Source organism: Panthera pardus, unplaced genomic scaffold (assembly GCF_024362965.1).
Source record: "Panthera pardus isolate Hobbes unplaced genomic scaffold, ASM2436296v1 HiC_scaffold_16, whole genome shotgun sequence".
Taxonomy (NCBI): Eukaryota; Metazoa; Chordata; class Mammalia; order Carnivora; family Felidae; genus Panthera; species Panthera pardus.
Genome location: NW_026526721.1, coordinates 96,814,597 through 96,958,775, shown reverse-complemented (window position 1 = coordinate 96,958,775; position 144,179 = coordinate 96,814,597). Strand labels below are relative to the sequence as shown.

General features: G+C 39.9%; 2 protein-coding genes and 1 pseudogene across 5 annotated transcripts; 2 read left to right on the top strand and 1 right to left on the bottom strand.

Moving 5' to 3' along the window:
- Nucleotides 1-38,444: 38,444 nt before the first annotated feature.
- Nucleotides 38,445-117,408, bottom strand: GOLIM4 (golgi integral membrane protein 4). 4 transcript variants are annotated; one of them, XM_019440512.2, is made up of 16 exons: nucleotides 116,656-117,408; nucleotides 72,056-72,130; nucleotides 70,677-70,726; nucleotides 68,846-68,899; nucleotides 67,353-67,503; nucleotides 63,380-63,462; nucleotides 62,728-62,811; nucleotides 59,310-59,468; nucleotides 55,144-55,476; nucleotides 53,244-53,491; nucleotides 52,439-52,521; nucleotides 50,986-51,095; nucleotides 47,916-48,083; nucleotides 47,504-47,572; nucleotides 40,421-40,501; nucleotides 38,445-40,148 (listed from the first exon to the last, which is right to left on the bottom strand). In XM_019440512.2, the coding sequence occupies exons 1-16, from the start codon at nucleotides 116,840-116,842 to the stop codon at nucleotides 39,999-40,001; spliced, it is 2,085 nt and encodes a 694-aa protein (XP_019296057.1). In that variant the 5' UTR covers nucleotides 116,843-117,408; the 3' UTR covers nucleotides 38,445-39,998. The 4 variants fall into 4 exon arrangements, with proteins under 4 accessions (XP_019296057.1, XP_019296058.1, XP_019296059.1 ...); XM_019440513.2 differs by having other exon boundaries at nucleotides 52,442-52,521; XM_019440514.2 differs by lacking the exon at nucleotides 62,728-62,811.
- On the top strand, nucleotides 63,027-63,107 carry LOC128777545 (U2 spliceosomal RNA; annotated as a pseudogene).
- On the top strand, nucleotides 116,955-118,518 carry LOC128777371 (translation initiation factor IF-2-like). Its single transcript, XM_053904173.1, has 3 exons — nucleotides 116,955-117,107; nucleotides 117,161-117,824; nucleotides 117,938-118,518. The coding sequence occupies exons 1-3, from the start codon at nucleotides 116,955-116,957 to the stop codon at nucleotides 117,985-117,987; spliced, it is 867 nt and encodes a 288-aa protein (XP_053760148.1). The 3' UTR covers nucleotides 117,988-118,518.
- The last annotated feature ends 25,661 nt before the right edge of the window (nucleotides 118,519-144,179 follow it).

The window sequence follows — 144,179 nt, the reverse complement described above, 5'->3', positions numbered from 1 at the left end:
AAAGAAAAAGTGTTCTCAGTTTTAGTTGTGCTCAAGCTGGCTTCAAATTTGGAGGACACAATAGCTTAAAAATAAAGCTATGGTAGTATAATGACCTGAGTTAGCCACAACAGTGAAAAACTCAGGCGTGCACTGGTTGTCAAAAAAAGGAATCTCAAAAAGCACTTGAAAGGAACCACATGAGCAAAACCTTTTATTAAGCTTTCAATGGGAACATCTTTCCCACCCTGATTTGGAACTTAGAAACCAAGGAAAAATTTTTCATTCATTGTCTTCATTAAATGCTTGCTTTGTATATTCTGCAGGGTATATTCCAGGATCTCCTTATTTATTCATTCATCAACATATATTTGTTGAACCTCTGCTGCTGAACCACATTCTAGGCTTTGTGCTAGCTCCAGAGTCAGTCCATCTTGAGGCAAGGGGGCTGGCCTTCTTATTTCACAATTAGTCAGTGATTAGCTATGGGTTACCCCAGGATTGGAAGGCACCAGGTTTACCTCCCAGACAAGATGCTCCTGTTTCTCCAAGGTCAGTACTTAGAGAAAGTTGCAGTTGTGAGCTCTTACCGGTCAAAACTCGTAACAGCTGTGGGATGAGTACAATAGCCTTTCAAAGGCTACATGGGACACCAAGAGCTTCTACTACAAGGTGTAAATGAAAGAGCTGTCATCTTGGAAGCCTCCAAATGATACAACTCTGGGGTAGACATGGGTCTGATTAACATGGGCATTGTTGCAGGAGTGAATAAGGATGCATTATATTGTGAAGAATTTGTTTCAACTTACTTTAACGCAGTGGTGCAACACCAAGAACAATAGCATCCCCAAACTGGAGCCAACTGGATTGACCAGTTTCTATGGTTGTCTCTCGAGATTTTTGGAAGCAAAGCTAGCTTCCTTGGATCAAGTGAGCCCTTGATCTTGATTCATTTGGGGAACATAAAAGGATAGTAAAGCCTTCGAAAGTCTATTATATGAGGGATTCAGATGATTTCATTAAAATAAAATTAAAAAATAAAGGTCATGACCATACTTGTACCCTGAAGAGTGCTTGTGAAGTATGGGTTGGAGAGGAGTTGGTTGTGGGTGGGGTGCAAGACAGACCCTCTAAATCTGTTTCTCCCTTCCACGTGGGGTTGAGAATAACTTTGGAAAGGGGAAACTGTAATCAGGTGTCATTAAGTGTCAATCTTAAGTTCTAGAAATGGAATTGGAGATGCACAAGAAAGGGCCCCTTATTGGTTACCCACTAAGATAATTCTCTCCATTTGGGCACATTGTTTACATGTCAAACACTGATGAATAATGAAATAATTTAATAAAAATAATGCTAAATATTTTCAAACCATAAATCTCACAATCTTTCTGAATTTCTGCTTAGATTTACTTTTTTTCAGCACTAATAGTGATATTTGAAATTTGGTGAAGAGAGACATAATTTTTCTTAGGTCCATTATTCTTATTTTTACTATGACAAAGCCTTGGTTTTGTGTTTAAAATATCCAGTTACTAGAAGAAAAATGGTTCAGCAAGAACCCTTAGATTTTTAAATTTTACTTGTTTTTTTGAATTGGCAGTAAGTTCATATAGTTCAAAATTCAAAAGCTGCAACAGGGTAAATGGTGAAAGGTAAGGTTGTGCCGGAGATGGCTCTCCCTGGCTCATAAGGGCCATTGTACACATCTTTTCCCAACTCTGTGTTCACTAACACCACACTGGTATCTCAAAATCCTGAAATGTGTTGGGAATATTTACACCATGAAAACTGACAAATACTACAAATCAAGTACCTCCTCCACTCCTACCTAGTTGTTGCACATTTACCATAATACCACTGGTAAAAGTTTTTCCCCCACCCTCAATCTTCTACCCAGCCTAATTATCTCCCTACTTGCAGCTAACATTATTTAGGATTATTGAAATGTCTTTCCAAATATATTTTTGGCATATGTCAGCAGTATGTTAAATGTAGCAAATACAGGGGCATCTGGGTGGCTCAGTCAGTTAAGCATTCAACTTCGGCTCAGGTCATGGTCTCATGATTCACAAGTTCAAGCCCTGCATCAGGCTCTGTGCTGAGAGCTCAGAGCCTGGAGCCTGCTTGAGATTCTCTGTCTCCCTCTCCTCTGTCCCTCCGTTGCTTGTGCTCTCTCAAGAGGGGAAAATTGATGATGGGCATTGAGGAGGGCACTTGTTGGGATGAGCACTGGGTATTGTATGTAAGCATTGTATGTATTGTATGTATTTTATGTCAATAATTTGACAATAAATTATATTAATAAAAAATAAAAATAAAAAAGTAAATAAACATTAAAAAAAATGTAACAACTATACATATTTAGTTATTTCTCCCCTTGTGACCCAAATGGTAACATTTCACACATGCTGTTCTGCCCCTTGATTTTTCACTTAACAAAATACCTTGGAGTTCATTTCATAGTGGTGCATACAGCATTTCCTCCTCATTCAATTTTTTGTGCAAAGTAATCCATTCTACAAATGTGCCATAATTTTTATTTAACCGGATTATGAGCATGTACATTGTTTTCCAACTCAGGAGAGGTGCTCAGTGATCAACCTTTACACTGGTCATTTCCTACATGTGCAAATGTACCTGCAGAATAAATTCTTAAAAGTGTTGCATTTAAAGGCATGTGTATTTTTTTTATTATTTTTTTGAAAGAGAGAGAGAGAGTATGCAAGCAGGGGTATGGAGGCAGATGGAGAGAGAGAATATAAAGAAGGCTTCACATCCAGCACAGAGCCATACCCGGGGTTTGATCCCACAACCCTGGAATCATGATCTGAGCCTGAATCAAGAGTCATGTTCAGTCGAGTTAGCCACCCAGGTGACCATATTTTATATGTGATTGATTATTTATTTATTTATTTATTTATTTATTTATTTTTAGAGAGAGAGAAGGCATGTGTATTTTAAATAGATAGAGAATACCAACTCATGTTCCATAAATATTCCTGTTTGCACTTCTATCAGTGGTATATGAAGAAAACATTTATAATTAGATGCATAAGCACCTTATCATATAGTCAATATAAAGTTGTTGTTTTCTGGTAAAAATACTGCTTTCTATCATTCTTCAATCAATGGGACAGGTACGGGATACTATTGTTTCATTAAGTGAAAAGCTTTCTTTGACTAAAAATCTCTTCTGCAAATTCTTTATTCTCACTAGGAATGTTTTGTGCAAAATGGCTTCACTCAAACCCTTAGGGAAAAAAATTCATAAGATTTGACACAAGAGAAATCTTTTATGTATTCACTTCTCCAAATTCCTTTTCTATCTCATTATTGCCACACACAGAAAAAAGTATGAAATGATGTAGAGAACTTAAGTTAGGCAGTGATTTATCAGAAAAAGCAGGAACATGCATTTAAAATGCTCATCTTTAAAGAAAAAGAAGGAACAAGTTTTTAAAAATGACTTTACTGTACATCTAACAAAAGAATCAATATCTGGTTTTTGCAGAAGCAATCCCATAGTGAAAATAAAATCATTCACCCTTGTAGCTTTAAACAACGAGTTTCTATGCCTAAGGAGAAAAAGGGGCATTTTCTAGGGAAGCTTTAAAAGAATAATGAGAAGTTAAAATTACTCATGTTCCACTCTTTTAAAGGACTTGTTTCTTGAAAAATGAAATAATTAATGCACCATTCCTAAAGCCCAAACACCTTAAATAATTCTTCACAAAGTTTACTAAATAGTCAAGACTAAAGTACATGTTAGCCAAGAAAAATAAGACAGAAAGAGAGAGCTACATTGCATAAAGTATTATTTCACTTGAAGGCTTCAGGCAGGCAAAATGCCAGCGGAGTTGTTAGAATAAGTTTCTCAAAGGCTGCAGGCAGGAAACCGAAGAAAAGATACACAACATTTTCTTTAAATGGAAATAAGGCGAAATGCAAAGAGGGGAAAGTCAACATCTCATAACCACCACTAGCTTCTAGGTTGTGTCCCCTAAGCCTCTAACTCAACTACATTTGGTGCTTTGAAAGTATATCTCTATTAAAACAAAAAAGGAGGGGGAAGAAAAAATAATAATAAATAGAAAAGGGAGACAAAGATATTCATAGCATTTGCTAATATAAGCTGCTGTATTTCTTCAGGAAGTACCTGAAGGCACTCCCATATTTGTTTACATTCATACCTTCTGTTGGTTTACATAATCATGTTGTTTGGCACATTGACTAGAAATGTATGGTTCCGCCCCACTGGGCAAAGCTCCCTTTACACATGAATCTTACAAGATTCCTTTTATTGCAATGTGTGTTCACTTCCTGCTTTCCACATATAAAAATGTATTTAAAAAGAACTAATTTGGAGCAACTGAACCCCGAGAGAAGTTCAGAAGCAGGAAGTTGAAAATACACATCTGAGGCTCAGATACACACACACACACACACACACACACACGCACACACACACAGGAAGGCTTCAACATAAAGGGCATAGCCAAAGTATGTGGTGAGGCAGAATAATGAAATAAAAATTACAAAGGAGAAAGAGCCAGTGAACAAATCAGCAGGGACCAAGAGGAACAGTGCTCCAGGGTCATTGCTATGCTGGAAAGTTGCTGGTAGAGGCAGCCTAGCCGGAGGCTGCTTGTGCACCTGAGCCCATCACGAATCCTCTCTGGGCTTCGGTTTCCCCATTTGTAAATTGAGGGGCTGTCTAGATCTGATACCTATGAGTCACTGATGCTATGCTTGTACAGGTGTGTAAGGAAGGAAGACGGGGCTGAAAGGAATTACCAGGAAGGCTCTTTCCTCCATCCCCTCTGACACGATCTGAGGTATAAATAGTGTTACTCCCCAAATATTCTTCTACACATCCCAGCCCTTTTGCAATAAGGTGGAGCCACATGACTTGATCTGACCAACTAGCTGTGAGCAACTCTGAGTCATTTCTAGGATAAAGTTTGAAAGAACCCACTAATGGCCCTCTAGTTGTCTCCCTGCCATGGCAAATCCCAAAGCCTGGGTCCCCAAGAGATTAAGTGGAACAGAGGACTTCACCAACAAATATGGGACATGTGCCATGAATGAGAAATGAACGTTTGTTGTTGTAAGACACATACACACGGGGTTAGGCAGGTACTCTTGTCTTCCCAATAAATAGCATAACAGTAATCACTGGATAGAAGAAATATTGGAATGTGTGTGGATGAAGAGAAAGGAATGAGAAAAAAGAAACAGAAAAAAAAGCAAAGCTGCATGGTAAACCAGGAAATGACTGGTAGGGAAGGGCTATGAACAGGATACTCTAAAAAGTGGTCAGACCCAGTGGGAATGGCTGCTGCATGTGTTATGAAGGGACCTCTAGGCGGTAAATTATCCTATGCAGAAAAACCACAAGAAATGATGAAGTCTGGTTTTAGCAGAGGAGGAGAACATTAAATGGTCAACCACCTTGTGTTTAGTATATTGGTTCACAATCAAAACATCCTGTCTTTACAAAACAATTGTTCATTCTTTCAATCAGGTCTAGCTGACAAGATAACCATGACATTGGCATTCAGCAGAAAGAGTACACCTCAGGGGCACCTGTTCAAAATAAAAATCCAGAAAAAGGGTGGTGAAACGTGTCTCTAGAGACCTCTTCTAAAATTGCTTCATAGAGAAAGGCAAGGCTAGTTTTGGGGGGAAGAGTCACCAAAAAAAAACTGTGTTATCTCAAAAGAAGTTTTGCTTAAACAAGTCATTTTCTCTGTCTACTAGGAAATCAAAAATGCAGACCTGAGGCTTAGGTATGTGTATAGCTGGAACTCTTCAACATAAAGGTCATAGTTGAAATGTGGAGTGAGACAGATGCTCTGGTTGGGTTGCTGCACACCCATTCTGATAGACACCTAACCTTTCTTCTCGTACTCTAGACCAGGAACCCTAACAAAGTATGTCCCAGGTCCCCTCCTGACTAGGGCTCCACTCGTGATCAGGTTCCAACAAATCTTTGTGTGTTTTTGACGTAACAGTGAGCATCAAGGGACAACTGTCAGGAGAAGAGGTCATTTTCAGACAGGTAGGCATGGTGACGGAGGTTTCTGGAACTTCTGGGATAGCTGTGGCTGAGTTTCTAGCATTGCTTCCCCAGCATCATGGAATCTGAGTGATGAGCAGTGGTGACTGTGAGCTTTCTACTGAGCTTTCTTCTGGGCTGCTTTGTTGTTGGTTTTATATCTCAGCCTTATTCCCAGGACCCTGGAGTTCCTGTGAGTTTCCCAATAATAGTTCATTAGTCTCTTTATGTTTGAATTAGTTAGAGCAGATTTTATGGTCTGCAACTCAAAGTAAATTACCTAAGGAAACAGTGAAATAAGAGTTCCTGGGTAGAGGCATTGGGCAAATTGAGAAAGAAATATCCAAGAAGTGGAGGTGAAACAGCAGAGTATGGGGTCCTTGCCCTACTCCCAGATGGGATTAAAGTTTAAATACTATCCTGTCATTAAGGAGGAGACAAGTGTCTGGTCCCACTTGGTCTCGGGCTGGTGTTTCCTCTTGCTATGTTCTCTGTGCCCCTTGTGTGGCCCAGGAGAAGACGTTCTACATAGCTATCCATCAGGTCCCATCTGGTCTTTTGGGTGTCTCTTGTTACTGATAACAGCAGACCTGGCCTTCACCGTGGATTACAAGGTCTCTGTTCTCTGTAGCTTGCTCATCCCAAACCCAGTCCTCTTCTCTTCCACTGACTGCTTCCCTCAGCATTCTCATGCCGTGTGTGGACCCAGAAACTCTCAGGTATTTTTTCCATGCTTCACTGGTGTGAGAGGGTACTTTCACAGGTGCTGTCAGACCCACAGCCCCGGAATGTCTCCCTGCTCTTGCTAAGCCATGGCCTGGTGGAGTGCAGAGTCACATCAAACTGGGAACTCTCTGGTGATTAATCACATCAAACTGGATATACTGTTCGAGTGACAATTCCATTGTCCCCACCCCTTCCCTTTCCAGAATTTCAACTCAAGTTGAGAAAGCCAAACACATGATGTTTGGTGTAGACCTTAAGATGTCTAGTTTGAAGAATTCTCATATATTTCCAGTTGGTGTGTAATTTGGTACTATCTCTATGGAGGATAATTTGACAATATTTAGCAACTTTTAAATACACTTGGCCTTGAATAGCAATTCTGCCTTCAGGAATTTATACTGCAGATATAATTGTGCTCTCACAGAATGGCTTTTTAATGAGGTTATTCATATAGGATTATTTGTAATAGTGGAAGATTGGAAACCTACATGTCCATCAATATGAAACTGGTTAAACAAAAATTATGGTAAATTCAATAATGAAGCATCAGAAGGAGAAATCAAGGACGTTATCCCATTTATAATTGTACCAAAAACCATAAGATACCTAGGAATAAACCTAATCAACTGTATGCTGAAAACTATAGAAATCTTATGAAAGAAATTTAAGAGGACACAAAGAAATGGAAATGAATTCCATGCTCATGGATTAGAAGAACAAATATGGTTAAAATGTCAATAACACCTAAAGCAATCTACACATTCAATGCAATCTCTATCAAAATAACACCAGCATTCTTCATAGAGCTAGAAGAAACAATCCTAAAATTTGTATGAAATCAGAAAAGAACCCTAATAGCCAAAATAATGTTAAAAAAGGAAACCAAAGCTGGAGGCATTACAATTCTGGACTTTAAGCTATATCACAAAGCTGTAATAATCAAGACAGTATGGTACTGGCACAAAAACAGACACATAGATTAATAGAACAGAATAGAGAACCCAAAAACGGACCCACAAATGTATGGTCAACTCATCTTCAACAAAGCAGGAAAGAGTATCCAATGGAAAAAAGACAGTCTTCAGCAAATGGTGTTGGGAAAACTGAACAGCAACATACAGAAGAATAAACCTGAACCATTTTCTTATACCATACACAAAAATAAATTCAAAATGGATGCGAGACCTAAACACGAGATAGGAAACCATGAGAATCCTGGAGGAGAAAACAGGCAGCAACCCTGGCCACAGCAACTTCTTACTTGACATGTCTCTGGAGGCAAGGGAAACAAAAGCAAAAATGAACTATTGGGACGTCATCAAGATAAAAACTTCCATACAATGAAGGAAACAACACAACTAAAAGGCAACCAACAGAATGGGAGAAGATATTTGCAAATGACATATCGAATAAATGATTAATATACAACAGGGGTGCTGATTTGAAAGGGCACATGTATTCTAATGTTTATAGCAGCGTTATCAACAATAGCCAAAGTATGGAAAGAGCCCAAGTGTCCATTGGCTAATGAATAGATAAAGAAGATGTGGTACATATATACACACAATGGAATACTACTTGGTGATCAAAAAGAATGAAATCTTGCCATTTGCAATAACGTGGATGGAACTAGAATGTATTGTACTAAGTGAAAAAAGTCAGAGAAAGACAAATATATTATTTCACTCATATTAATTTAAGAAACACAACAGATGAACAAAGGGAATGGGAAAGAAAAATAAGATAAAAACAGGGAGGCAAACCAAAAGAGACTGTTAAATACAGAGAACAAACTGAGGGTTGCTGGAGGGGAGGTGGGTGAGGAGATGGGCTAAATGGGTGATGGGGATTAAGGAGGGCACTTGTTGGGATGGGTTCTGGGCATTATATATGATGAATCACTGGGTTGTACTCCTGAAACCAATATTATACTGTATGTTAACTAACTTGAATTTAAATAATTTTTTTAAAAATTATGATAAGTTCAAACAGTGGAATATTATGAAGACATAAAAAATGAAGTGGCTCTTTATGTGCTGATCTGTAAGATCTCCACGATATATCTGGATGGTTAAACTAAAATCAGTAATAGTGATTGAGCAGAAAGGTAATGGGTAAAGTTCGGGAGAGGAAGAAAGAATTTTCACCAGATATTCTTTTATACTTCTGAATTCTAAACCATGTGATCACCAAATTTGTAAACACCTATAAATCTATTTTAACTAAAAACTACAGATTCAAAGGGATACATGCATCCCAATGTTTATAGCAGCATTATCAACTATAGCCAAACTATGGAGAGAGCCCAAATGTCTACCAACTGATGAATGGATAAAGCGTGGCATGTATTATGTATTATTCTAAGTGACAGAAATCAATCAGAGAAAGACAAATATCATATGATTTCACTAATATGTGGAATTTAAGAAACAAAACAGATAAACATGAGAATGGAGAGAAGAGGAGAGAGAGAAACAAACCACAAGAGACTCTTAATGATGGAGAACTAACAGGGCTGACGGAGGCAGGTGGGGGGGGGGGGGATGGGCTAGATGGGTGATGGGTTCCAAGGAAGGCACTTGTTGTGATGACCACTGGGTATTGTAAGTGATAAATCACTGAATTCTACTCCTGAAACCAATATTGCACTGTATATTAACTAAATAAAATTTAAATAAAATAAAAAAATAACTATCATAGATCTGTAAGTCCAAGACCTGAAAAGATACTCCTTTTGAAAAAGTAAAAAGTAGTAAAACTTCAAATAATTCAAAAAATACCCTTGTTCAATTTTTTAAAACCTACCCTTTTCCCTAAAAATATGTACTCATAAAAACTATATAATTATATTTTAGAAATTGCTCCAAGTTGAGCAATTACTTATTTGTTCTTTGGAATACCTTCCCTCCCCAGAAGCTACAATTGCTTCAGTTTTAATGAAAGAAGAGGCTTGGGGCACAGAGAAGCAATTATTAGCTCCTCAGAATAAGCAATTACTGGTAAATATGTCATTAACTATATCAGTTTAGTGTTTTAAAAAATGCCATCTCTGTACATAAGGTCAATAGTTGGGATTTGCAACATTTTTTTATTCAGACCTTTCTGTGTTAAGTGTTTCTCCTTGGCTTATTTCAATATTTACATTAAGACTCCAGATTCTAAGCCATCGTTCTATAGTTTCTGTAGGTTCCAAAAACTGTATCACTTAGATATAAAATTACAACCATAAAACAATCTTATGAAAGCAGCCAGCAGTTTTATGGGCTGCTCAGTATATATTAAGCATGCTCTAAGTTCTTTGATATATTTGTTTGATCATCAAAATAATTCTATTAAGTAGGTACCTTTATTATCATTTCACAGGTGAGGAAATCGAGAAAAAGAGAAGTTCACCAAAGTCACACAGGTAAGAAGTTATGGAAGGAAGATTCAAACCCTAGATTCTGCTCCAATAATGGTGATGATAACAACTAATATCTATTATAATAACTAATATCTACTGAGCAGTAATTATGTGTCAGGCACTGTCCTAAACACTTCCATGGATTAACTAATTTTTGAGCGATTGACCAGTTTAATCCTCACAAAAATTCTATGAATAGGTATTGTGATCCTCCCATTACATATAAGGGTATTTTCCTAGTTCCAGCTGCTATGACAGAGTACCATATTCTGGGCGGCTTTAACAACAAGCATTTATTTATCATAGTCCCAGAGCCTGGAAAATCCAAGATCAAGGTGCCAACAGATTTTGTTCCTGGTTAGAACCTTCTTCCTGGTTTGCACATGGCATCTTCTCAGTATATTCTCAACAAGGCGGGGAGAAAGAGAGAGCTAGTTACCTCTCTGGCCTCTCCTTACAAGGGCACCAGTTCCAGTCATGAGGGCTCCATCTTCCCGACCTATCTCCCAAGGCCTCTTTTCCAAATCACACTGGGAATTAGGCTCCAACATGAGGGGAACCTGCATTGTCTTCATCTGCTCTGGCAACTATCATAGGAAGCCATAGACTGGCTTATAAACAACAGAAATTTATTTCTCAGAGTTTGGGAGGCTGGGAAGGCCAAGATCAATGCATTGGCAGATTTGGTGTCTGGTGAGAGTCCACTTTCTGGTTCGTAGATGGCTGTCTTTTCTCTGTGTCCTCACGTGGTGGTGTGGGGGTTTTGCGGGACAGGAACATCCAGTCTATAGCACAAACATTCAATCTGTAGCAGGTGTCAAGGCACAGAATGTTTAAGAACTTTATTATGTTCTTAACCACTCTAATGTAGTCTTTCATCACTGAAGCAAACCCATGAAGCAAACAAGTTTTTCCCCGGCTTTAAAGAGCTAAGAGTAGCTCAGTGGAATTCCCTGGAGTCATGGGTCAGGGTTTGAATCCAGCTCCATCTGCCTTCTACAACCTGGGCTCTTCCCATGACACCACTGTGCCCCTAAAGAATGATCCCTGAAGCACATGGCAGGCCACCAGGGCCTGGGCTCAGCTCTGCCATTAATTGGGCTGCCAAGTTGTCTAACCTCTCTGAACTTTAATGGAAACACTTTAAAATTTTTTTTAGGTTTATTTATTTTTGAGAGAGAGACAGAGTGTGAGTAGGGGAGGCGCAGAGAGAGAGGGAGATACAGAATCCAAAGCAGGCTCCAGGCTCTGAGCTGCCAGCACAGAGCCCCACGCAGGGCTCGAACTCATGAACCGTGAGATCATGACCTGAGCCAAAGTTGGACGCTCAACTGACTGAGCCATGCAGGTGCCCCTAATGGCAACACTTTTAAAGGAAAAAGGAAAACCATATGGTCTCTGAAAACGCTGAAACCCTGGAAGTTTCTACCACCCAACTTTCCCACTCTATTCCTTCTCTTAGTTTATAAATTCCATACAGGGAAGTCTCTATTCACCCCTCTATTCTGATGCTGCAAGACTCAGAGAAAATATCTCATAGCTGAGGAGTTTTGAGCATTTAACAGCAAGAGTTGAAGTTCCAGAAGAGAATGAAGAGTTGTCTAACTACCCTGGGTTCAAATCCAGACCTGGGTTTAGCTCTTGGTTGTCCAATGTATCAGCTGTTCCTGATTCAACACCCTTCTGGTCACTGCCACCATCGCCACTGTCCTGTGCTTTTGCTCATACTGAACCTTCTGCCTTCAGTACTTTCTACTTCCCTTTCTTTGAGGGCCCAAGCTGTAATATTCTTCAAGTCTCTTGTTCTCTCCTCTTCCTATATTGGAAGTATTCTCCCTTGCATCTGTTTGGGGTTTTTTTTTTCTGCTAAATGCTAATGGAGGTCAAGAGGGCAGAGATCACTGACATTTTATTTATTTTGTGCCATCATTGTAACATTTTTTCTGGCCCAGAAATTCTTCATTATCTCAGGTCAATTTTGCCTGCTACCCTAGAAGCTGACATTCTTTTTTTTTTTTTTTTTTTTTTACAGGTGAAGCCTATACCGAATTTATTTCTTTAACATGCAGAATAATGTCAGTTCCTTCAACCTTTTCTAAAAAGGCATTGTCCCCACTATTCAATATCTTGGTTGCTTTTCTCTACCTCTCTCCAACTTTTCTCTTTTTCTCAATCCCTTTTGCTTTCCCCTCTCCCTTCTCCTTTCTCTCCTATTTTTCTTTCTCATCTCCTTTTCTTCCTCCTCCTTTTCTTCCTTCCACTTCTCCTCCTCCTCCTTCTCACTCACTTCCTTCCTTTCTTTTTAAATGTGCAAATTCAATTCAATTTAGCCAGTGTGTGTGGAAGCCCAGCTATCTATAGAACTCCATCCCTGGCATTTTAGAAGATTAAAAAATCAAGCACAGTCTCTCTCCTCAAGGAATTTGCAATCTAGTCAGAAAGATATCTGCAAAAACTAATTATGACACAACAGTCTAAGAAATGCCTGGGGAACTAGAGATTAATCTCCATTTGAAACAAATAATGCAATACACACACACACACACACACACACACACACACACACACAAGCTGTCTTAAAAACAAACTAAAAACAAACAAAACATAACATTTAAAAAATATTATTAGCTTTACTAACAGAGAACCCAAGATACAAATTAGTTATAATCTGCAAGTTCTTCCAACTTTAATAAAACAGAAAACAAGTCCATTGTTATTGTTGTTTCAAAAACTAATCAGTTAAGTTTATATGTAAAAGATAAAGAGTGGCACCTGGGTGGCTCAGTTGACTAAGCATCCGACTTAGGCTCAGGTCATGATCTCATGACTTGTAAGTTCGAGCCCCCCATCAGGCTCTCTGCTGTCAGCATGGAGCCTACTTCGAATCTTCTTTTCCCCTCTCTCTCTGCCCCTCCCCAGCTTATTCTATTTCTCTCAAAATAAATAAATAAACTTAAAAAAAAGAAAGACTTTCTTCTATGGTTATTTAAGCAAAAATTATCCTTTCATTTATAGCATAACGTTTCTTTTTTTTTTTTTTTTTGGTTTGCTTTTTTTTTTACATTTATTTATTTTTGAGAGATAGACAGAGCACAAGTGGGGGAGGGGCAGAGAGAGAAGGAGACACAGAATCCGAAACAGTCTCCAGGCTCTGAGCTGTCAGCACAGAGCCCGACGTGGGGCTCAAACCCACAAACCGTGAGATCATGACCTGAGCCCAAGTTGGATGCTCAACCGACTGAGCCACCCAGGTGCCCCTGGTTTGCTTTTTTAGGTTGGATAAGTACTGTGCAGCATTTCAATAAACTCCAAGTGCTCCATGACAATATTTACAAGATAATGTTTGCTTTATATGGAAGAACTTTAAAAGGGAAACGCCCCAGTGAAATGGTGACAAGCATCCCTGGCAATCCAGTACATATTTTTGACCGTAACAAGCTAAGACTGCCTTTTCCCTGGTTTATATTTCCAGATTGTAGAACAGGTGGCTTTAAGATCTTTGGAATCTAAGACATGGCAGAGACTTCAGTGGCCCATTCAGGCTAGGGCTACGTTCCTCATCAGTCAGTGAGACCAATACTGAAGCTAACATCTTCCTCCCTAGCAGTGCTAACTGGCAATTTTACTCACTTCTCTCTCAGTCTCATGTGAGCTATGTCCATATTATATAACCATCACCAACAACAACAACAAAAATAGGCCTTTGTACACCTGTTAATATATTAAGTTACTAACATAATCAATGAATTAATTTACTTTTGTATACAAGTAATAGAAATGGTCCAGATGACACTATGTAGGAACATAATACTACTAATTGGTATTAGAACGTTTTTGTTGTGGACTTTGTTGCCAAAATCAGAATGTGTCTCAAACCATTAGATAGTATGTTCACGGAGATAAATCAAAATAATATAAAAGTGTGGTTCAAGCACACATGTGTGAACCAAAACGATGCCGCACACATAGAAATGGAGAGAGAATCAGAGGGTATCATTCCATCCCCTCCTTACTTTACAGACAAAATCCCGCTACCATAATGGCTTACATTTTTGTTCTTAGTATTATTGAAGCATGCATTTCAAAATGCCTTGCACATTGAAAAGTAACAATACAAAACTTAGTGAGCAATCGCTCTAATGAAAATTTTGGATAATGATTGTCACTGTACTGAAGTTACTCGTCTGTGGTATCAGTCACATCCATATTTATAATGTTCCAATTTATCAGCTTAAAACACCCAGCCAGCGTATCAGTGAAACATACTATAGCTCTCCCATTATTAACAACAGGAAACATAAATATAACATCCCTTCATCCAGGATATCCTTAGCAAGATTTGCAATGCATTTTATTATTATCTTCACATAAACAATGTAGGAGAAAATTTAGAGCAAAGCATAGAAGTGTGATTTATTTCTACTCCTTTTCAACATTTCGTGTGATGTGGCTCTAAAATAATGAGTAACACTATATTTTAGTCAATAAAACCAATATTCTGCTTTTAAGAAATGAATTATAGAAAATTAAAAAATACTCTACTAATAGAAAAAGTAATACATTGGCTGGAATTCTGTGTATTTCAAAAATTTTGTCAACAGCATAAATATATTTTAGGGCTATGACACAAGAACTTTATTTGGCCTATAAATAAATTTTTATCTCTACATATTCTATTTTGAGGAGCATTTATAGAACAGTTTGCATCAGCCAAAAATGTCTTCAAATGAAATCAAATAAAGTTTAGGTTTTCTTTCTCCTTATAAATCTAAAAAGGCTGCAGAAATTTCATATAATATAGAAAAGCAGAAGGAAAAACAATTGCCCATTATCCCACTATTAGAAACATTTTTGCTATAATTTCTCTTTAAAAAAATTTTTTTAATGTTTATTTATTTTGAGAGACAGCACAGGATTGAGCTGGGGATGGGTAGAGAGAGGGGAAGAGAAAAAATCCCAAACAGGCTCCGTATTGTCAGATGGAGCCTGGTGTGGGGTCGGACTCACGAACCATGAGATCATGACCTCAGCCGAAATCCAGAGTCGAATGCTTAACTGATTGAGCCACCCAGGCGCCCCCTCTTTTAGGCTTTTTGTTTGTTTTGTTTTTCTGTTTTTTGTTTTGTTTTGTTTTTAATGCATACATTTTGGTTTGGTGTTATTTTTCTCCCACGGTAAGAAAAATATGGTATCTTTTTTCCACCAGCTTTAAGTACAATGAAAGGGATATTAGAATAGTACTCAAATTCCCATCCTACCTCTCCCTCTGACAAGCTATCGTCACCTTGACAAATCACTTACTTCTCTACGCCTTAGCTTCCTCATCTATGAAATGGGCATAGTGCTGACGTTTGCCTGTTGTGATCTAACCCAAGCAAACGTGTGTTCTCACAATTGCCAGGTCCTTTTTGGTGAAAACTGGTGAACTCTATCTACAGTAATCAGAACTCCTCTCAGGCTTCCTTGCTGTCAGGGGATATGTAACGATGAGAGCGAGGCTCCGTGATTTCTGCCAGACGTGCAAACAGTTCCTGTCAGGAGCACCAGTTCTCCATCTCGAGGAAACCTCATAACAGTCCTTTTGGTAGTGTCACTCTAAGGTAGAGATATTCACCCTATTCTGAGGTGAGGAGCAGCCATCTTTCTAGTTAGGATATATGATGAAATTTAAAGCCCTCCTCCAGCGGCGTTAGGCTGCAGGGCTCTAAAAATCCAATGCACCATTCGGGCAAATTTGCATGTGTCCATCAAGTATTTCTATTTGATCAACATAGTTGGAACATCACTCATTCCACCAATGAGAAAGTACCTCTAGCATCCCTTATGTTAAATAATGAACTCTAATAATAATAAAAAAAAAGTCGCACAGTGACATCTGCAGTGCTGGTGTAGATATTCCTGGCGTGTGGATCGATGCCTTTCAAATACTACCAATTGCCTCTGGAATGTGTATTAGAATACTCAAATTATTGGCCAAATGTCTGTGGGTTATAAATAAAGACTGATACATACTCATTTATACCCCGTTGTCCATGGCAAAGTATTTTAAAGGGATTATGAACACTTAACACTGTCATATACTGTCATAAATTTTCAACAAAATCACTTAACAAATATTTATTGAGCTCCTAAAGATGTACCAGGGACTATTCTAGGTTTTGGGATTATGGAAATAAAAAAGAAAAATCCCTGCTTACGTGGATATTTTATTGACAATTCGTGCTCTTGATAAACTATTTTTAGAATAAATAAATGGTTGGTATTTCTGCTGATTTTGGTTGATATGTCGATGCTGCTGTTGATGATTTATTATGTATGTTCTGTATACATGGCATGCTATATATATGTGAATATATATATATATATATGTATATATATATATATATAGAGAGAGAGAGAGAGAGAGAGAGAGAGATTTATTATAATGTAAGCATTTTTCTTAAATACTACTGTTAATTACTACATAGTATCCCAAAGTCTGGATATGCAGCAATCTGCTTAGCCATTCTCCTTTCCTTGGCATTTAAGCTATTTTTAATTTTTTATAATAAAAATAATATTGTGAGAAATGACTCTGTAATACATCTCATAAAAGGCTATTTAATAAAACCACAGTAACACTTCTTTCCTACTCTCAACCATATTTAAATCAGACATACTATTTATGTCTGAGGGCCAAGAAGCTTGCCTCTCTGGAAATGTTGTCATGTGTCCATATTTGACTGATCTTGTGAGTTTTAATTTGTAAAAGGATAGCCTTGGCAAAGTCATGGTGAGGGGGAGAGTGCTTGGACACTTTGAGAGAAACAAATACATTGTGGGAAATGTCTAAATGTAAGATTCTCTCCTCCTCTGGGTCTTTCTCTTCCTCCTTACCTCCCATCTCCGCCTCTTTCCTTCCCTTCCTTCTGTCCCCTCCTTTCCCTTTCTTCCCTTCCTTTCGGCCAGCCTTAATTATCCCAGCTTTGATGTCACTTGGTAGCTAAGTTAGACTCATTTTCATACCCTGGAATATACTGTCTCTAGACCTAAAATGGCCTACCAGGCACTGTGATTCTTTCTAAATGGTAGGAGGTACAACAATCTGTTCTTTACTTCCTTTTTAAAACTTTTTTTTAATGTTTATTTATTTTTGAGAGAGAGAGAGAGACAGAGACAGAGAGAGAGAATGAGTGGAGGAGGAGCAGAGAGAGAGGGAGACACAGAATCCGAAACAGGCTCCAGGCTCTAGGCTGTCAGCACAGAGCCTGACACGGGGCTCAAACTCACAAACCGCGAGATCATGACCTGAGCCAAAGCCAGATGCTCAACCGACTGAGCCACCCACGCGCCCCTGTTCTTTACTTCTGAGAGGATATCCCACCATGTCCCAGCACGTGGGAGTTTTATAACCTGCACTGATGAGGACAAATCTGTGAAGGGCTTTTTCCCCTCCCTTTCTGGCTTTTCATGTATTCTCCAATTCTTGCTTATCTGGTCACAATAACGTACAATTGATATAATGAACTAATGTGATGTTCTGCAGATCATCTCAAAAGCCCAGGTCCTTTTGACTATATTATGACAGAAGAGGAATTTTAATATACTCTGGAACAAGATCATAAACTTACACTCTTATCCACCCCAAGTGAATGCAAACTATTTCTGATCCTGCTCCTAATAGGATTGGAAAAAGATGAACTCATCATATCAAAGGCTGAATACCTTAGGCCAGTTATTCTGCTTTGGCAAAATATCCCACCCATATGGCACAGTTTACTCTCATCCTTCAGGATTTTTCTGGTTTAAATAGAATATGATTGGGACCATCAATGCTGCATTCTTTAGTTTAAAGGCAGCACTAATCTCTGCCATTCCCCATGAAACTTAAAATAACTGTGATTTTCTATTTTGGTAGAGTATAGGGGTGTTCCAGTTGGCCTTCTCCCTTGTGACAACTCTTATTTCACAGACCAAGCAATCAATATGGAGGCTCTTCCAATAGCAGAGTATGCCTATTATAATTATTCATTTAGGAACGGGAAAATGACCACTAGTGGTTCTATGGACTATTATGAATAAGACCTGGGCCAAGATTCCATTTATTGTCTGACTCCCAATGACCCCAACTGTAACAGGGAAATTATATGCTGCTACTTCTTGGGTCCCTTTGGGGAAATACTGGGGAATTGTTACCATGTGTCTTTCAGTACCCTTTCTCCTGGGAACTCAATCTCCATTTCACTAAGTGGGTTCTGGGTTTGAAAACTGGTTCATTTCTGGAAACTGGACAAGAGATTGTGAATTTTTATTAGGGAAACTGACCTCAGGCTCCTATCTTTGATTTCTTTTGACTATGTACATTTAGCAATATGTATGTTGGCTGCTTCTGTCTTGCCCCTTAAGATACTATATTCTATTAATCATCTCCACATCCTAAATTAACAAAATTCAAAAAGGCTATTTGAAAGGGATACGAATTGACAAGAACTAGGAAAAGTCTGCGATTTTACCTTCCTTGCATGCTAACAAGTCAGCCAACCACAATTTCATGAATGTCTATTGAAGATGTAAGACATCTTGGTCAGAGACACCGAATGGTTTACTATTCATAGCAATAGTAGTAGTAGCCAGAGTATAAGCATCTTTTGTGCTGGTTCCCTAAGCCCCATTTCCCAAAATGGAATGCAAAGGGGGTAAGATGAAGTCTGAACATGCAGCAGGGTGTGCTGTAGGAGATGAACTCTGAACTTGGGGAACTTGAATATTTTACAATGGAAAAGAAAATAATTATTCTTTGTTTTAGAGAGAGACATTATCTTTATTACACTACACAGTAAGCATCCTGCCCTTTGCTTTGGAGAGGACCACTCCTTTTATCTTTTAAGGCTGTTTGCTATACAAACATTCTTTTTTTTTTTAATTTTTAACATTTATTCTTTTTTTTTTTTTTTTTTTTTTTTTATAGAGACAGAGACAGAGTGTGAGCAGGAGAGGGGCAGAAAGAGAGGAAGACACAGAATCTGAAGCAGGCTCCAGGCTCTGAGCTGTCAGCACAGAGCCTGACGTGGGGCTCAAACTCATGAACCATGAGATCATGACCTGAGCTGAAGTCAGATGCTCCATCGACTGAGCCATCCAGGGTCCCAGTACAAACATTCTTTAAAAGATAGTTGCAACAAGAGGCAGTAGGTGCTTAACTTCTCAAGATGTGCAGAAACATGAGAAACTCATGGATAATTGTGTCCCCAAACTGATAACATACATTGAAAAAGTTCACAATATTTGTTCAGTAAAATACGTAAGATTTATAAAAGCGCTATAGTGCTTATCCAGAGAAGTGAACCCTTGTTGAAGGGATCACAGGTTGTTTTTTTCTTTTAGGTAATTTGCTAATGACTGCTCTGTTAATGAAGATTATTTCTGTATGTTAATTAAGATTTTTAACTTTTCAATTATATGACAATGTTTTATTGATTATAGAAAGGCTCATTTCCTTGACTCTACCTGAAATTTTACTATATCATTGTATTCTACTGAACCTAACATCTCAAAAATCATAAGATGTGCCACTAAGAAAAAAATTGTCTAATAACTTCATGTTGCAATGCTTTCTTATCACATTTGCTCTAAACTGCATAATAATTTTAGATATTAAATTATGGAAAACAGATGTGTCTTAAAATCAATGAAATATGTATTTCTTGTCTGTCTTTTCCAACCAGAATATAAACTCAAGAGGAAGGTAGGGATTTTGTCTACATTAATCATCAATATATGCCCAGTGCCTAGAATAATGTCTGGCACATAATAAATATTCAGTAAATTTTTGTTCAATTAATACAGGAAAAAACAATAGGTTCTATTTCTCTCACCTTTCTGTCTCTCTCCATGCCCAACTTTGGTGTAAAACAGTAGTTCTCAACTCTACTTACATACAGAATTATCTAAGGAGCTTTAGAAACAGACCAGTTCCTGGGTCCTATTCAGACTAATTAGATCAGAATTACTTGGACCAAGACACAAACACAGTATGCTGTAAAAGCTGTCCAGGTGAATCTAATGCATGCTGAAAAGTTCAGAATCACTGATTCACGCTGCTCCATTAATACAGCCTATACACATAGAGCGACCACATGTCTCTGCATTGCCATCTTCTCTGTAGCAAAGATCTGATCACTTGCTGGATGAGAAAACGTTTTTTAAAGGAAATCATTGATATTCTCTCAGAGTACAGATCCAATATGCCTTCACAATACATTGTTACAACTATCTCATTTGATCCTCAAACAGGTGAGGAAGATACAGCAAATATGATCATTTCTAAAATTGATAAGAATCTGGTTCTCAATCATTTGTTCAAGGGAAAAAGAAGGGTATGCGCATTTTATCTTCTCTGTTTTATGATCTTAAGTAAATCAGAATAACAGTTCTAAACTATCATTTTATCTCTGTTTTCAAACAGCATTTCCTAATCAATGTGTTAACATTAGCAAAACACTGAGGGGAGATCTGATTACTGTTAGCTGTTCGTTCATTCAACAAATACTGAATATTGACGAGTTTGTTGAGTGCCCGCAATGTTCTAGCTGTTAATCTAAAGCAGGCTGAGTTTTCCCTGTAACTTCTACTCTGCCCCCGCAACGTGTAGCTTTTCTCATGTTCCTGTCTCACAACACCTTGGTGGCCTCCCTTTGCCTTCTTCGGTTCAAGCCATTGCTCTAGGTGTAGTCAACAGCACAAGTCTATTCACGCTGTTCATTGTTTGAAAGACTGTTAATTTTCTTTTGAACTACAACGTCCTACTTTCTTCATGCTTCAGGCCATGATTTCTCTGCTCTTTCCTTCCGCTTGCTAGTTTTTAATCAGTGAGTTTGGGGCCACTTGAAAACAGATTGAAACATGCTAAGAATAATATCCAATTAACCATTGGAGAATTAAAACTTGAGAACTGGGGTCAATTTTGTTTTTTGTCTTTCCAGACAAAGCAAAGACCTATATCTTTAATGTGCTGGAAACCATTTTTCCTGGAGGGTGAAGAAAACCATTAAACTCTCGTTATCATTTTATAAAGTTGGAAACATTTGCTAGAATTATAAGAGAGAGAGCTCCAGCAACAAGGAAATCTGCACTTAAATGACCTTATGCCCATAAATGAATGGGACTTACAATAAAACATTTTCCTGAAACAACTGTAAAAGACTCTTAGAATCAAAAGTCACCAGGATAAAAATGTAGGCGAAATAGGCAGACTGTTCTAATGCTCTTTAGGGACAGACCTAATTTCCTCCTGGGGTATTATAACATTATTAAAAAGTTAATAGGATATCAGCCATCCTCAGAAACATTTAATCCCAAGGATTTATATTACACAATTAAAGTCCTCATTAAAGAATTTAACATCATCCATAGACATTTAAATTTATATAGAAATGGTAAGTCCCTCCTTTGGTTTTTACATAGTTTCTTTTTAAACTTGAAATGAGGATGGGGATGTAGAATCCATGATTTCCAAGTACACATTTAATATTTATTTATTTTTGAGAGAGACAGAGACAGGATGTGAGTGGGTTAGGGGCAGAGGGAGAGGGAGGCACAGATCCGAAGCAGGCTCCCAGCTCCGAGCTGTCAGCACAGAGCCCGACGCAGGGCTCGAACTCACGAGCCGTGAGATCATGACCTGAGCCGAAGTCGGATGCTCAACCCACTGAGCCACCCAGGTGTCCCTCCAAGTACCCATTTAAAACTGACATTTCGAAAACATTGTTCTACCCAGACCCTCAACATGTTCCATACGTGTTTTTTGGAAGTACCCTATATTAGTTTCTTCCTAAGCAAACGTTTACTACTACTCTAAAGGTTCCGAAATGATGTACAATAAGTTGGGTGGTCATACATCAATTTTTGCCTGGGAAAATCCTGGTTTAAGCCTTTGTTCTGACATACATATCAACAGCGCTCCCTTTCTCTCTCAGAAGTGTCTTAGTTTGGACAATATGGGTACCCTAACAATTTTAGTTTAAAACGGTTTAACCTGTTTCACAAACTAACTTTACCACGGAAGCTGTTTAACGTTTGTCAATCTCCTAGGAAATGATATTTTACAGTTTTCCTAATTAATACTTACGACAGTATCTGACATTAGTTTAATTTTGTAAAAATGTGCTCTTACCATCTTTTCATAGGAACCATAAAAATCATTTGCACAGGGCACCTGGGTGGCTCAGTCGGTTGAGCGTCCAACTTCAGCTCAGGTCATGATTCTTGCGGCTCGTGAGTTCAAACCCCACATCAGGTTCCCTGCTGTCAGTGCAGAGTCCACTTCAGATCCTCTGTCCCTTTCTCTCTGCCCCTCCCCTGCTTGTGCTCTCTCAAAAATGGATAAAAACTTAAAAACAAACCATTCGCAGGAAGTAGGCATGTTAGAAGAAACTGAAGACGCATTTAAACATACAGGAGAAGGATGCAACATGCAACTTCTTTTCCAAGTTATGGACATTGCAAAATGGGACATCTGGTCTACCAGGATCCAGTGGATCGTGGAACCAGGTCTATCACAGACTTCTCAACTCAGTTGCACCTTAACAAATACAATGGGTAGATTACAGCAGCAACCTATAGATTTTGTATACCCCTATCTTAATCACCTAAATTCACTTCCTCCTACCACTTACCATCTGTAAACTCCCTTGAATAACACTGGTCAATGCAAAAAACAAAACAAAACAAAAACAAACAAAAAACAGAAACAAAAACAAAAAACACTACCAAATAGTTAATGATAGAATTGCACTCACACAAGATTTGTGGTCACCCAGTCTCCATTCGATTTACCTACTAGTCTTAGCTAGGCTGGGGAAAGAAAACATCAGAAGCAGGGTAATTTCACTGTTCTAGTGTGGTATATTTTTGTCTGTGGCAGTACATATCCCAGGAAGTGTATTTGGTCTGAGAGATGAATGGCAGCAGAAGATTCCTCTTTGGAGATAGGAACCCATGACCTAGATGTGCTCAAGGTGACTGTGCTGTTTTGCTTGGACCAATGTTTCTTTTTGTGGGATGAAAGAGGGCAAGTACAGACCTCTGTCACAACCATTGTCCCAGGACATCTCAGCAGGAAACATTCAAACCCACATATATCAAAAACACACCAATAGAATTCAGATTGTTCAAGTAGTGTAAGTTTTCCACCCGATTCACTTTCAACAGCAAGTTCAGCTCCAGAATGATTATGCTCTCCCAGGAAAATCCACTCATTACATTAAAACAGACAAATGACTCCTGCTGAATAAGAAAATCAATTGCCATCTCAAATAAATTGTTTATAACTATCCAAGTTATCCAGTGTTCTCCGGAAACCATTTTCTGACGAGTATTTAGGTCCCCAAAAGACTTTACAATATTGTCTCACATCATTCTTAAATGTTTATAGGTACCAGTTTTGTTTTTCTTTGTTTTCCTAATAGTAGCTAACACCTCTACAAAGCTTCTGGTGTCTGTGCATGGTTCTGAACACTTTTCAGGGATCGACTCATTTAATCCTCCTAACAGATATAAATATCACTGCCTCCATTTACAGATAAAGAAAGTGTGATGCAAAGAAGTTTACTGCCCTACTCATGATTATGTTGCTAGTAGGCAGCAGTCTATCATGCCCTCACTTCCAAACTGCACCTTTCTTTACAGTAGAGTATGCCCTTATTTGAAAGCTTTTAAGGAAGAGTACTATGTCTTTCTTGTTTTCTTTTTTCCAACAAGTCATGCCCTACTTCATGTATTGCAAGTAATCAGGAGTAGATATGATAACTATTTTAGTCAATAGTAGTTATGTTTCAGATAAACGAAAGACCAATATGCTATGAAGAGGTGCTGGGGACATAGTAAATGTTCAGTAAATATTTATCGGTTCTTTCCAATACAGTGTGTGAACATGAAGCCAACATTTCCTACAAATAGTATTATTAGATTATTTCCTAATTCTTTGCTCTGATAAAACTCAATGAAAATTTAACAACATACTTCCCAAGTCAAATTGTTTAACTGTCAGGTTAAGCACATGAATACCAAAAACATAGTCTGAGCCACTTTTTTAAACTATTCATTTTTTCCTTGCAATGGGTAAGGCACACTATTCGGTTGAACAGTGTCCCCTCCAAACCTCCCATCCACTCAGATGCTCAGAACATGACCTTATTTGGAAAGAAGGTCTTTGCAGGAGTAATTAGTTAAGACAAAGTTGTACTAGATTAGACTGAGTCTTAAGTCCAACAGCCTATGTCTTTATAAGAAGGCGATGTGAAAACACAGAGGCAGAGACTTACAGGGAAAACACCAAGGGATGACAGAGATAGACATGAAGGCGAGCAGCCACAGACTAAGAATCACCAAGGATTGCTGGAAACCGCCACAAGCCAGGAGAAAGGCCTGGAACGGACCGTCCCTCAAAATGTCCCTCAGCATAGAAGAGCCAACCCTGCCATACCTTGATTTTGGACTTCTAGCCTCCACAAGTGTGAGAGGATAGACTTCTACAGTGTTAAGCCACCTAGTTTGTGGTGATTTGTGATGCAGCTCTAGGAATCTAGACATTAATGTCAAATTTTGTCTTGGTTCCCTGGTAGGTAGAAATTTGCCGATGCCTCAATTCTTTTGACATTAGCAAGAAAAACTATTTTTATAATACCACTCTTTTCTGTTGTAAACATACATGGTCTTAGTTTATAAAATGATCAATTTTCAAAGCAATATGTAAACATATAAGTTTCTGAATAAACTTAACGTCAGCCAGTTAATTATTTGTTGCTATATGGAGAGGTGAAACCAATACTCTATTTTCTCCATTTACAGTAACAATAGACCATACAGATAATGTATTAGGCTTCTCATATGGTACAATTAATTTGATAGAATGTTTAGTGAAAGACGAGTCAGACCTTCTCCCATGGTCTTTTTGAAATGATGACCTTTCCTTCTTGGTTGTTCATAAAAAAATACAATCGCTTTGAAAATAATTTCAAAAGCTACCATTAATCTACATATTAATTAAATGTTAAATTGTTGAATGATAAATTTGGCAATTATTTTATTAAGTTGGCAAAAGAAAAAAATTGCTGAAGTCAGTTCTAACTCTATGAAACCATTCATAATTATACAAAAATACTTGAACCATTTGGTTTATTTACTCACATACATCCCTCCCTTTTTACCCCAAGAATATTTTCAGTTTGAAATAAGAGGGATGAAGAAAAACTATTCATTTAGATTTTGCTTCTGATATCACTTGGCAAGTATATTAAAATGCTGAAAACACAACTCAAATATACTTAAAAACAATGACAACATTGATGGGAACCTAGAACAACTAATTTTTTTTTTTAAATCAATGTCCTCGCTTTCTAAGAAATACCACTTTGGAGGCTAAGTGCATTTCCAAGCAACAGGGAGAAATATACGATTTTCAACTGGCACAAAAGTCATATTTACAGTTGGAATTTTTTTTTCAACTTTTACATTTGGGGCTTAAGTGTGTTTGCATCACTGGAAGGCTTACTTGCTTTCGGCATCACCTGTAGATTTAAAGCTATAGTGGAACTATATCCTGGGAGAAATAACAGAAAGATACAAGAGAAGAGTGTGAGTCAAAGGTGCTGACTTAGTTCTTTATTCTAGCCATCGAAATATAAATGACACTTCATTAATTTTTCGTATGAAGACAAAGGCATGATTATAATTTCTAAGTGGAAAAAAGTATTGGAGAGGCAGTTTAATAATTGAATGATTCCGCCTCAAATTGTGGGCTGGGTAGCACACACAATGTTGTATTCCCTCTTAGCTCATCACTTCTACACGCGGATGAGGCTCCTGAGTTACCTCTTCATTAAAACAAATTGGATGCTTATATTGGGCTCTCCGATACACATAAAATTAATGCTGTATTTTGAGGCTTTCATAAAATATATTTAATTATAATTACTGTCTATCTGAACTGGCTATCTGAAGTGGCTGAGTGTTTTATATTAAATGAAGACACTCTATAGAACATACACAGTATATAAAAATCTATACTGATATCTAGCCATTGCTTTCCTAAGCTATCTAAAAAGAAAAGGTATAATATTAAGACTCCTTCTAGAAGCCAGTTCCCAGCGTAGTGTAAACTGTCTTGTTTGTTACTCTTAGGATATAAAATTAAAACAAAACCAAAAAAAAGTAGGCCAGAAAACCATGGGATGTTGGCCAGTGGCCAGCTGGTCCTTTGCAGTGAATCTTGACTCACAAAACCTTGGCTTTATCACACTGCTAGTGAAAGAATATATGGTGGATGGTGTGTTCCCCCTTTTACAGGGAGCACACATGGATTCAAGAGCTGAGAACAGACCACAGGGAAATGCCAAAAGGATTAAAGCCCACATATGTCTCTGTAGTGCTATATGCATAGGCACAGTATTTATTAATTCAGCTGTCAGCCCTCAAAAACCAAGAGTATTTATAGATGTGGAGCCGAAAGAGGGAAAAGCAGAGAAAAAGAATTGGAATCATGGTCTCCACCCCATTAGCCTTGATCGTACCTGTGTGCCCTCCTATAGCTCTGAGATAATGGAAGCCAAGATGCTATGAAGACAGAAGACAGAAGAGGCTCCCAGGGGCTCTTAAAACTCATTCCAAAGCAGAGGTACAGAATAGAATCACTAAACCACTTAAGAAGTCAGAGTTAGCAATCCACCAGGATGAAAGTAACTACTCCTAGAGTTTGCAAAGGGTCATAATCTTTGAACTGTAATGCAAAATATTTTCGTTACTTTACTCACAGCTGAAGACAAACAAGGTGGGCAGGCTCTTGGCAAATGGTGCTCTCTTCCCTCAGTCTCAAGGCTGCCAACATCCTCTGAACATCTGATTCATCATCCAGCAGCATCCCAAAACCCCAAACCCCCAGGATTCAGTGATGCACATTTTAGTTACCTGAGATTCTGTGCAGGTGGATAAACTTCTTCATCCAGAATCCTCTGCCAAACCATTCATTTCTCTTTGAGAACTCCTAAGTCTTCAAGTCCTGGTGTTAAGGCATTTCAAGTATTAGTAAGCTGGTTAGCGCAAAAAGGAGAAAGCCACAAGAAGGAAGAAGAACAACGAGGGAGTACCTGGTGTGGCTCACTGAAGTTACAGCATCCCTGTGAGATGTTGTACAGGTAAGACTCAGGGAGGTCAGGAAGAGGTTTGTTCCCAAGATGTTCACCTAGAGATGCCCCTGCCCGAGGCTGTCCTGTGGTGGAACGGGATGGTAGTAGGCAAAAGTCACAACTTTACTGTGTAGGTACACATTGAATTCAAATGCATTTTCAAAGTGAGAAGCCAAGGTTTCACTTTGCAGTTCCCTCCTGCATGCCTCCAAGCAGATTAAATCTATCATTTTCAGGTTCCACACTGGCGTTTCTTCCCTTTCCAAGTGTATGTCATGGCTGATTTTCCTCGCCATCCAGTTTCATTCTTATTAACACGTATTGTTCTCTTTCGCCACCTTAGTCATTTTGTTGCACTTCAAATACCGTATTTCACCTGTTGTTGGAGGCAGTCATCAAGAGGCTGTGACCACAGTTGACCCTCCAGCTGGACCCAGGCAGTCAGAGGCTCCTCACCCTGCTCCCCCTCGGAATGTTCCTTCCGCCCACGGTTCCCACAGCCGGAACCATTTGCAAGAACGCCGCATGGAGATAGTGATGCGTTGTTGAACACACCTGGATGGTGTGAATCACTGAGCCCAGTTAAGCCTTCTACATACACCTTTTAAACTTGGCGGTTAGGTGTGGAGGCTTTCTCCTCCCGGCAGCGCCTAAGACAAGCCTCCTGTGTAAGTTCCCATGCTTATCGAACCTGCCACCTGCCAACATGGCCTGCCCCTTTCTTCCATCTCTCCCAGCCCTCCCCATAAGGGGGCCAGTTTCAAATTTCTCAGGGGGAACTCCCAAGGTTGCCAACCAACACCTGATTTTCTCTCAGGACCAGCAGGCTTTTCAATAGCTTTTGCAATCTAAAAGCCAGGTTGGAGATTTTTTAAATATACTGAACTACCCTAACTGTACCATGAAGTTTGCAAGGTCATTATGTTTTCCTCTATGTCTTAGAAACGTTTCTGGTCTTGGCTTGAATAGACCCTGGGCTAAACAGCACACACTCATAAATTAGAACAGCCGTCCACATTGTGAACAAATAGCAGGGCTGGCTTCTATGACACAACACCCCTTCCCTGCCCCCTGCCCCAAATAGCAGAAACCAGAGGCTGAACCAAGTAGTTTCTTTGCCTTTGATTTACTTCCTGGTACTTGCGTTTTGCACGATTTCTAGGTCTGTACATATGGTGTATGTTTCCAATCTCTAAAGTTTTAGGAAGTGCCGTAGTGAATATTTGAATATACTTTGCTTAGTTTCCTGGGTCCTCAAATGCCCTGGGGTGCCTTGGCGGCGAGTTGACGGTGAGGAATTCAACCAGGCTGTTTGGCCATTCCCTTCTACTGAGACTCTGCACAACTTCTGCCTTAGCTAGGATAATCATCTCATTTTCCCTCATATACTACTAGTTTTCCATAAGGCAAATCCATAAAAGTGAGACGTTCCCGGTTATTTTATTTTTATCTATTTTCATTATTTTTTTAAAATGTTTATTTATTTTTGAGAGAGAGAGAGCACAAATGGGGGAGAGGCAGAGAAAGGGGGAGACAGCACGTCTTGCAGCACATGCAAGGAGCACGATGAGGGGCTCAAACCCATGAACCTTGAGATAATGACCTGAGCCGAGACCAAGAGTGGGATGTTTAACCAACTGAGATACCCAAGCACCTCATTCCTGGTTATTTTAGTTTATTTATTTTGAGAGAGAGAGAGAATGAGGGGGAGATGGAAAGGGGGGCTGGCTGGAGACAGAGAATCCGAAATGGGCTCTGTGCTGACAGCAGAGAGCCTGATGTGGGGCTTGAACTCATGAATGGCAAGATCATGACCTGAGCTGAAGTCAGATGCTTAACTGACTGAGCCACCCAGGTGCCCCATCCTGGTTACTTTAAAGTAAGGATGTGGACGGGGCAGATCAGTTTGTATTAACTACTCAATCCTCTCTGGCCAGAACAACTGGTTAACTTAACTTAGTTTTCTGCTTCCAGCCAGAGTGTCCTGAATCATTGGAGATTAAAGAACGTATACTATTTTTAAGATTTTTGAATATTTTATATATTGAAAGCTCTGATAAGTCCTAGTTACCACATATCATGATTAAAGAAAAACAACAACACGGTCAGATAAAGACAAATACCACAGGATTTCACTTTTTTTTTTTAAACAAATCATTATATCTCAACACTTCTAATTTTTTTAATGTTCTCTTTTTATTTTTGAGAGAGAGAGAGAAGGGCAAAGAGAGAGGGAGACAGAGGATCTGAAGCAGGCTTGAGCTATGAGTACAGAGCCCAATGCGGGGCTTGAACTCGTGAACAGTGAGACCATGACCTGAGCCGAAGTCAGATGCTTAACCAATTGAGCGACCCAGGAGCCCCTGTTTTCACTTATGTGTAGAAGTAAACTAAATAAATGAACGAAGAAAAAAAGAACCAAACCAAAAAAGAGACTCTTAATTATAGAGAACACGCGGATGGTATGTTCCCTCTACCAGAGGGAGGGAGGTGGGAGATGGGTGCAACAGGTGATGGGGACTAGAGAGGACACTTATCATGACGAGCACTGGGTAATGTAGGGAATGGTGGAATCACCATATTGTACACCTGAAGCCAATATAGCACTATGTTAACTATAGTGGAATTAAAGTAAAAATAATAAAAAAGAATTTAAAACGCAAGACAAAAAAAATTGATTTTCAATATAAAACAACGACCATAAATTTAGGTTTAGTCTTCTGGCCTCCAAGCTAAGAAATAGGTCAGGGCTTCCGTGCCCAGTCTCTTTCTCAGTGAGTCTTAAATGTAAAGGAAGGGAGGAGAAACTTGGCAATCGGGTGCGCAGATGAGGATTAGTGGTCCCAACCTCAACCTGAAGGCTGCAATTCTTCCCATTTTACAAGTGGGCAAGTGGAGGTGCACGAAGGTCAAGAAACCTGCCTGACTTCAGAAAGCCAGAGAGTGGTGCAGCCAAGGGTCACATTCCCATCTGCTTCCCTCCCACATGGCAGGCAGAAGCGCAGACACATGGTTATATTCTCCCAGAGTATTTTAGCTGTGATTTTCTCACCGTTAATGCATCATGCCAGCAAGATACTGAGTCGTGACTAACACTGCCATGAAACAGCATAAGATAGAAAAGGCATGAGCTGTTTCTTAAAACTTTTATTTCATTGGTATAACACACATATCCACGCACACTGTTTTGTGATATAAAATGTATTTATTTCTTCCTATGATCCTACTCAGAAATGAAACTAATTAAACTGCCAAACTACTCTCCTTTTGGGATTCTTTGTTATTCCATAAAAACCACAGTTTATGGGTTTGAGACACAGGGTTTTGAGACAAAGCAATTGCATTATGAATTTTTTCTCCAAGAGCAGAGATTAATAGAACTATTGACTCATGCAGTTCCCCTACTGCAGTGTTCTGAAATTCCCCAGTGTGAATCTGGGAAAGACAGCTGTATCTCACTATTGTAGTATTTTTAATTTACTTTAAAATACTTCAGCATAGACAATGTGGTGTCCTCATATAAGTGGATATGTGCATATGGGGAGTAAGGAAGGCTGGTTAATGTAGGAAGTTCACACTGGTGGTGGCCTAACAATGAATACATGTCCCAAAGTTGGTAGACCATCCCTTGAAGGAATCTAATCCAGTGACTTCCAAGGCTGGCTGTACATTAGAATCATCTTAGGCATTTATTTATTTATTCATTCATTCATTCATTCATTTGAGAGAGAGAGAGAGAGAGCACAACTGGGGGAAGGGCAGAGGGAAAGGGAGAGAGAGAATCCTAAGCAGGCTCCATGCCTAGCGCAGATATCGATATCATAACCGTGAGATCATGACCTGAGCTGAAATCAAGAGTCGGATGCTTAACCAACCAACTGAGCCACCCAAGCACCCCCATCTGAGGCTTTTAAAAAGAATTTAATAGTTATGATATTTATTTAAAAAAATTTTTCTTTGCATTTATTCCTTTTTGAGAGACAGAGACAGAGCACAAGTGGGGGAGGGGCAGAGAGAGAAGGAGACACAGAATCCGAAGTAGGCTCCAGGCTCTGAGCTGTCAGCACAGAGCCCGATGCGGGGCTTGAACTCACAAACCGCGAGATCATGACCTGAGCCAAAGTTGGACATTTAACTGACTGAGCCACCCAGGCGCCCCTTGTTTTTAAAATTAAGCAGTAAGATTGATCTTTTCGTTTGCACAATATTCTTACCTGTGCAGATTTGCATAACACTCTCACAGTCAGAATATAGAAGAGTTTCACCACCCAGACTACCCCTTTAGGGTTGTATCTCCCGGCCAACCTATCCCCTGATAATCCGGGCTTGTTAAGAAGTTTTTGAAAAGACCAATGCCCAGGCTCTGCCCTCAGAGTTTCTGGTTTCATTAGACTGAGGTCAGGGCGGGACTCTTTTTTTTTAAGTTTCTTTGGGGGCTCTAATATGCATCCAGGGCTGAGAAACAGGTGATCTCATTAGGGCCTGCACTCCAGAGGCCACTGTCACACGATCTTTTACTCTCTTCACTCAAATCAACACTGTTATGTTAGATAGTACCGTGGGTATTAAACACATTTTTTTTTCATTCTAGAAGTGAATGAATGCTATTCAGAACAGGTGGGTGAGCTGGGGGAAGTCTTGTACATACAGGTACTGACCCTCCTGCCGCCCAAAGACATGCAGGAAGACATGGGACTCTTAAGGGAAAACTGTCAGGTACAGGATCTGGTTGGAAACTTAGCTGAATTCTGTGCCTCTGAAATTATAGGATCTGTCCTGAGCAAATCTTTCACGCCCTATGCCTGTCTAGAATGCCTTAAAGGATAGGGATCTGTGTCTTTATGGAGACTTCAGGAAAGCTTAATGTCTCTTTCTGCTTGCCCATAAATATTTGCTTTGCCAATTTGCTCTGAGACTTGTTGTATTGTAATTTATCATCTGGTAGGGAGATGTTGGGGAAGGAGCATTACTCTTTCCTACTTTTAGCTTAACCTTAATCTTAGCTACACTTTAGAAACACCTGGAAATTTAAACACCAGGGAATTTTAAAATCCTGGTGCCCAGACTCCAACCTGGTGCAGGTATTTCAGAATCTCTGGAAATGGAGCCCAGGTATCACTACTTTAGAAATTCTTCCCAATGTTTATAGCAGGGCTTTCAACAATAGCCAAATTATGGAAAGAGCCCAAATGTCCATCAACTGATGAATGGATATAGAAGATGTGGTATATATATACATAACGGAATACTACTTGGCAATGAAAAAGAATGAAATCTTGCCATTTGCAAAAACATGGATGGAACCGGAGGGTATTATGCTAAGAAAAATAAGTCAGAGAAAGACAGATATTATATTATTTCACTCATATGTGGAATTTGAGAAACTTAACAAATGACCATAGGGAAAGGGAAAGAAAAATAAGATACAAATAGAGAGGGAGGTAAACTATAAGAGACTCTTAAATGCAGAGAACAAACTAAGGGTTGATGGAAGTGGGGGTTGGGAGGTGGTAAAAGTGGGTGATGGGCATTGAGAAGGGCACTTGTTGGGATGAGAGTACTAGGTGTTTACGTAAGTGATGAATCACGGGAACCTAACCCTGAAGCCAAGACTATGCTGTATATTAGCTAACTTGACAATAAATTAAAAAAAAGAAAAAAAAAAGAAATTCTTCAGGTATGAATCCAAGTTGAGTAATACTATGTTAGAGGCTACTAATATCTGCCAAAAAGAGCCTAATAATTTGAAAAAATTAATTGAGTTAAATTTATTTTACTCATTAAGTAGATCTTTCTCTTCTGTCACCAATGCATCTAGACTTGGCTTCCAGCAAAGCAACTGGCTAGATGCCCAGTCTCACCATGCAGCTGCGCATCATCTTCACCATTGGTCTCCCCACTTTGTGTCATAAACACTCCTTGGAAGGTGCATTAGTTATCTACCGCTGTGCAACAAAATCTAAAAGTAAGTAAACATTTATTATCTCAAGTTTGTGTGGGCCAGGGATCAGGGAGTGACTTGTCTGGGTGGTTCTGGTTCAGGGTTTCTAATGAGGTTACAATCAACTTGTAGTCTGATGGCCAGAATGGGGCTGGAGGGTCTCTTCCAAACTCCCTCCAGTAGCTAGGGGCAGGAGGCCTCACTTACTCATTGGCTGCTGGCTGGCTAGAAGCCTCAATTTCTTGCCATACAGATGTAGGTCTCAACATTAGGCTGTTTCGACATCCTCATGACATGGTAGCTGGCTTCCAAGAGAGAATATGGAGGGTGCTGCATTGTCTTTGTGACCTAATCTCTGTGTCGCACACTATCGTTTCACTTCAATTTTATTTGTTAGAAGCCGGTGACTATGTCTAGCCCATGCTCAAGGGAAGGGGGACTAGATTCCATCTCTTAAATGGATTAAAGATTTTGTGGATAAATTTTAAAACCACCACAAGAGGTAATTGGCCAGGGCTATGGGAATATAAAATGTGCTTGAATTGACTTTGTGGAAAAAAAGTCTAATTCCACTAGGATGCACAAACTTAACAGGAATCAGAACACCTGCAGAACCCCCCAAAACTCTTGGAGTTGAGATCACAAATTTGATTGCCATTAATGTATTAATGGTAATTGGTTTTAATTCCTTAGGTCTTCAAAGGAGAAAGAACACACCAGACCAAAAGAAGTCATCTCATCTTGCTCAAACCCATGTTTTCCAACGGCTCAGTTCTTTAAAAGGCATGTACCTTATAGGGAATTCTGTGTATGTGTTAACAGACAAACAGAAATGACATTTAATTTCAAGCTCCATTAGTAGCATACAGGGAATGGTAAGAACAAGGTCAGCCAAGATAGTCAAGGACAAAAGTATTTCATTTCCAATTACTTAAAATAGTGCACAAATGAAGCAGCTGAGATAATGTTGAGTGCTTGCCAACTTCAAATAGAAGGGATTATAGGAAAGAAATAGAAAGCCTTGTGATACCCAAAGATCTCAAAATGCTCTATTTTCGGTTGAAATCATTGTTTTTACAGCAGGCCTTCAGATCATATATAACAGGTGTCTACAATTTGCAGGCCAATTCTGGCATGCTTTCTGTTTATGTAAATAAAGTTTTATTGGAACACAGCTATAGTCATTCCTTTATGTATTTTCTCTGGCTACTTTTGTAGCACAATGGCAGAGGTGAATAGTTTCGAAAGAGGCTCTATGGCCCACAAGGACTAAAAGATTTACTATCTGGCCCTTTTGCCGATCTTTGGTATAGACTAAAGAAAGAGGATATATGAGTATTCTTAACTTCATTAAAATAATCCCAAAGCTTTCAACACAGATTCTCTGGGCCTTAAAGATAGACCCAAGAGAAAACAGGACGATCAAGAGATTGGCAAAAAGCGTGTCATTATTTATTAAAACTTGCCACCTTAGGGCAATGTGACTAAAAGTGAATGCCAAGTATCTCCTCTCATCCTAATCTTGTTCTTCCCCGTAAAAAAAAATATAATGCTTAAGTCAGTATTCTTTAGGTTGTGATTGAAAAGAACCTCAAACCTGCTGAAGTAAAAAAAAAAGGGGGGGGGGTGGGGTGGGAGGGAAATCAAAGGAAGTCAGAACCTGGGAATTTGAACACCATTCTCTTTATCATTCTGTATCTATCTCTCTTCCTTCCTCACTTTTCTTCTTCCTCTCTTATATTCCCAGTTCTGTCCCTCTTTCTGTATTGGCTTCATTTCTCTCTGCTGCAACTGGGTATTCTCCACGTCACAGGGAGTATGACCCCTGGAAGCTCCAGATGTACACTTCAGAGCAGCCAGAGAGCAGTTCTCTGATCTGGCCTCATACAGAAATCCCAGAAGATGGAGCACAATGGTTGGTTTGGGGTCCAATTCTGTGGTTACAGGATTAGGCCTTTCTACAAATGAAGGGCAGAAGAGAAATGGTGTGCAGACAAAAGGACAACCAGTGGACAAACACATGGTCCACTGCACCACACCGACTGGCCCTCCCCCAGCAGTCAGTCACAAGACCCAAGGACATTCTAAGATAATTCTGCATTTTTCTTTGGCTTAGGTAGGGCTCTTATAAATCATAACTGATTAGTGTATTCTGACTTAAAAACCTCTCTAGATGTCATAACTCCACCAACCCATTTCTTAAGACATTCTTTATTCCTTATGCTACAGTTGATGCTTCTAAGAAGATAGACATAAAACATTACATCTTCCTTTGAGCTTATGTCTTTCCCTGGTCAAATAATTCTAATCTCTTGGTTCCTCCTCAAGACCCTATGGCTGAGGCTTTGGTCATTTAAAAAATTTTTGACTCCCACCAGAATTGTTTTTGCAAAATTTAAAACACACCTTCTTAATATGTGAAACCCAGAATGTGGCACTGGATAGTAATCCATCCAACTCTGGCTGTATTTGCAATTAACATTGGAATCAGATTCATCTGGGAAGGATTCCTAGTTCTGCCACCTATTCATTGTATGATCTTGAAGTAGTCAATATTCTCAGATGAGGACTAGAAGATGTTCATCTAGTAAATATTTACTGGAAGTATTCGTGTTTGGGTTGTGACAATAAACAAGAAAAATAAGGTCTCCACCCTCATAGAACATTTATGCCAAGAAGAGTATAGCCAAGCTTACTCCCATGTCTGTTTCCATAGGCTGTGTTAAATACTCGGATATGGAATGCAGGATGTTATAGAAGGACATAGAAAAGGTATACGATCTAGCAGGGCAGGGGGTGAGTGGGAGGTAGACCCTTCCCAGGGGAATTGGTATCTAAGGGGATACCTAAATCAATGAGCCAGGCAAAGGAGAAGAGAGTAAAGAGGGATTGGACAGTGGTTCTGGGGAGAGTAGGTAGTAAATTTACCATGATGCAAGAGAGCATGATGATTTAAAGGAACTGAATATTAAGTATTAGTCAAGAATATTCAGATGACAAGTGACAGAAATCCATTTTCAACTAGCTCAAATGAAAAAAGTAAGATTTATTTGCTCATTAATCAACCCCTGGGTAGACTTGGCTGGCATCAGGAATGGCAAGATATAAGGACTGCAAAATTGCCACAACTTTCTTCACTTCCGCCTGTGCAGAAGCTGTTTGCTTACTTTTGTGGGTTATGTTTGTTCTCTACTTCTGCAGACTATTTTCTCCGTACAACTGAGAAAATGGACACCAGCTATCCTGAATTAAGGACACAGTAGCTTTGGCATTGGTGGAGGGGTTACTAAGACATTAGGAGAGGAATGTGCTTGACAAAGAGGAGCCACATTTATTATGATTCAGTATTAGAATGTAAATTATAAAGTTGGAGAGGTAAGATGGGGCCAGATTATGATGATGTAGGTTATACTTAAGAGTTTGGAATTTTCTCTGTGTGGAATAGCAATTTGTTGAATAATTTTATAGTGGGGGAGTGTTAATGTTATCTTTTGAAAGATCACACTGTCACAGATTTTAGGGATTGGTGGGGGAGAGCAAATGAGAGAAGTTAAGGGACTGTTGTAATAGTCCAGGTAAAAGGTAACAGTGGCCTGAACCAGGATAGTAGGAATGGGGAAAAAAAATGGGCAAATTTAATGATATTTTGGTAGCCTCTGTAGGGAGTGAAGACAGAATCAGGGACAAACTTTGTTTCTGTTTTGAGAAGTATTGAAACTAAAAGTAGGTGTTAGGAGGGGAGAAAAAAAGACAAATTTAGCTTTGGAAATTATAAATTTGAGGTAGAACAGGTCATCGAAAGCGAGCCTGAAGAAATGGATCAGGAGACATGTGTCTAAGGCGTGGACAGAGAGAGGGCTATAGAGGAAAGACCTCCAGGACAAAAGCTGGAGAACACTAATATTTAAAGGCAGGATGAGAAGAGAATCCCGCAGAGATTGAGAAAAAGTAGCCAGGATGGTAAGAAAAAAAAAAAAAAACAACCTAGGAAGAGATAGTACAACAGAAGACAAAAGAGGATTCAAGAATAGAAAATGACTTGTTTTAAATTTTTTACACGCCATAGTATGGATGTACCACAAAGTAATAAGAGAACTGAGAACTCACTGTTATCAAAGTGATTACATACTGAGAAACAGAGCTTACAGGGGAAATATATAGTACTGTAGAGAACTGGATATTGAAACAAGGATATCACGAGGTGACTTCAGAAAAAAAGAACTGAATGGGTGCTCACATAGAAAACGCCAGCCACACACACACTAGTTAGTAAACAAGGTGTCAGTCCTTCAGGAAGGTTTATAACCGAGAACTCAGTTAAACAGTGTCAAATGCTCCAGGGGGACAAAGTTCTTCAGTTGTGAGAAGGGGATGCCATGAAACTTAAAGGATCACTGTGGGGATAAAGTGGAACCTATTCACATACTTCCTGTATTATGAAGGCATTCAATACATGTCAATAATTTTCCTTTATGAAAGTGAGTCACTGTGACCTACCTGTGGTTCACATTATACTCTTATTCCAGGATCTTTTAAAATCATTCTTACAAGTATGTAGTCATTACACTTGTACTAATGTAGCTTTTTTGTGTTCCACTGTACTTGTCCCTAATAAAGGTGCTTTCCCCCACCCTTCTGATTATGTCACTGAGACCAAATCCTTTGATTTTTTGGTTGTGCCAAAAGTCACAGAATAATTGGCAAGATAAATACAAGTGACCCTGTATTTCTGTTCATCTCATTAATGTAGATCAATTCTGGCTGATTAGTTCTCTTCCAAACACTAGTTAGAATGACTATAACTTGGTGCCATATGGAGGAGAATGGTTTGTGATGGTTGCTTCTGGGGTGGGGGGGGGGGGGAGGGAAGATTTAATAGGTTTTTTTGTTTTGTGTGTGCTCACATGACAACATCTTATGTTTCTGTACCTATTTATTTTTCCTTCACCAAAACTAGCTCAAATAAAATAACAATTCTTAGCTCTTTCTTTAGGAAAGGGGGGAAAAAATCAAGTACCAATCCAATTAGAGAAAGAGATAAAGAAAGTAGGTAAAGGTTGGAAAGGCATTTTAGAATTCATTAATATATACTGGCAACCTCCTAAAATTTTTCCTTTTACAAAAAGGAGCTGAACAATAAGATCAGAAACTAATAAGAAATCACAGGCTTTTAAAAGATTTACCACTTGCTTTTCATAGCTTTATTGACTATTACCAAGTTTCAATATGGTTCAAATAATTAAATACTGCAACTGGCACATTAAAAATACAAACTAATTTACCAAAATAATTGTATTCTGAATATTATGTACAATATTATACATTTTACATTACATAAAGGGTTTTTATACATAAAGGTAAAATTTGATCTATGATTATTGAAAATCCAAAATACATTTGAACAAAACATTCCTATGCATACATACACAATCACTCCGCTGGGATAATCAGAACCATACATGAGTGCGGTTATTAAAAAATAACATCGCATTCATACAACAATGGTAGAAATTGAAATTTGCCTTTATTAATTTGAGAGTATTATTATAAAACCACACACATATGGGTTATATAACCTAATTCTATATATTTAAAAAATCTTTATATAGAGAGACAAATATGTCTCTACCCCAAAAGTTATTTTTGATTTTTAGATTTTTATTTTAAGGACTTTTGTAATTCATAGCCCAATCCCAGCAAATGGAAAAATCATGAGGGTCTATCATATTACCATGTGTATTTCACTGAATACTTTTCGAAGAATAACGCTGATTCAACTGTATCATTTGGAATGCCTTCATGTTCATTCCTGTTATCAAAGTGATTACATACTGAGAAACAGAGTTTACAGGGGAAATATATAGTACTGTAGAGAACTGGATATTGAAACAAGGATATCACTAGGTGACTTCAGAAAAAAAGAACTGAATGGGTGCTCACATAGAAAACACCAGCCACACACACTAGTTAGTAAACAAGGTGTCAGTCCTTCAGGAAGGTTAATGCACTGATGTGCCCTACCTTGTTTGAATACTGGAGTGTCCAAGTCCAGAATACTGTCGTGTGGGTTTTAGTACCATCTCATTTAAAAACCTAATTCCTTTCAAGAAGAGCTGTGATTTTAAGTAAAGCCAAACATTTTTCTAACAGATACAAAAATTCTGAAAAACAATGTCTTTATAGCCAAAATGCCTTTCCAATCGTATGTCACTCTGTACATGGATCTTATTACAGAGACAGACAGATGGGTAAAAATTCCATCAGAACTATACCTCACAGGAACCTCAGAAAGGCAGCAGTTAATAAACTGGCCATTCTCCTTAAAGGATCTGCAGCCTTCTGCAGTATTGCCTATTTGAAATCCTGTATTTTATTAAAGGCAAACAACAGAACAGCTGGAAACTAGAAGACAGAAAAGTAACAAGCTGAAATATACAAAATCGGTGCCCTTTCCGACATCACCTAATCTATGAAAAACGAGATTCAAAGGCCAAGGTTTGCTTTATTCTTTCTCTTCTTGCGCATGTTTAGCTTGAATATAAAAGAAGCTCTAACCTAGGTTATCAAAATATATTCATATAAATGTATGAGCATTTCTAATACAAAAGTTAAAAAAAAGTCTAAATTCTTAATTTTTGTAATTAAATATCCTAGAGTTCAGTAGGCAGATTTATGTCTGAGCAGCTTGAAAAGAATCCGTTGGCTGAGCACTGTCGGTGAGGTCGGGCACCATTACATTTCAGCTCTTCGCCGGGATTTCTCTGCAACAGCAGCCCCGTCCTCTTCCTCTTCTTCCTCCTCCTCATAGGGTTCCTCTCGGCCTTTGGGGTGGTTGTCGTCTCGAACTTCTTGCTCTTCACCATCATTGTTTTTTTCATCGGCCTTAAAGGTAAAAGAGAAAGGGAAAACTAAGAGGGCATAGAGTTAGGATATAAATAATTCCCTCTTCAAAAAAAAAAAAAAAAGGCATGAAGTTATTCACTTTTAGAGAAAAGACTGAATAAAAATGGTCCAACAGGCAACAGTGCGGTCTTCCCTAATCCTCATACCATCACAGACTTTCAGACGTACACAGTGGTATCTACACAAGCAGCCATTCACATCTCCTACATACGCGCACATGCACGCGGCCGAAATATATGTCCCACACTTACGTTTTCATCGTTTTCACCATAGGTCTCTTCAGCGTTATGCTCTAATTCCCTCTTTTTCTCTTCAGTCAAATCTTCCTGAACCTGAGAGAAACCAGAGACACTAGGTGACACTTTTTATAATTTCAATAGTTTGATTTCCAAAAAGTTCATTTAAAGTAGTAGAAACAAAATCAAGCTAAAGATGAATTTGAAAAGGGACAGAAGCCAAAAACTTGACTTGTCTATTAGCTATGAAGAGATGTACAACACACGTCCTACAAAGAAATCAACGCGATTGATTCAGAGCCTAGGACTTTTGTGTGTGAATTTCCAGTTTCTCTGAATAAGCATTAAACCTCCAAGATTAACACTTGAAGAAATTCAGCTTATGAAATTAAAAGTTCCCCTTTTCCAAATGGGAGAACTGCAGAAGTCTGAAGGCTCTGACAGAATGTAACCTCTACGAAGACAGACACCATGTCTTACTCAACTGTCTTCAATACCAAGATGTATACCTGGCACACAGCAATTGCTTAATAAATACTGGTGAGTGAATGAGTCAATGAATAAGAGAATCAAAGCAGCAAATGCCTGCTCTGTAAAGGCCCAGAGAAGAGACACCATTACCTGTATACAATGTAGTAGAAAACAGAGAAAATGTGTATGTACAATTCTTAATTAAGAAAAAGTTCTCTGGCTAAAATATCTAGAGCTCAGAACACAATCATTTCCATTTCTTCATGAAATAGTCACTAAACTGCCTCAAATCCCTACATCTCTTCGACGTTCTAACATCACATGTCTGTTTTAAGTAGTTTTCTGTCATGTGCACTATTCCCAGTATGTGTCATTGATCCCAATTATTTTTTTCAAAATGCAAATCAAAGAAAGTATCCAAACATCTTTGCTAAATAATCTCCATTTAATGATTACATTGCACAAAAAATGCAAGGTAAAACATTTTCTAACTTAAGTATTTTGACAACCTTATGTATGCCAAAAGATTTAAGTCAGCTGAGTCTCAAAAAATTGCTGACCATCAGTTAAGTATCATGTACTGGGACGAAAAGCAAACCTGCCTTGTCCTAAGACCGTGGTATAAGAGTTAAGTCCTCCGGAATCACACACAGAATTACCAGGTTTTGGGGGCCGGGGGAGTTAAAAATCCCACAAATGCGCAAAGGAGGGCAAGTATGCAGGCGTTAAATTAAAGAGGAACAAATTAAGGGCTGCCTCTTAAGTGTCCATCTGAGGTATGACAGGAATGAGTCACAACCCACCCCACAAGCTTTGAAGGGAACCTGGCTTAAGAGCCTACAAACATGACCCTTCAAAGATGCCTGAGACAGAGCCCAGCTTTCGTGAATCTCTTCTAATCAGCCCAACATCGGCCGGACTCACAGGCCCTAAAGTACGATGGCACCAAATAGGTACATTCTGGACACAGAGGCATAGAGCAGGGTTTTTGTATTCACACGTTCCGGTGGCGCGAGCTAAAGAGAAAACACCCTAGTTTCACCTGCAAGCTCTATCAGTGGCCCATGACATCTCCTCTGCCCTTAGTCGCAGAGTCTCGTAACGACATTCCCCAGGGTGCTGGGATGAAAACACCAAACCACTTATTTGACACTACATATGCTACGGTCTCACTCATTGAAACATCATTAAATTGCCAAAGTGTCCTGATCAATTTCAGGAAACAAAGACACGTCTTTTAGAGCATTATCAAGGAAAACATACTAGTGAACACTAAATTTGGTTTAGCTGGGATTGAGAAGGAACTGCCTTGAAACTGCAACATGGTGGAAAGAACATATAAATCAAGGTCGACAAACTTTTTTTTTGTAAAGGGCCAGATACAGTACATATTCAGGCTTTCTCGGCCGTAAAGTCTCTGGAGCGGCTCCTCAACTCCACCCCTGTGGTGCCGAAGCAGCCTTGCACAGTACGCGAACAAAAAGGAATGGACGTGTTCCAGTAAGACTTGACTTACGAAACAGACTGAGGCCTGTAGTTTGCCAAACCCTAACATAGGCTCCGGAGTCAGACAGACCTGGATTAAAACCTTCGTTAAAACTGGCTCCAAAGTGCTGGCTGCATAAAAATAAGGTCACTTGTTTTTACTATGAAATTTCGCAAGCACACACAAATAAAACATAATTCAAAGAACTCCTTACCGCCATCACCAAGGTCCAAAAGTTATCTCAACGTTGCTGCCCTTGCACCACCTATCGCTGTTCTTTATTTTTGTTGATGAAGGGTTCTTAAAATTTCTAGACATCATTATTCATCATAATTTTATCACATTTTACATCACCGTAATTTCGCCCCTATCCATCTCAGTATGTTATCTCTAAAAACAGTGGATTTTTCTTACATAACCATAGAGCCATTATCACATCTGATAAGTAATCCCACAGTATCATCTAATGTCTACTTCATGCTTAACATTTTCCTGATTATCTTCAAAACGTCTATTTACAGTAGGTTTGGTCTAATAATCCAAACAAAGGCCATACCTAACATCCTTTCTGCTCCCCTTTTTTCCTTAATGCTATTAACTCATTTTCCTGTAGAATGACCCACATGCTGCATTTGTTTGCTTCTTTAAGGTATCACTTATTTCCTTTGGCCCCCACTTTTCTTATAAAAGGAAGTTTAAGACTTAAATGGATTCGATTTACAAAGCAAGAGTTTTTGAAAGGTAATACTGCATATTTTATATCTTCACCGCATCAGGAGGCATATAAAACGTGTCCCTGGTACTTTTAATGAGGCTCAAGTTGGTCAAGGAGCTCAGAAGCCTGACCCCTCCATGATACAACTCCCTGACCTCCACTCATGTAGCAAGATCACCCATTGATGACTTGCTCTTAAGTCACCGTTTAATTAGAGGTTACAAAAATGGCAACTCTCTAATTCCACCATTCCGTCTGCATTCACTAACTTCTATAAAGAAGAACTCATCCCTATCCACTGTTTAGTTACCATACTTGCTACAGCCTTAATTACAGTAGCCTCTAAAATCAGACCTGGCTGCGGTCTAATCACGGGTCCAACAATAACAAGCTGTGTGACCTTCAAAAACTTAGCTGACCTCTCTGAAGCTCAAATTTCTCATCTGTAAAATAAAAGGGCTTGATGAAAATCAGTGATTTAAAAATTTTCTGTGTGTTTGTGTGTCGGGGGGAGTCATGAACCCTTTTACAACTTTGAGAAGAAATGCAAATGTATGCAAAGAGACACAGATACATGTCACTTTACACAGAAGGTTCAGGAGGTTCAGACTTCCCCAAGTCCGCCCGTGGCCACCTGTCCTAGGCATGCTTCTCCAAACAGCATGTTCCTGGAACTCTGATTACTAGGCTCCAGCACAGGTAAGATCAAAACCTCCAAGGGTGAAGTCCAATCCAGGAATTTGTACTTTTCACACACTCTCCAAGGTGAGTCTTAGTCACAGCAAAGACTCAGAGCCACTAGTTTGAATGACGGGGAGTGCTGGGTTAAGAATGTCTCTGGCCAGAGAGAGAAACATGCTTGCATGCGGTCTTTCTTCTCTGGAGACCTATTGTAGAAAATTCGGGTTATTTATCAGTTGCCAAACATGAGGTAAATTAATTTAGGGAACCCACAAATAAAAATTTTATAATTTTCAAATATATATATGTATACACTATTATTCTGGTAGTATATTCTTTGTATTGGGAACAAAACCAATTCAAACTCATCTTAAAAGGCATTACTGAAAAGGAACAAATGATGTGGAAGTTTCTAATTTTCATACATGTTTAGACTGATGTTTCTTCTTTATATGGAGACACACCAATCACGTCTTCCACGTTCAACCCTCTTCAGTAACCTGCTGAAGCTGATGTGAACATTTTGTCAAAAACTTCCCAACGCTGCTCCTCTTTACTCATTTTTACTCACTGAAATCTAACGTTTTAGCCACTTTTAGAAACAGTCCCTATGTGATGCAGCAAAGTTTAATAGCCAAAATAAGACAGATCTACTGGGTCTAAGATGGGCTTTGGCTTCACACGTCAAAGATGTCACGGGATGAGACAGGAGCCGGAAGGCCGAGCCTGACACAGTCCAATAGGTTAGGATGCAAAGAGGTGGATGGCATGTGACACAGGAGAGGCTTCAGCAACATCAGCCACATTGACGGACACCACCGTTTGCTGGGTGATGTTTAGCAGGGGAGGCTGTGCCACCTGCACAAGGCGACTCACAGGCTGGCAGTGCCACTAAAGCTGACCAAATATCCCTGTGCTCGCTCTCCCACGAGTGTTCAGATCAATCTGTTTTCAGTTACACTGGAGAAAATGAGCACTCAGATTTTTCAGTCATTTAACTTCTGGGGTTTTTCTGAACATTTAAATAATTTTTAGGCACACACAGCACTTTTTGGCAATGCCATAATTTGTCTCATTTGCTCATAAGTAGATAAAAAAGTCTGGACAGTAAGTGACACAAGGATGGGATCCCCACATGAATGTCCCAAACAATAAGCCATGAACACTTGTTCATAACCATCATTTTTATGCTTAGAAGGATAATGCTATTACGCTAAGATAAAAGAAGGCAGGGATAATGCAAATTTCCAAAAAGCACACTTATTTTGGGTCCTACTTTCTGAGCTCAAGTCACAAGTCTTTTTTTTTTTTTTTAATTTATTTATTTGGCAGGGGAGGGGAGAGAAAGAGAGGGAGAGAATCTCAAGCAGGCTCTGCTCTGTCACCACAGAGCCTGACGCCAGGCTCCGTCTCATGAACCATGAGATCATGACCAGACCCAAAATTAAGAGTTGGACGCTTAGCCAACTGAGTCACCCAGATGCCCCTCAAGTCACAAGTCTGATGGGCTGTAGCTCTGAGCAGGGACAGCTCTGACAGAAGTCAGGTGACCTGGGATAGAAGGGAGGAGAACCGAGGGCAGCAATGAGCCATACATCCCTGTGGTCAGTGGGGACAGCTGGACGACCCTGGGGCTCGGTGCAGATAAGAACAATGCACATTACAGGGCCCCGCATGGTTTCCAGACCATTCCACAGATGTCTCACACACAGCACCTATAAACAACACGCTATGTGTTCTCACATATTGTAGACCTCTTTTTCTCATTTTGCTGCAGTCTGCTGAGAACTTCGTCTCTATTACTAGTCCTTAAATTGTATTTGGGGACCAGTCTTCTCCCTCCTCAAGGGAAGGACTGGAACAGTGGAAGAAGGTGGAAAGGTCCCATAACTAACCATCTCAGGAACTGCCCAAGCAATGCAACACAGCCTGTGCAAGGGACGCCGGGGGGCAGAGACGGAAGTCACCCGGAGAGAGAGAAAGGCACGCTGAGAGCAGTCCCACACGGGAGGCTATGCAACCTACACAAGACAGGGTCAGAACGTGGGGCAGAGGCACCAGACAGGACTTCAGAGCAGGGAACCAGAGAAAGAGAAGCAGGACTGGGGGCCCGCTGCAGGGACAGAACAGAGCTCTGGTCAGTTCAGCCCGCCTGCAGCCCTCACCTCTGCCCGCCACCGCTCTCTTCCCCTCCTGTCTCTTTCTCTTTTTCCTATCCTTGATCTGTCTTGGATCACAGGACTGCTCTCTCCACCTTGACTGACATAATATAAAGGTGAAAAATAATCAGTAAATACTGATTAAAATTTTATGTTTACCCTTCTGCATTTTTAAAAAGAAGCCAAGGTGAATCTCTTCTCCTTTAATCCCTCAAAGATTCCTGGCATCTGACATAATGAGACAGAGTAATATTCATTCAGACATCCTGTTACAAGAGAAGTCCAGATGAGTATCTTTTTCTTGCCAAATATCTTAATATTCAAGGCTGCTAGTTCTTCTAATGTTCTCTTGTGATAACAGAGCTCAGGATCTCGACCAGGATGAACGGCAGGATGAGAAAAGAGAAAGGATAAAAAGATCAAGCCAGTGAATGTACATGTGACTAGAGATGTATGTGGCCAGTGTCTGTAAAGAGCAACATCCCTTTCTGTTTTCCTGGTATAAGCGCACCCTTTCACATGAGCTCTGAGAAGTGGACAACAAATGCAACAACAATGAGAAAGCAGGGCTCGTCGAGGGAACTGCACCGGCAAAAAGGGTAGCTCACGTATTCTGAGCAGGGATCCCCAGTGGTGGGGGTGTCAGTTCAGGCTGCCATCTGTCCATCCATTCACGCAGTTCCCGTTAGGGCTAAAGCCCACATGGGCAAGAAACCTGGCTGAGGAACACCTCTGCACCAGAGCTTTGATTTAGCGGACCATTTCCTGGGCCAGAGAGAGACCAAACACGGGGCCTTGGCCTCCTTCGTATCATTTCCCCAGGCTCGGGGCTTCAGCGGTCCTTTCGGTGGGGAGCAGAGACTAACCAGCTACGAGCAATGGCACTCACCCAGCACTTACATGATGTGCCGCCAGGACAGGGCTGCTCTGCAAAGCTAGTTAGCGATAATCTGTTAGAAGTTTACAATAACAAGGAAACTAAAATGAAATTTACGAAATTCCACCTAAATGCATTTTATTCAACTGACCTCCTCATGTATTTTTCCTTTTCTTTATCATTAAATCTCATTATCACACTAAATTCTTAGGAGAGAAAAGGCAAAAAGTAGAGACCCTAAAAATGTTTTTGGAGGGTGTTAAGTGTATTCCAGTGGACACTTGAGGCACCCGTGAGGCAGCACTGTGGCAACATCTACAGAGCAAGTTACAGGGTTCATCCCGACCCCCAGACCTGACATGCAAAGCTTTGTTCTTCCCTCTGTTATGAGGGGAAGAAACGAGAGAAAATATTCTTACAAATATCACATAGCCCTAAGTCCACCATTCCGGGAGGGCTGGATGACTTCTTTTAGTTCAAAATTTCTAGCGACACCCAGAAAGAAGGATTCTACTACCCTGTTTTTTATTACCTTCTAACCACATGTCACCTTTTTCCACAGTCCATTTCCTCTTGAACCACCCTTTCCCATCCCGACTATGTCTTTCTGAATGTGTCTATGGAAGGCACGTCAAAGCCCATGCTGCCCCTTAAGGTTAGTGTGACGCACCAAGCAGTTTGACCAGTTTCCTGCATCCCACCTCCCTACCTCTTCTTCTCCCTCTTCCTGGTACTGCTCATCAACATTATCTTCCTGCTGGTCTGGGTTTCCTGCCATCTGTTGAAACAAAAGGGGAGGCTTGGGTTACTGAAGGCGGGAGATGCATTTTACAGTTCTCTGGGACAAAGAGCAAGCTTGCTGCCATAACACATGTACTTTCAATGCATCGGTGGCCAGGAAATGATGAATAATCCTTCCCAACACAAAACCTAGGATGTGTGTTTCTCTCGCTCTCTCTCTCTCTCTCTGAGTGTGGCCATATCATTTCACATCGCGGCCTACAAACCAACCGAAGAGGCAAACCTTCTGTCAGTGTGCCTTAGGACTAACCTTCTGCATTAATCAGGCAGCTACTAAGATGCCCGGGTTAAAACCGCCCTCTAAAGTAGCGTCTGCTTACCACCAAATGTTCTTCCATTTCTGCAGTCTCTTGCTTTGGATTACTTTGTTTTGGCTCCTCATTTTCATCTGGCAAATTTTCCTCTCTCACTTGCTCGGCTTCCTCAAATTCATCTTCGCCTTGATTATTGGGGTCATCTGCTGGGTTTATATCCTCTACAGCCGCCCTCTGCAAAATTTTAATAAAAAGCAACCACTACCTCAAAATCCAGGATCAAATTTAATTTCATTGGAAAGGCCACACACTGGCAGAAAATGAAATCGCCCTTCACCAGACTGTTCGACTCTATCCTTGCCAAGACTCACAAGTACACATCCCACTGTCAAAAGACAAAACTCCTGCTTTATTTGTCAGCGGCTGATGGATCAGAGTGAAGTACAGACAGCACTTGTTTTTGGGAAGCGATTCCAAGACAGTCCTCCAAACTCTAGCACAAGAAATGGGAGTGGAACTAAACAGACCAGAAAAATAGTTCATCAACGCTAACAGAACATGTAAAAGAAATAACTAAAATGGGGGATTTAGATAGGCAAGGAGGAACATCTTTCCTGAGTATGCTGGTTTTCATACAGACAAGCTTTCCTCTGCGAGCAATTTTTTACACAGTAAGGGGGTGAGCAGCCATTGAAGAGCGAGAAGTCTCAGAAAGGACTCAAGAAAGGGTGTGCTTGAAGGGGCTAATCCAAAAGTAAACAGTCGGTATCTAGCATGGAACCAATTTCTATAGAACGATCACTACCACGAAAGAGAAATGTTGCACTGGCAAAGGACAAGAGAAAAAGAACTGAGCGAACCCAGTCTTTGGCAACAGATCTTTAAAAATCTCTCCCCCAACCCTCCCTCCAGCAGCTCTCAGTTATGGTGTTCAACAAATGCCCTTCACGTGATCGACTTGAGAATTATCTCCATTTTCCACTTAAACTCCCAAAGCACCTTTCACAATAATACATGTCCTCATAAAGATTCAGATTTTAAAGCCTGAGCTGGGCAGGGATGTGCTTGCAGGAGCTTCCCGATCACTCCAGGGTCACCAACAGGACACTTAGCTGAGCAGCAAATGCCTCCCAGAGTTGAGGCCTCAGAGCAAGATTTGATCTGTATCTGTGTTCTACAGGCAACAAGATTCCACTTCAATTCACTTTGGAGCCTTGAACATAGTCAAGAGCTCACCGGTCTCAGTTGACTTATTACTTGCACATCCCCGGCTACATGCTTCATTTAAGAGCAGATGACACTTTTCTTGGGAATAGAGAGTGACAAATCATCACCTTTACTCCAGACGCCAATTACTCCACAATCTCTATATATAGATTTCTTTCTGGGCATTATCAATAATACGTGTGGAAACACAGGAAAAATATAATACATTCTCTTCAAAAACAAAGTACCAAAGGGCTTTTGCAAAAGCCCACAGAAATGTACACACAGGGTCCAACACGACGCAAGTAATAGGTGAAGTGTAACAGGCACAGTTGTTACCTTCAAATAAACAGATGATAGGGGCGCCTGGGTGGCTCAGTCAGTTAAGCGTCCGACTTTGGCTCAGGTCGTGATCTCGCGGTTCGTGAGTTCAAGCCCTGCGTCGGGCTCTGTGCTGACAGCTCAGAGCCTGGAGCCTGTTTCGGATCCTGTGTCTCCCTCTCTCTCTCTGACCCTCCCCCGTTCATGCTCTGTCTCTCTCGGTCTCAAAAATAAATAAACGTTAAAAAAAAATTTAAAAAAACAAATAAACAGATGATCAAACACACCTCAATAAAACTGGAAAAAATTTCTTTAATTAAAAAAAAATTAGATGAGACAAAGAGAGACAAGCTGGCTAACGATTTCTAATTAAAAGAAGGAATGGGAGGAAGAGAGCAGTGTCCTCCAGACCAAGTGGAGTGCTGACTGGAGAGCGAGGGTTAGATGATCACCCTCGAAGCACGCAGCACCTCCCAGAGGGCGGAGACTGGGACAGGCACCCTCTCACCGGCCCTGCATCGGCTCAGGCACATCCGCTTTCTTGCTGCTCTCGGAAGATACTCCCTTGTCCCTCCACAGTCACCAGCTCTACTCCCCTACTCTCCAGAGCTCCCACCCTTTCCTGAGCACACTTGCACAAGTGCTAACGCAGGAGCCACAGGCAAAAGTGCTTTGTTACAGCTCCGCTCAAGTTAAGTACAAAAGCCATTTCCACACATAAAAAAAAAAAAAAAAAAAAAAAGTAAAGAAATTAAAAAGAATTTTAAAGCTGTTTCCATCCAGGGGGTTTTAAGCAGCTATCATCAGGGAGACTTTCTCAATGAGTATCAAGGAAAGATATATGGATCTTCCTTTCAATATAAACAAGACTCATATGGTAGCATAGACTAGATAAACATAGCGGTGGTTTTACTAGCAAAAGATGACAGGAGAGCTAAAGTAAGTTGTAAAATTCATCTACACACAAGCGCGAGAACGCACTCACTTGACGCTTGCTCGCCTCAGGCCCCCCGGCTACACAGGTGAACTGGGAGTCTAGGTCCTTTCTTGGTAAACACAAAGGACATTCTTGGTTATCAGGTCTCTACTGATTCATATTCTAAATTTTCTACAGCATTATGGTACCTGAGCATTTTTTTTTTCCCATTTCTCAAGCCCCACATCCTTACTTCATGTACTGATTAAAATGGTTGCTTACTGCCGGGAGAGACAGAGTCACACGACCTACATAACACCCTAGCAAACTATTCAACATGCTCCAGAATGGCTCATTTATTTTCTCTGCTTCTCTAACTCCCACACTTTTTTTTTTCATTTTTCAGAATGACTGCATATTTCAGTGGTTCTCAGCATTGCTTTTCCCGATCTAGAAGTTGTCAGAGGGAAACTCCTATGTTTTTCTAGAGCAGCTTCTGAGCCAGTCTCCCCCAACACACCCTCAGTTTACAGTTAACAACGTTGCTTATATAATTACACAAGCCACCTTCCTTCTGCACTGATGAAATAACAGATATATCTGGAGCCAAAGGCGTGGTGTCAGGTAAACCTTCAAGTTTCCTTTGCGCGTTGTGAGTTTCCAAGAGTCATGACCGAAAGAGAGGACACTTACATCTGCCTCGGAGTCTGGATCAGCTTCGTGGGGACCCTGATCTTGAGGCTCATGTCCATTCTCTGGGTCATCTTCTGCCTCATCTTGGTGCTGGTTATCTCTGTCATAGGCTAGCAAATCAAAGGAACTAATATCAGTACAGATGAACCAGACAGGACTCTACCCTTTCACTCAAAGAAAAGCCACCAGTGGGCTTTCCTACAGACTATTTCACCCAATCTCTCCTCCAAAGAGAAAGAGGTTAATTCAACAGAAGGCATACACCTCAGCTCTTCTGAATAAAACTAGGTCCTTTTCCTAGACCATGTGTCTAAGGAGATAGCATGGGTGAGTGACACATGCTAATCTTCTAAAGCAAATGTTTATAAGAGCTTCATTCTCCCCCTTGCTATATGAAAAACAATAATAAAACTTTCTCAACAAAAGCATGCCCAGTCAACTGGACACTGATAAAATTGTCAGCTAATTTTTGGTAACATCAAAGGAAATAGCAAGGTACCAAAAAAAGAACTGGTAACGTCTCAGGAAATGGAAAAAAGAACACCTCATCACACGGCAGTGATGAGGGATGCCACCACAAGGATACATCTCACAGTTCAACTCACATAGATATTTGCTGCTTTCAGAAAAATAAAATTCCATAAAGGAAATTTAGGTAAGAGCATACAAAGAGAAGAACAAACAACTTTTTAAGTAAGATATAAGAGGAAAGGTTAAGTATATGGAGAGTATTTAGCTTATAAAAAATAGAGATGCAAGGTAACTTACCATCAGGTTTCAAGTGCACCAAGGGATTCATTAAATAAATAAGAGAACAAACTGTTCCCTAGTCTTACTGATAATGGAACAAAAAAGCTGAAAGTGCTACACAGGGGGACATAAGGAAAACAATTTCTTGACTATGAGGCTATAAAATATCAGAACAGGCTATAGAGGGAGTTTGGGTAATCACCTTCTTTTAGCCTCTTTTAAAGAGGATACATATCTGAGTGTTAGAGTCGCCAGAGAAACTGTTACTTTCTAGCTCTATTATACAGGAAGGGATATTTGATAAATTGCATACGAGACGCCTGCCACGAGTGAAAGCTACTAGTGCCTTAATCTGAAAAACTTTCAAGGCAATGATCCAAAGGTTTCCAAGGTAAGGAGAAAAGGTAGCCATTTCCCGGAGTATAACAGTCCTATGACAATGTGTCATAAAGAACAATTCAGTACACAAAAAGCTTAAACTGTAGGAAAAAAATATTAGGAAGGAAACAGATGATCTTGGGCAGGTGTGGCCACCAATGTGTACTGTTTGGAAGGATTACCAGTGACATAACAGCAGCAGCGACAAAAGGCATGTGGTACACAAGTCTCCCTTGTATGTACTCAGATGTGCACACAACTCTGAGTCGATGTTCCACGTGACCAAGTAATCTCATTAACGTATTGACAATCTGAGAAGTCTCACCACCTCCTTCCTCTTCTTGGACGCCCTGGTCCTCTGCTCCCTGAACAATATCATGATCCACAGTGTCATAATGACCTTGCTGCCTGCAAGAGACACAAATGTTAACAATTCAGTGACAAATTCGGTGGCACAATTTCACAGAAGTCATTTACATTTAAAAGTAGTAATAAACGAATTTTTCAACGGTTTTTAAAAAGTCATCAAGAGGTTCTTTTTTCTTTTTAAACTTATGCTATTGGGTTTAATAAAGATTCCAGCTACAATTTCAAAGCATACCTTAAAAAACATAAAACACCTTTCACCTGGTAAAGTAAAATAAAGTTAGCACAGAACCTGCTAGGTCCTCTCTCTCTAAAGTAAGCTTGGAGGGGTGCCTGGGTGGCTCAGTCGGTTCAACATCCGACTTCGGCTCAGGTCAGGATCTCACGGTCTGTGAGTTCGAGCCCCACGTGGGCTCTGTGCCGACAGCTGGAGCCTGGAGCCTGTTTTGGATTCTGGGTCTCCTCTCTCTCTGACCCTCCCCGGTTCATGCTATGTCTCTCTCTGTCTCAAAAATAAATAAGCATTAAAAAAAATTTTTTTAAATAAAGTAAGCTTGAAGATCTAACGTTTTTAATTAGGAAAAAGAAAAGGTTGATTGTTTTAGAATGAAATATTTGGAAATTCAGTTCTCCAGTCGTTGTTCCGCTCCGGCTACAGGAGCCCCCCCCCCCCCCCCAAGCTCACGGGGAACAGGCACCCCGAGCTGTGTGCCCTGCTCAGAAGAACGAGAGGAGAGCTGCATGCACCATCGGGAGAAGGCTACCGTAGCTGCTCCGGGGGCTGCGGCCGCCCCTCCTCGGGGCCGGCCTGCCTCTGCCGGGCCACCTCTCTGGCGAGGAGCTGCTGCCGCTGCCTCAGCAAGTGTCCCTGCAGCCGCTGCTGGTGCAGGGCGTCCTGCTGCTCTCTCAGCCTCTGCGCCTCCTCAGCCCGCCTCGCTGCCAGCCGCTGCTGCTCCAGCTGCTCCTCGTAGGGCGATCGCAATTTGGTGGCCGGCCCGGCGGAGGGATACACCTGGGGGGAAAGGTGGCGCTGCTGAGCGGCGACAGGCCGCACCTCGGGTCACCCCTTCCTTGGTTTCCCCTGACACACTCTGGCGGCAGGCCTGGTTTACTTAATTAACACCCACCCATCTGTCAGGTGAACTGGGATTGCACCTCAGGTCCAAGGTCACCCTGAGCCAGAACCCCTCTTTCCCAACTCTCTGAGTCAGCCTTGGCTTCTTTTAGCAACCCATCTTCCCGATTTGCTGGCATTTTGGCAGATTTTCAACGTGCTCCCTCTCACACGGGAGAGGGCAAAACAGAAGGGCAAATCCCTTCTGAACCCTAACTGAACGGATGTTCAAAAGGTGCTGCTCTAAGTGGGCACGTAGTAACCTCACATTAATTGTAGCAATTTGTGAGCTGAAGCTGTAAGAGTGTAAGATCCAGCGATGCCAATTAATTCTAGGAATGCGGAACCAATCTCAGGCTGACCACAGCCAAAAAAGCCAAATTTCAGGTAAGGGCAGAGGGGCAGAGAACAAATTCCTTCAAGGAAAAAGAGAATGGGTGACAAGGCAGTACCTTCTGATGAAAGGAAAAACTGATCCAGGAATTCTTAAACTCTGCTTCCCACTGAGCTACCCACAACTCACTCCTCCATCATCACCCCCTCTCCCAACCAACACAAGCACACCCAATATTCACCAAAGAAAAGAAGGTGCAGGGTTAAGGGGAATTAAACTCAAAGGGAAATTACTTTTGAAAAAGGCCGTATGAGGGACACAAGACTGGGAGAAGCTTCTCCATGCTAAGTTTGCAACAAGGAGTCCAACAACAGAGGCTGTTACATCTACTCAGCCTAAAGCCTCAGGCAGCTTGTAGTCTTAGAAAGCTCGAAGCCGAACAAAACCTCAGAGGCATAAATACAAAGTGACTGGCATGTATGTAAAGGCAGGCAGCCCAGTGTTAAGGATCAGCTTAGAGACAGAGGAAGAAAGAAAGCTCTCTGCACTCAGTGTTGCTTCAAGTTCTTTTAAATTCGGTTTTCTAATAATAATGGATTTTTCAAAGATAAAAAGCCTTATTTATGTGAGAGGGGAGTGCTCCGGTAGGGGGAGACTGAGCAGAGATTGGTTAAACATACTCACCCAGTGGGCATCCTTAAGTGATAAGATCAGCCTTTTGACAACTTAATAACCACCTTGAAGATGAATGCGCAGAAGCCAACCTACCATTTGATAGTAAATGAACAGGGAGAAGGAGACTTTTGATCATAGAAAATGAGACCTTTCTGGGCCTCAAGTTGCCCTTGGAACTTGAACACGTTCCCCGGAGGTGCCCCATCAGGCGCTTATCTATCCTCCTTCGCTCAAGGGACCTGAGTGAGCATGAGGCTGCCTTGTTACGCACTACTGACAAAGAAAATACACCAACAGCTTTCTGTTTCCTTCGGGTCAGCTTTCTGAGGGATGGGAGCAGCTATGCTATTAACATTACACGAAAAAATTTAAACATGTGCATCTAAAAAACATACGTGCATGTAACATTTAGTGAAATAGCTCGAATTTTATTTTAGAGATTGTTGTATATGGGGAGGCTTTTTCAATGTTTAAAAACAAAGCCATGCTCCCTATCCTGGCTGACGAAACAGAATCCCAGTGGAGGTGAAGGACCTCGTACCTCGGCGTGAGCGTGCCCTCCCAGAAGGTTGGCTTCTTCCCTCGGGTCACGCTGTTCCTTCCATTCCCGATCCTGTTCCTCTGGCGATGGGTCGTGTTCCTCCTCCAGATGTTCTGCCTGCCCGACCTGTTCCATGGCCTCCTCTTCCAGGGCCTTCCTGTGCTCCTCTTCCACCTGACGCTCCTCCGGCTCTCTGGGTTCCGCATCCTGCTGGTTCAGCTCTGCTGGAGCCTGAAATTCTGCCTCTTTCTGGGTGGGAGGGTAAAGTTTTGTTTCTTCTGTTCTTCTAGGAACAGCTTCATGTGTCTGCCACACATCATTATTCCGAGACACCTAGGCCAAGCACATCACTGGAAATGACCCTCTTCTACTTTGAAAGCAGTGATACAACCTGTTTATTACCATGTCTATGGGGTTACAACATAAGCAAAATCTTGGGAATCTAGAAATACACAGTCCTGACTGAAAAGTATGGCTGCAATGGAGTCACTTAACTCTTCTCACTGTGTCATCTCACCTATAAAATAGAGATAACATCAGTAAAATTTCATCGTAGGAAGCATACAAATAGTAACCTAAGAGTAAAGCCTATACATGACCACATTGCAATCTAACTTCCCTCAAAAGCAATCTAACTCCTGTTTTCCTTTAGAACAAGGAAAAAGAAAAAAAAAAAAAAACCTCTCAGACTTGAAGTGATGAAGTGCTTACATGATTTTCTTCAATGTAAACTTTGTTTTCAATAATACTTGAAAAGTGGGGTGCCTTAGTGGCTCAGTACGAAGAGCATGCAACTTTTGATCTCAGGGTCATGAGTTCAAGCCCCATGTGGGGTGTAGAGATTACTTAAATAAATCTTTAAAAAAAAATAATAATGATTTGAAAAGAGAAGGACAGGGGCTTCTGGGTGGCTCAGTCAGTTAAGTATCCAACTTTAGCTCAGGTCATGATCTTGAGATCTGTGAGTTCGAGCCCCACATCGGGTCTATGCTGACAGCTTGTGGCCTGGAGCCTCCTTCAGAGTCTGTGTCTCCCTCTCTCTTTGCCACTCGCCCCCCTTCCCCCACTAGTGCTCTGTCTCTTTCTCTCTTAAAAATAAACATTAATTTTTTTTTTAATTTAAGAAAAGAGAAGGATAAAATGATATTGAGGATAAGTTGGGTTTATTTTTATTAACTAATAAAAAAAAGAATGCCATTACTAATAGACATCCATGTTAACTAAAAATAGTGCCCATTAAACCATACAATAAATTTTTTTAACATATTAAAGTAGCATCTCTTCATAAATCCGAGCAAATAATTTTGTAAATATTTTGTAGTGTTAATATAGAAAACTCTGAACAACAACAACAAAAAAGACATGTTTTGTGTTGTTTTTTTTTTCTTTACAGAAAATTCCTCTTCAAAAATTGGTTGATTTAAATTGGTTTTTCCAGATTGAAAGTTTCAGAGATTTCCATTTGATCTTCATTACTTAGAAAGGAGGGTCAAAAAAGAAATGATAAAATATCGTAAGAAAACGAATCACTCCTTTCTCCCTTCCCACCTTCTTTATCAGAAAAAATGACTACTTTGGTCAGATTGTTCTTCCAAACTGAAATAAATGTGAAGCCATCTTCTTAAATTGGCAGAACTGTAACTGAGAAACTGGACTGTATAAATAAATAAATATTTCTGCACAGTGAAGGAAACAATCAACAAAACTAAAAGGCAGCCTATGGAATGGAATAAGGTATTTACACATGAGATATCTTATAAGGAGTTAGTATCCTAAATCTATACAGAATTTATCAAACTGGGGGTGGCTGGGTGGCTCAGTAGGTTGTGTTTGACTTTGGCTCGGGTCATGATGTCACGGTTCATGAGTTCAAGACCCACATCAGGCTCTCTGCTGTCAGTGCAGAGCCTGTTTGGGATCCTCTGTCCTCCCCCTCTCTTTACCCCTCCCCCTCTTACACGTGTGCTCTCTCTCTTTCTCTCAAAAATAAATAAAAGCATTTAAAAAATAAAAATTAAAAAAAAAAGAATTTATCATACTTAACACCCAAAAAAACAAATAATCCAGTGAGGAATGGGAAGACAAAAATAGACACTTTTCCAAAGAAGACATCCAGATGGCTAACAGACACACGAAGAGACGCTCCACATCTCACATAATCAGGGAAATGCAAATCAAAACCATGAGGAGATATCACTTCACACCTGTCAGAATGGCTGAAATTAACAACACAGGAAACAACAGATGTCGGTGAGGGTGTGGAGAAAGGGGAACCTTCTCACACTGTTGGTGGACAGTGGACAACAGCATGGAGGTTCCTCAGAATTAAAAATAGAACTACCCTATGACCCACAATTGCACTACTAGCTATACCCAAAGGATACAAAAATACAGTTTTGAAGGGGTACATGCACCCCGATGTTTACAGCAGCATTATCAACAACATCCAAACTATGCAAAGGGTCGAAATGTCTATCAACTGATGAATGGATAAAGGGGATGTGGGGTGTGTGTGTGTGTGTGTGTGTGTAATGGAATATTACTCAGCCATCAAAAAGAATGAAATCTTGCCTTGCAATCATGTAAATGAAGCTAGAGTGTATTATGCTAAGCAAAGTAAGTCAAAGACAAATACCACATGATTTCACTAATGTGGAATTTAAGAAATAAAACAGATGAACATATGGAAAGGGGGGAAAAAAAAGACAGAAGGAAGCAGACCATAAGAGACTCTTAATGATAGAGAACAAACAGAGGGCTGATGGAGGGAAGTGGATGGGGGATGGGCTAGATAGTGCTGGGCACTGAGGAGGGCACTTGTTGGAATGAGCCCTCAGTGTTGTATGTAAGTGATGAATCACTAAATCCTACTCCTGAAACCAATACTGCACTATATGTTCTGTATGTTAACTAACTAGAATTTAAAGAAAAATCTGAAAAAAGAATAAAATAAATAAAGGAGGAAGAAAGTGCTCTCTCAGACATCTGAAGACAACTTTTGGAGATGTATGTCTTACCAATGTCCTCACGTACCTGGCGCGTTTGACATAATACTGCCCTAGCTTTACATGAAGTATTTCTTTAAAGGGCCCTAAGTGCTTTCAAATGTGTGCCATTTATCTCCATAGCACTTCTGTGAGAAAGCTTCCAGCAGATAACTACTCTCTCCACCTCACAGATGAGAAAACTAAAGGTGTGAGTCATTACAAGATTAACCCAGGAAACTGGTAGTCAGACTAGGATAAAGAATAGAACCGATCCCCAGGCCAGAGATCTGGTCATGTTTTCTTATGTTAAGAGTAACCACAGAAGACACAGAGGGTCCTGTCTATACAGGAATGCTCTGCATGACTGAAGATTTCCATGAAGTCTGCTCCTAGCAACTTAAATATTCCCATAAGATGGTAACTCAGGGCACATCTTCTTGAACATTTGCTGTTAAAACCAACTTTTTCAGGGGGAAAGATAGTAATATGTGCTGTATTTATTATGCATGTAATTAAAACAACTTTGTAAGAGTTAAGGATAAGGGTAACCCTACTTTTGATGTCTCGCTTAGGAGATATTTTTTAAGCAAGGCTCAACTTTTATGAAGAACAGGAATACAAAAAAAAAAAAGTGGATTAAGAAACTAGCACTCATACATTTGGCAGTTTTATAGAGACCTCTTAAATACAATTTTTGGCTTGTTCTCTGTGGACCCAGAACTGTACTTTCAACCCTAATACTTGAGTGGGCTATCACATAATATCCTTATGATCATTTAATCTTCTCACTCTGGCCCCTAACAACCCAAATGACATGAACAGAAAAAAAATAAATAAAAAACTCAGCACAACAGCTCCTTAAAAAAAATAAACCCACATGAATAAACAAAGTTGGTAGAGTCTTTCCCAGAAAATATTACAGCAGTTCTCAAAGTGTACTCCCCAGACCAGCTGAATCAGTTAGAAATGCAGGCCTCATCCCAAAATAACTGAACTGGAAATTCTGGGCTGGGGCCCAACTATTTGTGTTTTAACAGCCCTGCCGGGGACTCTGATCTATGTTAAAATTTGAGAACCACTGTTCTGAAGGAAGGGTCGGCAATATTTCGAGCAGTTCACCTGATGACAGCTTGATGGGGAAAGTGACCCCACCACAGAATACCAGTTCACGCCTCTTACCTCCCGCGGCTCTCCAGCTGCCTTCTCCCTCGCTGTGCTGTCCCTGTGTGGAGAATGTGTCACCTGGGTAACATTCTGCTGCTCTGTTTGTTCTGGTTTGCGAAGGCTTGGGATCCGATTCAAAGTATCTTTCAATTGTTTATACTCTGCAACTTGTGTCTGTGTATAAATTGCACAATTGGATGCAAATTGTACAATTTGAGGAGGGAAAGAGATACATTGTTCATGGATGGACATTAGGGTTCACTGGAAGACTAGACTAAAATATTATACCGAAGTACAAATTAGGAAAAATATGCAGATTATTTCCATGCATTAGCTATTCTTGCTTGGACAAGCTTAACCATTTTTAAGCACATGCAAATGAGAATTAGACATAAAGGGAGCAGAGAAAAAATATCTAAGACAGATGTTAGTTTCTCATGCTATGTTAAACAGTCAGAATTTTTATAAATAACTTCCTAGTATAAATATCATTATTAAAAGACAGTTTGCAATCAGTTTTACAAGCATTAAAAAATCTGTTTAAAAATTCACATAATTATATCTTTTACCAATATGGTCTAAGTAATGTTTTTCAGTGGAAAGGAATCATAAGCTTAAAATAAGCAACTATATAGATATACATATAAAAACATTAGCATATATATATGTATATATATATAATCACTCAGACCACACCCTTCTGCCCATCAGCCTGTGCTCAAATACGGTCCCTTACTTTCCAGAATGCTTACGGTATTGTGCTCTGAAGATTTAGAAAAGGAATAGCATAGGCATGAAATGAGCCTAGATTTTTATTCCTCAGCTGTGAACCTTTCTTCTAAGGTGATAAAGGCACTACTGTAAGTATTAAACTACGATATACTCTTATAGCTGTGTCTGTGTATATGTGGTGGTGGTCTGTATGTGTGTGTGCATGTGCAATATTTTTAACACAAGGAACTAGAAAGGCAGAAGAAAAATCAAATACCTTAACTAAGAAAATTAAGAGACACTGCTCATACTTAGCTCATCACATACACCAGTAGTTATCCCAAAACAGAGATGCTGTGTGTGTAAACACACACCCACATAAACACAGACAGAGAACACAGCAATCTTTTCTGAACAAGTTTCCCAGCCAGTGTGCACAGTAGAGCAGGTGAGTGGAGGTGGGAGTCCAGCCGGCACCCCACTGCCCCAGCCATGCACCCTGGCATAGTGCTCTTTCACCCCAATGAAGAGGGGCCTTTTGAGTTTTTTTTTTTTTTCCCAATTCATACAAAGGTGAAGAAGTTTTCTCACTAAACCTATCTCAGGGGAGCGCTTCCTTATAATTTGTACAAAGGTATGCCATATGGCTAATGATGGCCCTTATCCCAAAAATCTATCAAAACATTTGCAAACCAACTTTGGAGGTTAAAGGGAAAAAAAAAAAAAGACATCCACATAGTGATAGTTTTTAATAAATGTTTCTCCTTTCTCCTCCTCCTAGATACATATTTGAGAGCAGTAATGCTGCAGCTGTCAAATATTAGTGTGCACTGAGAATAATGGAAGGATCATGTTAAAAATGCAGTCTCCTGAGCCCCCAGTCTAGAAATTATGACTCGACGGGGTGTGGGGCAAGGCCCGTGGAACTGTGAAGAGGGAAAGTCTCCAAAAATGCCTGCTTACGAGTTACACGTGACCATGACGTCTGCAGGCCCTAAACTTGAAGCTCAGATGTGGTCTGGTCACTGATCTTGGGCCAGCTATTTCATTTCTCTTTGACCTCACTTTATTTAGCTATAAAAAGGACACAATGTAATATCTCAGTAGACTGTAAATATTAAATAAAATCCTGTATAAAAGTTCTTATGAAGATCCCTGGCAAACTGTAAACTCAAATTCTATTCTATTCTTGCTTTCTCTCCACTCAACTACATTTAAAAATCAGGTTGTCGAGACCCAGTCTGGTAAGATAATTTACGTAAGAAATGTAGGTGCCAGCAGCAGTATTTATTTTCTAAGGAGATCCAGGGAAAGTACTACTATGGGGATCAGAGGGGGGACTCTAAGTGCTGCACCTAGTTCTGGCATAATGATTTAGGGGGTGGGGTGGGGCGGGTGGGCAGGAGAACTTCAGCCCCCTATCGAAGGAGCAGAAAAGATTTTAAAGAAATAGAATATGATACGTAAGTTACATAAAAATATTTTTTTTTCTACTACAAAATCTTGTCCATAACACTCCCAGCAAGCTTACTATGCAATTTGGTTTTGGTCATTTGTAAAATGCATTTTTTACTTACATTTCTCTGGATTTTCAAATTGTTGCTTAGCCTAATGTCTGTGGCCATGATAGCACACAGAATACTCAAATTGGTTTGTCATGTTTTTCAGCATGAAAAACAGCCTCAAATAAATTCCTGGTAAAAATTGTATAAAGAAGGTTTTGAATGAAATAATCTCCCAAAGTCAATTTGATTTGTACACACGTGAAAAATTACCACACAGCTACAGTTTCAGAGGGAGATACTCAATGACTACCTTGAAAAGGAGTCCCACAAATGCAGATGCTATAGTCTCTAAGACAGGCCAGGGCCCAGCATATTACCTTTCTTATAATTTTATAAAGACAAGAAGTAATGCATAGTCTCCTGAATTGGACAGATAGTTGGTGTTCCTCTTAATTCTTCCAACAGAAAAAAAAGTGCAGACCCAGTGACTAAGCTAGCCATTTCTACTGGTTTGCTTCTACTAGAAAGCTGTAAATCACAGTATGGTACTGCCTTAAAAAGCTCTCCGACACTCGTATTTGTTTGTTTGTTCATTCAGGAAATATCCACTACAGGCCCGCTTTGTGCCAGGGACTGTTCGAGGCTTTGAACAAATGGACCTTACGACTCTTGTTTTTCCTTCTCCACTGACATGAGATCTCTTATTTCCTGTTAATTTGACCAACAATTCATAAGCCTAGTCCTAAAAGGAGTGTCTGTAGGCTGGAAAGCAGAAGTGAGGGAGGGAGGAATGGAAGAAAAAGTCTGACAATTATTTATTTAGGTAGCTAGCATCATATACAGATCCTACAGGAAGAGTCATCAAAAGGGCGGAGAGCGGCAGAAGACCAGATACAAGGGATGATTTCTGTAGTTTAAACAAGTATTAGACCACTGCATGTAGGGGCTGCTGGAGAGTAGAGATAGTCATAGGTACCACACTACCAGTGCAAAAAATCATCATCATCATCATCATCATCATCATCATCATCATCATCAAAGGCTTATTTAATATTCTCTTGATTGAATTTTGAAAGCATGCAGGATCCTCAGGATCAGGAGAGCTCTGTCCTAAGGAACTTACTGAAGATTGGCTTGTGAGAGACTACATGCATAAGGAATTTGGAAAGGTTAAGCAGACTGTAACAAGAACCAATAGAGGCTGCTACCCTGCTAACCTGCGCAGCAGCTAGTGCACTCTTGTGGTCTTCCAAAGTCACTACAAGTTGTTCGTGCTCGGAGAGTAAATTCTTATGCTGTTGCTACACAAAAAAGAATTTTACATGTTGACATTTAACATTCTAAGACAACTTCTGCTTTGCCTGACAGCGGTATGGGCACCCACACGCAGCTTGCCTGCCTGGCTGCTTGTTGTTCTCATAGCATTTGCTAAGTTGAAAAATCATCGTAGAGAGAAGATTCTATGAATGTAGTATTTGGAAACCGACAATGTGCTACCTCAACGTCATCATCACTAATCCCTTCTCGGCCTTTTGGCTAAGATCAAGTGTAGTATCAATATCATAATCACAATGAAATCAAAATCAAAGGAACATCTCATTATTAATAAAACTTGGTAAACACAAAGCTTATTAAAATGCAACCATCTAGCAAAAGAATCATTTCAGTACGAACAAAAATGCATTTTCAGACCATCCTTTAGCTCACGATGCAGAAGTGGTAAAAGTACTGGGCACACTCCAGTTTACGCAAAGCCCAAAACAACAATGTGGATTGGTAATGCAGGTCAATTAGGGAATAACATCTAAAGACATTCTGCAAAGTAAAGCAGGCCAACAGTAAACAGTCAAATGCACAGTTCTGTTTTACCTTGACGTCTTGAAGCTGTGTGTGCATGTCTTGGTGCGCTTTCCTTAGTTGTCTATTCTCTTCTCTCAAATTGTACACGGTTTCTATTTTTGAAAAAGAAAATAGTGCCTAAAGCCTTGAGATTTTCTGGCTTTTGATTCCATTAGTTTCATATCTGAAACTTCACATAACTATTTTTAGGATTTGTTTTTAACTTTGATAGTATAATAGGCCAAATCAACCAAAATTATATCATTTGGGGATGTGGCATGGGTTCAGCCGGACATTCCAAAACAATCTGGTTTGATAGTTTAAATACTTTTAAAGAAGCTACACAGTGTAGAAGTTAAGGAGTTGTAATTACTCAGTAGTTAAAAAAATGACGTATTTCTATTAATAGCCAAGTCCTTAGGAATAAAATGTAATGGGCAGGAACGGTATAAGATTTGAGTCTCTCCACAAATTAAAAAGAAAGTTATCAAAAAGTACAAATCCTCCTTCTATAGCATGAATAATTTCCACAGACCCCAAAGAGTATTTCAATTACAAAGGCAACTCAAGAAATAAGAGACAGAGAAAAATACCACTTACCTGTTGAAAAATTCTACATCTATTTTCTTTCCTCTACCACTGAGTTCTTGACTGATGCAAATTCTCCCACCAATAACAAAAGGACAGTTTTCTCCAGGGCTATAATGTGAGACCGTGGCTGTCCAAGTAAAGTCCTATAATCTCTCCAATCTCAAGCCTACTGTTCAGGGAACAGCTTCAGTGACTTAAAGATTCCAGGCCCAGCTCTGTTACCCTCCTGGTGATTTTCTCACGTTCACTATATCTGGGCATTAGATGCTATGAACTGTTAGCTCCAGGGCTGAATCTAACTCACATGAGTTTTTTCTTTTTTTCTCTTTTTTTTTTTTTTTTTTTTTTTTTTTTGCCCCTGCAGTGTAGACCTATGCAGAGTGTTCCACATTTGAACAGTTGTCACCCCTTAAAAATCAAGAATCTGGGTCTACTAATATTTGGCAACACGAGGCCAAATCTCATGTGACAATACTCAGCAGAAGTTGAATGGTGGCAGGATGACAATATAATTCATTTTTCAATGGGAGGTACCTTTGAAAGTGAAAGGGGATGCTGTTAATAACAATGCTGAGACAGCAGCTGTTAAGTCTGCACAGTGCTGGGCAAACCACCCGAGTGGCAGACAAAACCCTAACTCTGCAGCGTGGCACCCAGCGCTGAAGAAAATGCCCATCACCACCTCTCACCATATTTTCTGTCCACTTTTACTCCTATATAGTCCCTGCCTAACCCCCTGAGCTTTGGACTGGTGATTGGGTTTAGGGGAGAGATCAAGAACAGGGTGGGAAGGATTTCGACTCAAAGGTCAAAACAGGACACCACTGGCAATCCAAGGACACCCTAAATGTGTCGTTGGCTGGATGGGGGCTTCAGTAGACACACACATACATACATACACATGCAAACGTGCATATACACGCCTACATGCATGCACACACACAACACCCAATCCACTAGCTTATAAAGGAGTTTTGGATTATAAACTTAAGGCAGTTGCTTCTGTACTTTAACTGTATTGACTTGAGTTATTTAATTTGATTAAGCCTCAGTGCCTTCATTTGTTAAATTAGGCTAAACACAATGCCTCACTTACAGGTTGTTATGAGAATTAAATAAAAATAATCGCATGAAGAGTTTCACCTGGTACCGGCACATGGTAAACATTTGCTGAGTGCCAGCCATTATTTTAAAAATAACAAAAAGAATACTTACTTAAACTTATATGCTACCAGCTCATCTCCCCAGGATTCTAAATTCCCTTCTGGTATCACATTAAACTACCACAGACTGCCTGGATTATTCACCTTAGTTGCCACTAATCTGCATCTATCACAGTATGCTTTAACTTACTATCTAAAGCTTTTATCCAGGAATCATAATCACGCAAAAGTGCTGATGTAAAAACTGCTCATAAAAGTGTCATCAAAGGCATCTTCACACCCGACTGTTTAAGGCCTCTGTGAAATTTCTTTCAAAAATTGATACCAGAAATACGTACCATTCTCTCTCACCTCCTTCTCTTACTCTCCGTTTCTCCCTCCCTTGCTCAACACACAGTGTAGGTATATTCTCTCTTTCTGATGATGAGAACCCTGCCACTTACTGCATTTCCTTTTCTGTCCTGGCTGCCAGCAAGTTGAGACCAAGTTACGAGGCTTGCGTTATTTAGGACACAGAATTCACATACATGTGTCCTTCTCTTTGCCATGGTTCTGATTTATCACTTCTGTATTTAATTTGTTAAAACTCTACTCTACATGAGCTTTATTTCAAAGAAAGGAATACAGAGTAGACACAAGAAAACATGATTTATATTACCTCCGTGAAGACTTTTCTCTGTTATCTTAATGACCCCCACCATCTGCCATATCACCAACAAGCCAACGCCCCTGCCAGTCTATACCTTCTGGGTATCATCTGCTGACACCTGGCCCCTCTCTCAAGACCACCTGAACTCCTTGTAAACTGCTTCTATGGCTACCTAATTCCCATGTGCCTTTTTGCTGTAACTTATTATTTTGAAGTACTTACAAAACATTGCAAAAAAAAAGTACACAGAGGTCCAAAGTACCCATCACTCAGCTTCCCTCTATGATGATATCTTATATAAAATCAAAATATTGTTTGGTACAGTATAATCAACTGGGCCACAGGCCTTCCTTGGATTTCACCATTGTTTTTGCAAGCATCATGTGCCTTTTTACACCAACTCTCGCACTTCAAACTTATTTAGCATCTGAAGAGCTGATTGTAGAATATTTCCCCTTTTAAGAATTTACATGTACTCAGAGACGTGATACATATTGCTTCATATTAGTATGAAAATGCCTCATGCTGATGCTGATTGTGTGTCAGTAACTGTTCTAGGTGCTGTACATAAATCAGTTAATCCTCACATGAACCCTAGGAGGTGGATGACTTGTTATGAATACCCCAGTTCTACAGACAACGGCAATGAGGTGTGTGGTGATTACACAGCCTGTCCATGGTCATGTAACTAGTAACCGAAGAGGCCAAAATCCACCAGGGCCCTCTGACTCTGGGGCCTGAGCTTTTCAGAGCTACTGCTAGCAATCAACAGGTAATCTTTTCGGCCCCTTGGAGACTAGGAAATGCACGGGGCAATTCGGATCATCACAATGACCATGCAGCATAGCTGGCATTTTATGGATAGGGGTCAGAGATGCTAAATATCTTGCAATACACATACAAAGAGAACCGTCTTACCCAATGAAACCAACGCGCCCCACCAAGAACCACTAAGTATTCTAGGGCGCCTGCGTGGCTCAGTCGGTTGAGCGTCCAACTTCAACTCAGGTCATGATCTCACAGCTCATGAGTTTGAGTCCCGCATCGGGCTCTGTGCTGAGAGCCCAGAGCCTGGAGCCTGCTTCGGATTCTGTCTCTCTCTCTCTCTCTCTCTCTCTGCCCCTCCCCCGCTCACACTCTGTCTCTGTCTCTCAAAAATAAATAAACGTTAAAAAAACAATTAAGAATCACTATTCTACTCTGTTTCCCTAAACAAACACAAAGAGATAAAGATAAATGTGAAATGTTACGAAGAAGTAACCACATGTGCGGGCGCCTGGGTGGCTCAGTGTCCAACTCTTGATCCCGGCCCAGGTTATGATGTCACAGTTCAGGAGACTGAGCCCTGCTTCAGGCTCTGCACTGATAGCACAGAGCCTGCCTGGGATCCTCTCTCCCTCTCTCTCTGCCCCTCCCTGGCTCACACTCTTTCTCTTTCTCTCAAAATAAATAAACTTAAAAAAAAAAAAAAAAAGAAGTAACCACAGGTAAGTGTGAATCAATCGCCATGTAAAACAACAAACAAAATTCTATTGTTTTACAGAAACATTAATATGAGCAGTTATGTCCACATAAACTGGCTAATTAGACTTTCAAATACCTTTTAGCTTAGAAAGTTCTTGCTCTTTCTCTTGCTGCAGCTGCAGGTATTTCTGCTTATGGTCATTAAACGTCCTACTGAAGTCTTCTCCTTGCTTGCGATGTTCCTCCTCCAAGTCGCTGTGCTGTTTCTTCAGCTCCTCGTGTTGACTCTGTAAAGATGAGAACTTGAGCAGAGATGTGTGTTCCCTAAATTATCCCAGAGTCTATAGCCTTTCTCTCTGGAGAAAGAACAGGTGAAGTAGCAGGTTCTGTCTTCCTCGGGTTGCTTTTAATTTGGGCCGTTCCCCTCCATTTCCCTTACATTTCAGATCAGTGGCTTGGGATCATGGCCAAACATAATTTTCTCTTTAATTTTTAACATCGGTAAAACAAGAAGTCAGAAGTCAGCAATGGGAGATGGAAAGGGGGGTGGGGGAAGGATTTGGGGAAATTCCCAGGGGTTCAAATTGCTGCGGAGACAAGGTAAAGATAATGGAAAAATTATCCCTCCACAGATATTCCAGACTTTCTCTTTCAATCTAATGTTTTCTCAGCAACATTTTTTATTTCCCTTCCTTACTTTTCAGCCTTCCTGGCAACTCAGTTTAAAGAAAAAGGGAAAAAAGTGATATTTTTCCCTTTGGGGGAAGTAATAAATCTTATTTACCTTACTCCTAGTTATAATACTACACTGTAATCATAATCTAGGTAAATGCTACAATCTCCATATGCTTAATGAAAGGATGGTCTGCTTTAATCCATGCACTGCTTTCTTGATCCAGGAAAGGTTCTGGTTTCGATGAAAAGCACTCACTCTACTGACACAGGAGGAAAGACAATACCAAAGAAAAAGCCAGGCGGGGAGGGAGGGAGGGAGGTTGAAGGAAGGGGTGGAGACGGTGACATGGTTTTCCTGATGTGCAGAAGGCTTCATGAGATCCAGTCTTCTCTTCTAGCTTGACAGAAATAATGAATCTTCCCCCCGCCCCACCCCCCCCTTTCTCTCTCTCTCTCTCTTTCTTAAGTCGTCTTGACCCACAATAGTTTTACCCAAGAATCAAGGAAGGAAAACCTTTAAATATAAATTGTGTTCCTGTAGCAAGTAAAAGGACACATTAAATATTAGTAACATGAATGAGACATTTAATTCTACTGCCTCCAACGTGCCTAAGATGAAAGAAAATATCTAAGGTAGACCACTGTGAAAAATTAAACAAACAAAAAGCCTTAAAGGATAAAGAGAAGAACAGAATTAAAAATCAGGTGACCAGACACTGTTTCACCAAAAAAAAAATGTGTAATAAGCTGAATGGTTGTGTGTGTGCGTGTGCGTGTGTGTGTGTTTATAATTGGGTGATAAGATGAGGGGACATTACAATTCTACATCATTTTTAGTGAAAAATGACAATGTGCTGTATTACCACACAAATCAACCTTCCATAAGCTTTCCTTGATCTTGTAAGTTACTTAGTTCTTTCATCCATGCATGAAGAACAACTTTAAATTACTCACTTTCAACATCTGATGTTGCACATTCAACGCACTGTATCTACTATTGGAATCTTGCTGTAAATTGAAAAGAAAATGGTTAACACAGAGATAATGAATCTGGCTCTCTTGCTAAACATGGCTTAAAGCACTTAACAGAACAATTCCATCTATTTCACTTATATAAGCCACAATGAATTCTATGCTCTAACCAGGATTTCTCTGGGACCATCTCTTTATTTAACGGCAGGAAGAAGTTTCAATGTTCCTCAAAGTTTGCTACATTTTAGTAAAGAAACAGTAAGACATGAAGTCATAAAACAGCACCCTGGCAGGGCCCCTGGAAATGATTTACTTCCCTTCCCCTCTCCAGTTGAGAAGAACCGAGGCTCAGACGCACAAGGTCCTTGCCCTGAGACACAGTCACTGTGCATGGTGCATGGCTGATACACTACGCCAGGTGCTCTGAGGGGATGGGGGGATGAACCAACTTGCACCAGGCCTCACAGTCTCTGCAAGCCTTAAGAAAGGGAAGAGAAAAGGTGCTTTCCTTCCCTGGGCTTCCGCGGGTAAGGAATTCTCCATGTGTCATTTTACCCATTTCACAAGTGAGAAACCGAGAAAGGATAAGGACTCCAAGCTGAGGGCAAACACTTGTTTAGTAGCAGAGCCAGGACTGAAACCTGAGCCCAAGCCATGTTGCAGCAGTGTACAATTTGTGTCCCAGGGGAACATCTTTACACACGGGCCTCACACATTTCCACAGTCCTGGACAGCCACAAGCAGCCAGGGCACAAGATGCCTGACAATTCTCCCTCCCCGTGCTGTTCTATCTGACGTGCTGCACCCCATCTCCGGCACAAGTACACTCCCAACCATTTCTGGTTTTCTTTTTTTTTTTTTTTTTTACAATTTCCAAAATGAACTGCATTTTTCCTCTATCACTTCACTTTATTGCTTTATTTCATAACGCAGTTTCTTTGTAAAGTCAAAGAGTAAATTTTATTGCTTTATTTTATTGCTTCATTTCATAACGTACTTTCTTTGTAAAGTTAAAGTTTACTCTATTGCTTTATTTCATAACGAACTTTCTTTGTAAAGTAAGAGTAACTCTTTTGAAATGCACAACAGAAAGTACGCAATCTTAGCTGGGCCTTTTAAAAGTTAAGAGTTGAAAGCTGACAGCCTCCTGACTCTTCTCAGTTTTAGTACCCCAGAATGCTGATGTTTCATTCAACTAATGTCATATGTTTTTCTTAGAGTAAGAGAAAAGCTTGTTTTTCTCCAGTGAATTTGTACTAAAAAAAAAATTTTAAATGCCACTATCATTCCTTCCTTCCTTCCTTCCACAAATGTATTTGAATGCTGACCCTAGGCCAGATGTTACACAGTAACATCTGTGCAAGTTACAGTAACACTGTACAAAGGCAAAGCAAAATATACATCACATATATATTCTCTTAGAAAAGGACTACAAATGAACAAATGAATGAATAATCTTTTATTTATTGTTGAACATTAAGGCTAGTCCCACTTTATCAAAAATATATTTATATGTTTATATAATTATATTTATATATTTATATTTAAATATGTTTATATAATTATATTTATATTTAAATATATTTATATATATACTATATGTATATATATACACGTAGATATATATTTCGTATATATATACATACGTATATATATATGTAGATATATATATTCGCATATATTACGTATATATATACGTAGATATATATTTCAGCCTTACTGTCCTAATGATCAACACTGTAAAAGATTTTGTTGCTATATTTCCCTCTCCTTAAGTTTCATAAAATAATTAAGAAAAAAACCCAAAACATACCCTTCCTTTATTTAGTGTTTCTTGTGCTTCTAATTTATAAACAAGAAAATCTAGAAAATAAAAAAATGGAGAAAATAGGGTGTAAGTTAATTCATTATGGAATTTTTAAACAAAGGCAAACTTTACTCAGACTTGTGAAAAATATTTTAGGTTTAAAAACAATCATGCTTAGTAACGCAGTTTATTTTGCCTCTTAATGCTTTAGAGAGAATTGAAAATAACTATCATATAATTTTCATCTTTATTTTAAAGCTATATATCTTGAATAAACAAAATATACATGATAACCAATTAATTAGAAGTGGTCTTAGATTGTGCATTCTGCAATGAACTCTCCTTGAAATTAAGGAGAAAGAAAAAAATGAGGCACACCTAAAGACAAGAGATGATTTATTGCTATCCACTAGATGGCATGCTAAAACCATTCAGGACTTGAAAAGAGAAATCAAGCCTTGGAAACCACCTTTTATGCTCTTAAAGCTTTATTATCCACTAGATGGCTCTATAAAATCACTCTGCATTTAAAGACAAGGAGAATCCAAATCCTATCAAAGCAGTTTAATGATGTTAAACTTGTATTCTTCCAACAGGCTTAATCCAAGGGTCAGTAAAACATCCTACCCCATACTGCCCTCCCATTTTCCCTCCGTCTACTCCATACCAACATAATCAGACAGAATACCTAACTTATATTTCCTCATAAGATTTCACAAAACATAAGGAAACAAATAAGAAGAATGGGGATAAATTCAAACCACAAGCTGTATAAAGCCTATGTTTTCTAGAAAAATTCTGATAAAAATCAGTAGCATTGCCTAATGCCTGTCCTAAATGCTAATTGCTCAAATTGAACCCATCAGCTGTGTCAATAAAAGCCTAAAATAAAACATGTGCATAACATAGGAGACACCATACAAAAAAAGAGACATCATGCAATGAGATCAATTTCTTATGTTATAAATGTATGTATATGTCTAAATGTATGCATGTATGTGTATACGAATGTATAAAATTTGTCATATTCTGGACAACACAAGCTGTTACTCCTTGTACATCTATGGACAGAAGTTTCTGGTATAAGTAACATATGTGTGTAATATTCACATGAAAAGCTGTTTATTTCTGATGTATGTGTAACTAATAATATGAACTACCTCAAGGTGGCATAAACTGAATGAAAGATTCTGAACCTAATCTTAAGCAGAAATTATTGAACTGCACAATGCATTACATATTGCTTGACTTTCTCAGTCTACCCATAAAACTGACTTAGGGTTTAGCTGAGAAATTTCTTAGCAAAAAGATAGTAAAGCAAGTACATGATATGTCAACGAGGAGTTTGATAAAAATACAGAACAGAAATTGCATTTTATATTTACCTTCCTTTGCTTTCTTATGTTCAAGTCTTTCCTTTTGCAAGGATTTCTCTAATCTTGATCTGTGTTCATACACAACTGAAAAAAAAAGTTAAAATTTATCTGCAAAGAATTAGAACTTCTAAAGTAAAATTAACATCAATTTTCAAAATGGGGGGGGCGGGAAACAATTTAAGGTCTTCGCAATTAACATAAAAATGACTGCATTTATAAGTTCCACATTCTGGGTAAAAAACAGACACAATAATACACATAATTCTGAGCTGACTTCTGCATAGCCTGCCCCTTTATAGAAACAATACTCTGAGAGAGGCTTCTATCCACCTTCTTTGCCAGCTCCTTCTCCTGCTTCTCAAATACAAGAATCTCTGAGGTTCCATGTCTCTTGCAGGGCAGAGGTGTCCACTCTCCTGACTTTCACCACCATTTGCACAGCTGTTAGCCCCACATGTATATTTCTAGCTCCTGCCTCTCTCTTAGGTATTAGCACAGCATCTTCCAAAGACTTCAGGTTTCTCCACCTACATATCCCATAAATACTGGCAAGTCCCCGTGATCTGAATGTGAGCTAAGGCTGTCCAGACCAGTAAGGAAACCTCAGCACCCCACTGGCCTAAAAGAGAAGGCGTATTCCCCCACAGCAAGGAAAACACAGGGGAGAGTCATAGAAATGAAGGGGGCAGGGACTCTAAACAGAACCTATAAACGTCAGGTTTACATCTGCCATGGGGAGAAGCCAATGGCAAACTGATGCCATGCTGTAAGACTTTCCTGTGCTTGATTATCCCTACCTACCCAGTCTTCTCTGAAGCAGCCAGCATTGCCAGGTGAGTAGAGAGGAAGAACAGATGTGGTAGGGGAAAAGAGGGAGGAGAGGCCCATCAGGACTCTCTCTTTCCCACCTCAGGCTTCACTTCTACATCAAATGGGAAGAATGGGAGGAGCTTTACCTTTGAATGAATAAGATGATAAAGTCGGTATTTTATTTATACAATAAAATGTATGCAGATGGATTAGACCAGACATAACACTTAGTAGACTAAGACTGTGTTTCCGGATAAAAGTTACTAAAAAAAATTTTTTTTTTTCTTTTAATCTGAGAGAAGTTGAGAAGTATCCAAGTTTGTGTTAAGATTTCCTTCTGGGACAGAAAGGCCAGCCTTGCAGAGTGGTTTGTACAGGCAAAGAAGGGGGGAAAGGGCAAAACCTGAATTTCTGACATACACTTTGCATCCTATTTGTGCAGCATTATGGTCCCATGTGATCTCATTCCTTGCCAAGGAAAGCCAAACCTGTTATTTGGTTCCCATGCCAGTCCCTAGCTTCCCTTGGCTGCCTAAGATACAATTTCACCATCAATCACGGACTCACCATGTACAGTGCATACAACTGCCCGACACTATTGGACACATCCAAAAGTGCCGCGGTCACAGCAACTCCCCTCCCCTCCCCCACACCTGACATAATAACCCCTTACGCTTGAAGTGAATGCCCTGTCCCTCCCGCCCTTTCCCCAGTGTCACGGCTGCCAGTGGGCAGCTCCTGCTGTCCTCCCTCCAACTTGCCCATCGCCTCCTGGGCCCTCCACCGCCTCCCCACACTGCATCTCTCATCTTGTCATCCCATATAAACCTTCCACTTCCAAGGAGGTTTCTCTCCCTCTGCAACTACCACAGCCCCGACCTCTACTCACACATCTGCTGCCATCTCTGGGCACTGCTCCTAGAATTCCTGCCACCATCCAAACTGGCATCACGTCATGCCCTGGCAGCGTGTATGCCCCAATCTCAACTTGCCCCTCAGCCTCAGCCTCACACAAGTCATAGCAACCATCCCTGCTCCAGTCTTTTCCTCTGCCTGGAGTTCTATTCCCTGCCAGATGACCCTTCCTCGCCCACCCCAGTGCTATTCTTATAAAGGAATCCAATACAGCTCTGTATCCATTGAGCCCCTACCATGTAACTGGAACCACATCATGAGTATAAATGAAAAATGAATAGATAGACATAGGCCTAGCTACAAGCAGCTCAAGTCTAACACAGTAGACAGGTTAGTAGACAGTAATTTTTAAATAATTAGAGCTATAGGTCATGATCTCGCGGTTCGTGAGTTCGAGCCCTGCCTCAGGCTCTGTGCTGACAGCTCGGAGCCTGGAGCCTGCTTTGGATTCTGTGTCTCCCTCTCTCTCTGCCCCTTCCCCTGCTCACACTCTTTTTTGCTCGCTCAAAAATAAATAAACAATAAAAAAAATAAAAAAACGGAGCTAAATACATTTAGCGCAATAAAAATATATTGAAGCCCAAGGAAAGACAAGGATGAGCTCTGGATGCGAGAAAGCTAAGAGAAGACTTCTCAGAGGTGAGAAGAGGTGATCTCTTGGCTGGCTTTGAGAATGAAGAGCAGTTTGACAGAAAAGGACCCCGAGGGAGAAAGGCACTTCTGGAAGACATCACAGGGACAAAAGCACAGGGGCATGAACTTGGGGTAAAGGAAGCTGTACTCCAAAAAGCTTGGTTGCAGGACACCTGGGTAGCTCGGTCAGTTAAATGTCTCACTCTTGACCTTGGACCAGGTCACAATCTCAGGGTTTGTGAGACTGAGCCCCACATCAGGCTCTGCACTGACAGCATGGAACCTACTTGAGAGTCCTTCTCTACCCCTCTCTGCCCCTCCCCCATTTGCATGCACACATACTCTCTCTCTCTGTCTCTCTCAAAGATAAATAAAAATAACTTAAAAAAAATCTTGGGACACCTGGGTGGCTCAGTCAGTTAACCATCTGACTACTGATTTCAGCTCAGGTCACAATCTCACACACGGTTCGTGAGTTCGAGCCCCGCACTGGGCTCTGTGCTGATAGTGTGGAGACTGCTTGAGATTCTCTCTCTCCCTCTCTCTCTCTGCCCCTCCCCTGTTCTCTCTCTCTCTCTCTCTCTCAAAATAAATAATCTTAAAAAAAAAAAAAAGCTTGGCTACAAGTCCAGTGTTGAGAAATTATTTTTTTTTTTCAAACAAATCTGTATGGTATATAAGTCCCTCTGCCAGCTTCTAAAAAGCCTATTAAAACCAAGAAGTTTCTTGGATTGGTACCAACAGTATCATGTGGAATGATGTTTAGAACAAGGCAGGGTAAAAAAAGGTTAGCACTATAGGACCTCACTAAGCCAAGCCCTAAATAAACTGCATGCTCAGTCAGGTGGGAAAAACTTACAGGGACGCAGGTACATTACAGTGCTATCACGATATCACAGAGGCAAAAACAGGATGCCACAGGAACACCTAAGCTCCCCGGCTGGAAGGAAGTGCACTCCTTTCCTCTAACCCACCAGCCAAAGTTCTCAGGTCCTGGGTAGAGAGAGTCACAGGAACATACATATGCCAGTTAAAATGGAATTTTGGTGTACTAATTGGACATATTATAGATGATTTCAGCAAGTATGTGTGTCACTTTCAAAGAAAGGAACAGGAAAAGCAGTCAAGATCTTGTTCCAGTGAAACTTAAGTGGCAGCAGGGGTGAGTGGGAGGTCCTGGGTATAGGGGGCTCCTGAGGAGGTCGGGACTAGTAGAGGCGAACAATTCCAGCCTAGAAACACCCATGATCTTAAGAGACAGAGAAGCACAGTAAACAAGACACAGGAGAGGGCTGCTCACCACCTGTCTCTGGCTCTCAGACTCCATATACTAAACATTATTATGGAAGGGTAATGATAGAGAAGGAAGCTGCATTTACAACTTACAATCCTGTGAAATTCTTTACTTCATATATAGCAGCAATCACCATAAACTTACTCTTGCAAACTCAGTCTTATATGGGACTTGGTAATTGGGTAATGATTGTCTTTGCACTGGGAAGCAGAAAACTCATCAGCATTATTTCATCTTCAGTAAGAGTGGAGGGTCCACTACATTATACCAAGTAGACAGGGAGTGTAGGGGATGGGATGAGAGGGTGGGAGACAATGCTCCATTCTTTAGTCTCTTCTCTGCAATGCAATCAGGAAGATAACGTGCCAACAGCCAGTCCGAAGTACCCATTTATCATACTGAATCACACAACTGTCTTTGACAGTTTTACGCTCAATGGGAATTTACACGTTCAACATATTAATAGCCATGTTGTCTCAAGAGCCAGAAAATCTGAGGATACACAGTTATAAACTTTCATAAATAACCTCAACAGATGCTACGAAATGTCTACAAAGAGCCCAACATGTTTGTGGATTCCAATCAAAAGTCAAAGGTCTTCAGAAATCTGAGATGTACATGAACGAATAAAATGGCATCACTACTAGCAAGATCTAAGGCATAAAGAATGTGGTTTTGCAAATGCAGTAAAAAAAAAAAAAGATGTGGTAAATAAGGATAGAGAATATATGTACAAACCATGAGGTAATTGTACTATTAATATTATCTTACTCAGAACTGGTCAAGCCATTATTATAGCACCAGTTTCTGGTCCTGACGTAAAATAACTTAAGAATGCAGAAATGGCTTAAGGGTTGGAGAATATCAACAAGGAGGAGGTGAGAGAAGGGAGCCGCAGTGACTGATAGGGGCTGGAGAAGTGCTGTTTCTTAATCAAGTTCAAAGAAAAAAGAAAACAAAGCCAAAAGGAGTCTTAAACTGTATGCTGAGGAAACCACATTATGTAAGGGAAAATGAGAGTGAAAATTAACCCTTGAAACTGCAAATTCTAGAAAGAAAGGGAGAGGGAAAGAAGCAGATGGTAATGTAATGGTTGAGAGCACAGACTCCGGTGTCTAGATGCAAATCCCAGATCTATTCCTTATGGGGCAAGTGGCTGAACTTTGTACTTCAGTTACCCTCACACGGTGTATGGGAATAATGATATCACCTATCTCTTTTGGGTGAATGTCAGGGTTAAATAAGTTAAATTGTGTCAAGTGCTTAGTTAAATTGTGTCAAGTGCTTAGAACACTGCCCGGCACAGAGTAAAAGCTAGAAAATTTTAAAATATTTTTTCACCTATCTGTGATGGCTTAAAACTGCCAAAGAATCAGATGATTCCCTGAGCCCTTTCAACCCTACAATTAAAGTCTAGTAATGTGAAGTACTTACACACACACACACACACACACACACACAGGGAGACAGCGGGCGGGGGGACTCGAAAAGGCAATAAAATATTAATCTCAGTTCCCTTTTACTTAAAAAAAATTTTTTCCCTTAAAAAAACCAGAAAGTAAGTAATCAGTCCATCAGCTCCAAAACTCAGAAGGCTTTTTTTTTTTTAAATAAGAACCGAAAAGTAAAACAGAATCTTTGTGTCCTCGTAGCTCTCTAGAAAATTTCCCTATCAACTAAACAGACACACACATACACCACACACTACCCTTAATTCTTTTAACATGCGTTCTCCAGGCTTTGGAGCTAGTGATTTATCTAGATGGGTTTACTGTTTCACTTAGAAGGAGGATCACTAATCAATCCTTGTCACCTATCTCTATTTTCCTATTTATACTCTGAAGTCAAGGGCATCAGTCAAGATGAACTAATACTGCCAGAACCTCCACGACAAAAAAGGTGCATAATGAGTATTCTCAAAGCACCAGACAAATTTAAGGAAAAATAAGGATAAAAATAATGATTCAATCTTGGCATTCAAGATTTTTAAGGCAGAACAGCACTGCAACCGGGATAGGATTTGAATCACAAGAACCCATGAGGAAAGGATGAAAACGCATAATACTCATCATCTCCCCTGCTTCCTGAAAAGGAGTTTAATATTTTCCATGCAGTTGAGAATGGAAAGAGGTTTTATTCCTCTTTCAAGCACTCAAGAGTTTATAATCATGCCAGCTTCCTGCAGCAATTTTCCATTTTAACTCTGACTTCCTCTGAAAGTCACAAGAGAAATTAGCTGTTGCACATCCCCTTGTGGGCAAAATACCTATCTATGACATTTCAGGGCAAACAGCGCCAATTCAGAATTAAAAGGCAACACTCCAAAATTAGAAAGCATCGCTGAGTCTTTTAGCACCTTAAGCCAAGAGAGGGCAATGTTTCTTTGGCAGAAGCAACAGCCCATAGAATTTTGCTTTCAGTCTTGCCCGTAACATAAGGTTTTGTCTTTATTAAAAAAAACAACAACAAAAAAAACACTTGAGGCTCCGTAAGAAAGTCATAGAACTCAACCTGTGAAACCATTAAGAATTGCAAGTACCGGGGCGCCTGGGTGGCGCAGTCGGTTGAGCGTCCGACTTCAGCCAGGTCACGATCTCGCGGTCCGTGAGTTCGAGCCCCGCGTCAGGCTCTGGGCTGATGGCTCGGAGCCTGGAGCCTGTTTCCGATTCTGTGTCTCCCTCTCTCTCTGCCCCTCCCCCGTTCATGCTCTGTCTCTCTCTGTCCCAAAAATAAATAAAAAACTTGAAAAAAAAAAATTTAAAAAAAAAAAAAAAAAAAAAAAGAATTGCAAGTACCTTTTTCATTTTGCAGATGATAAAAATGAAAATGAACAAACCTGTGCCTTTGAGAATTGTGGCTGAAGATTTTTAAGTAGGATAGCAAGAGGAGATAGAAAGGAAGATGAACTGAAATCACCATAGTTCCCAGAACATAGTCCTTTCGGAGATTTGTTTTGTCTTTGTTTTTAGGCCTAAAATAGCAGATATTTATCACAGCCTTTAAGAACAGTTTTCGGTTGCGGTTCTAACTCACCAGATGTGGGGCGGAGGCCGGCCACTTGCCACCCTCTCTTCTGGAGAACAACGACTTGGTAATTAACGTGAAGACAACATTTCAGATACAGTTTTCCAATGATCTTTCCTTCCTTCTCTCAGAATTTTACCTCATAAGGAGTCTGAGAAAGAACAGAGGAGCTCCCCTTAGAAAACAACCCACATAAAACAACTAAGTAAAGGAACAAAGAAGGTGGCATTTTGAAGATCTCACTAGATCCTCCCTCCAGCCCCCTGGAGTAGGCAAGGCTGCCCCTAAGGCCTGTGGCTGCGTTCAGTGTCTCGGCCTGGCTCTTTCGGCAAAGTCTCCCCGACTTCTGCACCATTTCCGAAACTCCGTTAGGATCTCTCACACATAACTCCTGAACAGTTAAGTCTACCTTTTGCTTCTCACTCACCCCAGTTTTACATCTTCCAGTACAATTTAACCTTTCCAGTCGGCCTGACAATTTATAGCTGAATTCAGCTGTTAATTAACCTTTTCCTATGGCTAGCTCCCTTTACTAAATTACACGTTCACACTCCAGGCCTGGGGGCAAAACCTTCAGTGGCTTCCCATCACACTAGGAGTGGAACTCGACCCCCCCTCTCAAGGCCCAGATCGTTCCTCCGGCTCCACTCCGTCATTCATTCCTCCAACAGGCCAGACACCCTTTCACCTCAGCACCTTGTACGGCCTCTTCCTGGTTGCCTCCACTCCTCCTTCTCTGCACCACTGACTCCTGCATTTCCGGCAGATCTTTACTAACAAGACACCTTCTCGCCAAGTCCTTTCCTGGACAACCCATCTAAAACTGCAACCTGCTTCCCACCCTCGACGCTTCCAGCCTTCATTCCTGTTTTATTTTTCTCCTTAGCACATAACACCCTACAGTATTTCTTTACTTATTTACCTTAGTGATTGCCTTTCTATCCCACTAGAATACAAGTTTAGTCGGGACAAGAATTTCTGGTTTGCTCTATTCCACTATTGTACCCCTGGTGCACTGAATTGTCAACATTCAGTGGACAATGAATGCACGCATGAGTGAATGAATAAATGAACAACAAAAAAAGAACTCTATGTGCTTTGAAGGCTGGGACTGGCTATCTCCTCAGTCCTCCTGTTCTGTATCTGAAACTCTCATTACCACTTCAGTCCCAATACCCCGGTTCCTAATAGCTAGTGGTATTCAATAGTTGTTAAATGAATGCGTGCCTTTCGAAGATATTTCATACTTTTGCTCATTTGCCTGCCATCCTTTATGTCCTGGCACTTTTAAACTAAATTTCCACATTTGTTGGCTCATTAGTACTTGCATATCGCACAGAAGAGAAAAGTAACAGAACAGAGATTAAATATAAATTTATCTGTTGATGTGCAGGCTCATAAGATTAGCATTAGTTAAATCACAGCCCTAATAGAGGCTGGAATAGAGACACTTTCAGAGCGCTGAGAGAAAAAAGGACAGTCTGATTAGGTATTTTTCTGCTGCATGGCAATTGAAGTATCTTTTTTTACTGCACAATACAGTTCCTATAATAGCTCACACAACTGTCTATTTTTAAGTTTGCTAATGCATACAGTTTATGAAGTAGTTTAAATGAAAATTTTCACCATGATTTGAATGGTGCTTAACTGCCTTTTCTATTTTGGATAAAACTATACCCAGGCTTTCCCTTATGATACTATCTGAGATTTGGCTTTTTCAAACAAGTAGCTGACTTAAGATATATTTCTTCATACAGGTCTTCTTTCAAGTAGTGAGCTACTAATAATCATTCTTATTATTAGATGAAATCTATTCACTCCTCATGAAAGGATACTTCTCTTAGCTACTCTGAGCTACTATATTATCGCCCAGCAGTATGCCAGGCACCTTGGGAAACACAAAAGTGTAGAACTGACTCTTATAAAAAGCTTATAATCAATAAATTTGGGCTGTGAGGAGAGGCAAGGACAGGTAAAACAGTAAGGAGACAATTAGAGCTCACCAAAGGTTAGGCGAGCTGGCATAGTGACCTGCTGAGCCAGCAGATTTTTAAACAGAATCTCTTTGTAAGCTGAGAGGAAAAATATCCTCCTGTCCCGTGAAAATGCTGCACTCTACAAAGCAAAAATTACATGTGGAAGTACATATGCATATATATTAGAAACTTAAGGACTCACAATAATAGAAGCAAAAGCTATTCTAAACTTAGATGTACAAAAATAGACCCTATACAGTAATATTCTTCTCATCTAAGCAGTCAGATTTTAGCAGGACAGCATCACAGTGTTTCAGGAAATAATGAATGAGTAAAAGAGAGACAGAGGCTTCTGGCCACCCAAAACTGATGTAACAATGTAGAAGAATGCCCTTTAGATGGGCTAAAATATGTAAAAGCACATTGGTTTTATAATAGGACTATGCAGTTATACATAAACTTTTTTCTAAATTTTTTTAACATTTATTCATTTTTGAGAGACAGAGAGAGACAGAGCATGAGGGGGGAAGGGGCAGAGAGAGAGGCAGACAGAATCCGAAGCAGGCTCCAGGCTCTGAGCTGTCAGCACAGAGCCCGACGTGGGGCTCGAACTCACGAATCGCGAGATCATGACCTGAGCCGAAGTCGGATGCTCAACCAACTGAGCCACGCAGGCGCCCCACATACACTTTTCAAAACTCATGTGCTTGAACCAACCATAAAAGACATTTCATTTTCCTAAGTTATCTGATTTCTTCATGGGAACCAGCCTCCATGGACACTTCCACTAATTCCAACAAAGAGGGAACAAACCTAAAATCCAGCACTCAAGAATCAACCCCAAGAGGTTCTTATCTTGTATTAGCCTTTATCCCAGAGAATAACCACAAGGAGGGCAGGATGCACCAGCCTACAACTGGCTTCTCCTTCCAATCAGCACAGCAGTATATAAACAACACCCTCTTCATCCAAACTCCCAATGTCACGTTTTCACTTCAAGATGTGAAAATATGCAATGTATCTTGGAAGAGGGTTCATAAAAATCTTGCTTATAAAGAGATACTATTTAAGGCTGGCATATCTATAGCATCCTGAATACTTCATTCAACACATCAAACAAGTATTCAGTGAATACTTACTATGTGCCAGGCATTTGTTCTGATATTAGGGAATACATTATGAGCACAACAGTAAAAAATATTTGCCTTTGGGGAGCTCATGTTCTGGCAGATAAGTAAGTGATTAGGAGCTACTAAGTGTCATGGGGGGAGAGGGAAGAGCATGGTAAAAGAGACTGGAGGCATGGGGAGGATGGGTCACACTTCTGAATCTGAGGACTCACTGAGAAGATATCTGAGCCAAGACTTGAAAAAAGTGCAAGAATGACTACCACAGACATCCAGGGGAAATGTTCCAGACATAAGGGATGGGCAATGCGAAAGCCCTACAGGGCAAGCATACCCAGGACGTTCTAAGAAAAGTAGGGAGGTCACTGTAGGTGAGGAGTGTGAGCTGGAAGACCAAAGTGTGAAGGTGGGGAAGGGGACAGATTGGGATGGGCCTCCTAGGACCTAGTGAAAACTCTGGCTATTACTCCAAAAGAAGCGGGGACCCTTCAGAGGGTTTGGGCAGGAACATAGAGGGATGGCTTAGATCTTAAAATAATGATCACTCTGACCACATGGGGTCAAGATGCAAGCAGGGAAACCAGTTCTTCAGTAATCCAGGCATGAGGGAACAGTAGAAGAGGACCAATGTGCAGGCTGTGGCAGATTCTGCATTTATACTGAAGATAATACCAATGCGTGTGATCATCTGAGATGGGGAAGGCCACAAGTGGAATAGGTTTGTGTGGAAGATCTGGAATAAGCATTTATTGACTACAGAGTGATTTACTCAGCCTTCAGGAGTCAAGATAGACACCCACAGGTAACATCTGTGTGGATGTTGAAAGATAACGATGGAGGAAAAGACAGAAAAATACAGACAGTGGAAAAGAACTCAGTGCAAGAGCACTGAGGCAAAAAAAAAAAAAAAAAAAATCTGCTTATGGTATTCCTCACACTTTCCTGAAAATAAGAATAACCCTGTTAGTAGCACAGGTTCCTGGGGCCCATCTTTAATCTACTGATTCAAAATTTCCAGGGAGGATGCGTGATAATCTGAACATTTAGCAAGTGCACTCTACCTTCTCCCCCCAGTGCTCTTAAAGGGGGAGTTCTGTAAACATATAGGGATGATAGGAAGGTGGGTAATCAGGGTGGGGAGAGAATGAGTGAGAGGGTTCCAGTTGACTTGATCAGATCTGCATGGCTACAAAAAATACGTTTCTGGATGGTGCACAAGAGAGAGAATCCAAGAGAGCATAAAGGTTGATGGATTAGTTAGGAGTCATTACAATTGACCATATTGCCCAAATATAAGATGATCTCCAGTTATGCCAATAAGACAATCCAATAAAAAAGAAAGTCGAATTTTGGGACGCCTGGGTGGCTCAGTCAGTTAAGTGTCTGACTCTTGATTTCAGCTCAGGTCACGATCCCACAGTCATGAGATCGAGCCCCATGTGGGGCTCTGTGCTGACAGCATGGAGGCTGCTTGAGATATTCTCTCGCCCTCTCTCTCTGCTCCTCCCCTGCTCCCTCTAAGTAAACTTAAAAAAAAAAAAAAAAAGTTGATTTTTTTTCCCAACTGGAACCTACAAAATTTTAAAGCAGTGAAAAGGAGTAGGAAGTGAAAAAGAATATCAACAGACACTTGAAGAAATTCTAACAGTGATTAAATGTGGGAAAACGTAGTAAACTAAATTAACCATCACAGAAATCAAATTAAAATCATAACGCAACACCACTATTCTCCCATCAAAATGGCTAAACTTTTAAAAAACAGAAAATACCAAGGGTTGGCAAGACTGTGGGAGAAACAGCTCCCCTGCTTGGCTGACGGATATATGAGTCAGTATAACCATTTTAGAAAACAGTTCGACAGTGTCTGCCAGAGCCGACAAAGGCAGACCTCGTGGGCCGTAAATCCCATGCCGAGGCACGTACCCAACCAAATATTTGAATTTAGTAACCAGAAGTCACATAAGAGAGTCTGAAGAGCAGCACTGTTCATAATAGTCCCAAACTGGAAACAACACAAACATCTATTATAGTAGAATGAATATGTTGTAGTTGTTCAAAAAAAAATTAAGTTATCACTCAGCAATGTGAACAAACAACGTGTAAGAACATAGATGAATTTCACAAAACATAACATTGAGGAAAGAAGCCAGGCAGTAAAGTGGTACTTGCTGAATAATTCTACTTATGAAAACAGTTCAAAAACAAGCAAAGCTAATCCGTGGTGATAGGAGATGGGGTGCTGTTCGCAGTGTGCAGATGGCAGTGGGAGGCGGGCCGGCAGTGACTGGGAGAGAGCAAGAGGGAGCATTTCTGGTGCTGGTGATGTTCTGGTTCTCAGTCTGTGTGCTGCCTACACTGCTTGGTGAAAAACCACTGAGCTCTATGCTTACGATTCATATACTTTTCTGAATGTCTACTTGTTTACATTAGATAAGGGGGGGGTATTTGCTAATTTTGGTGACACGGTGAAATACAAAACCTGTTTAGGTAAATTACTTTTTTTTTTCATCTGCATCTCTACAAACACTTTGATTCAAACTCTTCACACGTGTGTCTGACCTCCGTGTCAACATCACCACAAGTCCAAATTTTAGTCCTCTGAGTTTTCTGAAGCATGCCCATTTTCACTGGAGATACAGCATTTGTGGAAGCTGTCTGATGCTATCGCGAGAAATGTCCTAAACTGCAGATACTTAATAAAATTAGGAGCTGATGGTTTCATCTGCCCCGTAGGTGCTTGCGGATTCATGCTTTCTATATTGCTAACTCAAATGTACGAGGGAGCTTTTGGGGGGCTGGTGGTAAAAAAAAAAGTTCATAAAAACATTTTACATTTACAATTGGAGGACACATTCCTGGGAATAAATACTCACACTATTTTAAGTGCTATTTCATTCTTAAAAAAAAAAAGATTTGGTCAGGTGCCTTCCATAAATGTCTAACCATATCAAACGAGGTCATTTTGGGCTAATGTGTCTTCCTCACACAGTGCTCTGCTGTTTAAAATAAAGCAGTTGGGAAAGCACCCAGTAATAGCAGAGGCTTTGTGCTGACTCCAATACAACAAGACTCCCTCTTTTCTGAGGGGTAATTTTGCAGGATGAAGGGAATCTTGCCTTATAATATTCGAGCATATGCAATAATCATTGACAGAGAGAGAGGAATGCACAGAAGCAAAATATATTTAAGGAAATCAAATCAAAATGCCTGAGTGACTGATTCAAAGTGCACCACGAGAGTAGATCCAAGGATGATACAAATATTTCTGACTTAGGCTACCGTGTGAAAGGTGGATCAGGGCCCAAGGAGCCCGGGGGCAGGGCAAATCATGCATCCCATGTTGGACTTAATTCTTAAACTGTTAAAATTGTTTATTTTCGGGGAGGGAGGGGCAGACAGAGAGAGAGAGAGAGAGAGACAGGGAGAGAGACAGAATCCCAAGCAGGCTCCCTGCTCAGTGTGGAGCCCGATGCAGGGCGCAATCTCACGAACTGTGAGATCATGACTCGAGCCGAAATCAAGGGTCAGATGCTTAACTGACACCCCTGGGCCTGGTTAATTTTTGCTAGGGATATCCGGACAGCACAGAGAAATGTAAAGAGTAATCTAAGAAACACATGCTGCTGGCAGCTACAAAGTTCTTGCTGTGAAGAGCTATTTCACCATCGCTTACAGGTCTAAAACCAACACAAGGAACCCCACTGAGGCAAACCTCAGCCTATATCCCCCAAGGCCACTCCTACTCCTCCTGACACGTTTCAGTCTCACCACCAAAAACTGCTTACCTACTTATGGTTATGAATGAGGGAACTTAAACAAATAAGAGACTGTGGGAACCAAGTCAGCACTAGATGCCTCCCAGCTACTTCTTCAGGTTCACTGGAATTCTTGATGATAGCCTGAGTTCTCTTTTCACATTTGGACATTCATTTTTAAGCTTTCCTTTGGGTTAAAAATGTAATTAAGTATAATTCTTTTCTTTCCTCCAATTTGGAAAATGAGTCTTTTCCTAATGGCTTAAGAAGAACACATATGGCTCTAAACAGGAATACCTTCTGCATTGAGACTTTGGGGACAGCCTGACTTGGGGCAGGGGCTTACGTTTTAACCACTAGTCACTGCAAATGATGTAAAATTCCTTAAACTAGAGGGCTGGGTGAGACCCTCCAAGGCCAAATGAAAATGCTACCCTTTCTTCATCCTTTAAGAAAGGCCACGCTACTTAGCAGGTGGGCTTGAGGGTGACAGTGAGAGATTTTTAATGATGATATGATGCAAGAAGGATACAGACAGTTTCGTGAAAGCATATTCTGGTGACTAGTCCTTGCGATACTTCTGTTATACTGGCCTGAATCATGTAAATAAGGTCACAGGCAACATGACACCCAATGCTCCAGCATCTGTCTTCACCCTGATCCCTGGAGGCCTTCCCAGGAGGTGTGGATGCCTACCCCCCAACCCCACCCCCACCCCGCCTCTAGCTTCCCAGAGGGCCCTAGGCAGAGCTCTACACAGTCTTATTATCACTTTACATATCGCTTTACTACTCCGACTGCACTCTAGATTACTTATGAGATCGTTGGTCTCTTTACTGTCTGCATACTAGCCTTGGTCTGGTACAAAGTGGGTACCTGCTCAATGTTTATTATTAAGTGACGGAACTGATGCAGACAGACGAATGTTCCAATCCAAGGCAGCAGGTGATGTTAACAATGTACTCGTCACATCAATTGTTTTATAAAATGTGTGTACGTAAAGCTTTGGTGGTTACCTACCAAGGCAGATTTCCAAGAGTCCCCTTTTAAGAAACTTTAAATTTGATACAGCCGACTTGCACCAAGAGAAGCATGGGGATTCACCCCCAACCTCTAGAGTTTCTCTATCAAAGGTAGAGACAATATATCTATATTGTTGAAATTAACAAAGTACACGGGGACTTTTGAAAGCACAGAAAAATCAATAAGCAGTCCTGATCTGTAGAAAGGAGCATGACTGGATGCTGAAAGAAAAAAGAAAAAAAAAAAAACCTTTGATGGTATCAGCCTCCTAATTAGAGTTAGGCTTCCGATTTTCCTTTTCAACCTCATACCATAGTTAGAATTCAGATTAAACCCACTGAAAATAACTTAAATAGGACTAAGGTGCATTCTCCTGAAAGAAAAAAGAAAGAAAGAAAAAAGAGACAGGCTGACAAATAGAATCAGATGGAGACAAGAGATAACTTAAAGAGGATTTTTCAAATAATTTAGGGAAAAGACCCCTGGCCTGAGCCAAGATTCCCGAGTTCCACGTGGCCTGACACTAACCAGTGCTGTGCTCACAATGAAGAAACCTCACCATTCTTTCTAAGTCTGTTTCCTCAGCAATAAAATGCAGTTGGACAGTTGAGGGGCCAAGGTCTTTCCAATGCTAAAATTCTAACTAACTATGCATATTTCCAGTAAAGGAGAGGAGTAGGGACACTAACAATACATAAATCAATTCACCTTGGCTTTGTGTAGTTTCAGTATCTTAAATTTAAATAAGAGACAAAGGACACTGTTTAGCAGAATGCTGAGAAAGGCTCTGATTTTAGGAAAAGGCTTTTGACAGAAGAATACTATTTCAGGTTTATCTGTCTCCCATGATTGTCAAAAAGTTGAAAACTATTATACACGAGCTACACACAAGCTAAGACCCTGTGCCACACTTAAGGTGTCCTAAAGTGGGACTCGCCTGTTCTATAGGTATGGCCATGAAAAATACAAACATGTTACCCTTTTCTGACACTGAATGACTAACAAAAGCAGCAAAGTACGGAAAATACAACCGCTATTCTAATTGCAAATGGATCTAAGGAGTGTGCTCGCTCATTCTTCCCCTGCCTTATATAGTTTTCAATTTGCTCTCCCCGTAATAACTTTTTCTTAACCCCCGTAACAACTCTTACTCATACTGGGACATCAGCAGGCATATTTGGTGAACAGCCTGGACAGAGGTGGGAGAATGCAAGAGTTAGCAGTTCCTTTGGAGGAAGCGGATCTCTGCCCACACCTACTTGCATGTATCTGGAGGCAACACGTCACAATGGAAGGGGCTGAAGGCTGGAAGTCCAGACATTTGGATCTAATTTTTAATGTGAAAGTATTTATTTAATGTCATATGTTTCATCATTGGCAAAACAGGAGGGCTTACCAACTGATTACTAAGGCCTCCTCGAGCTCTAAAATTCTGATTCTCTGATGTGGCTTAGCACGCAAGGGTGTGGAATCAGAACTGTGGAATGACCTGGATAAATGTTCAAGATCTTAGGGCATAATGGTGATGTTCAGAAAGAATGCTGGCCTGACTAGAAAAGAAGGACCCAGCAGGGCTACAAAGGCAGATGAGAAGAGAAGGGGCAACACCTTTTTGGCTGAAGGGCTTAAGGCCCTTCTCTTTTGCAAAGTATCTGAAAATGATTAAAATTATTTTGACAGCTGCAAGTAATTGGGAGGTAGGTGAAAACAGGAAGTTCAGGCACAGAATAACCTCACTAGTTCCAGATTCAACCAATTCAATATTTATAGTAATTTGGACTTGAGAAACTGACATTTACTATTACGCTGCATAGTTTCTTCGAGTAACAGAGAACAAAACTAATTATAACCATAGCTCTTAAAACAGGATTCATTCGCATACTAGACACTGCACCTCTGATTTCATGTTATTTCTCCATTGACAAAGTGCAAATCAGAATTTCTCAGGAAGAGCAAACAGCTATTTCACTAAAAGATGTCAGTTCTATTCTTTATCATCTTGCAGATAAGCCTGTCACAGAGAGGTTAAAATATTCGTAAACGAGTGCTCATATATCCAGGGGGGAAAAGGTCCATTAAAATCTACTTTCATAGCAATCATGGTAAATTATGTTTTTATAGTCCTTTACAGTTTATATACAAAAAGCTTTTACATCCAATTCACATGTAATTTGTGAGGGAACAGGTGCTAATTAGAAATTACTCCCATCTATTCATTAGAAGATATAGTGACCTTTCTTTAGCCATTAGTTCATCTTACACTTATAGTATTCAAAAATGCATTTACTTAAAAAGCATTAAACTTATTGGTGATTTAGTATGGTCTTGTTCCATTATTCTGAATTTTTTAAGAGTTACTTCATTAGAAAAGGAATCCACTTACTATGGTAATTTTGTGAGTGTCACTCAAGAGACTGTGACAAGGACAAGAAACTTATCTTTAAATTTACCTTAAAATCATTTATACAACATAGCCCCCCCTCCCCGTAAACCTGCATGAATAGATGTATGCAAATAAAAGAAAAAAAATTCTGTAATTACTGCTGAGTACAAATTGTCAGAAAAATTAGGACAATTTTTAGTTAATATTCATGCTTCATTCTTTCATCTTTGCGTTAGAATCTTGAGAACACACTAGGTAAATTTTTTTGTTTAACATCTTAAATAACCCACTTTTGAGAGCTACTTTTTTTTTTAAATTTTTTTTTTAACCTTTATTTTATTTTTGAGGCAGAGAGAGACAGAGCATGAACGGGGGAGGGGCAGAGAGAGAGGGAGACACAGAATCGGAAGCAGGCTCCAGGCTCTGAGCCATCAGCCCAGAGCCCGACGCGGGGCTCGAACTCATGGACCGTGAGATCGTGACCTGAGCTGAAGTCGGACACTTAACTGACTGAGCCACCCAGGCGCCCCGAGAGCTACTTTTAATGAAGGTAATTGTGTGCCTACCTTATTACTTACTCAGCGGCAGAATAAAAACACAGTACTTACAAGTAGCCTATCCCTTTAGCACTGCAAATTTATTAAGAATTCTAGCTCTTGATCCAAAGCAATAAACCTAGGAATACACATTGAGTTCTTACCTAAATAAATATAGAATTAGCAGTATATGTAGGCAAACAAAAAAAATTGAACTAAATGCTTATTAGCTTTTCTTCCAAGGCTACCACACACACACACACACACACACACACACACACACACACACACACACACACACGTGACATAGCAAAACCAAAACCAAATCAAAACAACCTCTGATCTTTAACATGTTGCCAACATACTGACCGAACTCCGTAAATCATCCCTATACTAAATGCCTCAAAGAGCACAACATAGCCATTTGAGAAATAACAAAAAGGCCAGGACTCATTAAAAAAAATCCCTTTAACGCAGAAAGGACAATTCTACATTATTAATATGGAAATATACATGATATTTATCTGAGGTACAGAAAATATTTCCATCATCTTGTCTTCAGGAGTTTCATGAATCTGAAAAGAACACAAATGAAATCTAACAGCATATTAATATCTTCTGGCTTGCTGTTTCACCAGGAATATATAAAAATAATTTTATGGGGTGCCTTCTAAATTTAAATGAGTTTATACAATATGATGAAAATATATACTTGATAAAACTGCATTATGGAATTAAAACAACTTTCACAAAATTTGCCTTACAAAGTCAGTGATCAAGAATGAATCTATCTTGGGGCGCCTAGGTGGTTCAGTTGGTTAAGCGTCCAACTTCAGCTCAGGTCATGATCTTATAGTTTGTGAGTTCAAGCTCCGCATCAGGCTCTGTGCTAACAGCTTGGAGCCTAGAGCCTGCTTTGCCTTCTGTCTCCCTTTCTCTCTCCCCCTCTCCTGCTCATGCTCTGTCTCTCTCTCTCAAAAATAAATAAATGTTAAAAAAAAAAAAAAAAAAGAATGAATCTATCTTAAGATAAATACTGATAATTCCTGCATGCATTTTTCTGTTAGGCTTACATTTCCTACTGTCATTTAAAAAAACTTGTTGGGGCTCCTCAGTGGCTCAGTCAGTTAAACGTCCGACTTCGACTCAGGTCATGATCTCACAGTTCATGAGTTCGAGCCCCGCATTGGGCTCTGTGCTGACAGCTCAGAGCCTGGAGCCTGCTTTGGATTCTGTGTCTCCCTCTCTCTCTGTTCCTCCCCCGCTCATGCTCTGTCTCTCTCTCCTTCAAAAATAAATAAAAACATTAAAAAAAATTTTTTTAATAAAAAAACTTAAACTTGAAAGTAAATCAACAAAAATTACTGTGATGAAACTGTTCATTCAACACTCTACATAAAAAAATAAGGCAGAAAATAAAATCTCTTAAAATTTGGCTTCTGAATGGTCTTATTTTTTAGAGCTTTTTCCTCTCCTAAATTCTGAAAAGGGCATGTGATTTACTAATTACATATGGACTTCTTGTAGAGCAAAAACTTTTAATAATAATCTTTTTCTGTATACCCATTAAAATATAAAAATGGTAACTAAGGACAGTTTTTTCTAAGCATAAAGAAAAGCTTTATTATTTCTACTCTTTTCAGTCAATTTTCTTATAATTTCTATAAAACTTAAAATGGAAATAAAAATACAAAAAAAGGAAAAACCACTTAAGCAGGTTAAAAAAAAAACAGGTTAAAAAAAAAGAATTGCACATCCATTTGCCTTTGATTCTGGAAATAAAGACTAAACACTAAAGTTTTACAAGATTGCTCTCATTGTTGATGTTATGAATGACTTTTCCCTTTGCTTCTTAAAAATTTTCTGCACTTTCCAAATTTCTACACAAATGTAAACTACTCTTTCAAGCCTCTATCCTATCAGTTGATTATGCTGATGCTCATTTAAACATAACTGAGAATAGAATTTTTTTCATTCAAGTTCTAGAAGGGAAAGATCAAAACCATTGATAAGTCAGCTCATTGCTATGCCCATTTAAGTTGACTTTTCATCCTATCTAATCTACATTTCCAGCACTTGAAGAAAATTGATATTTACCAATGAAGTAAAGCAATCAGTATAGTTTGGAATGCTTTTCAGTTATATAACTTGAAACCAAAAGGATTTTAATTGATTTCCCTTCCTTTTTCCAGATAAAACAAAATACAACAACAACAAAAACTTGGCACAGAACTTTCAATATAAACTCAAATTCAATAGAATGATTTAAATACAGAGATCAGAAACCATATGGGCGGAGAAGGTAATAAGTTTTCTGTTTAACACGGACAACTAAATTCACCAGAATATTCTATTTCCTGACTGCTTCATTTAATTGAGTTTTGCTGCTTTGATGTTCAAAGTCTCTGAGTAAAATGAATTAGCGATTGAAACGGCAGCCTTTCAAAGATCATTCCAAAATATACTTCCTGAGAAAAATAGAAATGCCTGTTAAAAACATCATGTCTTATAATATGTTAAACTTACTTTCCTTAAAGGGAATCTTAAAAGGGTGTCATTAGAGCTTTAGGCCATCTCTATTTTCACTTTCTAAGTTAGTGTTACATAAAACCTTTGATATAATGTAGCTAATTTTGAACTCTAAAGACTTTGCACAGAAAGATGAAGTTACTAACCACCACAAGTGAGGGAAATACTTTGTTTTTCGAGAAATTGTAATTGTAATCAAGTAATTAAAATGGTCGACTTTGCAATATGTCTACCGTTTACCGGGCACAAGATAGATGCTTTCATCGGACTCCGAACTCCAGAAAGAAAGCAAGTGTAGTCCTTATTTGAATACCCAATGAAACAGGCTAAGTGGCTAGGTAACTTGCCGAAGGTCATCCAAGTATTTAATTACAGAGTCCAAATTTGAACCCAGGTCTACATCCATTCCAAATTTGGGGAAAATGCATACTTTCCTTATCTTCCTGAGTTGGGTGTTCACAATGCGGCTTCATTAAAGTCTCCGACATAATCTTCTATATCATCAAATATAGATTCTAAGGTAAACTCTAAAATCACATTACAAAACCCAGAATGAAATATCTTTAATACTGCTCTCCAATAATGCAATTACTCAATAACTACCTACTCTTCAACTCACAGAAACCACCTTCATTTTCATTAATGTTTTTTTAAGAAGTCAAAAAGGAAAAAGAAAAAATTTCGGTGACCAGTCTAAACAGATACATAAGGCTTGAAACGCTTACTCAATGTAACAGGTAACACTCTTCCAATTAAAGATTAAATCCACATTCTGAATAAAGTGAAGTCAAAGAAGTTCCTCCAACTTCTTCACATTTAGTAAGTTTACTCTTTTTTTTTTTTTAATGTTTATTTATTCTTGAGAGAAAGACTGAGACCGAGCGTGAGCAGGGGAGGGGCAGAGAGAGAAGGAGACACAGAATTTCAAGTAGGCTCCAGGCTCCGAACTGTCAGCACAGAGTCCAATGCAGGGCTTGAACTCAGGAACGGTGAGATCATAACCTGAGCAGAAGTCAGACACTTAACCGACTGAGCCACCCAGGCGCCCCAGTTTACTCTTTTTAATGGAGGTTTTCTATCCTGAATTGCTAAATCTACTTTTAAGACCAATTTTTCTTCTTTTAAATCAATGGTGAAGTGATCTTTCTCTCCATTCTACACACACAGCCCCTGCCCATCTGCCACATACCTGCTTACAGCAGCCACCCAAGCTGGAAAAGAGGTGACGGTCAGTGGCACGAACTCAAGCATGACCTAATGAAGCTTTCCAGCTCACATCATCAGTGTTTCCCCACATCTTGGCCTTGAGGAAAGGGGAGTGCCAAATTAGAAGTAAAACTGAATTTGGAGTTGGCAGATTTGCATTCAAATTCCTTCTACCATTTATTACCTTTGTCATTCTGGACATGTAACCTTTCTGAACTTCATTCTTCTGATCCATAATGTGAGTATCGGGGTCTAATTCAGTGGGTGGCACATAATAGGCACACAATGAATTGCAGCTGAATTTAAAACAAGAAAAAGGCTGAATCTTAGTAGTTTTCTCAGGGCACAGAGGTAAATGAATACAAGAAAATGCAGCATTCAGGCAAGAACAACCTGGACTGAGGGGGCTGGACGTGATGAGAAGTTCCGGGTGGTCAGTGGAAGCCAGTCCAAGGGGGAAAGCAAGGGAACATGGAGGCAAGAAGAAGCCCTACTGAAATGAGATTCTTTAGGGCATACCAGACAATCCAGCAGGCCAGGGAGATGACCCACTTTTGCTTGATGACTAGAAGAGAATGCTGATTTCACTGATTTTGCTACTGAATGAGTCACAAGGGTGGGTAAGCTGAGAAAACATGTGAGGGAGTAGAAAAATGTGAGTAATTACACGGATGTTGTAGAACTTTCTTTAATTAAAAAATTCCTTGCTCTGAAAGTTTTGTTAACTTTAAGTATCACAGTGAGTGATTCATCCTCCCATAAAACCCACCACTGTCTTATACTTCTCAAACGCTGACATGCCTCTGAATTCCGCTGTTGTGAAATCCCAGGTAGGGAGTGAGAATACCACACAGCAGTTAAACCTGTGTGTGGGTATCAAATCTCTGATGGAGACTTAAAAAGCATGTTTACTCCTATGGCCAGTCTCGAACTGGATTTTCTATGGGGCCAAGTCACTGGAACCACTCTGGAGGGAAACGTGACCTTGGATCACTCCCCGAGTTATGCTGCCCATCTTAGGAAATAAAGCTGCCCGCAGGACTGGTCTTCCTGGGCCAGTCCTACACTGCCAGAGATAAGCGAGGACATCCCTGTCAGAGTGACATGCACGGTGGCTGTGAAGCCTATTCTACCTGGTGGGGAATAACTGGCAAAGGAGGAGAGCAGGAAACAGACTGCCAGGTAACATTCTCGGCCCTTGTCATAGCCATTTACTCTTCACACTCACGCTGTGAGGAACACCTGACTTCTTTTTTTTCTTTTCTTTTCCATTTATGAGACTCAGATCCAACACTTATTTAAGGATATAAAGCTAAAATTTGGCAAACATATGAGTCAGTCTGACAACTCTGATACACTGCATTAGACACAAAGTCCAATAGAAAACCTATTGAATAAACACAAACAGGTAAAATAACATCCTATCAAGAGAAGTTGTACTCAAAGCTGAGTACCAGAAAGATGTAAAAATGAGCCACAAACGGTTGAACCATAAGTAAAACCTCCCTGAAAACTCAATTACCGGAAAAGAAAACTGTAGGAGCCTTATTTATTCTTACTACACATAATTCTATCAAGTTTGGTTGCTGGCTTTTCAAGTCCACAGCAATTACATGAAACAACTTTAATAAAAAGTGGGAGAGAGAAGGACTACAGGAATGAGCTAACAGCAGAGAAAGACACTATAAAACATAATCACTACTCAGAGAACGAATTCCAAAGATACACTGACCTACAGCTATTTAATGTACCGGCAAACTGTTCCACATCTACATATGGTCACACGTAATGAAACACAATTCCATATATTTTTAGTCATTTCAGCAAGGTGATTTTTTTTAAGAGACAGATGGAGCATGAGTGGGGGAGAGGGGCAGAAGGAGGGAGACAGAGGGAGAGAGGGAGGGAGAGGGAGAGAGAGAATCTTAAGCAGGGCCCATGCTCAGTTGTAGAGCCTGACTCGGGGCTCGATCCCAGGACCCCGGGCTCAAGACCTGAGCCAAAATCAAGAGTCCAACACTCAACTGACTGAGCCACCCAGGCACCCCTCTTCCCTTCGTACATTCTGAGCATGCTAAAAAGAACACACTATTACAGCACAAAAGAGCTGCAGTGACCCTGAGACATCTGGTGGACATTCCACTGTGTAGTTTTCTCCAATTTCCATTGTTCCCCTGGCTCTGGAGTTTTCCCCTCTCCTCTAGTTTGCTTGTTCTCAAATGACCCACACCACACTCTGCCCTTCCTTACCAGAGAAACTCTTGTGGGGGCATGGACCAGGTCGTATTTGTGTTTGTAACCTCACAGTATTTAGCACAGTGCCTTCTACATGAAGTAAACTCAGCAAATATTACTTAAACTAATGAAATTCATGCTCAATATACTCAATGTTAGAATACAGGGATGCATGTAGAAACATTTCCATATACAATAGTTAAAATAAAAGTTCTAGGGCTTGAAAAGGCAAACCTATTTTTCATTTATCAAATAACTAGTACATTGCAGACATTGTTCTAAGCTCAAGGATTACAACAGTGGATGTGAAACCAGTTTTCTGAATTCAAGATCCAGTAATCTTCTAGAGGAAGACAGACAACATGGAGATAGGACATTTCAGACAGTCATCTGTACAAGTAAGAAAATATAGGAGGATAATGAGACAGAGTACTTGGGTAGAAGAACCATTACTATTTTTCTGATTGTATGGGATATTACTCCCTATCAAGGAAGAGATATAGTTGCAACTTCTATAGATTGTTCAGAGGTTAAAAAAAAATGAAAGGTACGGACTTTGCGAAAGCAACCAGTGAAATCTCAATGGGTGGCAGGGCTGCAGAGGTTGCCAGCCTCCCAGACGGTTCCCTGTGATTCCCCCCCTCCTGGTACTCAAATCCTTGTGCACTTCCCTCTGCCACTGGAGTCAGCTGGTCTGTGTGACTAACAGCATCCAGCACGAGCTACGTTATCTCACTTCCAAGATTAGGTTATGAGAGGCTGTCGCTTCCATGTTGGGTGCTTCCTCTCCCAGATCTCTCACTCTGAGAGACGCCAGCTGCCAGGTCATGAGGTCACTCAGGCAACTGATGGAGGGAGGGGTGTTCCACAGTGAAGAACGACCATGCAAATAAGCTGGGAAGTAGATCCTCCCCTGGCAGAGTCTTAGGTGACTGCAGCCCAGTCCACAGCTTGTTTATAGGCTCCAAAGAAACCCTGAGCCAGAGCCATCCAGCTAAGCTGCTCCCAGATTCATGACCTCAGGGAACTGTGTCACATAGTTAACGATGACATGTTTGTTGCCTGAAGCTGCTAAGCGTGTGGGTAATTAGTCATGTAACAACAGATAACTAACACAGCTACCTCTCTAGGAGTTGAAGTCTGAAGAGGAACTGGTGAAGAACAGATCTCAGGGAAGAATATTCCAGACAGAGAAAATGGCAAGTAGAAAGACTCTTAAGAAGAGTGTGAGCTTGCAGGGTCACTTGAAATAGCTAAAAGGCCTGTGTGGCTGAAATTTTGTTGGTGAAGTGCAATAAAGTGGTTAAGAGACAAGGTGGATTTTTCTCCAAAGAGAAATGGAAAATAATATTACCTAATTTATATTTTACAAATAATAACCTTTGTAAACTAAATGGACTCCTATGTAGGAGGCAAGAAAACCAGGTAGAAGCCTACTGCAATAAGTCAAGTCAAGAGATGATGGTCAGACTAGGATGTCAGAAATATTCCAGACTGGTAAAATTCAGGATACATATTTAGAGTCAACACAACTATATGAAAAACATATCCATGTAGATTACACCATGCCAATAGGATCTGATTTTTGAGTGACCCAGATAAAACCATAACAGCCCTAGAAAGAGGGGAAAGTAGATATGACCTACTGAAACAGAACTCAAACTTCAAGAAATTATTTTAGATGTCGTAGTTAAAAACCATAACCTCTTTAGGTTAAAATTCAATGAGGAATGGAGACTTTTCCCTTTGTAAAAATAACTAAGCAGTCAATACAAATGTTCTTTTCAGTGTCTATTCTGATAGGTGCCAACCAGACTGTTAAAAAAAAAAAAAAAGTTGTTTAAGCAATCAACTAGTGAGTTTAAAAAGAAAAAAAAAAACCTAAGTAACAAAACAGAGATGAGGAAGATGGAAAATAAAGCCAGATTTTCCTTCCACATCAACGTATTTGCAAAGGTACAAAGTTAACGACGAGAAGCATTTTTTTTAAGTTAGAGAATACTTACACTAGTAACCTGCAGAGTATTCTCTGGTTTCATAGAGCTTTAGCGGTTCACTACCTAGGGCTTAACAAGAATCTACATGTTCCTACTCTGAAATTTTCTGAGCAGGCACTGTTCACAAAAAGTACATAAATGAACTTGTCAGAAAAAAAAAAAAAAAAAAAACAAAAAAAAAAACCCTGCCTCTTCTTACCACTTCTTCCATTATGTGCACAAGAAGCATGTCAGGACGACTCATAGGAAATATCCCTTTCAAAATCAAAGCCATATTTGTGTACCTAGGGACCAGCCTTCAGCCTCCTCTTTTTTTAGCACAGAATTCTGATATTCTTAAGCTGAGACATGAAGAATCAAGCTGTAGAAAGTAAAAATCTAAACAAATTGGGGGTACCTGGGTGGCTCAGCTGGTTAAGCATCTGACTCTTGATTTCAGCTCAGGTCATGATCTCATGGGTCATGGGTTCCAGCCCCATGTCAGGCTCTGCACTGACAGCATGGAGCCTGCTTAGAATTCTCTCTTTCTCTCTGTCCCTCCCCTCGCTCATACTCTCTCTCTCTCTCTTTAAATAAATACTAATTGCATAACTTTTTCAGTTAATTTTTTTTACCAAAGAATCTCAGTGAATATGCAATAAAATTTTCTAATAAGTATTACATATGTTCATGAGATGTGTACAAAAAAAAATTAAAATGCCCAATCCTATTAACGAGTCCATGTTCTAAATTGCTTTTTTTAACCCACATAAATTAGTATATAAAAGTAATTATCTGTTTTATCATATCTGCTTTTTGCTGCTAACATCCTTGTATTAAATGTTGAAATGCTTTCATAGAGAAATTCTACTTACTCTATGTCAGTGAAATAGCAGAATCATAAAAATCCAATAGAAAAGGCTTTAACTTTACTGGATAGTTCATTTACATTCTGTCTCTTGATGGCAGGCGGCACCTGTATAATCAAATTTATACCCCTCAAGAAAGCCTGTGGACAGTAGGTGCTTCAGGAAAAGTTTGTTGCATAAAAGAACATATTTACCTACTGCATTTTGTTTAGGATTTATACTAAGTGCTCATTTGTTATAAACCTAAACACTTTTCCAGGAAATACAAAAATATCACTAAAATTATGTGATTTCATGTTAATCTTTTAAAAAGTCTACATCAAATCACTGCAAAATGATTCTTCAAACAAAAGCAGCTTTCTTCCTTTATCTCACATTGTACCAATTTTGAAATTGACTGATGGGGTAGATGGAGTCATTATTCTAAATCCCTCACCCCTTACTCCCCCACTATATCCACACTTTGCCATGCATGTACTGCTTACTGCTGAGAGCAGAGTATTCTTCTGCACTCTAACCTACTAAAGTTGGGACTGGTCATGTGACTTGTTTGGCCAATGAGAAGTGGACAAAAATGACAGCTTGCCAGCTCCAAGCCCAGGCTTTCAGAAGCACTGTATGTTAACACCTACCTTCTTGTGCTCTTGTAAATCCACCGAGAGGGAAACCTCCAGGTAGATGCAATCCTTTTAGCAGCAGGTTGTGGAAAGGAGGCATTCAGAGTCTCCTTGAAACTCACCAAAAACCTGTTGCCCAGATCTAGGCTCAGGCAAGTCAGGCCCAGCCAAGCCCAGTCTGCAATGACAGAACCACAGCCAAACTGCAGAACTTGAAAGCGACTATGTTTGTTGTAAGCCACTGAGATTTTGAAATTGATACAAAACAAAAAGCAGTATATTGACTCTCTGTATCTTTAGATGGCTACTCATGTAACATTAGCTGCATCAAACCACACCTTCTTGATTTACTTACCCTAAACTACTCGTCATTTGCTACGGCTATCTTCCATTTTGGAAAAAAAAAAAAAACAGATCATTTTAATACAGGATTTTTTTTAAGAAAAAAGGTTGTCATAAACAGACATTTGCTCTGTAACTGAAGTGTAATTTCTACAATAAACTATAATATACTGAATAAACTATATTTTAAGAAATCCAAGTTATAATTTTGTAACCTCAGATGCTTCTATAATTTACCAGTCCTCCAAGTGAACCAAACATAAAGCACCTGAATGCCTGATATACTCTAGAATCTTTTTCTCTGTTTTGTTTTGCTTTGTTGAGAAGTTTCTGAATAGCTTCCCATCAAAAACTCGCAGATGTGAACTAACCAGTGTTTAGAGGAGAAGCCAGTATGAATTAGCAACAATCTTGAAAGAGGTTTTGAGGGCGCCTGGGTGGCGCAGTTGGTTAGGCATCCAACTTCAGCTCAGGTCATGAACTTGCAGTTTGTGAGTTCGAGCCCCATGTTGGGCTCTGTGCCGAAAAACGTTTTAATACATGCAATTTTATTACTTTTGAGTACTAGTATTTTCAGGGTCGGTCTGAAAGTAGATGGGAATCACCTGTTAATGTCTAGGGTTAGGAGGATATTTTTTCATGTTCCTGATTCAAAAATCTGTTGTTTTAAAAAGTGGGGTAGATTTTGTTTATGGATTTTATTTTTATTTGAGAGAGACAGAGAGCAAGCGGGGGAGGGGCAGAGAGAGAGAAGGAGACAGAATCCCAAGCTGTCAGCGCAGAGTCCAATGCAAGGCTTGAACTCACGATTTGAGAGTTCATGACCTGAGCCGAAGTCAAGAGTCTGACCTTAACCACCCAAGCCACCCAGGTACCCCATGTTTACAGATATTTTATTAGTTATTTTTTTCTGTCATAATCTCAATGAAGATAAAGTACAACCTAACACAAGTTCAGTTATCACAAGTCATAAAAGTAATACTGATGAGATTTTCATGGATCAATTTCACGAATGTCATTGTCTTTTCTGCCGCTTATATAGATTAAAGCAACGCTGTACTGTGAAAACTGTATTAATAAGTTGATAAGTAGGAATTGCTACAGATGATTCTTATTTTCATTACTGTTCACTTAAGCTAGCATCTCAGAATTTAAAAATCACAAAATTTTAGCTCAGAAGGAATCTTAAGACTAGTTCAACTACCCACCACTTATACGGAAGTGTAACTCCGTAACACTTCCCCAAAGTGCTGTTGTACTTTATACCTTTCCAGAGCAAGGCGGTGTTTCCAAACTAGCGGGATTGCCAATATGTTTCAGGAAATTAATTTAGTGAAAGGCAGTAATTGAGCCTGTTGTAGTTTCTGCTTTAAAATAAATTACTTAAAAAATGGAAAAAGAATGGATCAAATGAGCATGAATGGTGGTTAACATGGGAACAAATAAGCCAGTTCCTATCCAGGCAGTCCCATGGGCAGCTTATACTTGGCTGAACAATGATACCAATGCTTGTGTCCTGAACTTTAAGGTATAGTTGTTTTTACTTTGGGTTCAATTTTAAAATTTTTACTGATAATAAACCAGTGCTTGTAGACAGAATGCATAGGAATATTAAATTAGCATTAGTAGAGGGGCAATAATAATGATGTTGCAAATGCATTCAAAATAGTCCTTAATTGGGATTATCTTACTCAAAACAGTCATTGAGCACATCAAGGAGCTGCTAGCCCTAAAAACGGTAAAAGAACCAGAACATTCATAGCAGCAGCAATTGCTATTACCCAAATGTCCATCAACAGAAGAATAAATAAATTTGAATGGCATACTAACAGAAATGAATAATCTGTAACTACATGTAACAGCGTGGAGGAATCTCAAAACAATATTAAACAAAAGAAGCCGGACATGAGTATATATGAGTATATATTGTTTGATTTCCCTTATATATGCAATAATAAAGAGCAAGTTAATCCAGTTTTTATCCATAGGGGATCAGGGGCAGTCAGTGACTTGAAGGGGCTCCAGGTAACTTTGGGCTGCTGGTATTGTTATGTGTTTTGATTCGGTTGCTGGCTACACAAACATGTTTGTGAAAGTTCATGAAGCTGGAGACTTACAATTTGTGAACTTTTATGTATGTATGTAAGTTACAATTCACAGTTCAACAACTAAAATGTCAAATAAAGAGGCGTTAGATTCCACTGAGCTATTTGCTAATATTTTATCTACAAAGTCTTTCTTTCTATGTCAAATATAAGAACTCGATACAATAAGTCTAAAAGTAACTCTAACTTTAGAGTTATAATACGTAACTAATTTTAGACTACATTTTAATATACATCTGTGCCTAAATCAAATACAATGTTGTTTTCAATGTATTAAAAATTATTTTCTTACACACATAATTCAGAGAATATTAAGTGGTCAGTGTCACTGAGAAAAAAAAATTCTTTATATATCATGAATATTAATTTTGTTATCTTTAAAGTTACCTTTATTATAAAATTGTTGATAATATACAGAGCTAAGTTTCTTTTACATAAAATCACTTCTGTGTCATGTACCATGTACAAATTAGGAAAATTCCCATAGGAGTTTGTGAGATTGTATGTTATTATAGAAAAAGTTTTGAGAATTAGAAGAAAAATTGGACACTACTTTAGTAATGGAGAAAAAATATGGTTAGAACCATTGATATCTGCTGACAAATTCCAGACCTGCCCACAAGTAAGCTGTGTGAGTTCTGTCAGATCAGCACTGTCCAACAGAAACACACTGTGAATCACATCTGTAATTTTTGAATTTCTAAGTAGCCACATTTTAAAAAGTATATGTGCACTGAAATACACCAATAATACCTAATGTACACAGCACTTCGTTGAAATGTAGTGCCACCAAAACAATGAAGTCACGTTTTATAGAAAAATATTTCACCGTGCTTTAGTCCTAACTTCTAAAATTTAAATTAAAGTTTAAAATTCAGTTCCTCAGTCACAGCAGCTGCATTTTAATGCTTCTGCCACACACGACCAACTGGTGGCTACCATATTGGCACTGTCCAATATGGACATGTCTCGGAGGCTCACTTTCTTTGCTGATAAACTAAACAAGTTATTATTTGAGATACAGAATTCCCAGTGGAATTTTTGCCAACTGAAGCCCACATGCCCCAATCAAAATGTGGGCCATTCACCATGCAGGAATGCAGACCTGTGTGAAGGGATCTTTGGACTTCTTAAACAAAGTCAGAAACCTGTATATTTGCAAAAAAACATCTTTCTTTTTCCATGGTAGACAACTACTGTGAAATTTTTCAGAGCACTGTGTGGGCCAAATCAAAACGCGGCCACATGCTACTCTTTGCAACCTGGGTTCTATAAACATTCTTTCTTGCTCTACCAATCTATGATTTATTTAGGAGTGATTTGACTTCTACATCTGGAAGCTAAAAAGCACAGCTGGAGAGTCATTTGAGTGGTGAGATTCAAACCCCTGCCCCCGCACCCCCCTCCTCCCCCCACCGTGAGGTCAAGGTGAAGCTACAGATGCTATCAGGAGGTGACAGCCTCTGGTGAAAGCAGAATCCCAGTGTGAGCTTAAGCTCAGTCTACACCCCAGGATGCAGAAGAGTCTAAAAAAGAATTATCCTAAGGTAAGGGTCAGCCTAAGACCCTAATTTCGGATCAATGACAATGTGCCAGAGATAGATAGAAAGGGTAACGAAGACAAGTATATCACAATGACTATCACTCTTATTGCCCTGGGTGGGACCCAGTCTCTATGAAGCCTGCTTGGATCCTCCAGGGTATGTAAGGTCCAAAAACAAAAAAGGTAACGTGCCAAAGACAACAGAGAAAGCTGCAGGGGTTAAGCAGGAATCAGCAGCTTGAGCAGCTATCAGTACCTTCTGTGGACAAGAAGATGGGGAGAGATGGGGAGTGGTGAAGCTGGAATTTATCCTGTCAGTTCAGATTAACAACGAACACTAGAGGTCATGTCACCCTCAGGCAGCACCAGATGATCTAGGAACACATAAGCCTAGGCTCAAGGGATAGGAATGGTTGCTAATCATTCAGAGGAACCTGTAGGACAAGTAGTTAATCAGCACTAATGAAAGCTCTTGCATACAGAACAAAAATACTTCTCAGATTCCAAGTCTCTGGAGATGGAACAGACCTCTGGGGGACCAGATGAAGTGGCGTCATAAGTTATTTAGTAACATCTGCTAACATGACCTCACGGGCCTCCAATCAACAGTGTCTACCTCCTCAGATCTCTGTCCCCAGTTTTGTCCTTAGAAACCCTCACTTGCAAGCAATCTGCAGTTCCAAACTTCTGGGCATCAGCTCCCCATTCTCCTGAGTGATGCCACACCAGTAAATAGCCTATCTTCCTTCACTGCAAAAGCCCAGTGTCAGTTTGTACTGGCTTGCCATGCATCAGTTGGACAAACTCTCATTGTTCCCGTTACAGTGGTAGGTCGACTCCAAGGAGACTAGTTCTCATGTCCAGGTGAGTCATCATCTGGGAATATTCTGAACTTTTTGGCAGCATCTAAAAAGGATAGAGTTCCCTCTAAGGAGGTAAAGTCAGAAACTGTTTTGTGAATATTGTTAGAATCTCATTTCAATTCCAGGGTGAGGGAACCTTGGAAACCGAGGATAACTAAAAGCCCTGAATTAGGATTCAAACAATTTGAGCATTAACCCCAAGCGTGTCATTGTCATGCTGTGTGACTTCTGTTTCCTCACATTTAAAATGGTAATAACATAGAATATTGCTTTTCTCTATATCATTGGGTTCCTCCAGGACCAAATGGTATCATGAATATAAAGTAATTTGGAAGGTATAAATTTCTCATGTAATTGCAAGGCATTTTTTATTATTTACTAAGTAATTACTAGTGAATTCTAGGAATGCAATTTATTAAATACCATTTAAATCCCCAATAAGGAATCTCAAATTTGAGAGGGGTGGAGTGGGTTAGGGCTTTAGGGAAATAGCAGTGAGCACTGACCACCCCATTACAAATTCAGCCATTTTCTAGAGGATTCATCGGGTAGGACCAAGGGAGCTCAAATTCCAAGATGGACTTGAAAGGACCTCAGAAGAAGGAATTTGCCCTAAAGCAGTGGTTCTTAACCTTTTTTAGGTCACTGACGCTTTGAGGATCTGATAGAAGCTATGGCTTCTGTCTTAGAAAAAGGCACATATACAGAATGGACATATATTTTCAGAAAGTTCCTGGACCCCCATGGATCCCATATTGCAAATGCCACCCTTAAAGAGAGGGTCACAGATGAGACACAAAATATGGCCTTAGGAATGAGTTGTTGCTGGGTAGGAGGCAGTTGTGAAAACAGCTGGAGGCCTACAATAAAACAAAACAGTCTTTCTTTAAAGGCTCAGCCTGTACTCCAAGTATTGCTACTATGGGATCCTTCGATGAAGACTTCTTGGGGTTTAAATAAAGAGTCTGACATGCACACACAAAAGCATCATTCTAGCTAACTAGGTTAGTAGCTACTGCTTCCTTGGACAGTCTCATAGCAGAGTGCACCCTCTAGCTTAATCTAAATGGATGTTAATCAACCAACGGAGCAAAAGATATATGAGAAAAAAACAAAACAAAACAATATGCAACCCTAAGAACCACACTGCACATGTTAGTACTACATCGTAGAATATGTAGTGAATTTTTCACACTTTGCTTTTTGGAACATAGAACAAAGACCACATATCATGAGGACTTAACAGTATGCATGTGAATATCACAAAGGAAAAGAAGTCCATGGCAACCCAGAATTGACAGTGGATATCATGGCAGCAATCTAGTACCCACATTGATAGCAATGGGGCAGGAAGAGTCATGGATTCCACAGAAATTCAACAGCAACTTTTCACTGGCAAGAAAGAACTGTCCTTGATTCTTGAATGGAACATGGCTTCATATTTTGACAAGACATTCTCTACTCACTTCCTAATCCAATCTCTTAGAGAATATAACGGAAGGCAAATGGAAACTAGAAATATTTATCTTGTATTTCTAATAGCTAAAATATGTTAAGAAGGGTGAGGTCATACTATGAATTTTGGAATGATTGTTCAGGAAACATTATTTAATGACTTTTTCATAAAATGCTACAGTCTATTGTTATTTTTTTAATATTACGGAAGAATAATCTTATATTTCAATCTTTACACTTGACTTCCAAAGTAGAGACCAACGAACGAGTTGAAATCACTAATCATGCAGTTAATGTTCTTTCTTTAAATCAAACATATTTATCTTTCTAAGACCATAAAACTCACTCCTCAAAAATTTATCTTCTGATTACCAAATAACAAGGTTTTCGTCAAAGACTGCAGTCTATAAAAGCAGAAGGAACAATCAGAAGTAAAAATATATGAACCAACACACTGCACTGCCTTCCTACGTACCTGCCAAAGAAATACAGTCAACTGTAGGAGTGAAAACATTATACATATTGTCAACGGATTTTGAAACTCCTCAAGGACATGAGCCTTCCACTCTGATTTCCCTCGGCAGCTTACTAGCTGGGTTTACATTTCAGAGAGTCACTTGCAACTCTTTGAATTTCAATCATTACAGGTCAAATGGTTTAAACATGAGAGTTTCTCTCCACAGTGCCATGATTTCAAATGCCACTTCTTGCTAATATACTTCAAATTAAATAATAAATCACATTTAAATATGTAGTAATGTATTTTTACAAAAGTATTATGTCGGATAATACAAGAAAGTCATTCAGAGAAGTGCCTGCTACATAGCAAGTGCTCAGTGACTTTTCGTTTATGATGAATTGGTAATGATACTGCCAACAATGACAACAATGACATTCTCACCTGGTAGGCAGCTGCTTAAGGGGACCCTAATGACCCCCACTTTCTGTTATTCATGCCTTCATAAGCCCCTTCCCTTGCACATGGACTGAACTTAGTGATTCAAGTCTAATGAACAGAACATGGCAGAAGTGATGGGTTATCACTTTCAAGGTTGAGGTTATTAAAATATTTTCACTTTCATCTTAGGTTCTTGCACACTCTTTAGTTCTCCCTTGGATCTCTTGCCCTGGAGGAAGCCAGCTTTCATTTTTTTTTTTTTTTTAAGTTCCACAGTGGAACTGCAGAAAGTCCTATGGAAAGGCCCAGATGAGCAAGATTAAAAGCGGATCTTCTGAGGCCTGCCAATGATCACATTAGTGAATTCTGAAGTAGATCCTTCAACCCCAGTTAATTTCTGAGATGACTACAACCCTGGTCAGCAGCTTTACGGCAACATCATGAGATATCTTTAAAAAAATCATCCAACTAAGCCCAGATTCCTTTCCTATAGTAACTGTGAGATAACATTTTTTGTTCTAAGCCAATTCAGTTTGCGGATAATTTGCTATGCAACAGGATAACCGATACAGATTTTGGAGGTAGGGTGCTGCAATAACAAAAATCTGAAAGGTGGGAACAGCTTCAGAACTGTGTGATGGGACTTAAGAGCATGAGTCAACATGTAAAGTGCTTTAAAAATACTATTCACAGAATTTTGGACTTTGAAGAGACTGCTAGGAAGGGTGTAAATAAAAATGAGAAAATTTTCTTGGAAATTGTAAGTTAGTAGTGGTGGAAGGTGTAACAATACCCACACTTATATATAGTTACATGACCTGTATGTGGTCACTTGCAGTTCTATGAGGAATAAAAAATGTGCCGCATGAACTGGGTAATTTAGCTGTGGAGATTCCCCAGCAAAGTGCTGGAGATGCTACCTGGTTTCTTCTTGATGATTAGAGTAAACTGGGAGATGATAAATTGAGGGAAGGACCACTAAACCAAAAGAAGGCTTTGAAAATTGATGCTTTTCAAACCACTCGATGGTTTTGAAAATTCTCAGCATCTCTGGACAGCAAACAATACTAACACTAAGAAACAGCTTCCACACAAAGATTAATTCCAAGGAACTGCCAGGAAAAAAAAAAAAAAAAACGGTCTAAAGATGAGACAGAGAGGCACCTGAGTGGCTCAGTTGGTTAAGCATCTGACTTCAGCTCAGGTCATGATCTCGCAGTTCGTGAGTTCAAACCCCACATCAAGCTTTGTGCTGAGAGTGCAGAGCCTACTTCGGATCCTCTGCCTCTGACAGATCCTCTCTCTCTGCCCCTCCCCTACTCACACTCTCTCTCAAAAATAAACATTTAAAAAATAAAAATAAAATAAAGATGAGACAGAGAGTGTGGCTTCAGAAATTCCTGTTAAGACCTTGGAAATGTAGCCTCCTAATGAGCTTTTCAGTTGTACCACAGGGTCTCCTAAAAGCTTAAGACCGTGACTCAGCGATCCTTTCAGCAGGCCTTTGGAAAGTTAAAGGGCACTGCCTATCCCTTGTCTCAGCAGAAGCCCAAGGTAGAGAAAGATTTATCTCTAAGAAATACGTGGGTATGATCTTTGTCTCACTGAGTAAACCCTAACGAGTTTCAAAGGGGACTGACAAAAGCTTTAAGAGGATTTTATCAGCAGAAACTCTGCCATTTTAGAATGAAAGGAACAGACTGTGCTAAATGAAAAAAACACCATAAATCCCCCAAATCCTACCGGCAGGAAGCAGGCTGAGAAAACTCAGGTGCAAGGCTTCTGGGTGGCTCAGCTGGTTGACTGTCCAATCTCGGCTCAGGTCATGATCTCACTTGTTAGTGAATTCAACACCCACATCGGGCTCGCTGCTGTCAGCTCAGAGCCCACTTTGGATCCTCTGTTCCCCTTTCTCTCAGCCACTCCCCCACTTGTGGTCTCTCTCAAAAATAAACATTAAAAAAACAAAAACTTTGGCTGCAAAACACGTGCCACCTTTCATAAGGGAAAGACGACTCAGAGAGGGGAGCCAGTAGCCCAAGGAGTAGAATGAAGAGCCATGGAGAATTATCCCCAACTCTGGAAACTTCGTCAAGAAACTTCTGTTTAGCAGGATTTCAGAACTGCTATGGACCAGTGACTCTTACCTACCACAAATCTTATTCTTTTTTGAACAAGAACATGTAGGTATCTTATGCCTGCATCACTGCTGTATGTTGGTTGTGTTGAGGTCAGATATCCTGACTCCATAGTTTCACAGATCTACAGATGATGAGGAACTATATTTGAGGAACTATACCTGAGGAGCCCCACTCACACCCAGGTCAAACGTAGATGACTTCTGGATTTAGAGCTGATGCTCATCTATACAGTGAAGACCATTTATTTTTCATCTTTTAATGAAAATAATGCCTGACATCAGTGCAAATTAACATGTTTTATAGCATCAAACCTTTAAAAAGGATATAAAATCCTTTTAAGAATTCATGTGTATTAATAGATTGAGAGATTAATAGATTATAGATTTAATCTCACTGATGTAAAACTAAATAAATGCTAACCAAATACAGAAGCAACAGCTATCCAATTTTAATCTGCTTAGAATATTTATTTCATAGCATCATAGCTGGTGTTGAGACCATACAATGTCAAAGCTCTCTTAAATATCTTGATTTACACATTTTTGTTGTTGTTTATAACAAAGTTCCACTTAAAGAAGGGATTTAAATGGCATGTGAAATGGGAAATGAAATGTTCAGCTCTCCTAAAATGATTATATATTTTTCTTAAACTCACTCTCAACAGAAACAGTGTCACTCAAATGTTCCATAATGCCTTATCCTTCAGAATGACAGCCCGTTTGTTACTTTTCTATTCACAGTCTATCATATTGTGACATTTTATATATGAAAAACAGTTAAGGCATTATTTTTAAAAATGTCATACTATTTTAAAGAGCAATTTATTTCATGCCCACATCCCTCCAGGCTATTAGTGAGGTTTATTAGCAAAAGCCAATATAACTGGCATGTCCTCTGGATAGGCACCCACTGGCCAATAAAAACAAAGAACACAAATATGCCATTCAGAAATACATAGCATTGTTTAAAAATAGCAACGCCCATTTCTGCTGGAACTGAGAAGAGTGTGCTGGTCTCCAGTGACAGGAGAGCACGGTAGGGGAATGCTATGTTGTACTGGAAGTCAGAACACAGGACACGTGGGCTTAGCTTGAGATGCATGATAAATGATTCACCTGCTTCAAGACTGTTTTCTTAACTGTAAAATTCAATGTCTGTATCTGAGTCAATCGGTTAATGCAGTCCTGAACTACAGACACTCAGGTACTCAAACATGACTTCTTACTTTATGTACGCAAAACCTGTATAGGCACTTTGGGTTGACAAATTTCACATTTTCCCCTAAAACAAACTTACTAAAAAAAAAAAAAAATACACTACTACCTTGTAAATGAAAAATATGACTTACATGGCATTAATGGACAGTGACTGTAAAATTTAAACATAATGATATGAAAAAACAATTATTAGATTCTAGCTATCAAACTGTTGGTTGTCCTAGTCTGCTCTCTTTGAGAAAAACAAATGGGTAACTATATCTATGAGAGAGATTCTAGCATGAAACTGAGAGTTTCTACTTGACTTGTCAAGAAAACACTGAAAGCAAATTCAAAAGAATCTGAGGTCTTTATTATATGATTCAACATTATTTAATGCAGCATCTGGATACTACCTAAAATCAACTCCAAATCAACCAAAATTCCTTTCTGTAACAGCAGCAAATGTCCTACACTCTGGAAATGCTGCATCAAATAATCACGCTGGTATTTCTGATTCTAAATTTTATCTTGACTCTTCATGTGACAACCCACCTAACCTACTTTCTCAAAACCATTAATATTGTCATGAGAAACACTAAAATAATTTTGAGGGCAATGGAGTACTGTGGAAAGAACACGGCTGGGAAGTTGCGTTAGGGTTCAAAGCTCAGTTTCATCAGATTTGACCTTGACACTAGCAAGTTAACTAACCCCTTGAGCCTCAGATTGCTCACTTACATTAAAGTGCTCATGTCACTGTTAAATAAGAAAATGCATGTAACGTGCTTAGCACAGCACCTGAACAGGTAGACATTCCACAAATGTTATGTATTTTTAAAAATTTTAATTTCTTCAAATAAATTTTCAAAATTCTATCAAAATAAATTCGCTTTATTTTTAAAGGTTTTTTTTAAGTTTGTTTGTTTGTTTGTTTATTGAGAGAGCGAGAGAGAGAGCAAACGAGCAGGAGAGGGGCACAGAGAGGGAGAGAGGGAGAATCCCAGACAGGCTCCACGCTGTCAGCACAGAGCTCGATGCAGGGCTCAAACTCACAAATTGTGAGATCACAACCTGAGCTAAAACCAAGAGTCAGATGACACTTAACTGACTGAGCTATCCAGGCGCCCCAAAATAAATTCACTTTAAATAACAGTGCTCAAAAGGAAGATACAGTTTGCCACTTTTCTCTTCCAGTAAAGTTGTATTACATATAACTTTGACTTCCAAAGCTACAAAAGTCACAAAGCACTGACTGGCAAAAGTAGCAAAAAACATTCTGTCCTCAATGATAAAATAAAAACACTTACTTGTCAAAATGAAAAACAACAATTCTTAGTTGTGACCATGTAAAGCGTACTCAGGTCTTTTCTTCCCCACCCCCCGCCAAAAAAAAAAAAAAAAAAAAAGTACAGTAGAAAATACAGAGTGAGACTGTCTTAAGTCAAGTAAAAGTTTCAGCCAAGTTGGGCAAATAGCTCTGACAAAAGCCACATTTAGGCCATAACTAATAACGCTATTACCTGCTAGATGTAAACAGTGACCAAAATAAAAAGCAGCTCAATGCTAATCCAGCAACAGTAGTCCCGGCCACCTAATAAATGCAATAGTAATGTGCTCCAGGATCCCTGCTAGTCATTTCAGATGTATTATTTATAATCTACACAAGTGTGCAAGTTAGACATTGTTATTCCCAATTAAACATGACGAAACTGAAGTCCAGAGGCGTCACTTGCTTGTTCAAGGTCTCTACCTGTGAACACCAGAGTTGTATTCAAACAGCACCTGATGCCAAAACCAATCGCCCTTCACTAGTCCCTCTTTCTTTCTTTTTAGGACACAAACATGTGAGCAAGAATATTCCTCAACACTTTGAAAAGTCATAAACTGATAGCACTCCCCTTTCTTCTCTCTGCCTTCTTCTAGTTTCTCTCAAACCCACTGCACGTCGATTCCCCAACTCCAAGTCACTGATTCCTTAGGTCTCTGAAACCTGTCTCGTGCTCCAGCCCTAGAAGTAACCGTCCTTGGTATGACAGGAGAGAATAAAGAAGTCAGGGAAGACTTCCAATCTATATGGGACTTAAACTAAAGGCTCACAAATAATGAGAAATTGTCTTATATAGTCAACCAATATGGACATGTTCCAATTTGCAGGGATGACTAAGGCAGACACAAAGTGTAGACTCATACAATACAAACTTATGCAAATCATATACATATATAACAGAATGCTTAATTGAAATAGATTTTCAAAAAGTATCTAAAAGCTTTCATCTTTTATTCAGGGAATGCATTTTTTTTTTTAATGTTTATTTATTTTGAGAGTGAGCAGGGGAAAGGCTGAAAGAGAGGGAGAGAGAAAATTCTAAGCAGGCGCCTCAATGTCAGCACAGAGCCCAACACTGAGCTCGAACTCATGAACTGTGAGACCAGGACCTGAGCCAAAATCAAGAGTTGGATGTTTAACCGACTGAGTCACCTAGGCGCCCCATCAGGGAATGCATTTTAAGGCAGGATTTTACATACACATAAAAACTACTGACCTTAAAGAGTATTTCATTCTGCTCTATTTTTTAAATGAAAATGTTCATTTAATAAACAGTATCTCGTTGATGTTTATGAGACCCAACTTAGCACTTAAAAATGAGTATACCTAACTACACACAACCCACACTTGTGGGTCTAAATTATTGCGTTCTGGGAACCACTCAAAAATTGTTGGTTAAAAAAAAAAAAAAAAGATAGCAAGACTTGAAACCCAAGTGCTGTGACTCCTCAGCCTGTATCTACCAGACTTCACTGCCCACCACATAATAAGCACACTCGTAAGCAGACAGGAAATACCACAAAGGTGTAGACCTACTATCTTCTGAGTGCCAGGCACCTGGCACTGGAGATGAAATAATAAATAAAGACTGGGCCTGAGCTGAAGAAGACTTTTTATTCTTTCTTAAGCGGATTCAGGGTAGGCTGAAAACAAAGAAGTTACCAGTTCCAATGTGATCTGTTCACGCTCAGACTAGCAAGCCATCCTGTGTGAAGAGAACACAATGCAAGAAACAACTAACTTAAATAAAAATATGAGCCTTAGAAGCACCACATTTTTACTTTAAATAGTTGTGATCTACTCATCTGGAACAGGAGAACAGGAAACATTATATAAACCTTTTCTTGATGATTTCCTGCCATCACTGCAATAATGTAACACAGTGTTTCGGGAATGAGGGCTATTTGCCCCTATTTTTAAAAAAGTTAAATAGTTCTATCTCTATCCCAGATCCTATTGCACAAGGTTATTGCCTACCACTAGGAGTTACACCTTCTTCTTATCTGATATGATACAGAAGGGAGTTAATCAGTAACCCTACTTTAATTTCTTAAGTTTAAATTGTCAGCGAAGGTCCCTTCTCCAGAGGAAAGTACTTGGATTTATGTTCGTTTACCGGTTTCCTTTGATGTCCAGTCAGGTACAATAAAAGGAGGTAGTTAATTATAAAAACAGATTTTGCCAATTTGAACACTTTTACCCACGATAAACCTGGAGAGGAGAAATGAAATATCCTACCTCAAACAGGGGCCATGATGATAATAACAGATCATCTTTAATGAGCAGTACCTACTATGTGCCAAGTATGTCCTAGGAGCTTAACAGGATTCATTACTTTATCCTCACATTATCCCGATGAAGTAGGTCATTCTAATCTCCACTGTATAAGAAAAATGAGGGCCATGTTCACACAGAAAGTTGCAGGGATAGTATCTGAATCACATGCTCTGGGTAAAAGCAACAACAACAAAACCCTCAGGTGTCTTTACGGCCAGAAAAGTAAAGTAATGTGTGATACAGCTCAGTTTTAAGATTATAGGGATGTGGGGGCACCTGGGTGGCTCAGTCGGTTGAGCGTCCAACTTCGGCTCAAGTCATGATCTCACGGTGTATCTGCACTGGGCTCTGCACTGTTAAGTGTAGAGCCTGCTTGGGATTCTCTCTCTCCCTCCCTCTCTGCCTCTCCCCCATTCAGCCCCACAGGCACTCACGCTTTCTCTCTCTCAAAGATAAATAAACTTAAAAAAAAAAAAAAAAAAGATAATAGGGCTGTGGTTCCCAACCCTGGCTGCATATTGTAATCACCTGGGGAGAATGACATGGGGGGGGGGGTTTCACTCCCACAGACTGTGGTTTAGTTGGTCTGAGAGCTGCCCACGTGATTCTAATGGGCAGTCAGAGCTAAGAACCACTGTGTATGGACACGGAGAATGGTGCATGGCCCACCTGAAAGCAGTTTTGTTTTTTTTTTTTTTTAATGTAAGAGGTTAAGTAAACATTGTGCTGGTCAAAGGTTGTTAACTGCTGCCTCTGCCACCAATATGTAACCTGTGCCCCACTGCTCAAGGTAATTGATGTGTGGTGTAAGTGGGAGATAGATAAGCAAATAGATACATAGGCCGGCAGACATAGACATTTGTTTTTACCGGAGAGGAGGTAGCCTAGTCTTGGAACTTTCCCCAGGTCGCCCCTCACCATCTCCTATTTAAGGAACTGGTCTACTACAAAATGTACTTAGAGTTAGACATAACCTACTTTCAAAATAATCTCTGGAGTACAACCCATTCTTAAACTGAAGATGACCTAAATATGCTCACTTAACAAATGTATACCTTCAGATTATAGGGCCAAACTACTTAAACATTTCAAGAGTCATCTTTTTTTTTTAAAGAGGCCACTCATAATTAACTCTGATCTTAATCCACTCCAGGTCAAGAGATCTCACTTAACTAAACAAGTTCTGAGAATGGAGAGCCTAACGCCCTCAAAACAAATCTATGCAGGTGGTACAACAGAGCGCTGCTGAGTGAAATGTCATTTGTCATTGGGGAAGCAAAAGATGCTAACATCAGAAAACCTTCATTAAATGACCTGCAGATGTGAAATCCAAAATAAATGCTATAGGAGTCAATCATGTGGCCTGCCTGGGAAATAATTCTTCAGGTATGATCATATTGTAATTGTTCCAGCACCACAATTCAAGAGGAAATGGCAAAAGGGTACATTAAGAAATAGACTTTAAAGCTACTCAAACTAGCTACATTTTTTCATCTCCTACTGCAAAACAAATGTATATTTGAATGGCCTTGTATCACCACTTACCACCACTCTCCTCCACAACTTTCACCAAAAGGCAGCCAATAAAAGGAGAAAAGAAATTGAGATTGATTTTCAAAACTAAATACTGCAAATACAGGCCATGACTCAGAAATCAGGGCCTCAGTCAATCAGTTCCAGCTTTGGCTGGGAAGGTAAATGCTCTCCTTGGGCTTGGGCGAAATGTTTGGTTACTTTGTTTTGTTTTGTTTTGTTTCACAAAGCAGAGACAGGGATGTGAAGGCTGAGAGGGCAGACAAAAATGCATGGGATTAACTTTCTCACTACTGTTCAGAATAATTTCCTTTGTTGACTGAATAAATATATATTGATCCCCTCATGAGCGTCAGGCACCGTGCAGTGCTGAGGAGGTATTGGTTAACTTGACAGTGTATGTTCACATCGGTCTCCTAAGCTAAGAGACCGAGGTAACAACCTCATAAAATCCACCACACATGCCCCTTCCAGCCACATGTGTGAAAATCCAGTCCTGCCCTTGTAGTCTTAGATCATAAATTTCCCCCTTTGTCTAACTGCGCTGAACTTCACAGGAAGCCACTGATGTCTTCTAAGTAAATACATAAATATCCAGAATTCATACACCAACAATAAGTCATGGGTAAATACCAACAAGTTTAAAGAAAAATTTTCTTAGCCCAAGTCTGCACCAAAACAGGTTTTCCTTTTGAGCCAAACCCAGCTCACATATTTTCACTGCCTGTGGCTATGCAGCTTCAGTAAGCTAAAAATAATTCCTTTTCTTCTAAGTTGGGAAGAGAAAATAAGACCAAGCAATCAGCTGCATGTCCTTTTCTCTCGTTTTAATTTTTTTTTTTTTACTAGAAAACACTCAAAATAGCTGAAGCCACGAAAAGGCATCTGTTTCATATTTATATACACATACACTGACAGAAACATCCATCCAGCTTATATTTTCCCAGTAATACGAAATTAGCTATATTTGCATCATCAGCAAAGACTGTCAACATTTCACTGCTCACAGTTTTCTACTATTATTTTCTGCTTGGGGAGAGGACTACATAAGTATTGAAAACTACACACAAGTACAAGTAAAAGCTTTCAAAAAGTATATACAGGATGACTATGCTCTAAGGCCACATCGCGCTTACTTTGCAGTCATGCATCATTTATGTTTCTGAAATTTACATTAAAGGAGATTCTAAAATAGAAGGGTAGAAACTTTAAATCTTTCTGCAGGTCTTGCTCAAATTGTGTTTACTGTATCTGATAAACTGAAAAATTCTATTTCTCTCCTTGGACTTCTCAAGGCTAACTGTAAAGTACCACCTCCCACCCCCCCACCCCCAACACACACGCCTACCTATCTCTGTATTAAACTAAAAGTTTCGCAGGAAGACAAACTTTTTCCCTCCAAAACATATCTGGGGGATGGTGAACAGTGGCAGTGTGGACTTTTCCAATACCTCCAACATCTCTAAAGTCACACTATTAAATTAATAGAAACCACCAGGTTCCATTCTACTGGGCCTTTAGTTTGGGCTGCTAGGTCATGGCTAAATTTCCCTTAAAAAAACAACATAGTTTGGGAAATCACCGCCAAACTCCATCTCTTAGACTACTGACAAGGGCAACTGCAAAGCAAATACCCACAAACGAGGACCGTGCCTCTCCGGGATGGGCTGGCAGACACGGAGGAAGGGCTATTGGTCGGTCTGCCCGGACTCCAGCGGGGCCACTGACAAGGACTGGGGTAAAGCGCTCAGTGTGTGCCGGCCCATCCAACGCCCAGCGGGACCAGCCTCTGAGCGACCAATTTCAAACGTAACCGCCGGAGGAAGCGGGAGGATGGGGATGTCATCTCCCTTGACACTTTGAGAACCCGGGCGGCCCTGCAGGGCTCAACTCTGAGGTCCGTGATGGTCAGCGGTGGCACCCGCAGGGCCAACGTTTCCCCAAAGCCACTTTTCCAGCCGGGGCGGGAGGCGCGGGGCGAAGTTAGCCACCGGCCGCGCGCGTCCCGTTAACCGTACCTTGCAACTGGGCAGAAAGGGACTCCTGGTGCTGCTGGTACTTGAGCGCCACCGCCTCGGCTTTCCGCAGCTGCGTCTGCAGCTCGTAGTAGAGCATCGCGCCGTAGAGAAAGCCGAACACCACGGTCAGCAGCAGCAGCGTCTGGAAAATCCGCTTTTGCTTTCGGGAGCACATCCCGTTTCCCATAGTCCCGCCTGGACCCCGCGCCGCGGCCGCCCCCGCCGCCGCCGTCCCTTCCTCCCCTCTGCGGGAGCGAGCGTCTCAGCAGCGGCCGCCGCAGGAGGTGGCCGGACGCAGCATGAGGAGGAGACGCGAGACACAAAAGCGGGGCCCGAGGGGAAGTGGCGCCCGCTCAGCCCCCGCGCGCCGTGGGGCGCGCAGCCATCGACGCCGCCTGGGCAGCGGCCGCCAAACTTTTGCGAGGCTGGCTCTCCGCGAGTGCCCGGGCCCGGCGAGGGGCCCTCCGCATACTTCCGAGCGGACCGTGCCCGCGCCGGTCCCCAGACGCCGCCTGCCTTTTTTCCTCCTCCCCACTTTTTGGCTCGGCTGCCCCCGGCGGCGCTCGGAGTCCCGCCCCGGCCGCTCCCCGCCCCCTCGCAGCGGCTCCCGCTGCGCGACTTTGTTGCCACCAAAAGGAGGGGGTACGCGCCCAACAAAAGGACGCGGCTCCAGGCGGCGCCTCCGCGCGCGGCCCGCCCGAGTCGGTGGATGGGCGGGGGCCGGCTGGCCCCTCTGGGTTTGGGGGGACGGCGGGCCGGTGTCACTGACCGGGCTGCCCAACCTCGGCCGCCGCCGCCTCCCACCCAACTTACGTGTCACCCACGGCCCAGCTATTCTGGCCAACGGGATTCCGGGAGGAAGTCCCACTCGGGCTCCCCGCTCATTGGGCCCGTCCGAGCCTCCGCTCCCTCCCTTCGGGGAGGCAGTGCGGGGCTCGATTGGACGCCCGCTTTGTCCGTCCGACCCCGGGGCCGCGCCTTCCCTCCCACCCCGGGGGCCGGCGAGGGGCTCCGTGGGCAGAGCGGCCGCCTGGCGCCGGGGTGCGCCCACGTGGAGTGCGGGTGGATGGGGAGAGGCCGCGGAGCCAGGGCCGGGGAGGTGGGGTGCGCGGGCGACGTGTCCCGGCTTGCGGCTGGGCGAGGTACGGTGCGCACGTGTGTGAGTGCAGGTGAGTGTGTGTGTGTGAACGCACGTGGGGAGAGGAGTACAGTGCATGTTAGGGGGCAGTGGGTGAAAGCAGCTGCTTACGCTCGACCGAATACCCGTTCTTTCTTTCTCTAGCCAGTGGGCAGATGCGGCAGACACACGGGATAGCTACACCGTCAGCATAATCTGCGTAGCCGAACTGGAGAAGCCTTGCGGATGGACTCTGGCCCCAACCCGGGGGCTAGGGTGAATGCGTGTGTGCCCGCTGATGGCAAGACACGGTCTGGGGGACTCACGTACGCTAACGCGCTACTTACTGCTCAACTGTCCGTGTGGATTGGGGAAATGAGCTTGCCTTTGGCAGAGGGGAAAGAAGTGACCTCATATTTTCCCCCAGCTTCCAAACAGAATAACTTAAAGATAAATCTCAGAAGCTGAAATAAGTATGCATACGTTTCGTCACATGTATTTGTCTGATCGGTGGCAGAAATACATCAGTTACGTCGGTAAATTACACTTTAAAGGCCAACAAAGGTTCCCTTTGTAAAACAGAGTAAAACAAACTTAACCACAAACCTCTTCAAAAAAGAAATCTAATTCAAAGAGAACACTGCTTTTGTTCTTTCTATGTACTTGAGAGGGAAAAAATTGAGGTTGATAATTTTGTTTTTGCTCTTGACCTGACTTCTAAGAAAGTAAATTATTTCTCAAATGCCTCAGTAGTGTCATGGAACTTATTTTATACTGCATGATTTTTATGATATTCTAACCAGATTTTAGTTATCACTATCAATAGTAGCCAGTGAGTGCTCAAAATGAAGGTAGATGTGCTTAGCCAAATTAAACGTAAAGACAGTCCCTGGTGCTGAACATTTTGGGGTAGACTCTGAGACTAGAGAATGCTAAAACCATAAAATAAGCCTCAATTACTACCTAGTTAGCCTATGACACTTATACTACCATGAAAACTAAGTTTGCCTGGCATGTGTTTTTCCCTAATCAATAATAACTTACAATAGAACAATATGTTTTTCAAAAATACTTTCATTTATTATCTCACCACACCCAGATTAAGGGTTAGCCTCACATTTTGGTAAAGAAACCAAAGTTTATTAAAGTGACTGAGAGCTGTCAGAGAAAGTGAAATATCATATGATTTCACTCATATGTGCAATTTAAGAAACAAAACAGATGAACAAAGGGGAAGGGAAGGAAAAATAAGATAAAAACAGAGGGAAGCAAGCCATTAAGAGACTCTTAAATATAGAGAACAAACAGCGTTCCTGGAGGCATGTTGGGTGGGGGGATTAAGAAGGGCATTAAAAAGGACATTAGTTGGAATGAGCACTGGGTGTTGTAAGTGATGAATCACTGAGTTCTACTCCTGAAACCGATACTACACTGTCTGTTAACTAATTTATATTTAAATAAAATTTTAAAATTAAAAACTAAAGTGACAGATGGCTGTAGGACCTAGGACATGCAGAGAGTTAGGAGTTCAGCAGAATTAGATCCAGGTTAGAATACTGCTCTTTTTATCACTTCCTTTTATAGAAGTCAAGTTCTCATTCTTTTTTTTTTTTTTTAATGTTTATTAATTTTGAGAGAGAGAAAGAGAGCACAAGATGGGGAGAGGGGCAGAAGGAGAGAGAGAATCCCAAGCAGGCTCCGCACTGTCAGCACAGAGCCTGGAGAGGCTCAATCCCAGGAACCATGAGATCATGACCCGACACTGACCAGAAATCAAGAGTCCCACGCTTAACAGACTGAGCCACCCAGTTTCCCCAGTTCTCATTCTCTTTAAACAAGTGATATTAACAAATCGTATTTGGTCCATTAAAATGAGAACCTTGGGGCGCCTGGGTGGCTCAGTCGGTTAAGCATCCGACTTCGACTCAGGTCATGATATTGCGGTCGTGAGTTCGAGCCCCGCGTCGGGCTCTGTGGTGACAGCTCAGAGCCTGGGGCCTGTTTCGGATTCTGTGTCTCCCTCTCTCTCTGACCTTCCCCCATTCATGCTCTGTCTCTGTCTCAAAAATAAATAAACGTTAAAAAAAAAGTAAAAAAAAAATAAAATGAGAACCTAGTTTAAAAAGAAAACGATTTAAGGAAGTTTCAAAATTTTATTCTGTTGTGTAAAATATAGACTTGTTATTTAATCTACCACTGTTTAAATTTCTTTCAGCTTTAGTCTTAGAAAATGAGACTGGATAATTCCAGGAGTTTACTCTTCCTCCAAAAAACCTACCAAAACTGCTCTGGAGGAAATGACATTTTATAGCAATAATCCTGGCCCATTCTTGAAGAGAAAATTATCGAAAGAAAGAAAGAAAGAAAGAGAAAGAAAGATTGGGCAGAGGATTGGAAAATTATCATTCATATATTACACAATATGCAGTATTTAGTTGAATTTCAGACTCTCTGGAAAATTCTTATGCTTCTGGAATACATGATTTCTCATTTTCAACCTCTGATTCTTTCGCATCTGATTCCAGACTCGAAAGGTATTCTTTGCCTAAAGCTGCTGACAGACTCTACAGAATATAATAAATGTAGGCCATAAAACACAACTCAATATTTTAGTCATAAAATTTGAAAGAGAACAAAAATTATTACCTGAACTTCTCCATTATTTCAAATTCAGAAAGGGTATATGGAAGTACATAAAATCACTAATGGCAGTGTCTTTATAAAATTACTTTTCCAAGGTGAAGTATGCTGCTAGTTTCTTAAAAATATCAGTATAAAGCTTTTGAGAGGCCAACATTGGGGAAGCTATCCAGGGCCTATAAATTGAATTTACATAACATTGCCTTTGGGTAGAACTTGTAATAGATGAGCTATTTTTGCTGGTCTTGTGAGGTCTGTTGTTAGTTCTGTTTTATTTTTATTTATCATTTTTAAAATAGTATTATATGATATTTCTATATGCCATATATTTAACATTTGTAATTTAAAAATTATATATCCTGAGGTATTTCATCAACTTAATATTTTATTTCTAAGGCAGGAAGTAATTAACTTAAGAAATTCAAAGTCTTGCATTTGAGAAAGGTTAAGGTAACATCTGGGAGCCTTAGCATTCTTTCCAGTGTTACTAAATTAATAAAATTTGTTTATTTTCAAAATAGGGGAAGGCAAGAAAAATACGGTTGAGGGATACAGCCAGTGTATAATTTGTAAATTTATATGATCAGTCCCAGAGTAAATAGCCTCCATTGTCTGTGAAATTTTTTGATTAAATCTCTTTACTACAAATTGAATTCAATAGTTTTTTTTTTTTTTTTAATTGGCAAGAGGCATCAATGCCTAAGAAAAGGTGATGAATGTTAAATAAAATTTTAAACAATTTTGTGACTATGTGTGGTGATGGATGTTAACCAGAATTATTCTGGTGATCATTTTGCAATAAATATTTATATTGAATCATTATTTCATACATCTGAAACTAATGTGTTATATGTCAATTATATCCATAAAAAACTAAAAATTTAAATGGCATTTCAGTGTTAATAAATCACAGCTGTAACCTTTTCATGTAAATATTTCTGAAATCAGCTATCCTTTATCAGCTATAGGAAACTGCACTCTACCTTTTTGCCACTTCACCTTTTGCTAGCACCTAATTAAGACACAGTCTTTCCTATACTTTCTTTTTAAGGGGTAAAGGAAGCCACATTCAAGCTATTCTGTTTTGTTTTGTTTTGTTTTGAGGATTCTGTAAGAGATGTTTTGAAACTCCTTTCCATAAAATTTTGCTAATGACCTGTTGGTAATTGTTAGCAGATTAAGAGAGTATGAAGTAAGCCTGTAGCTAAAAGCATGATAAAACAATTGAACCCTAATCAGTGGTCTTGGCGCCTTGCTTTGCTCTGTCTCTAAGCTGCCACCTTAGTAGCTTTGAACTACTTTGAACTTTGAACTATTTAAGGAGTTAGAGGAGAGTGAAGGGGAAAGTCAGCCCTTGTCCGTAAAATGATTTTCAATACGAGAAACCTTACTTGTAGCACCAATAATAAATGCCTTTCGAACATGGACTACTTTGATAATGGAGAAAGTTCTTTAGGAGGCCCTCCTTGCCACAAGGTGTGTAGCTTAGACTAAAGAAACAAGAAAAATCATTTCAAATGCCTTTAACATCCCTCTAAAACAGGACAATCTAGCATACCATAAACTCTTCCAAATTTTAAGGTGGCTCAAGAAATTATTTTGTATTTGTTGCTTAACGTGTATTATAGCTAGCATATTACTTTTTAAAAAAGTTTCATTTCATAGAATGTTAGAAGAAACGGAAAAGGACCATACGTGAGAATCAAGTGAAGCAAATTTCCCAAATCTTCATTGGCTTCTTCAAGAAGCTTTTCACTAGCTGTCTGTCTTTAGTAACTCAGAGACTTCAGACAAACAGACCGTGGGAAGGTCAGTGGCCGATGAAACATGACATTTTTAATGTTCCCCCAAAATGGATAGTTTATTGGATTCCTTTATATTAAAGACATACTTGGTTTATCCATGACCATCTTACAGAATCAGTATTTAAATTTTAATGTTATATGATAGGTATGTATTTTTTAATTATCATGGGACATGGCTGATCATATTTATGATGTATCCGATGCTAAGTCCTGGGTCAGAAATTTGACAATTTCGGAACCGTTCCTAAAGGAAATCATAATCTAGTCCATAAATATTTTTTATGCTCTAGTTTTGGGAATACTTTGAGTCAAAACAAAGGGACTATCAATGGTTTTACTTAGAAATAAAGTAGAACAAACTTTCAAAAAAAAAATTCTAAGAGTTGAGTTACCTCAGCATTAAGTTCTCAAATTAAAACTGTGAAATAAAAACACATGTCTTTCCTCACTCTGCTCCTTCTCATTCTGTTCTCTGGTGCAACTCTTCAAATCCTGGCATCCAACATCCTATCATCCCTTTTCGTTTCCCAGATCCTTGTCTATGACTATGCCCTTCACTCCCACCCACATACATATACATTGTCCTTCCCTTCTTGAAGACAAAGGACAATAATCCAAAGCAATCTTTCTCAAAATGCCTATCACAGTCCTTCAAGTAACCACTTAATTAAAGGGAAGCAAATTGGGTATATCGATTAATAGGAAGATGTTAAAGGATGAATTATTAACTTCTTATTCCTCTCAAGAATTTTGTGAGAAAATATGTTAAACAAAGGACTGAACTCCAATGACATAATCTTAGGCTGGTGAGCAGATGAGTCATAATTATGGATAGAAGAGTTTCATTTTTCCCCACTTATTTCCTGATTCTCCTGTCCAATTGTAAAGGGACTTGGGAACATTCAAAAGGTGACTCAAGATGCCTACTGCCAGGATACAAATCCCATTTAGGTTACAAACTACCTGTGAGATCAGCAGTAAGTCAGTAACTGTTAGGACCTTAATTCTCTCATCTGTAAAATGCAAGGGACAGTCATATCTGCCCTGCCTAGCTTCAGAGAGAACGAGCCCACAGGATTCAAGACGGAAGAAAAACTGTGGCTTTCATTTAGATAAAATTGAATGTTGTAGTGATACTTGTCATTGTTGACCTAAATTTGTTTGTACATTTCTGGAAAACTACAGTTGATTAAAAAAAAAAAAAAAAAAGCATCAGTTACCCACTTTAAAATGATAATTTTCCAGGGCACCTGGGTGGCTCAGCTGGTTAAGCAGGCGACTTCGGCTCAGGTCAGGATCTCACAGTTCGGGAATTTGAGCCCCAAGTCAGGCTCTGTGCTGACAGCTCAGAGCCTGGAGACTGCTTCGGATTCTGTGTCTCCCTCTCTCTCTGCCCCTCCCCTGCTTGTGCTCTGTCTCAAAAATAAATAAACATTTAATTTTTTTTAATAAATAAAATAATTTTCAATCATAATTATTAATTGAACTTCTTTAATAGTTAAGAGGAAAATTATGACCTTAAAACAAAGGAATTTCCTTGCACACTTATTCAAGCCAGATTCTCATTCTTGGGTTATTATTTATGGGCTAATGTTTTCCTTATGCTTTGTTTATATCTCAACAATTTTCTTAGGTAGTTATAGCAAAAATGGCACAGTACAGGGAGGGAAGTGGAAGGTGGAGAATGTGGACTCTTTCTGTGAAGGGCTTGCAGATTTGGTACTTGTTTTTTTGTTTGTTTTCCCGGGAAGGGCACAGGGAGGGAAGGAGGGAGGGAGAGGGAGAGAGAGAGAGAGGGAGAGAGAAGCGGGGCTCATGTTTACCCAAAGCAGGGCCCATGTTCACCATATGGTACTTGTTTATTTAAAGGCTAAATTAGGGGCACCTGGACGGCTCAGTCAGTTAAGCGTTTGACTCTTTTTTTTTTTTTTTTTTTTTTTTATGTTTATTTATTTATTTTGAGAGAGAGAGAGAAAGAGCCAGCAGGGTAGGGGCAGAAAGAGAGGGAGAGAGAATCCCAAGCAGGCTCCTTGCTGTCAGCACAGAGCCCAAGGCGGGGGCTCAAATTTACACACCGTGAGATCATGACCTGAGCTAAAATTAAGAGTCAGACACTTAACCAACTGAGCCACTCAGGTGTCCCAAGTGTCTAACTCTTGATTTCAGCTCAGATCATGATCTCATGGTTCCTGAGATGCATGGGGCTCTGTGCTGACAGCACAGACCATGCTTGGGATTCTCTCTCTCTCTCTCTCTCTCTCTCTCTCTCAGCCCCTCCCCTGCTCATACTCAAGCTTTCTCTCAAAATAAATAAATAAACATTTTAAATTTTTAAAAAATAAGGGCTAAATTAAAGCTCTGGTTGGAAACTAAATTACTCAAGGAGAGAGCAGAGAAAGAGAACAAGAGACCTCATGATGTAATCATGAAATTTCTAGAGAAGGAGGCCTGTAACACCAAGCAATGGGATAGGTTAATCAGTAGAGTTAGTTCAAGATGGGAAAAAGTGAAGTGTTGCATAGAGACCTTAAAACATATAAATGTTACTTTGCTTTCATTCTCTTTTGATGCGAGGCATTCTGCTTTGCTTTGCAAAAACAGTGTCTGTTTTTGGTTGGAGCTCAGCTTAGTCTCTTAAGCTGTAGACAATCATTCAGATTCCAGTTTCAGCTTTGTTGTGTGGTGTAAGACCTTAAAGATACTTTCATGGTAGGGTCATTCCATGTCAATATGCCTAGACTGGAAGGAGTTTTTTCTTGGTTTTGTTTTTCACCTAACTTGACTGCAAGTTTTCTTCAACGTACCAGCCATTATGGAGCTTTTCGAAATCACTCATCTTAATTTTTATAAAAACAACCCCCTTTTTTTCCCCACTCTATATTTTATTAGTTTACATAATAGTTGATTACATTACATAATTAAAATAACAAGTGCAATGGCATAAACAGCTTCTAGAACAAACTGTTAGTCTCTATGAGGCATTCAGTTTAGTAGGCAGACACAGATCAAGTAGAGACTGGTTTAAGTGTCAGGAGTCTTCAGCCCTGAGGTGTGCAGGGAGAGACTGACTGACAGAGGGGAAAGCCTCCCCTCATCCAGAGAGCTGGTTAAGTAGAGTTAAGGGTTTCTACTACACATTGAAATGACTAGGGAGGTAAAAGGAGAAATTGGTAATCAAGAAAACGTATGTGAGATGGGGCACCGGGGTGACTCAGTCAGTTGAGCGTTCCACTTCGACGTCGGCTCAGGTCTCATGATCTCACGGTCTGGGGGTTCGAGCCTCGTGTCAGGCTCTGTGCTGACAGCTCAGAGCCTGAAGCCTGATTCAGATTCTGTGTCTCCTTCTCTCTTTGCCCCTCCCCTGCTTGTCCTCTGTCTCTCTCAAAAATAAATAAACATTAAAAGAAAAGAAAAGAAAAGAAAAGAAAAGAAAAAAAAAGAAGAGAGAGAAGAGAAGAGAGAAGAAAAGAAAAGAAAAGGAAGAAAAGAAAACATATATGAGAGAAGTACCATGGAAGCCAAAGTTACTGAGAACTTTTAGTGTTGTTGATAGAGCTATGGAGAGGAAGTTGAGATAAAACCTACAAGGCCATAGATGGAACTGATTCGGGGTGGAGCGGAAGATTATAGTAGGATGGGTAATAAATGGGTGAAAGATAAGTAAGAAGAGGAGTGGTAGGGTGAACTTCACTTTTGATAGTTTGGCTGCAAAGGAAGAGAGATTGGATGGAGCTTGAGGAAATCATGAGATTGAAAGAAAGTTTGCTGTGAGGGCTTTTGTTGTTGGATTAGCATACACAGGAATTTCTGGAAAGGAGCTAGTAGAGAGGGATAGGTTAAAGATTTGAAGGGCTACATTAAATACATTGGAATGTATGGAACGTTATTTCTTAAAGCAGTGCCCTATTACAGTTCATTTTCCATTTTAGAGGCTCAATAAATTATGGAATGAATGGTCTTAGGAGTTACTAAGAGGAGGAAAACTGGAAAGATTGCCTGACTAATTGAAAAAGAAATTTGTTTGAAGGCCCAAGGTGGTATGTGCTTATATTAATTCACTTTGATTAAATGTGCACACCCCCCAAAATGGGCATGTTTGTACGATAATATCCCAAATAGAGAATCTATAAAATAATATCTATTTATTTAAGAAGAAAACTGAACTCTGCTTTGAAAAGAGTAATTGGTCCGTTTAAAACCTTTTATGTATAACTGGTAGATATGTTTACTAAGTAGTTTATGGCATATCCAAACGTTTCATATCAATTAAATGCAAAAGAGAGAATGTCAAATTGTATAGATAATATTATTGCAATCATGTTAAAATACTTATAGAAAAAAATAATATGTTTTATATTGCTACTTTTTAAGTCATTAGATGAAGAGGGGAAAAAAGTGGATATTTTCAATAAATAATGAAAATCAATTCTCTTCAGGATAATGATGCTTTCCACCCATTTGTTGGTTTTAACATTGTTGAACATATCTCTGATCATAAGATCTGTTTTTCTATAAGGAATGAAAAAGGAGGGCAAAATACCCAGCCCTGGGTGGCCACTTCACACATGTCCTCCCTCTCTCTCAGTAATGAATTAAGTGAACTGTCTTACCGAGTGACTTTGAGACAGGGAAACTAAAGAGACCCCATGGAAAACTACTTTTTTTTTGCTCCTTATCCTGCTTCTATTCTTGCAAGGACCTACACTTCTACCTTACATGTGCCTTATAAAACAGTGTCTGTCCTCTATGTAAAGGTCATCGATTTAATGATTTTTTTAAGAGTCTTCCCACATAATAGATAACATCTAAGGAGTGATTAGGTGGGGTTGCCAAGAATGTTTTCCAAGACCACTAAGTCATCAAGATTCTTGGTTCCAGGGCATAAGTGACTTACAGGGAGCACCTAACTGGTCTTTGTTCCCGGATGCTTAGGAAGACACTGTGCACTGGACCACATCCTCAATAAAACCCCCAAATCCCAAGCAAAAACAAGACTCACTCTTCTTTCCTTTCTGAAGCTCCCAGATGCTCTATCAGTATCTACACATTCTCTGTATCTTTAATAAACTCTGCTCTCACTTCCTCTCTGCTCACATTGGATTTCTATACTGTGCGAAACCAAGGACCCTCTTGGCTGGTTCTGTGGGACCCCCTGTGGGTTCTGGGACCCCTCTGGGTCCTTGGGCCCAGCCAGCCTACATCAACTTCAGATGTGACTTCAGTGTCCCTCTCAACATTTGCCTTTACCAACAATGTCTAGCACCACACTTAGTACCTTGGTAAACACTGAATACATTTGTGAGTGAGTGAATAAACTTAGCACACAATGGAATCTACTTTTGTTCTCTGCCGAAGATCAAAATAAATAATGGGAATTTACAAGTTAAAGAGAAAGAAAAGGAAGAAAAAATTCTGGGGGGAAATGTAAATAAAATGTATCTGATTTTAAATGTAATGCAACTTTCAGGGCACCTAGATTGCTCAGTTCTTTGGGTGTCTGACTTTGGCTCTGGTCATGATCTCATGGCTCACGAGTTTGAACCCCGCATCAGGCTCTGTGCTGACAGCTCAGAGCCTGGATCCCACTTCAGATTTTGTGTCTCCCTCTCTCTCTGCCCCTCTTCCACTCCCTCTCTCTCTTTCTCTCTCTCTCAAAAATAAAGAAACATTAAAAATTTTTTTCAAAATTTGAAATGCAACTTTCTAAGTAGGAAAGTCTTAGAATAAATCAGAAATGAAAAGAAATAAATACATTAGATTACTTAAAACTCAAAATTGTCACATCTCAAACAACAATTTAAAAGCAAACACATACAGAGAATATTTGCATAGATTAAATAGATTGCATGAATTACACAGATCTAACGACTTTGTATGATTGTATGCATGTAGTTAAAAACACTAAGAAAAAATTGCAAAGTTCATAAACATATAATAGTTTATAAGTGGTTCATAAACAGGCAACCAGTAAATATGTGAGAAATTAGTCAGTCTCAGTAATCAGAGAAATGAAAACAATACAAATAATCTCATAACTAATAAAAATAGCAAGTTTTTTTTAAGGTTAACATTCAGATCGGCTTCATTTGCTCAAAAATATTTTAAGCAAAGATATGCTGCAAAGGGAACTATGAATTGATATACATTTTCTGGAAGGCAAATTGGCAATTTGGATCAGGCACCATAAAATATTCATGTCTTTTGATTCAGTAATTTCTCTTCTAGGAATCTATTCATAGGAAGTAGTCTAGAACTCAAGAAAACATTTTTGCATGCAAAGATCGTTATCATAAAATTAATAATTGTGAAAAAAAAAAAGTAGAAACAACCTACCTAAATGCTGGACTATTGAAAATAGTTAAATAAATTACAATATAAATGGCATATAAAGAATAGAATATTACAATATAATGATTTATAAGAAATATACATTTGGTCATTCAGAGGATCAAAATATATTTCTCTGGTATATTTAGTCTCCATCCACAGTTTCTGAAAATGTTTCAGAGCCCTAAAGGTGAAATGGGTGTCCTGTTATGACTGAAGGTAACTTTTGGACCCCAACCTGGGCTAGGGGCTGGTTGCCAGAAGGACCAAACATGTGATTAAAAGATTGAAACTCTCCCTCCCATGGTGCCTGGGTGGCTCAGTCGGTTAAGTGTCTGCCTTTAGATTGGGTCATAATCTCACAGTTGTGAGTTTGAGCCCCATGTTGGGCTCTCTGCTGCAGAACAAAGCCTACTTCAGATCCTCTGTCCCCTTTTCTCTGCCCCTGCCCCATTCACACTCTCTCTCATAAAAAAAAAAAAAATAAAAATAAAAAAATTATATATATATATATATATATATACACACATATATATGTGTATATATATATATGTGTATATATATGTGTATATATATATATATATATATATATATATATATATGCACACTCTCAGTCCCTTCTCCCAACCTCAGGGTGAGGGGCTAGATACTGAATCAGCCAATGGGCAATGATTTAGGCAATTATGACTATGTAATGAAGCCTCCAGAAAAACCTAAGAAGACAATTTTTTAGTCAGTTATATCACAGAACTTCCTGGTTGGTGAACTGGTAGAACTTTGGGGACAATGGCATGCCTGGAGAGGGCATAGAAGCTCCCCACCCTTTCCTTGTACCTTGCCCTTTTCATCTAGTTGCTGATTTGTATACTTTATCATATCCTTTAATAAACTGGTAAATGTAAGTGTTTCCCTGAGTTCAGTGAGCCACTCTAGCAAATTAATTGAATTTGGGGAGGAACCTCCAATCTGTAACCCGTTGTTCAGAAGTACAGGTAACAACCTGAGGCTTGAGATTAGTTGTCTGAAGATGTTGGGGTGGGGGGTGCAGTCTTGTAGGACTCAGCCCTCAACCTGTGAAATCTGATGCTATCTCCGGTAGATAGGATCAGAATTGAGTTGAATTCTCGGACACCCTGCTGGTGTTCAAGAATTGCTTGGTGTTGTGAGTGGGGAGGAACACACCCCCATGTTGGAATTGGATCCAGAATCCCTGAAAGAAATGTTAACCAGACAGTAAAACTAGTTGTTTAGCTTGGGATCCTCAGAAAGGGACACTGAAAAAGGTTTTTGTGTGGAAGAAGGTTATTAGGCAGAATTCCAATGAAAAATCAATATAGCAGGGGGAATGCCAAATGAGCAGTCCCAAAGTAACTTTTGCTCATTCAGAAGAGCTCTGGAAAAAGCATAGATCATACCTCAGAATTGTTCCCATAAGGAGCGAGGGAGCTGGCATTATTTATATTCCTGCTCCATGGAATCATTAAGGGTTTGGTGGAGGGGCGTAAAGTACCAGGAATTTCCCTGTCCTCTGTGTACAAACAGCAAAATGGCCACAGCATCCTGAGTCCCAGGTGCTGGTTACAGGAGTTACAGCACACTAGAAGCCTGGGTGCCAGAAAATGGCAAAGATATCCTAGCAAATATGAGTGGGGCACTGACATATCTGCTAAACTGGTATTTGTAAAGAATACCCCATGATATGATGAACACTAAATGAGGAAAAAAATACACACAAAAAAAGCAAGGTTCAAAATACTATATAAGGGGTCCAGATTTACACCATAGCCTGAAATAACTAAAAACTTGAACAAAATATATGGTTCAGACATAAGAACCTGTCAGAACACAATGGTTCAGAGATAAGACATCAAGCAAGAGTAATCCTGGAGAGCGAGGAAACAAAGATGTAAACCTAGCGACCGCTCTAACTACTGTTTGGCAAGAATGATGTCGCACACACGGAAGGAGGAGCCCAGGTGAAGTGCGGCCATCTTCCTAACAGAAGATGACCCGGGACACTGAAGAGACATTTTGTGTTAGGGGAAGTTAGTAAAGGGTATACAAGAACCATTTTTGCAATTGTTTTGTTAGTCTAAAATTACTTCAAAATAAAAAGTATTAAAACTCCTAAAAGGGGAAAAAATAGAACATGAGAACACTCATCAAAATAAAGAGGGAGTGACTATATCAATAATAGAGAATGTAGATTTTGTTTTATTTTCAAAAAAATTTTAGAGGAAGATTTTAGAGAAAAAATTATATTATCAGGAGTACTGACAATCACTTCATAAAGGGGTCATGTTATCCACAGGACCTAGTAATCCTTAATGATTATGTGCCTATAGTGGACCTTCTAAATATATGAAGCAAAAACTAATAGGACAAGGAGAAATAGACAAATCCACAGCTACATTTGGAGGCTTCTACTCTTTTCTCCCAGTACTCGGTAAAAGAAGCAGCCAGAAAATCTATAAGGATATAAAAGACCTGAACAACATTATCAACCAACAAGACCTAATTGACATGTATCGAACATTCCACTCAACAACAGAATCACATTTTTTTAAGTACTTGTGGACCATTTACCAAGAGGGACCACATTTTGAGACATAAATGAGGCTCAGTAAATTTAAGCCATATAACATATAGACCGCGTCTATTTGTTGGTGGAGTGCTGCTGTGCATGTTACCTTCCTGGCTTGGTGGGTCACATAACATCCTGTTCCTGATGGGTAGCTTCCAGTGGTCTTTACTAACAGGCATTGAGAAAAAGCATTTGCCAAATCAATAGCGCCACATCTGATGTCAGGGAATGTGTTGATTTGTTCAAGTGATGAAACCATAGTGGGTGGAGCAGCTGTAGCTAGTCACCACCCGGTTAAGGTTTACAAAATCAACTGTTACGCTTCAAGATCTATCTATCTTCAGCACAGACCAAATAGGTGAGTTGAATAGGGATGGCATAGGAATGGCCACCCCTGCATCCTTAAGTCCTTGATATTGGCATAAATCTCGGCAGCACATTCATGAATGCGATATTGCATTGGTTACATAGTTTTCCTAGTTAGAGGCAGTTCTAGAAGCCCCCGCGAGGCCTTTCCCACCACAATAGCCCACACTCCATAGGTCAAGGAGCCAATTTGGGGATTCTTCCTGCTGCTGATTATATCTCTTCCAATTACGCATTCCAGAACTGGGAAAATAGCCACAGGATGGGTCAAGGACCCACCAGCCACTGTAAGAAGGACCTGAGCTAAGATCCCCAAACTACCTGACCTCCATAAGCCCCTCCTCTGACTGGTAGATCACAGTGATATTTCAGGTCTTCTAGAATTAGTGTCAGTTCAGAGCCAGTGCCTAGTAGTCACTAAAGGGATTCTTTCCTCAATGAGCAGTTACCCTGGTAAAAGATTATAGATCCTTTTGGTGAAGGCTTGGAGAAAGATAAACAGTATAAATTTTTGGCAGTGTATGGGGGCCCTGTCTCAAGGGAACTCAGTGTCTTCTCAATTCTAGTTGTTCTGGGTCTAAAAATGGATTCAAGTCTAGGAATTGGTTGAGAAGCCATGACTCTATTTTTATGACTCAGGTCAGACTTTTGTCCACTTGATCTAAAGCTCTTCTGTTGTGATAGATTAAGTAAAAATTTATCAGGCTCCCGATCTATCTCACTTTTTGGAACGCCATGATCAACCAACCAATGCCACAGTTTTGTGCAAGTCAGACTATTCTGACTGCAGCTTAGCTGCTATCCATTATGGCAGCCATGCCCACCTTGCCATTGGTGGTTGAGTGCTACCATGTGGCCATTGCTACCCTAGGATCCAATTACTCTAATTGCATTTAGGTTTCCTGATTCAGTGACTGTAGTCCCCACTATAGGGACTGGTCTACAGAAAGGAGTGATTACAGACTCTTTGAAGATGCTAGGGCTCTACTCACTTTTTTTTTTTTTTTCTTTTTCCCTCAGAGTAGTGGAGAAAGGTGTTTTGTGCACTCTGGTACGTCTCCCAGTGCATCACTTGTACTCTCAGTGTGGGTAAGTCTTAACTGACAAATCCTCTAATTTGATAAATCTACATTCCAAACTTCCTAAGCCTTTGAATCTCTTCCTCTACATTAAAGCAAAGCAAATCTAGTGTTCCTAGTTTGCTCACAGTGGGCCACACTTTGGTCCATGTTTCATTCAATCAACTTAACAAACCATGAGAACCCTTTCCAACTCCCCGAGCTACAATGTTAAATAGAGAATCTCTTCTCAGTAAGCCCATATTAATAATATTGACCTGATCCAGCTTTCCTTCTTCCATCATTATCTCATAGTCTCAGTATCCATTCCCATACATATTTTCCAGGTTTTAGTCTGCATACATTTGAAAACTCGTACCGTTCTTTTGGAGTGTGGCACACCTCCTCATAGATCACATTTTGTATCTCACCCTTAGAGGTCTTCTGGAATTTGGGTCTAGTGATAGGTCTAGAATCAAAGAGGTGTAGGAGAGGTGGGTTGCAAAGAGAATCAGCTTTGTATTGCACAGCATTATAGTTTCCTCAGGCAATGCAAAGTTAATGTTCTCCAATTAGGAGTAAGGGGGAATTAGAGAGGCCAATACCGTTGGGAATGAGGAGGCTATTTCAACTGGGAAAGAAGACTAATCAGAATTTAGAGGCTCAACATTCCCAGACTCATCAGGGTCTTCCTGCAGGTCCCCATTCCAAATTACAAGATTCTATTCTTTCCCAGTCAATGCCCTCACTTTAACAGTAGACACCCTGAAGAGTTCAACTTGTGTTGTAATTCAGCTAAATACAGGGTGAAATTCTGTGTTTGATTTTCCACAATCTCAACCCTGAGGCTACAGGAGGCTAACAGTCTCCTTTAGGGCACACACAAAAATGTTTAGTTCATTTATGTGGTACTTGAACTGAGAAGACACATCCCTGAGCTTATCCTTTCCTTTTACCACTTTGTCCAGCAAAGTTAGGAGCAAACGAAAAACCTCATTATATTCATTAGATTTCCAAAAATGTCTGAAAGCATTATATATGTGGTCATCAAGCTCCTTGCCTGATTAGAATATCTAAGGAGGGTATTTTGCATATCTCTGCTGCCAGATCCTGCCATGGTCTCTCACAGCTCTCTTCCTTACTGGAAATAGAGTCATTCCTATTCTACAATGTAATGAGATTAGAGAGCCAATTCCAGAAACCACATAACCAATGCAGAAAAGTCATCCTTAAAATTGTGGTCCTCTAGATCCACTCTTGCTAACAAGATCTGTATTAGTCAGGGTTCTCCAGAGAAACAGAACCAAAAGGATATTATGTAGATTTTTCTTTAGAAAGAGATGTACTGTAAAGAATTGTCTCATGTGATTAGGGAGGCTGAGAATTTCAAGATCTGCAGTTGGCAAACTGGAGACCCAGAGGGGCTGATGGTAAATTTCCAGTCTGAGTCCAAAGGCCTGAGCCCCAGGGGAGAAGCTGTTGTAAGTCCCAGCCGGAGTTTGAGTCCAAAGGCAGAAGACTGATGTCTTAGCTTGAAGACCTTAAGGCAAAGAGTAAGAATTCTTTCTTGATCAGCCTTTTATTCTATTCAGGGCTTTCATGGATTGGATACAGGGAGGGAAATCTTTTATTAAGCCTACCAATTTAAATGTTAATCTCATCCAGAAACACCCTCACAGACACAGCCAGAAATAATGTTTAATCAAATATCTGTGTACCCTGTAGCCCTATCATGTTGACACATAAAATTAACTATCACATGGAGGACGAAGGAGAAGAAAAGAATCAAGGACAGCTCTCTGTTTTCTAGCATAGTTCCTTGCATAAATGGTGGTTCCGTAAATTCTGAAGAGAATATGGAAGGAAGAATGGACTTGAGGTCCTGGTAAGAATTCGCTGCTGGACATGTTTTGTGAAGCATCTGGGGAACATCCAATTGTAAATATATGGCTTTGGATCTGGACTGGAGATAGAGAACTAACAGATATCAGTATATAAGCTTTAGAAGGAGGGAATTAAATCACCCAGAGAAAATTCGTGTAATGAGACAGGGTAGAGTATGAAGGATGGAAAGGAACGCTGGAGGATTATTAACATGAAAAGACAGGAGCAAGTCAAGAGCTCAGAGGCAAAATATTTTGGACACAATGAGACCAGGAACTCACAGCAGGAGTTTCAAGAATGAAGGAAAGGAAAACTATCATCCACTGTAGAGAGGTCAAATATGATAAATACTGAAAATTTCCCAATAGAAGTAACAGATAAGAGGTTTGTGTTATCTGCAGGGAGAAAAACTGCAGAGGTGGGACGGACTGAGAAGTGACTTAGGGCAAAGGAGACAGACATGAAATGTATAACTAACTCTACGAGCAGTTTGGATGGATGGAAAGTGAGGAGATGACCCAGGACGGTTAAAGAATATTTTTCTAAAATGCTGCAGGGAAATTCAGTAATGGAAGAGGACAAATAGAGAACAGTATTCCTGAAGAAGAATGGCCTCCAGAAAAGAATGGGATCCCGAACACATGACAAGTCTGATTTTGACACTGCTCATTCATTCTTTTCTGGCACAAATAAACATAGAGATGGTTGTTGTTTGGCTCCACCGTGGGTATTAAATTGTACTCTATCATGGGTAATTTCTATATTTTAGATTTGTGATTTTTTTATATAAGCTTAGGACATCGTTTCACTATTTCAAGAAAAATATACATCCAAGTGGAATAATATATTTGAAATTACTATAAAACTCTATGCAACTGCTAGCAGTAAGGTTGTTGGGAGTGATTCAAAAGAAATGTAATTTTTGTCCTTTATTTTCTACCTAAGTAATCATAATAGGTTCCAGGGCACATATTTCTTTCATAAGAGATTCATAAAATCCCTCTTTCTGTCTTTCTTTTTTTATTGTTTATTTATTTATTTATTTATTTATTTATTTATTTAGAGAGAAAATGAGCAGGGAGTGGCAGAGAGAAAGGGAGAGAGAGAATCCCAAGCAGGTTCTGCACTGTCAGAGTGGAACCTGACGCAGGGCTTGAACTTACAAACTGCGAGATCATGAACTCAACTGAAACCCAGAGTCAGATGCTTAACCAACTGTGCCACCCAGGTGCTGCACCCCTGCCCCCCCCCCCCCCATTTTAGAATAAAGTCCCTATTTCTTAGCCTGGAATTTGAGGCCTTCCATAATCTAGTCTCTACTTTTCTTTTCAACCTTCTCTTCAAGTTCTACCTAACACCTATCTGTATTCCACCAATGTCAAATTGCTGTGTTTTTTGTTTCTTGAAAGTCATCCAGATGGGCCACTGTTTTAAAAAAAAAAAAAAAATCAACTGAATAAATTTGAAGAGCTAATTGACCTTATTAATTGATTCATGAATCAGGCAGCATTCCATCTAGCAAGTAGAAGAGCTCCAAGGAATTGTACAAAATGGAAGGTTTTTTAGGAAGGAGGGTGGGGCAAGAAGTCATTAGCAAAGGAAAAGAAAGGATTATTCCAGGCAAGGTCACCTTCACTTACAGAGAAGGGCAGAGGGATTTATTAGGTGGACTACCTCATCTTCCACTGGGGGACAGAGAGGGTCCATATGATAGATTACCTCATTGGTGCTGACCAGAGAATTCCAAATTGGCTTAAAATTCTACTCCTGGAAGTGATGAAATTTCAAATAAGTCCCAGTTTGCTGTCCTGGGGGCAAGAATCACCTTGGGCCTACAGGTTTCTTTTTAACAGTCATACATTGTTATAAGAGTTGTGCACTGCACAACCTCATGAGACTGCAATGTGATTGGTGCCCACTAGGGCTGTGCAGCTCACAACCTACATAAATGGAAGTGCTGACCCCTATTTCACAGTAGAAACATTATTCCAATGTCTAAACTCCAATCTTACCATGACTTCTCAATTCTTCTTCAAACCTACATATAGGGAAATTAGAACCAGATCGAATTCAAACTCCTAGACCCAGTATTCAAAATCTCCTTTAAGTTAACTTCACTGTGACCATTCACCTTATTCTCGACATGAATTCTTCATTATATGTGAGCTGTTGTCTACAATTATGTCTCTACAAATAGAAAGCCTACCTCTGGACCATCTCATTTTCTTTGCACCCTAATTTCTTCCCACCTTCTTCCAACAATTCAAAAACAATCCATCTTTCATTAAACAAAACAGTTTTTGCAACCTCTATAAAACCCTCATAGATCACCCTATTCCACAATCATCCTGTCTTTCCTGAGTTATTATTAAAGTTGTCATCTCTGCTACAGTTTTTAACACTTAGTTAATATCATGTCTTATATTCATTTATTTGCATGCATCAAATTTTTTTTTTTAAACTACCAACTTGACTACATTTACTCAGTGGTTGAAAGTTTGGCTTCTGTATCATTTGAATTACTTGAGCACAATACATAGTTGTATAATATATGCTTGTTGATTTGATATTTTCACTGAAATTTAAAAATGGTAAGGCTAACCCTTATGTTAATCTTTAAGATTTTTAGCAAGTTGATTTATACTTTTTAGTGTAATTTTGTAGTTTTTACCATCCAGTACACTTTGTTATCATTTGTCTTTGAGTGCCATTAGGAAACTATGCTTTCATTTTATATCTGGTGCAACTTTCTGAAATCAAGGAAAAGCCAATAGTTCTCTTCCCTGGGGTATGTGACCTGAGGTTGTACATGCCTTTCTTGAAAGCCATGTGGAAAATATCTCCTTGAAAAATGAAAACAAAGAGATACAGAAAAAGCAGAATGTTGAGGAGAGATAACTGTAATGACATTCTTTGAGCCCCTCAATCCTTTTATACTTGAAGTCAGCTGCATTCTGGGATTGGCCATTTATATGAATCAATACATTCTCCTTTTAGAAACTAAGCCAGTGTGAATTCGGTTTCCGTTATTTTGCCACTGAAAGAGATTTGATTCATACATATGTGATATCACTTGATTAGTTTGCATTTTGTATATGTAATGCACCATGTTCGATATTATGAACGATAGTCCTATGAGAAATTAACTCATATTCTGCCTTTAAGGTGGTTTAAATACAGTCAGAGAGATAAGATAGATACAGATAACAATACAACGCTGTATGTGATGGATGCCACATGGGAAGTACAAAAGACTACAGAAGTTCAGATAAAGGGCCAGTCTCTTATTTGGAGGGATCACAGAAGCTTCACAGAGAAGATGACATTAGAAATGGTCCAAGATCAGTGCAAGGCTTGCTTAAGGAATGATGAAATGTCTAATAAATGAGAGCATAGGTTTGTATAGTGAAGATTAAGAACTTAATTGGAAAGACAAATTGGGGCCAAAGAGTGGATACACTTAAAAATGCTAAAGCAATGAATATGAGCTTCATTAGGAGAAGGGGAGCCATGACAGGATTTTGAACAGGATCAGAGGATTGGAAAATACACCTAGTATTCAAACAGGAAAAGTGAAGTTAGTCTATAATGCAGGACGTTGGGAAAGGACAGTTGGATGGTATGAATTATAAACTCTGTAAATCTCTTTTTGTTCGTAATGCTTTCTTAAATACCATTGCCAACATATATCAACAAAACATATTTCTAGCAAATTATAGCCAAGTATGTGAAAGGATTTAATTAGTATCTCTCTTAAAGATATTTTAATTATTTATAGTATCCATATTCCTCAAAGATTAACTCTTTGCCCAAATTACAGAGCAATCACTACTATGATGAGTTTGAATTATTTTTAGTACTTTAAACCATGCTGAGAACCCTTTATTATCCACTTGACTTAAGGGTGGCCGTGATTCCATTTACTTTGAACAGCCATAGACTTGAAGGTAGAGAGCATTCTTTGGGTTGTATTATTCAAAGTACTTTTGGGGAATAGATAATCTTATTCCTTTGTCCTTTATCCAGTTACAGTGCAAAGGCTTGCTCTTCACTGCACACACATGCTTAGAGAGGAGCTCAGAAAAGTTCTCTTTCACCAAGTTGTGGGCAGAAAATGACATACCATGCAGCACAAGCCAAGTAAAGAAGGAAACTTCCCACAGAATCACGAGATAGCCCCATCTGTAATTCTGGGTGTAACTGCACTTGCATGCCAAGTCTTTGCTCTGGAGGAGTTAAGTAGGACTCCTTCCCAGAACTTCTGAGAACAGTCACGTCAGGGTCCCAGATGAAGGTCCTGGTGCCAAGTGGGTGATGACCACTGGTCTTTGACTCAGGAGTCCTTTCTACCTAGCAGCTGCCTGGCTTGCCAAAGCTCACTCAGGAGAGGCCATGTTGCTCTTTGGCAAAGAAATGTTCTAATCTGAAAGACCAGGATGAACTTTAAAAATCTTGAGATTCGTAACGAATTAAATTATGTGTTGTTTACCCTACTGGTAGAGGCGTGAAAACTTGTGATGCATTTTAGAAAGATTTCCGCTTACAGTGTGTAAAAAAAAAAAAAAAAAAATTGGGGTGAAAAGAGTAATAGTCTGATACCTGAGAAAAAAATAGCTCCTGGGTGAGTGACCAGAGACAAATCACCAGATAGGTGATTGCCAGATAGGTATTTCCGTACTGAATTTTTTAAAATATTTTTTTAAATGTTTATTTATTTTTGAGAGAGACAGAGACGGAGTGTGAGCAGGGGAGGAGCAGACAGAGAGGGAGACACAGAATCCGAAGCAGGCTCCAGGCTCTGAGCTTTCAGCATAGAGCCTGATGCGGGGCTCAAACTCAGGAGCTGTGAGATCATGACCTGAGCCGAAGTCGGACGCTTAACCGACTGAGCCACCCAGGCGCCCCTCCATACTGAATTTTTATGGCAAGTTGAAAATCAAAGCCAGTTTCACATTTGATAATCTGCAGGGAGTAATTATATTTGATTTCAGGTTAGCAAATGACATATCATATACTTCTGATTCTAATCTTCTGTTGTGACTGACCAGAGACAGGCTAGTTTACCCGGGGAATAAACTGGGACTGTGAGAAAAAGCAGTAGAAGGTGTGAAATTTTATAGACAAGGGGGCCTGTGAGAGAATGTTGTTTCTTTGGGCAGCCCTTACAGGGGATATAGTAGCTTTATTGTTGCGAGCATGCCTAAAGGGCTTCTTCCTTTTGTTTATTTCTTTTAGTTCCTATGGACTCCTCTGTGTTAGTATTAATAAATTACTCTTTGCTTAAGCACTCCATGTAAGAGCCTATTTTCCCCACGGCCTGGAACAATGCCACCACTACCACAAGATGAAACAAGCATGAAAGATTGAGAAGGGCTGTGGTGAAGCAACATTCGGCTTTATTTTCTTTGCTCTTCAGATAATGACGACTCTGGGGAAGGAAGAGAAACTCCAGAACTACTTTGTTCTCTTCAAAGCCCGAGCCTCAGGAGAAAAAGAAGATAAGACACTTCATAGACCAGGGAGCCACAACACATGCCAGCCCTGTGCCTTTATTTTATTATATTGATGATATTAAGTTCAAAAATTACTTGCTTAAAAACAACAACAACAACAACAACGATGGGTGGTGGATAGAAAAAAACTTCACGGTGGCATTTAAATCAAAACTTTAGTTTGTTCATTATACATTTCCCCTTGAGAAATGTGGAATTTTGACAACATTTTTCCTTTTAAGTTTATTTATTTTGAGAGAGAGAGAGAAAGAGAGAGAGAGAGTGGCCAGGGAAGGGGCAGAAAGAGAGAGAGAGAGAGAGGGAGACAGAGAGAGAATCCCAAGCAGACTCCAAGCTGTAATCACAGAGCTCAACTTGGGTCTTGATCTCATGAACCATGAGATCATAACCTGAGCTGAAATCAAGAGTCGGTTGCTTACCAACTGAGCCACCCAGGTGTCCCAAGAGTGTGGAATTTTAATACACAAGAGGAGGAAAAAAAAGTAAATGAAAAGTCTCTGTTCTCATCATGTAATCAAATAAATAAAATGAGCATGTCTTCATAATTGTTGGATATACACAGATAAGTGAAAAATTGCTGGGATTTGCTATTAGTCGATATGCTGGTTTCCAGTGAAAAAGCAAACACGAACACTTGGGTGATCAGTAAGAGCACTGTGGAGTGGAAGGAAGTGACTGGCAATGTGCAGGGTGATGGGCACCTGGGCCACAAGCAGAGGAAAGGAAGGGAGGGGAGGATTTTCTCCGGGAGCTCAGTATTCTCAGGTCAGTTTTGTCTCCAAGCTCACCCGCGTCCAGCTTCCTGTCCTAACCAAGGGCTTTTCAGGTTTTGGTTTGCCCATCTCCAACAGACTTTGCACACTCGATGATCTTGAATAAGCAGTTTTGCCTCTCCTGTCCTTAGTTACACACCTATTGTTATGCACTGAATGTGTGTGTCCACAAAATTTCATATGTTGAAGCCCTTGACTGTATGTGTAGATAGAGCCTGTGAGGAGGATAAATGAGGTCATAGGAGTGGGGGCCCTAATCTGATAGCACTGGTACCCTTAAAAGAGGAAGAGACACGAAGACCCTCTCTCTCTGCCATGTGAGGACACAGAAGGTGGCCGTCTGCAAACCAGGTGTGAGCTCTCACCAGAAAGGAATCTGCCAGCACCTTGATCTTGGATTTCCCAGATTCTAGAACTAAAATATATTTGTTGTTTAAGCCACTCCATTTATGGCAGTTTTTTTTATAGCATCCCCAAATGACTAAGATGACTGTAAAATATGAGAAAAATGCAGTAGATATTCTTCTCTTTTTCAACACCAACATTTTATCATTGACATTAAAGGTTTGGAACAAATAATTGGATATAATATTTACCTTTTCTTAGCTGAATGGTGTGTGTGTGTGTGTGTGTCTAGATCTTTCTAGATCCTGTTGAGATCGATTCCTCATGATTTCTCTAAATGTCCATATTCTCCTACATACACCTTCTATCTCTGAGTAGAATGTATTGGCCCTCAAGTTGTCCTTTATTCTTCAGTCATATCTTTCCCATATTCAAACCATATTAACCCACTTTACTTTCAGATGGACCAGTCAACCCTATGAGAGGTCTAGAAAAGGATCTAGAGATCAGGATAGGACAGCAGAAAAGCTTCAGAGTATGGATGATCTTAGGACACTTAATGAATATAACTGACATGGCCTAGGCAGGCATAATTATAACTCAAATATTATTCATGCCAGTATATATTCCTCACAATTTTTGGATGTTCATTAAACGTATGAACCTTGTTTGCCAGAATTCCCTCAGAGTCCACAAAATACATCTCCTTTTGCTGATTAGGTAGTTTATTTTGAATTACTGCTGGCAAGGTTTGGAGCTATAATTACTTTTCTTTGAATCTGAATGGACTTGAGAAATCCAATTTAAGGTTTTTTTTTGTAATAAAATGTATATCATGAGAAATGTTAGTTGTGATGTTAAAACTTTAATATGTGATATTAAAAATTTAATATACTTAATAAAACTTATAAGATTTAATATAAGTCCTATAATAACAGAATTCTTTTCCTATAAACAATATTTTGAAAGCAGCCCCAAAACCTTTTTTTTTAAATAGGCAAGTCTGTATGCTTTTGTGTATTTATTTATACAAACACATATTATAATTATTTCTATATTTATTCTTGTGTCTTCTTTTTTAACTTTGGGAAGAAAAAGTGAGGGCATGCGTTATTGACTCATGAAACTGACAAGTCTGAATTGGGCCAGGAGACTGAGTTGCTAGATGCACGCATCCCAAGATGAGTCTCTCTGATTCTGCTCTCCAGTATATTCTATTCAGGGAATAAACCTTTGTGCTGGGAATTTCAATATAGAGTAGTTTAATATATAGTGCATGATTGCTTTCTGAAGGGAAGAGGGCTCTATATGTCACTTCATAAAGTTTCAATGGGAAATTACTTATCCTTGCATGGAGAACTCTTAGCTGCTTATTGCATGAGACTGGACAAACCAAATCTTCTGAATGTCAAGGAAGGGGTCTTTCAAACAGCTAAGTGGTTCTGAAGAAATCAGATGATGACCCCTGACAGGTTTACTGAGGAGGATTTTTTACACCTTCATCATGCAGGTACCAGTGGCTTGAACTTTCAACTACTCAGCTGCATGCCTCCAGTGATGTTGAAGACAATTCATTCTCTTGTTCTATTATACATTTTGTCAATGTAACACCAATAGTTACTTTACCTTCCTATTACTGATATACGGATATTATTTCTTAAATGAACCAGTTGATGAGTCAGCAAGAATGTCCATTTTACTTCCTTTGGAGAAAAAAAAAAAGGAACAATTATCAGCCATCTCATGTAATTACAATACACAATAGGTGAGTTTTGGCTAAACTCTGTGAGGAGCATGAGCAGGTCTGCTTCTGAATGAGTGTTGAATACATTTATAAATCTCTTGTGGTCTCCTATTCCCTCCCATGATCCTTTAACTGTTCCTCCTGCCTGTCCTCTGAAACTCCACCAACAAATGTTATTTATTTATCTTTACCTAATATTTGTCATTTGGACCAGGAGCAACAGGGTCATTCATTCTCATTAATCCATCTGATCCTATTTATAATAATAAATGTTTGTATTTTGAGGTGCCGATCTTAAGGTATATTCACATACTTCTCATATAATCGTCACCACCACCTCCAGCAGTAGCTGGTGTGGTCAGCTGTGTCCTCTCTTAACACTTGCTTTTCCTTCACAGGATTTAGTAACTGCATATGCAGTATCTATCTATGTGCCCTGCACAGTGCTTGGCACACAGTTATTGGTCAATCAGTCCTCATCAAAGGATAGATGACTTGATGAATGAATACAAGTTTCTATCCTTTTGAGAGAACTGGGGCTCAGAACATCTGAGTAACTTGCCTAAAATAAAGAGTTAAAAATAGGCTGAGCCAGGGCTTAAGTTCTTCTGGACTTCGGCCCTTCCTTTCCATCCCACAGCTGCTAGGCTGAGGACAAAGTACCAAGAAAAATTTCAAGTACAAAGAGAACTGACGGAAGCCAAATAGGAAGTGTGATGGTGTATTAGTTTCCTTGGATTGAGGTAATAAACTACCACAAACTAGGCTTAAAACAACAGAATTTTTTTTCTCTCAGAGTTCTGGAGTCCATAAATCAAAAATCAACATGTCAGCAGGGTTGACTCTCCGAGGCTCAGGGAAGAATCTGCTCTATGGGTTGGTTTCTCCTAGCTTCTGGGGGCCCCGGGGAATTCTTGGCATTGCTTCCTTTGCAGCTGCGGCCCTCCAGTCTCTACCTCTGTCTTCACATGGCTTTTTGCTTCTATGTATCCTTTGTTCTTCTTTTTCTTTCTTAAGTGTTTATTTATTTTTCAGAGAGAGAGAGAGAGAGAATATGAGTGAGGGAGGTTCAGAGAGAGGGGGACAGAGGATCTGAAGTGGGTTCTGTGCTGACAGCAGTGAGCAGATGTGGGGCTCGAACTCATGAACTGTAAGATCATGACCTGAGCCAAAGTTGCCCAACCCACTGAGCCACCCAGGCGCCCCTCCTTTGTCCTTCTTATAAGGACACTAGTAACTGGGCTTAGAGTTCACCCTAATCTAATATGATCTCATCTTAATTTATATCTTAATTATATCTGCAAAGATCCTGTTTCCAAACGAGGGCACACACATGGGTTTTATTATTAGGACATGAAAATATCTTTT

Excerpts from the sequence above, each read along its gene's own strand:
- LOC128777371 (XM_053904173.1), top strand. The coding sequence starts at position 116,955 with ATGAGGAGGAGACGCGAGACACAAAAGCGGGGCCCGAGGGGAAGTGGC. Across the intron at positions 117,108-117,160 it reads TCCGCGAGTGCCCGGGCCCG|ACGCCGCCTGCCTTTTTTCC; the intron begins GCGAGGGGCCCT and ends GCCGGTCCCCAG. Across the intron at positions 117,825-117,937 it reads GCGCACGTGTGTGAGTGCAG|CCAGTGGGCAGATGCGGCAG; the intron begins GTGAGTGTGTGT and ends TTCTTTCTCTAG.
- GOLIM4 (XM_019440512.2), bottom strand. The coding sequence starts at position 116,842 with ATGGGAAACGGGATGTGCTCCCGAAAGCAAAAGCGGATTTTCCAGACG. Across the intron at positions 55,477-59,309 it reads CAGCTGGAGAGCCGCGGGAG|GTGTCTCGGAATAATGATGT; the intron begins GTAAGAGGCGTG and ends TGCTTGGCCTAG. Across the intron at positions 40,502-47,503 it reads AGGAAGAGGGAGAAGAAGAG|GTTCAGGAAGATTTGACTGA; the intron begins GTAGGGAGGTGG and ends GGTTTCTCTCAG.